The sequence below is a fragment of the Bos javanicus genome, chromosome 25 (assembly GCF_032452875.1).
Source record: "Bos javanicus breed banteng chromosome 25, ARS-OSU_banteng_1.0, whole genome shotgun sequence".
Classification (NCBI taxonomy): Eukaryota; Metazoa; Chordata; class Mammalia; order Artiodactyla; family Bovidae; genus Bos; species Bos javanicus.
Genome location: NC_083892.1, coordinates 22,332,483 through 22,467,466, shown reverse-complemented (window position 1 = coordinate 22,467,466; position 134,984 = coordinate 22,332,483). Strand labels below are relative to the sequence as shown.

Here is a 134,984-nt window from a genome sequence, read left to right as displayed (position 1 = left end):
ATGTGGGCAAGGGTTGGAGGTGTGCGACTTTGTTCTGATTGGTTGGTGGTGAGGTAACAGGGTGGTGCTCCAGGGATCTTGTGCTCAGTGGAAAATTACCTCCTCCACCTGGGTGGGAGCCTTAGTTCAAAGACATGGTTTTGCTTGTTCCTCAAGGAGGAACCAAGATCCTGCTTTAACACTGGGCTATTGTCTCAAGACTGCTCCTCCCTTGTTTCTGCATTCCCTCCCTTTCCTGATTAGCAACTGTTTGATCCTGCCCTTGGGAACTTAGGAATGGTCAAGGAGGCTGAATAAAGCCTATTTCCTACAAACAAGAAACAGGGACATAGAAAGGATTTGTATCCAGGAACTTTACAGGGGCCTACTCAGTTTCACCCGCCAAATATGGCCCCCTGCTTGTTGTTATAAATAAAGTTTTATTGGAACACAGTCATGCCATTTATTTGCATTTTGTTTCTGACTGCTTTGTGCTACAGTGGTAGATTTGAGTACTTGTGACAGAGACCATATGGGCTGCAAAGCCTAAAATATTTACCATCTGGATCTTACAGAAAACTTTTGCTGTCCCTTAACCTATAGCATCACTCAATGAGTTAGCATCCCCAGAGTTTGGGGCACTAACAGGAAAGATTTTCATCCCTACTTTTCCCTTTCAGAAGACAACACAGCCAACTGGTTGGGGAAATGTCAGTGGAAAGAATGTAGTCTGGTAACTCTCTGGTAACAAAGATATGTCATTCTCAGAAACCTTCCAAGGGAATTCCCTGACAGGCCAGTGGTTAGGACTCTACCTTTCCACCATTCTGGAGCTTCCCACATGTGGTAAAGAACCGCCTGCTAATGCAGGAGACATAAGCAGGTTTGATCCCAGGGTCAGGAAGATCCCCTGAAGGAGGGCATGGCAACCCACTCCAGTATTCTTGCCTGGAGAATTCCATGGACAGAGGAGCCCGGTGGGCTACAGTCCACAAGGTTGCAAAGAGTGGGACACAACAGAAGTGACTTAGCATGCAGACACATTTCCGCTGCAGGGGACACTGGTTCTATCCCTGGTTGGGGAATGATCCTTTAATCCCTCAAGCTATGTGATGCAGCAAAAACAAAACAAAAAAGCCCTCCAGTCTGACCATCAATATGGTTACTTTGGGGACTTCCCTGGTCACCCAGTGGTTAAAACTCTGAGCTCCCAATGCAGGGGTCTTGGGTTTGATCCCTGGTCAGTGAAGTAAGATCCTGAATGCCAACTGGTGTGTCCCCTTCCCCAAAAAAAGTTATTTTGAGACTTTTAATAAAATATATAATCTCTCTATATCTTTGTTAAAGCCACTGAGAGAAGAAACGAACAGGATAGGATTGTGAACAAAGCAATCTCTCAATACTTCTCTCTAGTACATGTATTCATGCTTAAAATCTCAAAATAGAATGCTGTGGGGAAGAAGCTAGATAAAAGAGAGTACGTGTGGGATGATTCCATTTACGCAAGATTCTAGAAAATGTAGCTGGATCTGCTGTGGCAGCAGATGAACATTTGACTGGGTGAGGGGATGGCAGGACAGATGGATGTTACAAAGTGGCACAAGCTAACTTTTGGAGGTGATGGATCTGTTTATTAGCTGGATTGTAGGTCCTTTCCTGCTGTATAGCACAGAAAACTGTATTCAATATCCTGTGATAAACCATAATGGAAAAGAATGTGAAAAAGTGTGTGTGTATATATATATAACTGAATCACTTTGCTGTAGACCTGAAAGTAACACAGCATTGTAAATCAACTGTGTGTGTGTGTGTGTGTGCACACGCGCCACGCATGCATCTGTGCTCAGTCGCTAGTCATGTATGACTCTCTGGGACCCCGTGGACTGTAGCCCACAAGGTTCCTCTGTCCATGGGATTCTACAGGCAAGAATACTGGAGCGGGGTGCCATTGCCTTCTCCAGGGGATCCCAGGGATCGAACACGAGTCTCCTGCATTGGCAGGCGAATTCTTTACCGCTGAGCCACTGGGGAAGCCCTAATCGGCTATAGTGTTGTTCAGTCGCTCAATCGTGTCCAACTCTTTGCGACCTCATGGGCTGCAGCACAGCAGGCTTCCCTGCCCTTCACCGTCTCCCAGAGCATGCTCAAACTCAACTACACTTCTATTTAAAAAAACAACAAACTCATATGGAAAAAAAAAGTCTTAAAAACAAAACAGTCTTTTTATAAATAGGTTCTTATGGGGAAACACAGACCATCTCAACGTGAAAGGGAAGCAGTGAGATGCTCCTTCCAGTTCTTCCCCCACAACCCTGCAGAAGGAGATGACTAGTCTGCCCTGTTCGACCACTTCACCCTCCCTGGTTCCTTTTCTGCTCTTCCGGCTGCGCCCTGTGCCTCATCCCAGTGGGCTCATTTCACGGAGCTGGAGCACCTGGCCTCCTTTGCTCTCTGGTCTCCAGTTAGACTTGGCAGTGAGAGGCCAATGGGAGGTCCGAGAATAGCGGAGAGTGGTCGGGGTGTTTGTCCCCCCCCCTCCCCCACCATCCCAGCTCTCCTGCCACCTCCCTGTGGTCCTGGCAGTGTCTTCGTTCCTCCATGGCTGGCTGCTGCTCTGCAGAAGCCCTGTAACATTATTCCCTCCTTCTTTCCAGCCTAGGAATCACAGTTCCCCACAGTGACTCTACGACAGGTGTTTTACTGACCCTTGTTGGTGCCACTGATCATGCTTACATCTCAATAAACTGTCCCTTTACAAAACTATCTTTGGTTGAATTCTTTGGACTGTGATATCTATTTCATGCTCGAACCCTGACTCACAAAGCTTTCAACTGTCTGTAGGACAAATTCCCTATGACACTCTCTATTGGGACTTTGGGGTTTTGTTGGTGGCTCAGTGGTAAAGAATCAGCCTGCCAGTGCAGGAGATGTGGGTTCGATCCCTGAGTAAGGAAGATCCCCAGGAAAAGAAAATGGCAACCCACCCTAGTATTCTGGCATGGAAAATTCTACGGACAGAGAAGCCTGGAGGGATATAGTCCATGGAGTTGCAGAGAGCAGGACACAACTGAGCGCAAACCAACAAGGCCCCACTTTAAATTCAGGATGATCTCATCTCAAAATATATGCGCAAGATCACTTTCCAAATAAGGTCACCTTTGCAGGTTCTGGAGGTTGCAATTCAGGCATACCTTTGGGGGCCACTATTAAACCTGCTACAATATGGTAAAATAAATAAATAAAAACAGTTTTTTGCATTTTTTTCTTCTTCAGGCAATGGGGAGTGTGGTATCATTAAACGCTCTCTTGGGTGTGAGCAACAGAAACTCAACTCAAACTAGCTTAAGAAAAAACATTGGCTCACACAATGAAACGTGGACCCAGTGTCTCAAATCATGCCATCAGGCCTTTATTTCACTGGCTGCTCTGAAGCAGCTTTCTTCTTCACCATGGTCCTAAAAGGCTCCAGCTACCATCCATTCAGGTTCAAGTCCAATAGGAAACAGACTCCCCAGCAAATCTGACAACAGTCCTCACAGTCTCTGATCTGAATCTTATTGGTTTACATGCCTATTTCTGAACAAATCACCTAAGCAACGGAGCGCAAATGCTTTGTCCCTGTTGTCCTTGGCGTTCACTTGCTAAGTCACTAAGTCGTGTCCAACTCTTTGCTACCCCATGAACTGCAGCACACCAGGCTTCCCTGTCCTTCACTATCTCCCAGGGTTTGCTCAAGCTCATGTCCATTGAGTCAGTGATGCCATCCAACCATCTCATCCTCTGTCCCCTTCTCCTCCCGCCTTCAATCTTTCCCAGCATCAGAGTCTTTTCCAGTGAGTCAGCTCTTTGCATCAGGTGGCCAAAGTATTGGAGCTTCAGCTTTCGCATCAATCCTTCCAAGGAATATTCAGGGTTAATTTCCTTTAGGATTAACTGGTTTGATCCCCTTGCTGTCCAAGAGACTCTCAAGAATCTTCCCAAACATCACAATTGAATGCATCAATTCTTCAGTGTTCAGCCTTCGTTACGGTCCGACTCTCACATCCATACATGACTACAGGAAAAACCATAACTTTGATTATATTGACATAGTCACTTTGTTGGCAAAGTGATGTCTCTGTCATCCTTGAGTTGTTCCCAAAGAAAACAAAGATTGGTGTTTCCAGAAGGTGGAGGGTGTGCTGGACAGAAAGTCAATGCAAATCCACTTCCCTTGCTCATTGGTTCATTATGAAAATTGGGTGAAAAGTGCTTGGCTGGGGCATAGTTTATGATGGGTTCTCTCATAAACATGTGGCTGTACCCTTCCCTGCTCAGAAACCAAATGCCCCAAATCCCTTCCACGAGAGGGCAGGTGGCCCAAGAATCAAGACAGTCCTTTGTCCTCTTTCTGTAACTCCTTTCCATCACATAATCTCCTGAGGAACATACCCTCCTGTGAACCATTCCAGACTCTTTCTAAAGTTAAACAGTGTAGAGATAAAATGCATGCATGACCCACTGAATTTATTTTCCTTCAAGTAAAAATGAGATTATACTAATAGGATCTTCTGCAACTACACTTTTTTTTCCCTCTTAGCCATGTTAAAAATGCCTTTCTGTAGTGGTTTATCCATATCTTTCTCATTGTCTTAGTAGCTGAATATTCCAGCTTCTGGATAAACTATAGTTTATTTAACCAGTCCCTTCTTGGAGAAAATGCTGCTGATGCTGCCCAATACCCAGTTTCCTCTTTTCCACTAATCACAGAACGCTCACGTTGCAGATGAGGACATGACATTCCAAATAAAGAGTACAAGTCACAGCCTCCAGATTGGTGTGATCAAGCTCTGACTCGTGGGAAGTGAGCATGGTTGAGGCACTGACATGAGGGTCCTGCCTTTAAAGAAAAGGGGTGTGTCCTCTGCACACCGCTGTACCTGTTCTCACTGGATGGGATGTGCCTGTGGGAAGGAGCTGTCTCAGGCCATACAGATGAGAGAAACACTGAGCAGATGGAGAAACTCGGGCAAGCAGCCCCGACACCTGACAGCCAGCGATGGAGCAGCCAGCCACTCGGTTCTGTGGTTGAAGCTGCTGCTCTTTGGGGTCTCTCTAGTCCAGCCAGTGAGCCAATACTCCTAACGTGAGGTCCTCTAACCAAAAGCAGGGGCATCACCTGGCCACACCCCAGACCTAGGGACTCCGATGTCTTCTAACAAAATCTCCGGGGAGTCTGCACACATTATTGTTTTAGAAGGACTGATCTTATACCCTTAATGAAGGGTGGTTCCACTGTCTGCAGTTTTTATTACAAGCAAGGCTGTTATTATGATTGTGGTCAATGTCTTCTCTTAGACTGGAATCCCTCTAGGTCAGATCCTAGGCATGGGATTGCTGGTCCATGGAAGACTGATCTTTACAAGAGTTTCTGAGGTTTTTTGTTTGGCTGGTTTTGATTCTTTTTTTTTTTTTTTTTAAAGATTTTAGAGTGTTTTGGTGGAAAGGCCTGCTAATCTCAGAAAACCTTAATGTGGCAAAGCTTCTTCTAGAAAAAAAGGAAATCACCATACGCCCCCTGGTGGCTATTCCGAGTGGCTAAAAGACCTTGCAAGCCCAAACCTGCGAAGGGTTAGGAAATCCAGAGCAAATGAGGATTGTGCTCTCAAGAGGTCTGGCTGCGTGGCTTCAAGGCTACTCCTCACTAGAACTGCTGTAATGGTCATGCGAGCAAAGGGCTGTTTGCAAGAGTATTGACATTCTGATGCAAGACTGACCAAAAGGAGTCCTAAAAAATGGCTAGATGGGAACATAATTGAGGCACAACAAACCATACGTATAAAAAATGTCCAGTGGATGAAGTTTTTCTTTTTTCGGCCATGCGACATGTGGGATCTTAGTTCCCCAACCAGGGATTGGACCCACACCCCCTTGCACTGGAACCACAGAGTCATAACCACTGGACCACCAGGGAAGTCTCAGGATGAGGTGCTCTTTGTTTTGTGTTTTATTTATTTATTTTTTGTGTGTTTTGTGTTTTAAATTGAAGTACAATTGATGTGCAATGTTATATAAATTTCAGTTGTACAACATAGTGATTCACAATTTTAAAGGTTACACTTCATTTGTAGTTGGAGAATTTAGCCATGTTTCCTGAGCTGTGTAATACATCCTTGCAGCTTATTTATTTTGCACAGCACAGTTTGTATCTCCTAATCCCCTACCCTTGTCTTGCCCCTTCCTTCTCCCCACTGGTACCCACTGGTTTGTTCTCTAGATCTGTGCGTGTGTTTCTTTTTCATTATGTTCACTAGCTTTATTTCTTATATTCCACTCATAAGAGATATCATACAGTATTTACCTCTCCCTATCTGACTGACTTCACTAAGCACAATAGCCCTCAAGTTCATCCATGTTGTTACAAATGGCAACATTCTATTTTTTATGGCTGAGTAGAAGGCAATGGCACCCCACTCCAGTACTCTTGCCTGGAGAATCCCAGGGATGGGGGAGCCTGGTGGGCTGCCGTCTATGGGGTCGCACAGAGTCGGACACGACTGAAGCGACTTAGCAGCAGCAGCAGCAGTATTCTACTGCAGGCTTCCCTGGTAGCTCAGCTGGTAAAGAAGCCACTGGCAAGTGGGAGACCTGGGTTCGATCCCTGGGTTGGGAAAATCCCCTGGAGGAGGGCATGGCAACCTACTCTAGTTTTCTTGCCTGGAGAATTCCATTGGCAGAGAAGCCTGGTGGGCTACAGTCCATGGGGTCACAAAGAGTCGGACACAGCTGAGAGCCTAAGCACAGCACAGTATACAGTATTCTATTGCATATACATCACATCTTCTTTATCCATTCCCTCAGTTTTTTGGTGGATACTTATATTGCTTTCATATCTTAGCTAGCATAAGGGATGAAATAAAATTTGCATTTTAAGGCAAGACAAGAAAAAATAAACAAATTTTTCTCTCTGTGATTTTGATTATTTGCATTTCTCTCATTACTGGCGACCTTGAGAGCACATCTTTTCATGTGCTTGTTGGCCATCAGCCTGTCTTCTTTGCAAAAATGTCTATTCATGTCTTCTGCCCATTTTTAAGATTAGGTTGTTTTCTCGTGTTTAGCGTATGAGATGTGTATATATTTTGGATGTTAACCCCTTGTCAGTCATATCATTTGCAGATATTTTCTCCCATAAGGTTGTCTTTTCATTTTGTTGATGATTTCTTTCGTTGTGCAAAAGCCAAGTCCCATTTGTTTATTTTTGCTTTTATTTCCTTTGTCTTAGAAGTGACAGATCCAAAAAATATATTGCTATCATTTATGTCAAAGACAGTGGATGAGTTCTAACATATGCGTGTGCACCTATGAAACCAATGACACAGGATAATATCCACCACCCCCAATGGTTCCTGGCACCCACCCCATGTCCAGACAATACTGATATGGTTTTTGTCACTGTTGACTAGTTTACATGTTCTAGAATTTTATATAAACAGAATTAGGTTGCATGCACTCTTTTTTGTCTGGCATGTTTTCACTCAGAATCATATTTTGAGATTCATCCATGTTATTGGATTTATCTATGATTATGATAGCTTCATTGCTTTGATTTTTTATTTTTTTTATTATTTTTTTGATTTTTTTAATTTAAAAATTTTAAATGGAAGTATAGTTGATTTACAATGTTTTGTTAATTTCTACTATACATCAAAATGACTCAGTTATACATATATATATATATACACATTCTTTTCATGATAATTTCATTGTATGGATGTATCACAATTTGTTTATCTGTTCATCTGTTGGTGGATATTTAGCTTATTTCCAGTTTGGGGTAACTGTGAATAAAGTGGTGTGAATAACAGCATACATCTTTGAATAGATACACTTCCTCCCTTCTCTTGAGTAAACGCTTAGGTGGGAAATGTCTGGGTCACACTCTCAGTATATTATTCCATTTTAAAAAGGAAGGAGGGGATTTCCTAGTGGTCCAGTGGTTAGGACTCTGAGCTTCCTCTGCAGGGGACACAATTTCAATCCTCAATTAGGGAATCCTGCATGCCATGTAGCATGATTAAATATGAATACATAAATAAATAAAAGGAAGGAAATTTTGACACATGCAACAACATGGATGAATGTTGAAAATATTATGCTACTTGAGATTTACATTAAGCTAGAAACTCCAGTACTTTGGCCACCTCATGCGAAGAGTTGACTCATTGGAAAAGACTCTGATGCTGGGAGGGATTGGGGGCAAGAGGAGAAGGGGACGACAGAGGATGAGATGGCTGGATGGCATCACTGACTCAATGGACGTGAGTCTCAGTGAACTCCAGGAGTTGGTGATGGACAGGGAGGCCTGACATGCTGTGATTCATGGGGTCGCAAAGAGTCGGACACGACTGAGCGACTGATCTGATCTGAGACACGGAGGGCCACATATTGGATGATAAAGATCATTTATAGGAAATGGCCAAAACAGGCAGATTTATAGTGGCAGAAAGGTTAGTGGTTTCCCAGGGCTGGCAGATGGAGAGGAGATGGAGGGTGACTGCTAACGATGAAATGTTCTAAACCTGACCATGGTGATGACTGTACAATTGTGACTGTACTAGAAAACATTGCATTTTATGGCATGTGAATTATCTCTCAATAAAGTTGTTATAATAAAAAAAGTGAATGCTCTTAGAGTGAAAGTAGATCAATTAAGACAAAAATACAACCGATTTTTTCTAGAAGTTGCAAACCACTGGATGCATACATTTAAACCAGTTTTAGCTTGTCTGGTCACTGCTCCTAACTGTTCTACGTCTAATAGCTCAACTGCTTTCTGTCATGAGAACAGTCTCACTCTGGAATTTAAGATTCTATGTTAGGGGTCTCTAGAAAAACAGAAACAATAGGACATTTAAGCAATTGGCTTATGCAATTATCAGTTCAGTTCAGTTCAGTCGCTCAGTCGTGTCCAACTCTTTGCAACCCCATGAATCGCAGCACACCAGGCCTCCCTGTCCATCACCAACTCCTGGAGTTCACCCAGACTCACGTCCATCGAGTCAGTGATGCCATCCAGCCATCTCATCCTCTGTCGTCCCCTTCTCCTCCCGCCCCCAATCCCTCCCAGCCTCAGAGTCTTTTCCAATGAGTCAACTCTTCACATGAGGTGGCCAAAGTACTGGAGTTTCAGCTTTAGCATCATTCCTTCCAAAGAAATCCCAGGGCTGATCTCCAGAATGGACTGGTTGGATCTCCTTGCAGTCCAAGGGACTCTCAAGAGTCTTCTCCAACACCACAGTTCAAAAGCATCAAGTCTTTGGAGCTCAGCCTTCTTCACAGTCCAACTCTCACATCCATACATGACCACAGGAAAAACCACAGCCTTGACTAGACGAACCTTTGTTGGTAAAGTAATGTCTCTGCTTTTCAATATGCTATCTAGGTTGGTCATAACTTTCCTTCCAAGGAGTAAGTGTCTTTTATGCAATTATAGAGGTCAGCAAATCCAAAATCTATAGCATAGTCTGGCTGGCCGGACACCCAGGAAGAATCAACAATGAATTTCAAGTCCAAAGGCCTACTGCTGTCAGAATGCACTCTTATTTATTTATTTATTTAATTTTTGGCTGTGCCACAGGGCATGTGGGATCTTCGTTTCCCGATCAGGGATCAAGCCTGTGTCTTCTGCAGTGGAAGGGCGATGTCTTAACCCCTGGACCACCAAGGAAGTCCCTTTAATTTTCTTTCATTTTTTCAAAGTCTATATATTTAAAAATGCTCTCACAGAAATATCCGGAATAATATTTGACTGTGGCCCAGCTAAGCTGGCACATAGAATTAACCATCCCAGATTCCACCCTGTCTAGTTTGAAACTCCAATCTCAACCTGCAGTTGAAAGTTCCTGCTCCCTTCCCTCCCTTCTGATTTTCAGAACCTTGTTCCTTGACTCTTCCAAGAAGGTGCTCTCTCCCCTGTGTACCACCCTGGTCTGGGGGGTCTTTCCTGGGGCTTGCAGGGCATCTCGTCCCCTGTACAGCCCCCTCAAGCTCTCTCCCCACGGCCAGGCACACCCACAGCCCAGCCAACTGCCCACCTGGGGAAGCTAGGTGGCCCAGCTCCTGTATTTGGACTCCCTCAACCCCTCTGAAATGCCATCCTTTGGAGGTCAGGAGCAGAAGCCCAACTGTCCCTGGCACTGTCTGGCTCAGCCTCCAGTCTCTCGAAATTCTCTTTTCCTGCTTGCTGCAGGGTCAGGGTCAGATGGCTGAGGGCCAGGTCACTGCAGAATGAGTCACCCCTCTTTTCTTTAAAAAGATTTAAAAAAATGTGTATTTATTTGGCTGCACCAGGTATCAGTTGCAGCCCGTGAGATCTTTAGTTGCAACATGTGAACTCTTGGTTGCGGCTTGCAGGATCTAGTTCCCTGCCTGGGGATTAAACCTGGGCCCCTTGCATTGAAAGCTTGGAGTCTTAGGCACTGGACCACCAGGGAAGTCCCCCCCCCCCCCATCCCCCTCCTCCCCCATCCCCCACCTTTTCAATGGTCATTCTCATGGAAAGCCCTTTCCTTACCCTGCTCCCTCCCCATCCAGGGTGAAGGCCTCCTTCCTTGGCCTGTCTGCCCCAGGGTGGATCTCCCATTGCTTAGCCTGTCCTTCCCAGGCTGGAGCCCCTCTTCCTTAGTCTGTCTCCTCCCCCAGGATGGAGTCCCCCCTTCATTAGCCTGTCCCCTCCCCCAGGATGGAGACCCCCTTCCTTAATCTGTCCTCTCCGCCAGGATGGAGCCCTCCTTCCTTAGCCTGTCCCCACCCCCAGGATGGAGCCTCTAGCTGTCAGGGCTGTGCAAGTGCTCTCAGAAGTGAGTGTCTCCTTCCATCTCACACCCCAGGTACCTTAGTCCCCTCTCCATCACCCTGGTCCTGCCTCTCCAGGGACACTGCATCCCCACCCCCCCAAAGTGTACCTCTATCGCCCCATCCCTGAATACGGACTCATTCAGTTTTGTCAGGATGTCTTGCAGGGAAGGGCTGCTCCCCTTGCTGTGACTGAAGGAGAAGGGTGTCCCCAGTCCCATGTGAGGTGCCTGAGGAGCTGGCAGGGCTGGTGGGTGGAGAGCATCCAGCCGTCACCCACAGGGACCCAAAGGCTGGCGGGAAGCCAGCGGGTGGACAGTGAGCTGGTGGAGGAGGCAACAGGTGAGGTCAAGGCCAACAGGTGAGGTCAAGGCCAACAGGTGAGGTCAAGGCCAACAGGGCAGGTCTAGCAGGGCCTCAGTGGCCACAGGAAGGAGCTTGTACTTTTGCCAAGCGCAGCGGGAACCTCGAAGGGTTGGAGGCTGGGGAGTGACTGGATCTGATCTCACTCTGCAACCGGATGGGAGGATGACCATACATGCGTTCTGGAAGGAGGTAACGCACAGGGACTCCTTGGAGATACTGAGAGATGCTCTGAACGGAATAAAACGGCACGTGCTAGACCTGGGCTTCTCATTCTCTGCAGCTGGATAATCCCTTCCTCTGTGTGTGTGTGTCGGGGGAGGGGGCGTCCTGTACACTTCAAGGACATCGAGCAGCATTCCTGGTCTCTAACTGCTGGATGCCAGGAGCAGGCTCTCCCCCCACCCACCCCCTTATTGTGAGAGCCATAAAGGTCTCCAGACATCCTGACTATCCCCTGGGGCGGGGCCAACATCACCTCCAGTTGAGAATCACTGTTCTGGACAGAAGAACGGCTGAGGGTGGGAGGGGACTATTCGAGAGAAGGTTGGGAAGGGGTTCCGTGCACAGGCTTCTTTGCTTGGAGTGGGATCAGGAGTAGCCAGCTGAACACCTGGGGCAAGACTGATTCAGAGGAAGAGGTGATTCCCTGGGGCGGGAGAGAGCAAGGGGGTCTGGGGAGGGCCGAGGAGAGCAGGTGAGGATAGGGGGTAAAGCGTGGTAAGGGGTCTGGGTTTTTTCCTAAGTGCTACAGAAAGTCATCAGAGGGTCATAAACATGCTGGTGATGTGATGGAGCTGAAGCCCCAGAGTTTAGGGGCACAAAGGGACTTTCTGGGGTGATGGACACGGCTTCTATCTTGGTGGGATGAGGGATACATGAGTGCATGCACTCATGAACCCACTGAATGGTACGCTTTAGAACTGGGCTCCTGTATTGTATGAAAATTATGTCAGTTTAAATATATATATATCTATTTGGCTGTACCAGGTCTTACTTGTGGCACTCAGGATCGTCAGCCTGTTGCAGCACACACAGTACCTTTTACTTTCGGCATGTGGGGTCTAGTTCCCTGGCCAGGGATACTGAACTCAGGCCCCCTGCATTGGGAGCGCGGAGTCCTTGCCGCTGGCCACCAGGGAAGTCCCCATGGCGGCTTTTAAAAGGACAAAAGGCAAAGCTCACCCTAGCTATTGTGAGGCGGGTGGACAGAGAGGGTGGAAAGCAGGAGATGTCCTGGCTGAGGTCACGGCGTTGGGGGTGGAGAGATGGTCTGATTAAAGATCTCTTTTGAAGGCCAAGCAGAAGGATTTTGGATGTTGGGGGTCAGGGACTGAGCTAGCAGATGGTGTGATGAGGATTTCAGCCCAGAGTGGTGTCATTTCAAAGGCTGTAACAGACCAATAACAGCTTATTTATCTACTCTTTTTTTTTTTTTTTGCCACACCTCCAGGCATGTAGGATCTTAAGTTTCCCACCAGGGATGGAATCAGCGCCGCCTACAGTGGAGTTCAGAGTACTAACCACTGAACAGCCAAGGACGTCCAAATTGTTACTCCCAAGGGCACAGGTGTGCCGGTGGGAAGAGCTCTCCCTTGGACCTGTTGCCTCGTCCTTAGGCACTCAGGATGTCCCATTTCTGCCCTTCACCTGAACTGCTATGTATATAACTAAGATTGTCTTTATCTTTTAATAAGGGGAGTGCCATCATATTTCTGGGACTTCCCTGGTGGCTCAAATGGTAAAGAATCTGCCTGCAATGCGAGAGACCTGGGTTTGATCCCTGGATCAGGAAGATTCCCTGGAGAAGGGACTGGCTACCCACTCCAGTATTCTGGCCTGGAGAATTCTGTAGACAGAGGAGCTACTGTTTGTGGGGTCGCAAAGAGTCAGACATGACTGAGCGACTAACATTTTCACTTTCATCATATTTATTATTTTTTAAATTATTAAATTTTTAAAAAAATTTGGCTGCATCGGGTCTTCGCCGTTGCGGAGCACAGGCTCCAGTGTGGGCAGGCTCAGCAGTGGCACCCAGGCTTAGTTGCCCCACGGCATGTGGGATCTTTATTCCCCGACTAGGGATTGAATAACTTGTCTCCTGCATTAGAAGGCAGATTCGTAACCACCAGACCACCAGGGAAGTCCCTAAGGTACTCTTTAAATGTGAGTCATTTAAAAAGTAAATCTTGCTTTTCAGGGACTGCAAATCTGGAGAGATCCTGGCTGGGAGAAGGACTTGAATCTCATTGTGCTCCCAGCCTTTCAACTCTCCCTGGAAGCCCCTCAGTAAAAATGGCCTGATCCAAAAAAAAAAAAGTAAAACCTGAAAGTGTGTATTTACAAGGCAACCTTAGCAAACCAGGGTTACTTGTTATATCTAGCAGGGGGATGATAATAACTAGCCCAGTAAAACCAGACAATGTTATTGAACGAAAAATTCAAAATAATGAAATACTTGAAAACTAAATTCCTGAAGAATGGGACATTTTTTCTAATTTATTTTTAATCGAAGGATAATTGCTTTACAGTATTGTGTTGGTTTCTACCAAACATCAACATGAATCAGCCATAGGTTTAGCCCTGTCCCCTCCAAGAATGGGACTTCTGATGCTTATGTAATAAGGGCCTATAGTCATTGCTAGGCCTTAACTGTATTCCTTAAAAATCTCTTTGTCATCACTTATCTGTGTTTCTATAGGAAAAATATTAAAACAGAAACAAAACTACAATAGTGACTCTAGGAAGTGCAAACAAAGGCTTCAAGTCTCTGGTGCACACTTGAGGGGCTCCTTAGATCCCTGGAGGAGAGCATGGCAACCCACTCCAGTATTCTTGCCTGGAGAGTCCCATGGACAGAGGAGCTGGCGGGTTATGCTCCATAGGGTCAAAGAGACCCTATGGAGGGTCAATGTCCAAAGAGAATTGGACATTACTCAAGTGACTGAGCATGTGGTACGCATCTTAACCCTGGGGGCACCCTGGGGCCTTTGCTGAGCGCTGGAACCTGCCTGGGATGCTGACCCAGCACACCCAGCACAGCCAAGAAGTCCCAGGAGGGCCTTAGGATGGCTATAGAGTTAACATTATAATTTTTTTTAAACTTTTTGTTGTCAATTTATTATTTACCCCTTTGCCAAAATCCAACGAGGCAGGCATTCATTTGGGGAGTTCTCAGGCTGTCACTACTGTGGCCCAGGTTCAATCCCTGACAGAGATCCTGCAAGCTGCACAGTGAGGCCAGAAAAAAAAAAAAGGAACAGAGTTTTTAAAAAGATCCTCTAAAACAGCCGAAGAATCAGTTTTACCTCTAGTACTTTTCCGAAGGACAGAAATCAGGAACTCTGGGGCATTTGTCCAAAAGCTGTGTTAAAAATATCTGCTCCATCAAGAGAATGATTTGACGATCATTCCTATAGTAAGACCTTAATTTACATTTCAGATGGAAATTTTTCTTCGGATAGTTGTAGATTCACATACAGTTATAAAATAAATAATATAGAAGGGAATTCCCTGGTGGTCTAGTGGTTAGGACTCTGCACGTCTACTGCCGAGGGCCAGGGTCCCATCAAGGTTTTAAAACATGTCTGCAGTGGGGCTGGAGCATGGGGACTTCCTTCTAGCTCCCGGGCGATGCTAGCAGGCAGCCACAGTGCAGCAAGCGCTATCCCCACCTTCCTTTCTGCTGGTCTCCTGTGTTGTCCCCCTGGCTCACACTGATGCCCTCCTGGCCTGCAGGACTGATCTTGTCACACGCCTGGCTGTTGCTTCACCGCCCTTAAGGGCTCTCCTCAAATGCCACCTCAAGGACATGGGTTTTATTCCAGCTGCCTAGGCCGTCAGTGGTCATGGTAGCACTTTTCAGTGGAGAAAGGGAATGCTGAGTCAAAGCCTCAGGGCGGGACCCAGTGGACGAGGCTGGGAGTTATCCTTGACCGCCTGTACACACCGCAGACATTCCCGAGGAGCAATTTCTAAAGTGTGGGTATTCCAAGAAATAAAAAAGCAAAAACATTTTTTCAAAAAGGGACTTCCCTGGCTGTCCAGTGATTATGAGGCTGCTTCCACTGAAGGGGAGCTTGTGTTCAATTCCGGCTACGAAGATCCTGCCTGCTGTGTGGCACAGCCAAAAAATAAAAAAAAAATAAACAGGACTTTCCCTGGTGGTCCACTGGATAAGAATCTGCCTGCCAATGCAGGAGGCCGGGGTTAGATCCCTGGTCTGGGAGATTCCACATGCTGCAGGCAACTAAGCCTATGCATTGACCGCATGCTCTAGAGCCCACAACCCTAAGCAAAAGAAGGTGCCGCAATGATAAGTCCCCCTCGGTGCAGCTAGAGAAAGCCCCTGCACGGCCACAAAGAAAGACCCAGTGCAGTCAAAAATAAATAACATAAAATTTAAAAAAAGAAATAGGGACTTCCCTGGTGGTCAAGTGGCTAATACTCCGAGCTCCCAAAGGAGGGGGCCCCAGTTCAAACCCTGGTTGGAGAACTAGATGCCACATGTCTCAGCTAAAAGTTCGTATGTGGCTGCAACTAAGACCCAGTGCAGCCAAATAAAAATATAAATAAACATTTATAAAGTGTGGGTCCTCTGTGATGCTGTGCCCTTAACTCCTCTGCAAAGACTTCACACCTCCCCCTGAGCTTTGATAGGTTGTCTCCACCCAGAACTGAATCTATTTTTTGGTTTGTTTTTTGGATAGCTTACTTAAGACCAGTGGCACTGATTTTTCAGAGTCATGACATCACCATCTTTTGTCAAAAAACTGACATAAGGAGTTGATTTTTAAAACTATGAAGTCTGAAAATTCAGGTGGTTCTGTGATATGGTGAAACTGAGCAGGAAGACCTAGTGGGGCTCCTGGGCACAAAAGCCTTTCTGTATCTCCCTATTTCTTGTTTGCAGGAAATAGGCTTCATTCAGCCTCTACAACATTCCCTGGGTTCCAAACGGTTGTTAATCAGGGAAGGCGGAGGATGCAGAGATAATGGAGGAGTAGTCAAGAGACAATACTGCAGCCTTAGGGACAGGGTCCTGGTTTCCTCTCAGAGGATACACAGATGACTTTTGAGCTGTTTGGCAGCTCAGGTGGGAAAAGTTAACAGTATGCTGCCCCCAAACAGGTAGACAGACCCTAGACTGGTTGGAATCAGAAAGTTGATGGTGCTGACTCCCAACTGTCTCATCACCAACCTCAGAAGAATGTTCATGAGCTGATCACACCCTCTTTGAACCTTCTATAGTAAACTCCTCACTACCCGCTCCGGGTTGGGACACACAATCTTGAGGGTGATGAGCCCTCTGGGTTTCCCTTTGCCTGGCAAAGCAATTAAGTTGTCCTTTTCAACCGCACCCAAAACAGATTCAGTTTGGTACAGGAGAGAGTCCGGATTTTGGCTGCCAGTCCAGGCAAGCTGACCCCAGCGGATTACTGTCTTTGAGGAGAAGGCAGTGTTGGGCAGGCCCTCAGGGAGCAGCTCAGGATGTCTAGAGCCCAGGACACATCCAAGGGAGGAGCTGTGTAGCTCCTGGGAGCTATATTTGGAAACACATGGCTGGATGTGTTAAAAGCTTTAGATCAACTCTAAGAGGCTGTTAGAGACTCAAGGTCACTGAGCCAGGGGAACGTCAAGGTCAGACTAATCATCTAGCCTAAGGCGTGGGCAGTTGAAAGAGATTAAGGAAGGTTTAGGAGGAACACAGTTGTTTAGGGACTAGAACTGTTAAAGACCAGGCAAACACCAAACCACTTCTTAATTTTTTAAATCAAACACTTTATTTCCACATAACAAGCGCAAAAAACTCCCAAACACTTTAACAATACAATTAACGCAGTTATGAAGTCAATTATATACTACTCAAAGCCCCAAAAGGTCAATCAGCTTAACGTTCCAAACATTTCCAGACGTGGTTTTTCAAAGCTACCTTTGGTTTTTGGAAAAACCAGTATGGAAGTCAATATACATTGAATGCATTGAACAACATTTGCTTATATTAAGGTGTCCAACAACATTAGCTTACACCTGGCAAGTTGGAGCATGATCTGAAGTCATACGCTGAAATACATACACAGGTTCTGCCCTCGCAGCTCCTGCGGTGAGGAGCGAGGGCCGTGAAGGGGGGAGAAAAAGGCCAGTCCAGGCTGTGGCATTTCTCATTTTGTAACAGAGGTATGAGAGTTAACACTAAGAACACTGTCAAGTCATTAAGCTTCATGTTCCAAATGGTCTCTTGCTGAGGCTTGAGATGGGCACAAATGGTGGGGAAGATGAAGTCACAGGAGAGTTTTGAGCAACAAGATCCCAAAGATGCTGAGAGAGGGCAGGAAGGAGCAAGCGACAGTTTCCCATTGTTCTCACATTATTTCAGGGTGAAATTGTGAATGAGTTCGGATAAAACGTTCAAATATTCGCTTAGATTTTTTTTTTACTAGGTTGCTCTATGAGAACCCTCATACATAGCAACTTTGAAACTTTCGTTATAAAAAAGAGCGTACAAATAAATTCACAAAAAAGAGACAGTTAATGTTGAGCAGCCAAAAAGTCATGGTTTATTATATCTGAAGAAAGTTCATAATTCAAACACAACCAAACTGTACATTTTACAATCACATTCTATTTGTAAACAGTTAAAAGCCACTGACTTCTTTTGCATCTTAGGACACAAACAGTTAGAATCAAGGCAATGAAATGATGGCAAATTCTGTACTGTTAAAATTTTTACCCTTGTTTAGTCTCTCTTCTTTGACTAAGCAAGCATTATAATACCATTTGTGGGCAAAAAAAGGGGGGGTGGGGAGAAAGAAATTTTAAAAATGGTGTATAACTCGTTAGTTTGCAACAACATTTAAAATTTTCTTTATACAACGAACAATTCTGTAAGCCCAATATCTTGGTTACAGTATGCATAGTTACTGATTTCGGCTTTAAGGTACAACAGTTAAACATTAACACAGTCACGAGAGAGCAGAAACAGAGAGAGCCACTTGATGGGATTACAAAAAATTATTACCTATTGATTATTAGCAAACCATCATCACTCACTAATAAAAAGATAGCATCTGAAAGCAGAATCTCAAACTCCAGCTTTAAGCATTTTTTTTTTCTTTTTTTTTTTTTGGCAGAGAAAATTCTTAAACAGAGCAATATGTAGTATCAGTGCTAAAAGTTGGGGTTTTTCTCTTTTCCTATAAGAAACTACAAGGAGTTTTTTTTTTTTTTTTTTTAATTTTTTTGTTTTTTTAAACTGGGGAACTGGTTTTCCTGAGAACCATGCTCTTTGATTTAGGACAGGAATAGAAAAACAAAAGAACATGGCCAAATGCTGCTCCTTTTTCCCAGAGATAGAAAGCATCTTTTAAATCATCCTCCATTTTTTTTTTGTCTTTTAATTTTTTTTTAAATGATGGAAGAGTAAACATTTTTTTTTTCTCAAAAAACAAACAAAAAAATCTGTAAACAAGAAGGCTCAACGTGGGAACCTTCAAAACAAAATGGAAAGCCTATTCAAAGTGCAGGGCCCGTCCTGGGTGGCAGGTGGGCTGCAAGTCACAGCTGTGGCCACAGTTTTTCAAACTGCAGAGTGAAATTCTTTAGTTTTATAACATGAGAAAACTGGTGCAATACTTTCATTTATAGTCCTAAGTCAGTATCATAACTTGATCTTTTAAACTCCACGATACCACAATAAGGTAGGCAAACATCAAGGCATAGTAGAGAGCGCACACCTTAAGAACATCCTTGAGTAAACGTTTACACTGGAACAGCTGCCCTCCCCGTGCTGCCGAGTAGACGGGGAGAACACCCTTCAGTGCAAAGTTAAAAGCTCATACATTATCAGCCCAAAAAACGTGTTTGCAAAAAGAAGAGAAAAAGAATGAATGGGGGGAGGGGGAGGAAGGGGGGAAAGAACTCAAAGGCTAAACATGATGAATATACACAAGTGAGCTCATTCTATACGGTGTAGCATGTATGGCGCTATTTGGGAGTGTAAATAGATAGATACCTTTTCACATTATAATATTGGCCTGCATGATTCAAGTATTCAAACTGATATGTTTCAGGGAAAACAAAGTGGAGAATGTGCAGAGAATAGCTGTTCCCACAGGTGGCCCCTGGCTGCAGGCGGCGAGCCCAACTTAGTGCTCCTTTCTCTTGCGGCTTGAGGTCGAAGTTCGTGAGTCTAGTCTACACTGTTACATGGACTCTCCACCCCCACCCAGGTGGTCAACAGAAAGAAAAGCGTTAATGGGGGATGGGCTGCTAATTCCCCGGGGGTCGCTGCTGCTGGGAGGACCCCACAGGCTTGTGGAATAATGTGGGGTCCCCCAGAGGGAAGTGCCATGAAGGTCTCCACAGTTAGTTCCCGACAGCCCAGCACCATTCCAGTGATTGAGATCGGTCCGGCTGGAGAATGAGTGGGAACAGTCGAGGGAGCCCAGCCGGCTCTGGCTGGACCCGAGAGACTGCCAGCTGGGAGAAGGGGTCAGAGACTGACTTTGTGCAAAGAAACGACTGATCTCCTCTTCACTGGCAAACTCAGCAAGAATAGTAGTGTTCCCCAGTACACACCTGGAGGAGAGACACAAGCAGGCCTGGTGAAGATGGGGGCCAGCTGAGGGGTCTGAGCCAAAGTCAGGGGGGCATTCTGTCGCCGTGGAGGGGGAAAAGGAGAGGGCAGGGCATAGCAAGGGTCCCTCCCGCCAGCCCGCGTGCGCCCTGGAGGCCACACGTGGTGGGGCACAGTGCCCAGGGCTCTCCAGACCCATACGTGCCACCCAGCTCTGCTGAGGCATCAAGATCACGTCCTGCCTCCTAACTGGCAATTTAAGGGACTTTCTAGGGCCACTTTGATCTGGGGTGATGTGCTCCCTTCTGAACGCTGCCCTTGGAGCCAAAACACAGGAGGCTGCAGCTGTTCTGAGATGCTCACTGCGGGGCCGCACGTGCCGGCCCAGGGGTGGTGCACAGGGTCACCAGAGGTGCTTCCAGCCACCCGAGGGGGCCCTAACAGGAGGATTCCAAACATGCGACCCCAGGGGCATTTTCCAGGCGCCTGCGCAGAATGGGGAACTTACATGTGCAGAGACTTTTGTGCCTTCACTACCTCTTCTTTTGAACTGTAACGGACCAAAGCGTTTCCATGTGGGAGGTTCAGGTGGAATGTTATCAGTGGGCCATGCTGCATGCACAGAGTACGCAGAGTTGAGCCATCAATCTAGGAAACAGAGCCGGGGAGCTGCGAGTTAGACGCACCACCGCGAGGACCGTCCGGGAGGTGGTCCCAGGCTGGGACTCTGGTTCTCTCTCTTGCCCGAGGTCCTTCACTCCTGGTGCCACTCTGCACTGGGACTCACTGCTGCCATGGGGCACAGCGCCTCCCTCCCCACCTCCACTGGTCCCAGAGCCATACCTCTGTGGCCTCTAGACTCCTGGATATTCCCCAGATCCCCAATTCCTTAGTTAGCCATTGCCCCTGCTGTGGCTTCAGGTCTTCTCTCTTCCCTGCCCTGAGGACAGGATTCATCAAGGCACTGCTCCCTGGGGAGGAGGGGGGTGGGCTCTTAACACCCAGGCTCCAGAGGAGGGGGTCATCCAGGGACTAAGAAAATGTTCTCACCTAAACGGGCAGACACGGTTTCTCAAAATGTGGCACAAGGACCACCTGCATTAAACTAATCTGAACGCCCTTACAGAAACGCAGACCCCTGGTCCTAGCCCAGGTCTGCTACATGAGGGTCTGCGGGGTGAGGTTTAGGACTCTGGTTTTGATCGGCTCCTGTGCATTTCATAGCATAAGAACCGCAGGATCAGACCAGCAGCCTGCCTGAGGAATCCGCAGACCATTCTCTGCCAGCCCTGACATCTGTTTAGTCCACTGAGCGGGCCTGCGCAGTCCTCCTCTCAGACTTACACCAGCATGGAAGCCTTTGCTTCCATGGGACCTGGAACCAGGAACCATCAACCAGGATACCTGATGTTCTTACCTGAGGTGTAAGGTTTTTTAGAACAAGCCAATTTGTTATTCTCCCTGAGCTGCTCTCACCCCAGCTGGAACCTAAACAAGGAAGAAAAAGGACAAGTCAGCCTTCTAAGACTGTGGCCTGAATGACTGTTCAGGACAACACAGCCCAGTTACACTGGAGGGATTCAGAAGGATCACCTGAGCTCAGGGCATCCATTTCCTTCCTTCTTACCTGGGTTTCTACCTGGGGTATTTTCTCCACAGGCCAGGATGCCACCTCACTCCAACTCTGACCAGCAGCTAATTCCTGGGGCACATGGCTTGGGCTCTGGGGGTGAGGGGCTCAGAGAGCTGCCAGCTCATCACGGTGGACGAGGGAACCACAGGCCAGATGTCTTTGGGCTCTTCCCATTTATAAAGCTAAACCTATTCCCTACTTGGGAAATAGCCTAGCTTCACGATCATCTCAGCTACTGGATGACTTTGCATGCAGGTCCCACAGGGTACGAAGTTAGAGGGGATTTAAGAGTCTGCCAATCGTCCAGACATTCCTTGTTTAGCCTGGGCTACCACAGGGGCTCTGCACCTGGCTTTCCTGTCCGGCCCCAAGGCATCGTCTCCCTCTCCCAGCAGCTTCAAGACATGATCCAGTCACTCCTGTCTAAAGCTGTTCAAGAGAGCCTCATAAACCCTTTAGAAGATGGCTGCATGCCACAGCTCAAGGCACTCAGCACTCCCTGAACACCGCCCCCCAACCCTTGCCAAGCTCCGACTTCAACAGGAAACCCTGTGTTTTCCCAGGTCTCCACGCCCTGGCCTACACGGCCCCCTCTGCTGACGTGGCTGACTCACACAGGCTTCCTGATCCCACCCGACGCCATCAACCCTCCTGAGGGTCAGGGGTCCTCAGCCACATTTATGATGCCCCTCATCATGTACTGCCAGGCAGTGAGCTGGCACCCAGAAGATGCCTGTGGCCTAAAAGAATCGGTCACACATTACACCAAGCTAATTTGGATTTAGTAACTTGGAACAGACTCAAGTGTTCTTTTCACATAATTAAAACCTTTCCTCTAAGGAAACATTTTAAGTTTTTTTTCAACCAATCACTGGTCTAAAGATTGGAAATTATTATTAATGAGGTTTCACTACAATTTTCAGCCTGGAGATGAGAAAACTTCGTGCACTTGCGGACAGGGGAGCAGATGAGCCACGAGCTGTGTTTGTGGCTGTGTGTGCAGTGTATGCTGGGGGAGGCGGCGGGGACGTGACCCAGTACAAGTCCCGTGTTTGTCGTTTACAGAAGGAGCGGGGGTGGGAACCATTTGTCCCAGGGTTCCTAGGACAGTCCGGTTTAGGCCTGCATGGTTAATTAACAGCACCTCCTTTCACTCTGAAACGTCCCTGTTTAATCAATAAAGTTTCTGATGATCCTAAATACAGGCCAAGCTTTCACCCCAAAACAGGCCCCTTAAAGGCCCAGATGGGCTGTCCCCGCTGACCCCAGGTTTATCAGACGATACTTCTCCGTGTGACATGATGTCACCACAAGTCCGCCACGTGCAGGAAGTTACTACACCGAATGAGATGAGCTCTTGAGCAGCTTCTGAAAGGAGGGGTCCCCATTCTATTAACTTCATTGCTGACTGGTGTGTGTTTCTGGGGAAACCTAAATAACGTGGGCCAAATTTAAAGTAAAATTTAACACTCTCCAAAGCACGGCAGAAGACAGTAAGGAACCAGGAATCTTGCGCTGCGTTACCTTCTAACCCTACTTCACAGAGGACAGTGCAGCAGTCTCCTTCTCAGGCCTCTAGACTGGTGGTTCTGCTGCTGTTCAGTGAATGAACCACAAGAAACCACCTTCTTGCACGTCGTCTTACCTGGGGTATACCTGGCGTCAGAATTTCCCCATCCTCCACCTACTCGAAGGGGAGAATTATCCCACGAAGACAAGGGTGGCTTCTGACCAGTCAGTCCCGGAGGTGGGCGGGACGGAGCAGTGATGTTTTTAGGTGGCAGAGGGACCTTCCACAGCTCATGAGCCAGAGAGGTGTTTGTAACTGAACCAGGGGACCATGTCAATTTGGAATCACTATTTCTGGCTACTCGAAGGAGAAAAACAAAGAGGGGGAGAAGGGAGAGAAATGCTTTCAGAAAAGAGAAAATTTAAGTAATGACAGTACCCATTCCCCCAATAAAAGCAGATCAGACAAAAATGAACTTTAAAAAGGAACCTGCACCCTTGCCTCAAAACAGACTGTCTGTCTCATTCGTAGTTTTAAGACCCGTGAGACGCTTAGTCCAGCTAACACAACAACACACTAAACACTGCTTTGAACTGCTTCAAAGAGCAAGTGGGAACTCCACACCTTACCAGTCATGAGTCCCTCAGGACCGATACTCAGACCACTGGATTTCAGCATTTCATTATTCATTCATGAGAAAAGTAGACGCGACTCAGGGAGTCCTCACAGCAGACATTCACAGGGGGACACTCGGTACCGAGTGCTGGTCTGCTGGGCTTGTGGCGTACTTCTCCTTCTGATCCTCACACACTCTCTACTGAGGTTCAGAGAGGGTAAGCAATTTGCCTATGGGTCCAGTGCACAGCCAGGAACACAGGGAACTAAGTAAAACGAATGCTAAAAAAGGCGGAGGAGCAGAAGCCAACAGAAAAACTTTTTAACTTCTGTCACCGTCAACTATTTTTCCTACCTGATCATAAGGAGCTTGTCTTTAAGCCAGCAGATCTCAAAGTGTGATGGAAGACTGCTCACAACCCAGTTTATTACTGGCTTGTGACAGTACGAGAAATTTAGAGCGAGTGTTTGTAAACTTTGAGAGCAACCTGACACTACCCCCAAGGCTGTATTCATTTTTCTAGCACTTTCAAGCTTGGGTTTACTGTATTTTACAAAAGTCATCAGTCTGCAAAGGACTGGGCATTAAAAAAAAGGTCCTTCACTACAGATAGTCGAGAACTACTACTTTGAACTAAATTACATTTAATCTCAGATGAGAGTGGCTATTCAGTGAAACCTGATTATTTTAATAAATGACGACTAGATACGACAAATTTTAAAAGGGGGCAAATAGTGTTAAAAATATCATCCCAAGCTCAGAAATATACTTCCCTAGCTCCCTGAAAACACAACTCTGGATTAAAATAAGAGGGCAACACAACAGCCCCGGCCCAGGCTTGGATGGGGAGCGCGCGCGGGGACAAGGCTCACCTGCAGTGCTTTGTGCTGTGCTGCTGAGGGGAGCGTTGTAGTTGGAGGCACGAATGGATGACCAGGCACTAGTTGAAGGCAGCGTGGTGTTCAAGGATGAGGATGACCCTGCACAAGGAAGAGCCCAGCGAACCATTCACTAGAGCGGGAGACCAGGCGTTTTGAGACGCAAAAGCATTCAGAGAATCTGCAACTTAAGTGTATGCCACAGAACGGACACAGGCGTGTTCAGGCCTCGGGCACGGTGCCCACGATGGCAGTTTCCTTCTTGCCTCCACCTTGGCTCAGAAGAGGTCCCTCTCCCACCTGTCTCCTCGTACATGTCTGTGAGACTATACCCCAATAGTGAGATTGGCAAGAGGCAACACCGCCTTGCTTCTCAGTACCAGGCTCCATCTGAGGCCTGGCCTGTCTCTGAGCTCATGCCTGCTTGCTGGGCAGCTCCCCAAGGCGCCCTGGCACCGGCACCACCAGTGGGCCAGGCCTTTGTTCCTCCCCACTGCGCCCCAGAACCTAGCCTCTCTTCCTATTACTGCAAATCCCCTTAATGGCTACTCTAGTTTAGCTCCAGACCCGACCATTCTGTGAATCTCTGCAATAGTTCCTGCTGCTGGATCCTTTAACTACAGGCCATGAGCGCTCACTGCCCACGTTCTCCTGTGAAAGCAGTGGTTCCAGGTGGTTCCACACACAACTGTCAGCTAATTCAGCTATTTCAGAATGACAAGGATTCTTATCTCACCACTGTGACATGGCAAACATCTGTCAACAAACTATGTATTTAACAGAAAGTGTTGACTGTTTGACATTTTCTTTATTAGAAACTGTGTAAAGAGACAGCGGTGAGGATGTATATTACAAAGATCTGTCCTCCTTCACTCTGCTCACCTTTCCTCTACTGCGTGTGTGCGTGGCATTCCTGTACATGGTGAGAAATAACCCCGTGATAAGGGAGGAGGAGGATTTTATGTGATGATCCACTGCAAAGCGCATCAGGATGCATGGACCCTTAAATTGCTCTTATTTTCACTCTGAGAGACCAAGAAAGCCAAATGCTTCTCCAGAGGAAAGTTCTTTAATATCCAGAGTGTGAAAACAAATAATAATACAACATCTTTCATAAGAAAGAGCCATTTCTTAATAACTACAATATGGCAACTTGTTATAAAAGTTATATACTAATATAGTTATTAGAAAGCAAATGTCTGTTGGTTCTTTAAGTTAATATACGTGTTCACCCTATCAAGTGATTAACAAATCCCCATCAATTAAAAAGTGGTTAAGAGTTACCTACGGTAATCAAGAATTCTGTTAGCACTGTCAGAAGCCCCTTGGATGTCAGGGTTTGTGTTGTGCTGGAGTGACTCTTGCCGCTCAGAGTTTCATGTCTACCTTGAGCCCTGCACCATTCAGAAACCCTAGGTTGTACCCGTCTACATACCACTGTTCCTGTCCCTGAGGTGGTCAACTTCCCGCACAGTATTAATTGAAAGATTGTTTATGACACTGCCAGGAGTGACGTAAGGGTCAGTTTCAGGGTCAATGTTTGGATAACCTTTCCATGGTTCACCAGGGCGAAATTCTGGAAATAAAAACTTCAAATTAGTTCAGGCTTAATCATCTAAAAATCCACTATTAACTATCCCGAAGTTTTATTCCTAAAGTTTATGCAATTCTCAAATATTTCCCAATATTCTCAAATTATTTTCCAACACCCTAACAGCCTGATTTAATATCACAACTAATATAAGCTGTTATTAATGAGTAACTTGCAAATTTTTGCCTGAAGTAATTTCTCTGGGTTTATATATTTTTAAAAGTGTATTTTAAAGTGCTTTATTACAATCACAAAGCTACAGCAACTTGGATTGGACAAAGCAGGCTGTAAGTGCATTTCTGGTGATTCCTCAATAGATGGAAATGCTGTCATGTCAGTCCCCAGACATCTGGAGAAGAACAATGAACACAGGTTTCTATCATGCTTTGTGTCGGACTAATCAACCCCACCTTCACAGCATACAAGCACCGGTAACAGGCCAGGTCACTCAGCAGCCCAAACCCGACGCTCAACTTCTCATTCGCCATTTCTGTGCTCTCCCCCACCCTCTGTGCAAGTCAGTCCAATCAAACAGAACTGGGGCCAAATCATTTGTATGTCCAGAGGTACTGAAATCTTAATGGAAACAAACTCTCACAAAAGAAGATGCCAGCATTTACCTGGTGGCCAATTAACACTGCTAGAGCCGTTAGGCGATTTGGCACGTGGCCAGCCATCTCCTATTGAACCTGGAGGACTGGCTGGTGAAGTACTGCTGTTCATAAAGTCATAGGGAACAAATGGAGACTCTTCCAGCCTGAAACCACTTGAAATAGCACCTAAAAAAGAGAAAATGGAAGGGAAGTGTGAGCAAAATATACCATCACATTTATTTCTTGTAGTTTGTCAAATACAGTAAGAAAACCTTTTATGAGATCTGTGGGTTCCAAATTGTGTTCTGTAGATTAGGTGAAGATGTCAGGAGGAAAAAAAGCCCTGCGCTTTCTTCAGACCTCAGTCACCTCTCTCCGATGGGGTCCTGGCCCTCAGTGACAGTGTATTCATTGACAGAAAAGCTGGAGGACAGAGGGTAGAAGGAGAGAATGCATGGTGAGGAGGGCCAAGGCCGGCATGGGAAGAGTTTGAGGGAAAAAATTCCAGCCAGTGGGTGAGGCCTGCACAAAGACTAGAGGAGAAAAACTGTTCGTCACTTCTCAGGAACTCAAAGATCGTTTGGTCTGGAAAACAGTAAATGGGAGAGTGAACAACATGAAGGAGTTGGGCCCTGATCTTGAAGAGCCCAAGAACATTTTGTCTTAAATGCTTGCAATTCAAAGATCCTGAGGTGGGGTGTTGCATGCTCCAGCTGCCCCGGCCCCACCACTGCAGACTGACCGATGCCGTCTGCTCCCTCCAGCCTTCAGAATTGGCAACGCCCTCAAACAGGGCTTTCTAGGCCTTGGCAATGAGTTCACTGTATCGAAGGGTTTTAGGAAGGGAAGTCATACTAATACAGTTCCATTTATTTTGAAGCCACATTTGCTGCAGTGTGGAAAAGAGAAGGCAGGCTAGGACAGAAGCAGGGAGAGCATTAGGAGACACAACAGATGCATAAACTAGAAAGCAGATTGGGCACTATTCAGAGATGGACTGGATGGGGAGACTGGAGGAAGGAAGGAATCGAGAATATCTCTGAGGCTCAAATATCCACCAACTGATGAGTACATAAACAAACGTGGTACAAGTGATCCAATTCAACTATAAAAAGGGATGAAATACAGCATGCAGCAACATGATGAACCTTGAAAACATTACGCTAAGCCACAAACGCCAGCCGCAAGAGACCAGATACTACGCGCTTCCACTTCCACGAAACGTCCAACACAGACAAATCTATAGAAAACAAAAATACTAGTTTTCACTTACGCCTAACGCAGGTGGGAGGAATGACACCAAAGGGGCTTCTCTGGGGAAATGCACAACAACGGGTTGTGTGACGGGTACACAACTCTGAGAACGTACTAAAAGCCATGGAAGTGTACACTGTAAAAGGAGACTTGTCCGTGTAAATTATCTCAATCAACTTTTTAAAAAAGAGAATGCCTCTTAAATTTCTAGATTCAATTTCTGGAACGGGGAGGAGCAAGGGTGAAGAAAGCGAAACCTAACAGATCCCTCTGGGGTTCTCTTGCGTACAAAAGCTTTTCCATGTCCCCCATTTCTTGTTGTAGAAAAAAGATCTCGGCCTCCTAGACCTTCCCTGAGTTCCAAATGGCTGATTCAATTAGGGGAGGGAGGGAACGCAGAGACCAAGGAAAGGCAGTCTAGAACAACAGCACAGCTCTGGGCCAGGTCCTGCGTCCTCCCCCCAGGACACGCGCTAACAACCCCCCGCCGGGTGGAGGACGCTGACTGCAGGCTGAGCACCAGCACGGGGCCCAGAGGACGGGACCCGAAGGCTCGTGGCTGAGATTCCTGAACCACCAGCCACCAGAGGAAGGCAACACCCCGCAGCCCACCCCCTCAGTTTTGCCCAGGAAAAACCTCTTCCCCCGAAAACCATGGCGAGTTGGGCTTTCTGAGCACCAGCTAACACCCTCCTTGCCTGGCCCTGCAGTACGCTGTTCCAAACTCTGCCTTGTCTGTTTGTTTGGCCTCACTGTGGGTCAGACACACAAAACTGGATTTGACAACAAAAGCAAAGTGTCTTGTCCATTGTAGATTTTGAAACAGACGTGAGGAAAGTTTTGGTTCATGGACTCAAGGCTGCTCCAGCTATGAGCTTCTGGTAAAATACGGGACCTCATGCCACTCACTGGTGGGCACTAACCCATCCCTGACTTGAATCAGTTATATCCCACCAATTCTACTGCCCTCTCTTCTCTGGCTTCCTCATCTAGCTATTACTTTTATCCTGAGTGAACTATGTATCTTAGCTGAATTAAAGCCATTTGGAAATAAAGTAGGATATATAAAGTAAGAGTTCTAAGTAATACAGTAAGTAAGCATGATTATCAAATTTCAAGTGATTAATTCTTATGCAAGAACCAGCAATGATAAAAGCACTCCTGTCCTCTGCTTTTTTAAAAAGAACAATTTCTACTTATCAAAACTTCATTTTGTTAAAAAGTAAAATGATGTGACTTAAGTGTTAGCCATGGTCCAATTACATTCTATCAGTCACTACATGGGAGAAGATGAGAAAAATGAAACATAAAATTTATGTGGGAGATTTTAGTTTAAGCAAATAGAGCTGGATTTACACTGGAGAAATGGGCCTGTCTTAGAGGGAGGGCACTCATGACATAATAATGATGGCAACAGCAATACCCAGGAAGGCTGAGACCCACTGGTCACTTACGTGTCTAACCCTGGGTAGTGCTTAAGAGATATTGCCTGACTCATCCTCAAACCACCACAAGGGGTACTATTATTACTCCCATTGAAGATGAGGGGCTGAAGTTCAGAAAGGTTAAGTTACTTGCCACTAGCTAATATGCAACAGTTAAGTGTTGATTCTAGGATCCGCATTTCTTTTGACATTTTTATCATTGTCTCAGCTGCCACTTTTAAGGGAAATTCCAGATGTAATACACCAGTGAGAGGCAAGTTAGCTTAGAATTCAGGGCTGCTTGATTCATGTTCCAATGTTCCTTCAATTACATGGCAATTTCACCTTCAATTTCAGGTAATCATCAGTCCAGTGTGTACAAAGCAGCAAACTGACCTCTAAGCCAATGTTAGTCCAAGTTTTAAGAGAAAATCCAATGAAAAGGAAAGGAATCAATGTCACAGAATATCCTTCTAATACTAATCAGGGGAACATAGATCTGACGTTACTTAAGTTAGAAAACAAGTCTCTCCTAGCTCTTCCTTATTATCTAAAATCACTAAAAAAAAAATAAAATAAAATCACTAGACCCTGTCAATTTTGCCTCCTACATAACTCTTTTTTTTCTGTGATCGCAAAGATTTCAGAATCGTTTTGTTTTGGGTTCCCTGTATATAGCAGACAGTCAGGTTTTACTTTAGGATTCAATATGAACTTCTTTTCATAAATTAGTTTGACCCACTTACATTAATCAAATTGATATATATTTGGTTTTAGTTCTTCCATATAACTTTATATGATGCCTTTTACTTCTTTATAAGCAACAGCCCTCAACTCTAAAATAAACGTATTCCTGCTCCTGAACATTGTAGTTTTCCCTGGGCAACGAGGGGCAAGGGTTTTTATAAACTGGTGAAGACAGAATCATAGGACCATGAAGTATCACAAATACCCCAGAGCCCAGTCCAACTCTCACTGCTCCACAACTCCGGGGTTAAATGTCCTTGTTTCCACTCGACTCCCCTGGTGTTTTGACTGTGGAAGGTGAACAGAAAAGAGTTAGCATAGCAGGGCTAGGCTGCACATGGCAAAGAGCTCCAAGACTAGCCCTTGATGGTTGCTGGGCTCCTGTAGCTCACAGAGGAGCCTGCCAGATAAGAGACCCTTTGCATAACCATGGCCATGCCAGCGATTATGACAACAATGGGACTTGTGGTGAACATCTGTTCTTCTGTGCACGGGGCCTGGGTCATGCTCTTTTTGTCTCAACACACAGGGAACCCAAAACAAAATGATTCAGAAATCTTTGCAATCACAGAAAAAAAGAGTTATGTATCCAGGGTCTGCAGGGTGCTGGAGACTGACACGCAGGTGTGTTCCACGACTATACAACTGACTCCCGATAAAAACTGAGAACACTAAGGCTTGAGTGAGCTTCTCTGCTTGGCAATACTTTGTACATGCTCTCACACACTGTTGCTGGGAGAATCAAGTCCAAGAGATTGCACTGAGAGGGGACGACAATAGAAAGCTTCTCTTAAGTTTCTCCTGGACTCTCTTCTACACACCTTTTGCCTTTGCTGATTTTAATCTGTATTCTTTTGCTGTAACAAACCATAACCATGAGTATTACAGCTTTTCTGAGTTCTGTGAGTTCTTTAGGGAAACTAGTGTACCTGGGGATCTCTGACACAGACAGTTCTCTTGACTTTGCCCTTTCTTCTCAGGTCCACAACTATCTTACTAGCCTGCTAAGCTTCACTAGATGGAGATAAAAATAGAACCCGTGTAAGACTGTGATGCAAGTATCATAGCTAGCCTAATCTTTCCCACAGGCCTCTCCTGTCTCCAGGCTCAGCCCATCTCTGACGTGAGCCTGAATACTGCGATCAGATCACTCCCCCTTAAAAAATGGATCTCTACACTCCTCTGCTACTATTAGAAAAACAGCCCCCATTTCCTATAGCATAGAAATACAAATGCCAATAGGGCCAACCAGGTTTTATAAACAAGTGAAGCAAGTTGCCTTTAGAAAAAAAATCCCATGGTCCTTCCTCAAGTAAAAACACAATTTCAGGGAAATATTCCTCTGGTTAGGGAGTATAGAAAAATATGTCTCCACCAGTGGGAGGGAAGATCCAAGTGGGAGGGGAGTGGGAAGAATGAGCTGAGGGCAGCAGCCACTCAGCTCGAGATGGTGACAGCTCTGGAGCTTGGTGCCGGCAAAGCTTTCCATTCCGCAGAGATGCCAGAAATCTGAACACAGAACTTCATGAACGTTTAAATGGATGCTGTTTTGAAAAAAATTATTTTCAAAATAGTGAGGGTCTAACAGCACGTAATACAGTCCCGCCATTTGGGGATGACTCCTAAAATACATGAAGTTAGATCCCGATTTTATTTTTATAAGGGAAAAAGAACAAATTGCACCAAAATATTAATAACAGAAATAAAATGATTAACATTTCTCTTTGTAATGTAAAGAAAACAGAAAACAAAGCAAACAAAAAGAATGTGCCTGAGAAGAAGACTCTAAATCTCCACCAGGATGAAGAGATACAGCAAGAGGAGGAAAAGAACCAGGGAGCAAACAGGAGGAGTCCAGGGAGAAAACGACGGGAGAGGCAACCGGAGTGACTACGATAGGAAAAGGCACCTTCGTTAAACAGGAGCAAACAGGAGGAGTTCAGGGAGAAAACGACGGGAGAGGCAACCGGAGTGACTACGATAGGAAAAGGCACCTTCGTTAAACAGGAGCAAACAGGAGGAGTTCAGGGAGAAAATGACGGGATAGGCAACCGGAGTGACTATGATAGGAAAAGGCACCTTCGTTAAACAGGAGCAAACAGGAGGAGTTCAGGGAGAAAATGACAGGATAGGCAACCGGAGTGACTATGATAGGAAAAGGCACCTTCGTTAAACAGGAGCAAACAGGAGGAGTTCAGGGAGAAAATGACGGGATAGGCAACCAGAGTGACTATGATAGGAAAAAGCACCTTCGTTAAACAGACCGAAAAGCTTAAAAAACAAAAACACAACCTTTTAAAACCTGAAATTTAGAGGGAATTTAGCCAGTATTTTTCAATAACTATAAATGGAGTATAACCTTCAAAAGCTGTGGATCACTATACTGTACGCATGTAACTTATGTAATACTGTACATCAACTCTATATCAAATTAAGAAAAAGGAATAGGAACTTACACTGAAGTAAACGAAAAGCATCAACTTCCTCTTTATTCTGAAGAGAATGTTACTAGAATATGCTCATTAGACTGCTATGTATACAGGTATAAAAGTATTTATTGTCTAAGCTATTCACTAAAAAACTTCAAAATTCACTGCTCACATTCCAGGTTTGTGCAGAATTAATAAAGTGCATGGTAAAAAAATGATAAAAAGCAGATAAAAGTTTAAAAAAAGGGAAGATAAAGTTCAAAATATAAAGTTACTAATTGAATGAAAAACGGTAACAGAAGATACCACCACCCACCACTTGCATGTCTCATGCCAGGCAATCAGACAGGAGCTTTATGTTATCTCATTCAGTCCTCAATAGTCCTACGATGCTTCCTTTCCGCTTCACAGATGCAAACGCTATGCACGAACTAGGATCAAATCCCAAGTCTGACTTCAAAACCTATGCTGCATGATGACACGCCATTTATACAATGCACACTATATACCGGTATGCCCTGGGTAAGCATACCAAGCGCCTGAGAATATGATACATATTGTACCTACAACCGCAGTGCGAGGAAGGAAGTATTTCATTTTCACAAAGAAACTGAGGCTCAGACACGTGAAGCAGACATGGAAACATTTATTTTAACGAGAAGGCAGACAATCATATGGTAGCAACACTTCTCTGGGTCTCCGCATCCTATTGCTCCACCCGTTCTCCTCCATTCCTACTGGCTCCAAGATACTGTCCACATTCCCTTCTATGGTCCATCAGTCTGGGCAACCTCGTCCATGTCCGTGACATCAACATTCTGCTGAACATCAAATCTTACTCCAGCCCAGATTTTTCTTCTGAATACTAGGCCTCTACTGGGCTTGTCCATGTTGGGCTATTTCCAAAATATTAACACCACACTCTAAAATCAATCCATTATCTGACCCAGCAGGCCTGTTTCACTTCCTGCATTTCCTCTACCAATAACTGCATTATCGTCCACTCATCCTTTCACCTAGTAAAGGTTCCCCGAGCACTGCAATGTGCTCAATGGGACTAGGTAAGCAAAGCACAGACTCACTCCTCCCTGTGATGGAGACAGGCCTTGCTTGCTTGCTAAGTCACTTCAGTCATGTCTGACTCTGTGCAACCCCACAGACGGCAGCCCACCAGGCTCTCCCGTCCCTGGGATTCTCCAGGCAAGAACACTGGAGTGGGTTCCCATTTCCTTCTCCAATGCATGAAAGTGAAAAGTGTTTGACCCTTAGCGACCCCGGGGACTGCAGCCTTCCAGGCTCCTCCATCCATGGGATTCCAAGCAAGAGTACTGGCCTAGATGGATACTAACATAAGACAGATATGCATAAGAGGTGCTATTTCAGCACAAAGCCTGGAGGAGGCTTCTTGAGAATGACCCTTGAGCCCAGGGTGAGGTATAAGATTGGACTGAGGAAGGAGATAAACATAGGAGGCGCATTACAGATAATTGTGTATTTGCAGAATGAGCGAAGTTAGTTACCCAGTCCCTTTGTCCTTAATTCTAATGCTCCCTTCAATGTACTCCCTCTTCTCATGTCTGTTTCCCTCTTTCTCACTCTGGCTCCTTTAAGTGGCCACGCGTTTCAGCTTTAGAGTGATTTTTCAGGCACAGAAGTTTTCCTTGACTGCTCCATGCCTGCTACTGCAGCTGTACCCTGCTCCCCCTCTCTCGCTTGGGCTGTCAACCCCCAGACATGCCCGTGTGGCAGAACTCACCAGGCTATCCTGTCTCTGAACTTTTCTCACGCCACCCTCTCCATGTTGTTCTTTCTCCAGTCCTTTGGTAAACTCTCCAAGACTCGGTTCAGAGGAGCCCCTGTTTAAAGCCTTTGTAGACCTGCCACACCCATGGTTTGTTATTCCTTACTCACTTTTCCAATGGAGTTACATTCTTATACTGTTTATCCTTTTATATGTATTAATTCTCAGAGCACCTGTCACAGCGAACTAAAGTTGTTTATATGTTTATTTTTGCTACCAAACAACGAGCCCCTTCAGGGCAAGTACTTTTACTTGCATACTCAATCGTGTGCACGTATGTACACGTGTATCTATGGACTCCAGGTGGTTGAGCACAGTTCCTGGAAAGAAAATATTTCATTAACATCTACTAAATGGATAAGAAACCATCAGAAATCAAGTTTTGTTTTCTTTTAATGGTAAAATCTTTAATCCCTTACATTAGATTAAACTGAATAAATGTTAAGTAGAATATTAAAACAGTAAAATAAGAGCAAAAAACTAAACGACCATCTTAAGAGGGAATAAGTAAAAAAAAATAAATGTGTACTCTGACCTGTATTTTTCACAATAGCACAATAAAGGTCTTATTTTGTTTTAACTAAGATTCAATAACTAATAAAGCACTTTTTTAATAATGAGGAAAGGTTCTTAAGAGAATTTAGCTATGAAAATATATATTTAAAAATAAGGTCTAAATTTAGAATTTGACAGTTTTTAAAAAGTCAGAATATAAGAATGTATCTTATACCATGTTTGCTGGAGTTTTGATCCAAAGATGTGTTCACAGAAATGCTGTCCACTGTAGTCCACTTCCTTAGTCTTGACTGTGGCTCTTTAATACTGTTCATATCCATATTTACATTCAAGTTTGAGTTCAAGCCTAAAAATAGATAACAATTTAAAAAAACCACTTTATAAAAATATAGCACATTCTCCTTATGGTACCACAACTTTCATTTTCTAGAAAAACGTATGCCGTTAATCTAATGTTTTCAATCCTGTCCAATGTTCCTTAATAAATATCCTGCAAACGTGGCACAGCCAAATGATTACAGACAAAGGCAAGGCAGGCAGGACAGATACTCTGGGCTCCTGACCAAGGTCAAGCAGAAACATCGTCTGAAGAAAGAGCCTGGCTAGGGTACCAGAGAAAGCAATACACAGAAATTCTAAAGAGCTAGCTAAAACTCAATAATATACATTTTTAAACCACAAAACTGTCAGTACTATACTTGAATTAACTGTGGAAAACTACTCTTATAATTTTGATTATTTTTAAATTCCTTGGCAAAATAAGAGAAAATTCTAAGGCAGCCAAGTATTTGTTTAGCTACTAAAATATATCTCTTTAGGAACTTCCCAACAGTACCATGCATGAAGAATTACAAATGATCATGTTCAGTTGCTAACTTTTGCTAGTAACAATTTTCAACTGCCTTAGCCACCAAAGGACACTATTATTTAAAAGTAAGACTGTCCTGCTGTAAGTGCAGGACTGTACCTAAGGGCAAGACTTTTATATCCCAAGGCACAACTTGATTTGCTTGTGACACATATCGGCCTTAGATATTCTCTTGGAACAAAGATGGAAATTTCTATCTTAGTCACTGACCATTAAGACAGTATTTCTTGAAGTGTGATCCTGGGGACCATGATCTACAGAATAATCTGAGATGCTCATTAAAAATGAAAACTTTCCAATTCCCTGCTTCTGCTGCAGGGGGCACAGGTTTGATCCCTAGTTTGGGAACTAAGATACCACAAGTCATGCAGTGAGTCCAAAAAAAAAAAAAAAGAATTGATGATAGATGTTTTCTTTAGCTGAAGTAAGCACAGGGTAAGAAATTAAAAGCATATAAATGGGCACACAATGAAAAGTAAGTCAAAACAAGTTCTTAAAAAGTATGTGAGGTTCTATTACTTCTCTGCTTAAATCTTTCCAGTGCTGAAATCCACACTAACATTCCGCATGCCATCAAAAAAAAAGGAAATAAATTTAAAAAAAGAAAACTTTTCAGCAAGAGCCAGAATCTTTGTTTAATACATCCAAATGGTTCTTAATCTAAAGTTTCAAAATAAATGGTTTTTAGATACTGGGTCTGGTGGAGAGTCCATGTGATACTAGGTCAAACTTAAGAGTTTAATAATATAAATTCGCTAATATCACCCCATTTGGAAAAAGTAATTAAATTTACTGCCCTCTGGACTCACCATTTAGACCCAGTAGTATGAAAGCTTTTTAGGTAAAGGTTTAGACAATAAATATCTTAGACTCAAGTCGGTCACACAGCCCGAGTGTCTTTATGCAACTCTGTTGTAGCACAAAAGCAGCTAGGAAATACATAAACAAAAGCACATGGCTGTGTTCCAATAAAAGTTTATTTACAAAATCAGGCAGCGAGACAAATTTGACCAATGGGCTGTAGTTTGCCAGTGCCTGATTTAGACAACAACACTGGCGCTTGCCTGGGTTAAAGCAGACTTCCTTAACCAGGGAAAAGTCTCTTGCTCTAAGGCCAGCCAGGATAAGAAATTGCTTATTTAGAAACTTTTCTTCTCAGTGGCCCAATCTATATGCTCAGTATGTAATCACACAGTGAGAGTCACTTCCTTTCACTAGTGAGACCAAAATCTCTCAATGTTCACCTGAGTATTCTTTTATCACCATAATGCTGTCTCTGGGAGGACATGGCTTCTATGGTATTCGCCTAACAGACAAAGGAATGTAAAAAGACTGCTAACAACTCCTAAAACTCGAAGTTCCATCAATGTCCTAGCTGAGTCCATAGCGAAACCAGGGAGAGCTGAGTCATGTATCAGGTCCAGCCAACATGAAACGGGAGCAGGGATAACAGCAGGCCCAACCTCCGCCCACAGCCTAGAACATGCCAGTTAACTGAACATCTTCAACAAAGTTGGGCTAGTAACCAAAGCAGCTGGTTTACAAAAGAGAAAGAAAAAGGGAAACAAACAGGGGGTGAATGATCAAAGGTCAAAAGATATTCAAAGGCACGAGAAGAAAAGGGACCTAAGGAAGAAGACACATAAACCTGAAATTCCCAGAGGAAACAAAAAACCTGGAGACGTAATAAGAAAAGAGGGCTTGGGGGGAAGCAAATGTAAATGCAATAAAAGCAATTTCTTCTCTCATCCCTATTTTTTACATTTATGCCAGTAATTTATTGTAAACATTTAAACAATAGTTAAAATTTCAGATGTGACTGTTCCAAGCAGCAAAGCTCAAAATTTCTCTGGTGTGCTCTAATAATTTCAGTCCTCCCCTCCCCTTCATATCTTATAATGAAGATACCCGAGTCTTAAAAAGAAATATATGTATGTTAACTCATTTCAAATGAGCATCTGACTCTGTGACCCCATGGACTGCAGCCCACCAGGCTCCTCTGTCCGTGGGATTTCCCAGGCAAGGATATTGAAGCGTGTTGCCATTTCCTTCTCCAGTGGATCTTCCTGATCCAGGGATCGAACCACGTCTTTTGCGTCTCCTGCACTGGCAGGTGGATTCTTACCACTGCACCACCTGAGCATGGACTTTGTGAAATGTGTGATTTTCTTGAACAGAGAGAGACATTCCTGAAGTAAGAAGAGAGGCAACGCTAGAAGCAGTGTGGCCACTCAGAGCCAGAGCAGCTAAAGAACCACGTGGCGCTCATGAGAGAAAAACTGGACAGGTCAGAAAGCAAGAGGTCAACCTGTGATCACCAAGCACCAGCCCAAAGCTTTGGCCAAGGAGAAACCCACCTATAGGGAAGTTGCTGAAAGCATTTATTGGTGATGGCCCTTTTTGCAGCTCAGGTGTAGTGTGGGGCATGACATTTTCAAGGAAAGACTTCATGGCTGGCTGATGGAGTGACTGTTGCTGAGATGGCGGAGTTTGTTGCTTCACCAACAGGTTTGGATCAAGTTGACGAGATTGTTGCATCATCTGCTGCTGCACGCTAAGAGGTCGACCCTTAAAACGACAAAATGATTGGGGAAAGTTGGGGAGAGAAGTCTTTACAGATACCTTCGATCCCCCCTTCATTTTTTAATTCAGTTCCTTCTCATCAGGAAGGTGAAGAATCACTGTCCACCAGTTAATAAGACTTCCAGGCAGACAGAAGACTTAATGTTTTCCATTATATTTTAATAAAGGCATTTCAACTGCCTTGTCACAATGGAATTGATCAAAGTGGAGTGTGAGCAAAGCAAGGGGAAGGTTCACACCTACCTGCTGGTCTTGCTGCTGCCGGTTCCCAGAAGGCACGCTTCTCTGACTCTGCGCCCTTTGCTGCTGCGCTAACAATCGCTGGAAGGAAAAGTGCAAACAGGTTGTGAGCATCACATCATCACAGACAAGCGTGCCGCAGAGTGACTGTGGCAGAGGTACCTACAAAGGCACGGCTCCATCTAGTTGATGTCAACACACCCTGCCTCATCCATATCATCTCTTGTTTGGACTCTCTGGCCTCCAGCCATCCTGGTGAATTGAGTCCTTTGCTCAATCTATACTTCCAGTTCATCAGGTGAACGTTTCCCAATCACCCTACTCCCATGGCCACTCCAGACTTGGCTGGGCTTGCTCACACCGCATCCTGCCCTTCCAGTTTACCATCTGCCTTCACTTAGAGACTGGAAGCTCCCTGAGGGCCACGACTATGCCTGCTCTGTCTACTGAAAAACACTGCACAGACTCGAGTGTGGCGTTTACAGTAGACAATGAATGTACACTGAATAAGGCTGTTATTCTATTCTACTTACCTGTAACTGGGAGATCTGAGAAAGCTGGTTTAGTTGGGATAGCTGGTTCAGCATGGCTACCTGTTGAGGGCCAAAGAGCGGATTCAGGCCACCGTTGTTTGGTGCATACTTCAGCAATGAAACTGGAACCTGAGGATCACAATGGTAAGTTAACTATGTTGATAAAAGAAACTCAAGCTCACAAAACATACTATGTGTTTTAAAATATCAGTAGAGCAATTACATTTGTGGATTATTAAGGTGGGGTGGGGGGGAGGTTGTTTTTTCTAGCTTCATTAATCTATTGTTCCCATGTATTTTCATGGGTTAAGTAAAAAGTGACAGTGATAAATCCTTAGCCAGTCAATTCATACTGCTACTGTCGTCCTCCCCTCAAGGTATTTTATGAAAGAGAATGATAGATTTGAGATTTAAATTGTCTTTGACTCATTTGCTCCACCCTACCCTCATCCCTTTTGTAATAACTCATTCAGAATTAGCTGCATCTCAAAGTGGCCAATAAATAATCCGACGACCAACCAGTCATCTCACTCAAATATCAATTTCTTTGAGGTTCTACTCCAGGTGAACAGTACAGAATATAGTGGAAAAGCTTACTTACCTGAGGGGAGAGTAATGGAGGAGGCACTTGAGCACGGAGACTAGGCTGAGATGAACTGAGAGGTTGTGCTGGAGGCTGCTGCATGCCCCGGGGTTGTGCTGCTGTGTTTCCAACACCAAACATACTGGGATTGCCATTCTACGGAAACAAACCACCACCACCAAATGACACTGGGATTCTTCAGGGACTAACATCCCATTACCACACACTGTAATTCTGACTTAAACACAGCAACTACATGTAAGAGAGCTCTTATTACTTATACAAATCAACAGAGAGCCTGAAATACACGTGTGGACTTACCTGTCTAACAGAATTCAAGTTTTGCATACCCAGCCCTGCTATGGAGCCCAGGGCCTGGTTAGGTAGTGCACTATTTGAAGGGGGAAGCTTCATGCTTTGACTGGACATAAACTGCATGTTTTGGGATTCATCTGCTACAATGCCATCCTGATTGGACAGACAGAAAGACGTGCAACACCAGCCAAGCAAACAAGTGGAAGGGAGAAATCATTGCAGCAACAGGAGAGAAGTCACATGACATTCCAGCATCAACAGGAAACAGGTAGAAAACAGAAGAGATCAGATTAGTGTTAATTCTAGAGCACACAAAAAGAACCAAACATATTTCACGGGGTTAAGAGGAAAATATAAATAGGATCCCTGTAATCAACTGCAACATAAAAGGACAATGAACTATAAAAGGACAATGAACTACAAGTCCAGTAATATTTGGAACTGGGTTATATAACCCTTCATATTATATTAAATGTTCTAAACTGTTAATGAAAAATTATGCTATTAAGTGTATTGCTTTCTTGGCCACAGGGGTAAAACAAGACAGAAAACAAACAGACAACTTACCTTATCAAAATAAGGACTGCGGTCCATGGAAGACTCTTTGGAAATCTGAGGCCGAGAACCAGGGCCTTTCCCGACCGTTCGATTGTAATCACCAATATTTAGGCTATGTTTATCTATCTCCATTCGTTTGTCTTGTAACATTCCTAACAAATGCAGGAAATTATGTCATCAAGTAGGAAGAGAATTAACCTACTTAGTTTCAGATAAATTTACAACAGAAAGAGAAATACTCACTTCCAAACCAAAATGACTTCTGCCTTGACATGTGAAAAATGCACTAGCACTTAGCAAATCTTATAGTCTTCACAAGTTAAGTTTAGCAGACAGTATTATTTTATTGAACCAAATAACTTGAAACCAGACTAGTAAACAGAAAGGTAAAACATCGCTGGTCATCTCAAATCTGCTTAATTTTATGATAGCAACATAGTTTCCAGTAACCAACAACAGGAACAGCACCACGACTAACCATCACCCAGCAGATGCTCTCAATGTGCCAGGCACTGCTGTGAACACGCATTCTCATTTAATGCTGATAACTCTACTGTCATCACCCCATTCAGCAGACGGGAAAGGTCTCCCCTCCCTAAGGGCTTGCTCTGCTGACTTCTCTGCAGTAAATACGACCTCCTCTCATGGTATCCCTGTGTCTAGCAAAAATCTGTGCTTGAAACAGCCAGCTCCCAGGCTACCATCCTCAACAAAGCTCTAACTTCACACCCTTACCATATTATGCCTCCTGAGCCCTCCTCTCCATAGCTGAGCCACTTCTGTGTGTTTCTTTGATGTTGGGATGTACTCAGTACGTTCAAGGTCTCAGTCTTTCAACTCTCTTCAAACTGGCCTCCCTTAGGCTTATTCACCATCAAGGTGACCCTCAAATACCAATGTCTACTCTGACTTGACGCCTGTGCTCAGTGGCACATCTTCAACTGCCTGCTGGGAACCGTCACTTGAATGCTCCTTCATCACTTCTAACTGGACAAACCAAGCACGATACTGCCCTTCGATCTTCATGGGGCTCAGAGGCAGTGTCTCTACTTTCCTAGCACACAAACTTGAGTCCTTGGTTTTCAACTTGTTAAAATTGCAGTCCATTTCCTTGTTCCTTAGGCTTCATCCTCAGATCTCACCCACAATTTCTTTGCAACTGCTGTCCTCCTTTGAGAGAGCTGCTGCTGTAGCCACCACCACGACACACCCACCTTTACCACCCTCGTTTTAGGCGAGTGGAAAGGAAAAATTTTTAACAAAGGGAAGTACAGTTGCTCAGTCATGTGACCCCATAAACTGTAGCCCACCAGGCTCCTCTGTCCATGGGATTCTCCAGGCAAGAATACTGGAGTGGGTTGCCATTCCCTTCTCCAGGGGATCTTCTCAACCCAGGGATTGAACCTGGGGCTGCTGCATTGCAAGCAAATTCTTTACTATCTGAGCCATCAAAAGGAAAGTATTCTTCAATAAGCATTTGCAACAAATTCTTCCCTGTTCTCTTTCCCTCTGTTAATTCACTGAAACATCCAAGATAGCCATTTTCAACTCTTTTCCTCACTTTTTTTTTCCCCCTCACTTTTGACATCTAACCTAGGCAACTCTTCTCTCAAATCTCTAAGTTGTTCTTTCCTAAAAATCCACATTATTTCTGCCTACCTAATAAAATCTTTTTTAAAAAAGTAGTGTGATACATCCTCTCCCCAAACCATTCCTCCAACCATTCGGCATCACTTCAGAAACCATCTGAGCTCCAAATGTGGCAGCCTTCCCTTGACCAATTGTATAAAAAGGCCCTTAGCTCTTGGCTAAGTTACCAATGACACTTCTCCTAACCTCCAGGGTCAAATGCATACCAAGACAATCACTGGTTCCATTTCTCCTCTTTCCTTAAACGCCATTTTTTGCCCCTGGACTTTGTTTTTGGTCCATCACTCCAATCCTCTTGTCAACCCCTCCTTTTGTTAAAATTTTAAATTTTTTGGCCATACCATGCAGCTTGCAGGACCTTCCCCAACCAGGAACCTAGGCCCATGGCCGTGAAAACGCAGAGTCCTAACTGCTGGACTGGCAGGGAGTTCCCTCCACAACCTATTTTTGAAGCTGTACTACCACTAATGTCTAATTAATTATACTTATTATCTCCAGCCCTACCTTTTATAAACTCCACACCCAGATTTGTTTTTACTAGTTACTGGATATCACCACACGGTTTTCATAGCAACTTTGAACTCAGCAATCTTGTCTGTCCAACCCATTATATATTTCCTATCTCAAACAATGGCCAGTCACTGGTTCATTGTCTCTCAGCTCCAAATTCACCCTTGTTGACTGCTCTCTGAAACTGTATCTGGGCTCTACATTTTCTTCCTTTGCCAACTGGCACTGAGGTTTTATCAGCAAGGGGCACTGGAGAGACGCTGCAGGCAGAAGTTTTGCCTACTTGCTCTTGGAGGCTCTGGCAGTGCTTCAGCTTCTCCTGTGCCTTACCCTCGCAGTTCAGGGTGGTGAGCCTCACTCGAGGCCTTCTCCCACCATTCCCAAATACCTCCAAGCAGCTCTGTAGCAGAGTGTCTATGGGGACACAGCCCTCCATGAGAAGCTTGTCCCAGCACCCTAGAAGAGTACACTGCCAGCAAGTTCCAACAACACAGCATCCCAGCAACTTCTCTTGCCATTCAGTGAGTCATGCAGGAGGCAGAGCCTTGTCCTCATAGGAACAGACACATATTCTGGATATGGATTTTTTTTTCCCCCTTACCATCCATGGTCTCACAGAGGCCTTATCCATCACTCCTCACAGCACTGACTGATCAAGAACTCATTTCATAGCAAAGAAAAGACTAATAACGCGCTTAACTGGTCTTACCACAGACATCACCTGAAAGTAGCTAGCCAAACTGAAAGGTACAAGTGGTTACTGAAGACTCGGGTGCAAAGCAAGCTGAGGGCAACACCCTAAAAGGATGCAGCAAGAGTCCAAGGGTGAAAGCAGAAGTGGCTTCTCGCACCACTTCACCCAGTAAGCGACAATTCTGCGTGCTATCTACTGCTTCTCTGTCTGTTAGCTGTGCAGGCCATTTTCTTCTTTCTCTTCGCTTTCTGCATTTTTAAGCTGCTGAAAGTTGACTTTTACAATTTAGTCTCTAGGTTACTTCTTGTATCAGCTATTCATATATGCTTAGGAGGGCCTGTTGTTATCTCTTCCTCGCCAATCCCTCACCAATCTAACAGTAATTCTGTACATCTGTATTAAACTTTGCCTGTTCAAATTACTGTATGGTCCCTCTCCTCCACCTGGACTTGGACTACGCCAGGAACACCACCACCTACACAACTGTCCAGACGAGGCGGCTGGGAACCATCTCTTACCACACCCTCGTGCTCATCCTCTGTACCACACTGGTTCAAACAAATTATCAACTTTTCCTGATTCTGATCCCTGTATCTCCACTGAATTAAGATTCTTCCCACCAACTGTCTTAGCTTAGAGCTATGAAAATTCTCACCAGCTACAGCAACAAAATTTCTAACTGGTTTGCTATGTTTAGTAACTTTTAGTCTTCCTCCACTGCTAATGTTTTCTGTCCCAAGATTTTCGATCTACAGCCATGACTGTTTTTCTAAAACATAAATCCACATCATTTCATTCTCTTGCTTACAATTCTTTAATCTCTTATTTTCAGAATAAAGCTCAGACACCCAAGTGCCACATGATTTAGAACCCACCTAGTTTTCTAGCAAATCCACCTAGGTACAGCTTTTACTACCACCACACTCCCACCACCATAGTCAATTTATATCTATCTATTCTTCAACTACATGGAACTACTTGCCATTTCTCCAATATGGCTTCAGATGTTTCTGTCATTGTATCCGGGCCTTTGTAAAAAGTGTTCCCTAAATTAAGAAGACTGTCTCATCCAACCTGGATAACTCATTCTTGACAAGACTAAATCTGCAGTAACCAAAGACTAACAGTACCATTAGCTTAGATTTGCACAGTGATTTACACTTTAAAAGGCACACCAAATCGCATAATCCCCACATTCTAATATACGCCAGAGAACAGGAACACTGAGGCAGAAACCCAGAGCTCCCTCTCCTGGTTGAGGTCAATGCTTTTTCAGTTGGATTACGTCACAAGTGAGTCTCCCCATCAATGATGAATATGAAACTCAAGTTGATTTAAGTTTTTCTTACCTCCAGAAAGGTCAATCTTATTGCTCTGTACATTTTCTTCCGGCGAGTCTCTCTGAAAAAGAAAAAAGTAGCTTGTTAGTTGAGCTTAACTTGCTAACGAAAATAAAAGTGAAGTATTTTACTATTTCCTTATTTGTGAAATTTAAGTGGAACATAAAACATGTTAGGCAATGTTCATTGCCTAACATGATAAAAAATAATAAAAGAAGATATGTGATCAGTATTTTTAGCTGTAACTATAAAAATAAAGAACTCATGGAAAATTTTATTCTAACCTCAGCATATTCATAATGACTCAGCAAACAATTAAAGAAAACAAAAAAATGAAATTAGAGTAAGTTTATGAACCACCATTAAAAGGGGAGCAGGTTGCTGAGAAAACATACTTACCGAAAAACTGATATTTGAAAACTGCTTAACAAATGGATTTATCCATGCTTCTTCTTGTTTGTTTCCACCTTTCATCATTCCCTTTGTAAAATAAAAGAGCAGAAAGATGCCATGGCCGTCTCTATTTATCTGGGTATAATGATGGATTAATTAAACTTCAAGACAATTCCCAACTCTCATTTTTAGCCAATAATTTCTCCTCCAACCAACTCTTCTCACAGAGTTGTTAATAATTAAAAATCAACTTATTTGATTTTCAACTTCCTTTGCTCCAGTCCTCTGGTATAGCTGTAATGCACAGAGAAATCTCTAAGGGCAAGCAGTCAGAAGGAAAAGACAGAAGCAAAGGGCCTTGATGACCCACAGAAAGTAAACAGGTCCTCTGGATAATGGAGAACTGTTCATCAGACAGTTTCCAATGTACAAGTGGACTGTGTTCTAAAAAATTAATTATAATTTGGATTTGTAGAATTCTCACACCAAAGCAAAGTAAAAATAGTCACTAGGCTCTTAGGGTAGTCCAAAGAAACCAATTAAAACCATAATTTAATTATGCTATGTGCACTGTACTGAAAAAAACACCATATGTTTCCATACGAAAGAGTATTTTAAAATTCCAATTTATGTTGCCAAGAACACAATATCCCCAGCAGCAACTAAAGCTGGGATTCTTCCTACTCGGTGTTGGCTTTCCGTGGCTGGTTGGGGTATGGAAGGTACGGAAACCACTTGGAAACATGAGCTGAGAGAACAAATGGTCCATGATTAGCAGCTTGGTAGACAGGGAGGCTGGAAGCCATAGAGACCAAGGCCGCCCATAAAGGATCACAGAACCATTCTCAGCTTGTTGCCATAATTTCCCTATCCCGTTGCTACTACCTGTTCCTTCTGACTGCGGAACAGAACACAGCTTTGTAATTTCCCCTTGAAAGCAGGTCTCTGAAGCAAGCATCTAACCCTTTCCAAGGTTTGTGAAGTTGACTTTGATTCCTTTTCCTCTTTTACCCCCACCCCATACTTAACTGGTTGCTAATATCTGTCTCTTTAATCCCAAATGTCTCTCACATCAGTCCCTTCTACTAAATATTTATTTCTGCTTCCTAATTCAGGCCGTCCTTTCTAACCTGAATGAATGCAGACGTTTCCTAAATGAGATCACTAACTTTGGTCTTTCTTCCAATTTTAAAAACCAAACCGATGCTGCCTTTTATTCAATTTGATTGGCTCCATACATTATGCTAAATAAAGTTCAAATTATCTGGCATCGTACTGTAAACACTTTAGTATCTGCCCCTAATCTAACTGTGGAGTAGACTGTCACCTCTTTCCCCCCACATTCTGTATTTCGGGCTACCACTTTTCCTAACCCATCCCACTCCCAGGCATCTTCGAAACTCAAGCTAACACTCCTTAGAGCACTGCTCACACCCCCATACGGAACCCTGAGCTCCCTGAAGTATGCGCTTATCCTAGTGTTTCTGAACCCCCAGCACTAAGCACAGTACCTGGCACACAGCAGAGGCTAAATAAATATTTGCAGTTGCTTTCTAAAAGATTTTTACTAGTAGAAACAAAGGAGAAAGAGTAAAAAGGCTACACACCCTTTCCCTTCTCCTTTTTTTGCCACTCAGACCCTGTAAGGAAAGACAAAGTCACAAAACAGCATGGTCCAGTGGGAAGAACACAGGGTTTGGAACTGGAAGACCTAAACTTAAATCCTTGCTCTGTCACTTACTAGTTATGCAACTCTGGGCAAGCCACCACCTTTTCCAGTTTCAAATTCCTTATCAGTATTCTATCTCAGAAGGTTATGAGGATCAAATGATTTATGTAAAACATGGGAAAACGATTCATACACTATATGCTGAGGCAATAGGGAATTGCAGCCCAATGAAGAAAAGTCTTAAAAATGAAAATGGCAGGTCCTAGACTTAGAATCCCAGGTTCAAAAGGGAGGGACCCTGGCCATGAGCTACTGGTATCTGACTTCTTAGGTCCCTCAAAAAGAATTCATTCTCAAACAGGTTGGAAAGGATATATCAGAATCACCTGGGGGGACTAAGCACATATTTTGAAAATGGGCCCCAAGAAAATCTGACACTAGTCTTCTCAAACCTGGCTCTGCATCAGAAACATTTGGAGAGCTCGTTGAGAACAAGAAACTTGGTTCAATTTTCAAAACAACAGCAGGCCTAGAGTATAGGAAATTATACTTTTAACAAATGCCTTACAATTCTGATGTAGAGCCAGGTCTGGAATAAGGTTTGTCCACATAAAAGCAAAACCAAACGCTCTACTCATTCCTAGGGATTTCCATCCCAGGACCTTACTGAGTAGAGAAGGGACGAAGATGGGGGACGAATAAGGACCACGGTAACTCTGGGTAACGCGGAGGTTCGGGGCTCCAGGCGAGGAGGTGAAATGGGAGATGAACTGGCAGTGGGACAGGAGGAATCAACATGTAGATTTGCCCTTCTCTTCATCCTCCCCACTGCAGGTACCATCCTGGGGTGAGGGGTTGTCCCAGGTAGCACTGGTGGAGGTGGGGCAGAGATGTCAAGCTGTAGAAGTGGGGAGAAAGGACCTTCCTGTGGTCCTAGGTCTCTCTAGATGGCTGCCCACACAGGAAGCTCTACCCAAGTTGGGGACTGCCTGGACTATACTGACTGCCATAAACAGGCAGGCAAGCACGTTATCTTCTGTGGGGAAACTACCTTTGGAATTTAAAGTTTCAAGGGCTTTGCCCTTGAAATGTTTACCTTCGAAGACATTTTCTTTGTATATGGTGGCCAATTTAAAGATGAATTAAGCTCTTGAGATGAATTACTATTCCACATTCCAATCTCTACATCTTCTTCCTCTTCCCAGCCAGTGGGGCGATTTCCAGGCAAGGGCATATCATCACCACACCAGCCGTCTTGCATAGATTTTGGCCCTGATTGTGGATTTGTGACAAAAAGAAACATGCTATAGTCAAAAAGTTCTTTCCAGAGGATGAGCACTCATTAAGGGGGCAGAGCTGGGGGACAATCTAAAAACCCTCTTTTATTTCCCTTCCCAGGTTTGCATGGCAAAAATGTATGTAATATACTGAGCTAAAAGCTAAACAAGAATTTAAGTTTAGTAAAATTTTCGATAAAACACTTCTCATGCCTTTACAAATCAGAGGATTCCTAAACATGGGACATTGGTGGCATTCATGTTCGTATTTGCTTAGGAACTCAAGGATGAATGGAACTTTTAAAAATTCATCTTAATACATATTTTTAAGGAGAATGGCCCAAAAGCACAGCATGCAGGTCAGAAGCAGAAAGTATCTCATCTCTATACTTGGTCTTTGGAATCCCTAGAAGAATAGTAACAATGTCTGTCTGAATATTAAGGGTCCTTCCTGAACTCTGCTCATTATCTGTATAGTATTTAGGGGCCTGTCTGGTACCTGAGCCAGACCGCTTGGATATGTGTCTCCATGACTATTATACTCAGTCTCTTGTGCTGGATAGCATGAAAGTTGCTTGACAATTACGATAACATGTGGGTACATTATCAACGTCATAAACGTTATCCAATTACTTAATTATAGTCAATGAATCACCAGTGCTATCCAACGGAAACCAGCAATTATCAGTAACTTACCAGATTTGCTTAACGTTTGTGGACCAACAGAGCTGGAGCCCCACGTGGATGTGCTGGATGCCGCAGCAATGGGTTCGCCCCAGCTAGGCCCACTGTCTACGGGTTTACCCCAGGCTGAAGTACCATTATCCACAGTTGTGGCTGGAGTTGAAGTCTCCCCCCAGGGCTCACCCCAGCCTTTAGAAAGTGTGGGAAAAGAAGTCATCAGCAGGTTGAAGGGGTAATAAGGAATACTTGGGGAACAAAAGAAGACCTTCACATTTGTGTATTAAATAATGATGCTGTGATGGGCAAAAAGGATGGCTTCTGTTTTATGTAAAGACGACAAATAATTTTCCATTATTATAATCTAACTATACTTTTTTTTCACCTCTTCTTTCAGAACTGCCCTCGAGGTGCACAGCAGATTCTTTTGAATAATCTTAATTATGGCAAGTCTTCCTCCTTTGAGGATGAATTTAATTCCTAGAAAAGCCAAGTCCTTCTGAGTCAAACCTAGTCAAGCAGGTGATCAAGCTGGGTAACAGTATGTGTATAAAACTTTTACTATAAGTACAACCTTTCAACATCACTGTTCTGGAAAATGTAATTTAATAAGACTAATGATAGGTAGGCATCCTACTTGTATACGCTGGACAGCACTTCTTAAAATTTATTAGGCTGTCCAAAGCCAACCATAATCAACAAAGGCAAAGCCAAGCCATGAACACACTGTTTTAAAAGAACCACAACAGCCTTCCCCTTAGATACATATACCTTTCTTCTAAGAATTAAATCTAAATTAATAATACTCAGAAAAAAGAATTAGGCGCTGAAACGTTAGTTCATGAAAATATTTCTGTCTCTACATCCAACAGGATTATTATTCAATGAAACCTCCATTAAAAAGACAGTACATCTCAATGACAACTAATGAAAAATGTCACTGTCATATTACATGCCCACTGTATTCAACATGCCTACTTAAATAAATCCCTTCTATGGCCAATTACAGTATCTAGATTTTTAGAGGACTGTACTTTTAGGTACTTGTTTTATTTCTGGGGATAATCAAATAATAAAATCAAAATTTAACAGCTCGAGTCAGAAAAAGTGAGATGAGGAAAGTATACAGTATTCCCACTTGACATCCCTTTTCCAATTCTGCCTTCTATAACCTTCCAGATAGAGAATGGAGTGCGTGGGATTCACAGCCAATACTACCAAAGGCAGAGCCGTTTCCCGACAGTAACACCTTCCCCATAATCTTCTTCCCTACAAACTTCTCCTGGATTAAAGTTAAAAAAAAAAAAAGGTTTGTGTGCACATCCAAAAACAGTAAATTGAAACAAGGCTCCTGTGACTGTGAAGTACTATGAGAAACAAGACTGCAGAAAACGAGAACTTACCGGAGCCACTGCTCGCCTCTTTGTTTGAGATGGTACCTGCAGACGGTAGCAACTGGTGTACCTGTGCTTGCTGGTCTGAGCGACTGCTGCCATTTGGGACGTTTTTGTTCCACATGTTCACATTTTTGTAGTTGTATTTGCTGGGATCTCCCCAAGCTGAAGTCCCATCGTCAATCTCCATTTTGCGACGTATGGATTCTGGGGATGGCTCCTCCCAGCCCGTGGGTTCTTCCTCTTTCGCTGGGGCTGGCATAGGTCCTCCCAGCCAGCCTGTACCAGGAGGTTTGCCTGTCGCTGGCGGGATGCCCCAAGATCCGACAATGTCTTGTTGCTTGTTCCAGTCTGGAGAACTGACCGGCTTTGATGAATCTCCCCAACCTAGAGACTGATTAGACTTTGGAGGGTCTCCCCATCCCTGGGAAGGATTCGGTTTAGAAGATTCGTCCCAGCCTGATGAATTATTTGGATTAATGTTATTTCCCCATGTAAAAGAACTGGTTTTACCGAGTTCATTCCAACCAGAAACAGACCTATCACTGTCACTACCTCCTGAGCTAGACTTCTTGTTAGCCTCTCCCCAATGGTTACTCCTTTCTCCCCAGTTGTCACCGGCAGAGACGGACCACCCTTGGTTTGACTTTTGTCCGTCACCCCATCCCTGTTTGTTCTTTTGCGAATCATTCCATGCGGACTTCTCTTCTTTGCAGTTCCCCCACTGATTGCTCTTGACCATTCCTGTAGCAGCAGAGTCATCTTCCCATCCCCCCTGGCAGCTTGAGCCTTTGGAATCTCCCCACCGCAGAGCAGGTTTGGGATCTCCCCACCCCGATACAGATGAGGTATCATTACTACTCGGGCTAGTCTTATCTACACACGCCCCTGAGTTAAAAGTCTGTGTTGCAGAGCTTCCCCAGGCCTCTGTCCCATTGTCAGTCTTTCTCTCCCCTCTTGGTGATGTTTCTGTATCCCAGGCAGTATTCTGCTTAATAGGAGTCTGTCCCCAGCCAGAGTTGGACAGGACACGTGGATCTAAGTCAGTTCTGTTTACAATGCTTTGGAGTAACGTGTGCTGATCCATCTTCCTTCTGTCCCTACTCTGATTTTCCCCAGTCGCTTTCTCCTCGAGGCGTCCAGTGCTTTCTGTACTACCTTCACTCTCCACTGTACCTCCCGTTTTGGCCCACACACTGCTTTGCTCATTTGTCTGAGATGCGGCAGAACCCTGATCCTCTTCCTCAGTAGACTTCCATCCGTTTGTAAACTTCTTACCGTTGCCATTTGCACTGTCACTGGAATGCTGGTTGCCAGGCAGTTTGTTCCACTCCACGCCGGGTGTATTAGTGCCAGTGTTTTGTGCAGGAGTTCCCCACCCTCTTCGACTTCCTCCAGAATTTGCACCATTTCCCCAGGATGCACTCTGGGAATTCACTGCTCCAGACTCCCACACGCCGCCTCCTTTGTTTGTGTTAACTTGAAAGTTAGTGCCCATAGGCCCGTTTACGCCAGGCTGCATTAGAGTTGCATTCACAGTGTCACCATTAGCTTGGCCATTAGGGCTTGAACATTTGTCTCCAGAGTAATTAGAACCATAGGCACCCCATGTAGTACCGTAAGAGCCTCCACTTTTTGACTCTCCATTGCTAAGGTGAGAAAGGGAAGTGCCATTTACAACCGAGGGAGCCTGTATCTGAGGATGATTCATTGTGCTCACACGCCAGGCCCCTGTATTACTAGGCAGTTCATTATTCTGTACTGAACCGGAGTTTGGTAAACTAGAGGTCATAAAGTTAGTAGTGTTATTTGGTCCAGTCATTTCAGTGGTAATATTTTGAGGTTGACCACTGAATGAAACCTTCTGTGTACCACTTACTTCAGATTCACAAGTTTCCTGAAGGCTTCCCCAGGTACCATGGGTGGAAGCACCACCCACTTTAGAGTTAATACTCTGATTGTTAGGCATCTGGCCTAAGGGACTGCACTGAATATTGATGCCAGAACTACCACTCCCTACAGGCCCTTTTAGGGCAAGTCCGTTGTTCTCTAATACTGGCCAGGCACCATGGTTGCTAGCTGAATTCAAAGTGCTTGGATTTAACCCTCCATTTGATGAAGAACTTACAGTGCCCCAAGCATTCATTCTATTGTTGCTACTTTCTGATTTGCTTTCAGGAGCATCCACAGAGGCCTGACATGTGCTTATTATGGCTCCATGGGAAAAACCCCACGGCCCAGTGCTACTTCCGTGGCCCACATTATTGCTGCTGCTACCAACCACAAACTTGTTTTGGGATCCAAGTCCAGTGCTATTCCGAAGGCCATCATTTTCACCACCTGTGCTCCCTGAAGCCATGATAGTGATGGGTCGCTCTGATTCAGAACTGGAGGCAGAATCAGCATCCATACATTCTGAAACCAACTCCGGATCACTGCCAGGGGCTGAGGGCCATGCTTCTTTTTCAGGGGAGTCGTTCACAACAGCATTCTTACAGTTTGTACGAGAGTCACTTGTAGACGACACAGGTCCCCGCTCTGAATTTTCATAATGGGATCCTGAAGTATTGTGGTTTGTATCTAGAATAAAGAAGAAACACAAAAATATATCAAGTGTTTGAAAAAATGATGAATATATTATAAATGTGTATGGCTCCTCAACAAAATATAACACTTAGCAATATAATTACAAGGGCACTGGTTATATCCCAGCCACTAACTTTCCATATTCAATAATTAATTCCACATAGGCAGGGAATTTTGCTGCTCTGTTCATTTATGTTATTCCAAGGGCACAGAGTAGTACCCGGAACATAATAGCTCCTCAATACATACATGAATGAATGAATGAACATATCAGCAAATAAAGAATTTGGAGTCAGGAAGGATAAGGTAGAAATGATTTATTAGGATGATGGAGCAACCTAGGCTTAGAGGCCCAACCTCAGGAAGGAAGGGGCTGGGATGGAAATGGGAAATGACAAGTGGACAGGCCAAACTTGGCGAAATGTACTAAATATATTAGGAATCCTTTTCTATCCACATGTTTTTAGAACAGCTATTTCACACAACTGTTTTGGGTATTATAACAAGTTTATAAGAATTATAAAGCCTTTTCCATTATATTTGCATTTCATTAGTGTTCAAATTCAATCTGAAAAATACAGCACACAAGTAGAAATATTGCCTTCATAAAAATGTGTTAACAGCCATGTTTATTAGAAGACAACAGAAAACGGTTGATATGCTAAAGATCAAAGTTATGATTAAAAATTCAACTGCTGACATTCAAGACATTAATGACTAGTCATACAATCCTATAAACTTAAGACTTACTGGTATGTATTATCATCTAGTTATTTTATTGCTTATAATATTTTCCCAAATGCATCACTCTCATTCAGTTTAAAACTCTGGTTAAGTTAGAAATCTTCAGAGATAAGATGTGGGCATTTAGACTTTCCTCAGGGGGTTGTTCATATTGTAGTTCTTTACTACAGTAGTTATCAGAATCGTATTTAGTAAGTAATACATATGCTTAAGTCATGTCCCAGATATAATGAACCAAACACTAGGTGCTATAAGCCCAGAAAGTAAAATATCACTCATTGTGAGGGTATAGTGAAGTGACACTCAGTTGTGTCCGACTCTTTGCAGCCCCATGGACTGTAACCTTGCCAGGTTCCTCTGTCCATGGACTTCTCCAGGCCAAAATACTGGAGTGGGTAGTTGTTCCCTTCTCCAGGGGATCTTCCCAACCCACCGGACGAATCCAGGCCTTTCGCACTGCAGGTGGATTCTTTACTGTCTGAGGAACCAGAAAAGCCCAAGAGGGTATTGCTGATATGGAAAATCAGATTCAACATGCATCATTATTTCTCAAAGCACAACTGCTAAGCAGCAAAAGGTGAAGAGAGCTAGAAAGAATAGTAAAAAAAAAAAAGGGGGGGGGGAATGAAACAGAGACAAAAAATGTACACGTAACTCATTAAATACATACATTTTCTCAGAAGTTCTCAAAGTGTTTCTGACTTCCACTCTCTAATTAAAAAGTACTTGGCAGTTCAAAGCTTCCAAGGAAAGCTTTTCATCTTTCAGTGCCCATGAGGAGGATTTTTCTCAGGAAATAAGGACACAAAAACATCAGTCTCACTAACAGACAGTGCCTGCACTGCTGGCAGTATCATTCAGCAAGCTGGAGCACATGCTTTATGCGGAATGCTGTCACTGAATCCTCGAAACAACCCTACAGTAGGCATTACCTTCCCTTTACAGATGAAGAAATGGAGGCTCAAGGGCTGTAGAAAATAAGGTGAGAAAATCAGAATTCATCCTAAAGTAAAAAAGCGGGGTGGCTCAGAACATAACTGGAACTCTAGAGATACCGAGACTGAAGTCTGTGCAGTAGCTGTATGACCAAACTAGTAAGATGGGAATATACACAGTACATACGGACTTCTTTACCTGGTTGTTAGTTAACCTAGCTTCATACATAAAGTATGCAGCTCACTGCTGGCTTCAAATAAGTGCTCTATGAAGGGCAGTTTGGTGCAGTGCTGCAGAGTAAAACTCTCAAAGCCACCCTGCTTGGGTTTAAAAGTCGCTCTGTTATTTACCAGCTGTGTGACTATAGGTAAGACCCTCAAATCTTCCTGTGCCTTGGATTCTTCATCTATAAAGTGGGAATAGTAATAGTAGCTACCTCATAGAGTTGTAAGGATTAAGTGATTGCTAACTAAAATTGCTTTGAACTGTATCTGATTCAGATACAAACGAGGGCCATTATTTTTCACTAATTAATGTATATCAATGATTATCATAATTTTCAATCCTATCTGCAAAGTTCTTCATTCTACCGTACCTCTGTCATAAAGAGCAAAATTAGAAACCATACACCAATGTGCTTACTTTAAATCTCTACTTAGATATCTCAAAAAGGTTATTAACTCCTAGACTATACCTCCACAGGTGCCTCCTCTCAAAGGAAAAAACAAGCCTGCTTCTTTCCCAGTTTTCTTCATCTTGCTAAGTTTCCTAATACCTGAGATTTACCCTTGATTCTTTCCTGTGAACAGCAAATCCAGAACATCAGCAAGTCCCAAACCTTCCACTTTTCTCCAAATCTAAAACAATCAAGCCATGGTCTATAACAAAAGTACTTCTGATATATTATTTGCGTGTGTGTGTCTTGCCACTTCCCATTCAACAGGAATAAGAAAACAAGACTGAGAAAGACAGACAAAACTACCCAAGCTGAAAACAAAGGAATGGACCTGGGGTTTAACACTGAAACATAATCAGCATTCCCCTAACAACAGGGAAAAGACAGGAATCTGTTATCAATACAGTTACTCAGGTTTGTGCTAGAAGCACAAACTGATGAAATATGACACCCAAATGAGGTCAAGATAGTAAAAAAGAAACAAAAAGGGTTAATATGTAAAAAGCCAGTTTTCCTATGCACCAAGAATAACCAACAAGAAAATGGGATGGAAAAGGATCCTAATTATAGGAACCACAAAAAGTATTAAGGAAGCTTTGAAATGAAGTTAACAAAAATATTCAATTAAATTTTATTGCAGGTCATAGCAGATAACCTGATTAAATATAAACTTGCTCCTCAATAGGAAGATATAACAATGTTCCTTCTGAGTTTAATTATAAAAATTTACTAACAAGAGTCGGTAATTTGATTAAAGAGATATAAAGGTTTTAAAATTCACATAAGACATATAAATAAAATCCATAAAATCCACTTTTATCATGCACTAAACAGCACTGTCCTATCAGAGTATGTAAGAACAGAAAAATTAACCCAGAAATGGACCCAAGTATATTATCTAAGGTTATATGCCAAAGGTTAGCATTTTAAATCACCTAAAGAAAAGGAATATTCAATACTTTTAAAGATTTCTTAAATGAGATGATCTATCAAAAGTAAATCCAGATGATTCAAGTGTTAAAGATGAAACCATGAATTTGTGATGAGAATTTTGTATACATAAAGCAAAGAAACCATTAAAAAAAAAAAAAAAAAAACTTGGCTATTTACAAGAAAGGTAAGGGTTTTTTCTTTTTTAATGTCTGAATACATCAAAAGCAAAACGCCCCAGAAAACAGCAGAATACACTCTGCAAACCAATTCTACTATCTTTAATGGTAGTGAAACTTTCTCACAATCTGGCCATGACCTAGTTTGGAGGGGGTTATGGTCCACACCTGCCTTTTGCTGTGTATGCCCATGTATTTTAGGAAAATAAGAGATGCCATCAGTAATTATTAGCTAAAACTCCATTTTTAATCTGGAACATACTTGATACTTTCCCAAAAACATAAATTAAGAGGCTACCTCAAAAAACTGCATTTACCAACAATAAGTCACAAAGACCACTTTTTGTTATGAAAAACACTTTAGCTTAGATAGAAAAATCTGAGTGTGTCGGGGGCGGGGGCGGGGGGGGGGCTGGGCGGGGCAGGGGGAGTCGGGTGAAAAGTGCAGGACTCCTCATTGATCACAACTAAAACATTTCACAGTTGGAGACTACTTCAGAATTGAAAGAAGTCAAATAATACACTTCCCTTAACACACAAGGAAGCCAGAATCCACCATTACAAATGATCTGGAAGATAAACATACAGCAACATTAGTAAGTAGAAGATGACAGTCACGCTTTCCCAGGAAATTGTGAGGAACAGTGAGATTGTAAACCCCTGTACTGGTGGGAGGAAAGTGGACAGTTCAGTTTCACAGTATGCTGCAAAATACAAAATTTAAACCAAGATTTGGAAGGCTGCATTTAACTGAGAAAAAACACTTGAAATCTAAAATCAGCACCCCACTCTCATACAAAATTACCATAGGAAGACTGAGGGCAGCTCTAGTACTATACCCCAAAAAGAACACTAAAAAAAAAGGATATGCGGAACCTAGAAAAATGGTATAGATGCTTACTTGCAAAACAGAAATAGAGACACAGATGGAGAGAACAAAGGTATGGACACAAAGTGGGGAAGGGGGGGTGGGGAGGTCTGGGATTGGCATATGTATATTACTATGTATAAAATAGATAACTAATGAGAACTGACTGTTTAGTTCAGGGAACTCTACTCAGTGCTCTGTGGTGACCTTTAGGTTACCTTTAGGTCATCTTCCCATTTATCCGAAGGAAATCCAAGGAAGAGGGGATATATATACATGCAGCTGATTCACTCTGCTGTACAGCAGAAACTAACACAACATTGTAAACCAACTATATTCCAATTTTTTAAAAAAAGGGGGTGGGGAGGGAGGAAATTCCAGGCACTCCAGTGGTTAGGACTCTGCTTTCTCACTACCGAGGCTCCGAGCTCAATCCCTGGTTGGGGAATTGAGATCCCGTAAGGCATGGCCAAAAGGAAAAAAAAAAAAAGAAGAAGAAGAATATAGCAGTGTATTAACAGCACCTATTCAGAAAGAAGATACATGGGGTAAAGCAAAGACTGGTGAGAATTCAAGGGAACTGCATAATTCATTCATGAAGAATTTAGATCCAGGAAAATTCATACATTTTTCTAAGTTAAATATGTACCATGTAACAAACAAAATAGCCAAACATATGCTTTTTGCCTTAAAGACTTCCAATCTCACCAGAAAGAAAGGCCTTACAGCATTTCCAGGAAGTATGAAATGTTATCATTTGGAATATGAGAGAACTTTAGAGGCACAATTTCAAATAGCACTTGAGCGAGAAAGTGAAAAATGTTTTCCTTAGTTATTCTAATCTCTAGTCCAGGGGCTGGCAGAGGTTTTCTGTGAAGGTCCAATTAACAAATATTTTAGGTTCTGCCAGCCAAATAGTCTCTGTGGTGACTACTCTACACAGCAGATGGAAAGCAGCCACAGATAACGTGTAAGTGAATAGGTGTAGCAGCCTTCCAGAAAAACAGGCTGAGAGCCTAGGTTAAAGATGGTTAAAGACAGAGGCAGTACCACAACCAGATGCAATGCATGGATTCTGACTGGCTTCTGGTCGGAGAGATGGGGTGACGCAGCTACAGAAGAGATGCTGCGTGCCTGAACTCAGTCAATGGTGGCAGCAGTGCAGAGGAGGGAGCAGAGCCAAGAGCTGTTCCGGACTTAAAGCCAGCTGGGCATGGCAAACCAGAGGCCTGTGAGACGTGAAGAAGAGGGAGAGTGAAGCATGAGCTTAAGATTTCTAGACGGGTGAGTGGATGAAGGGGGGAGCCAACCTTTCGAGCAATGGGATCCAGAATGAAAAACCAGTATGTGGCAAGATAATTGAGTTCAATTTCGGACATGTTGAGTTTGAAGGGCCCAACAGCAGCTGAAGACATCTAGAAGACATGAAACCTAAAACTGGGGAGAGAGATCAAACAAAGCCATGGGAGGGAATAAAGTCTGAAAACTGGTCAAAGGAAAACCAAAGAATGAAAGGGCTTTAAAAGGAGAACATGGTCAATGATTTTAAAAAATGTAGATATCTTATTAAGATAAAAATGGGTAAGTCAGTCTGCTTTTTAAACCACAATTAAAAATAAAAAAGTCTGGATTTGGCATTCAGATCAGTGACCTTAGCAAGAACTATTTTAATCAAGTGAGCAGAAGCCAGATGACAGAGGACTGAGGCAATGTATTAGAGAGTCCAAGTATAGATTATTTTTTTAAGAACTCAAAAGTAAAGAGAAATTCTACAATAACCCCAAGAGAATGGGAGTTTAAAGGAATTTCTTTTAAAGATTATAAAGACTTAAATATGTTTACAGACCATGGGACACACTTAGAGCAAGAAGTGACAGGACAGCAAGGATGCACATTTACTGCACTAAAAGGACAGCTGAGCACAGGCAGATGGACAGTATTCTAACCTTTAAACACTTCTGGTAACTTTAACAGTTTTTCATTAAAACAGCCCCAATTTTTAGTAATTCACCATTATACTTCACATTTAAGTTTCTTTAAAAAAAAAAAAAAAAAGAAAGAAACACAGGAAAATCTATAGCATTAATACAAAAAAACTCACATACCCCTCACCTTAGGAAATATACTACTAACAGAATAGAAAACTCCTGTGTACTTTCTCTTGATTATATCTCATTTCTCCCACAGTAGGTAACTGAACAGTAACCACACAAAATGCTATATTTGAATTCATTCATATGCAAGGCATAATGCTGTTTTGCAAGCTTTATATTTTATATAAATGGTGTGTATGTGTGCTAAGCTGCATCTCACTATAAACTAAAACACATTCTTGGTACCATCTGCAAAATTCTGAATACAAACTACATATCACAGGATACTGCTGAAAATATCCCTCTTTTGCTTAAGGGTGATTGTGGTGTCACAGTTGTATGGAACACTACTTTATTCTTTAAAAAATTATCTGGAGAAGTAATAAAGGTGAAGTGCAGTGAAATAAGGCACACGTGTGCATGTGTATGTACATATAATGTACTAACAGCACCTGGATTTGAGTGGAGGGTATACGGGTGTTTGCTGATCTACTTAATTCTTCTGAATGTGTCATGTCAGCTGATGATAAAGTGTGACCTGGAACACTCTGGCTCACAAGAGCAACACTGCCGCCAGCCCTGGTAAAGCACATCAGTCTCCTCAAACTCAAGGGTTATTTGGCAAGTAGTAAGGTCTTACACCTTAAGGCTTTAAGAAATCACTGTGAGAGAGAGTGGCGACTGCAACCATCGCTACGTGTGTGCGGCACAGCCACAAACTGGCAACTGCACCTGCAGAGCTGTGCGGTTCAAAAGAAACTTAAAATTCATACCTTTACCACAGTTCCCATGACTTCTTTGCATCCTTCACTCTACTTACCTGCTAGCCTATGAAGGATTTAGTTGTGTGACCTCTAATTTAGACTAGGCACTAGCCCTCCTCTTCACTGCAGTGAATAAATGAGAAATGCATTCTTTGAAGCCAAGGCAAGTGTATCTAGCACTCCTCACCTTCACTATGAAAACTTTCAAGTAAATTTCTGTATGTATCAATTTAAATGTCAAATCTACTCCATCACCTCTCTCTGGTCAGAAAACTAAAAAAGTCAAATACAAATAGACAAAGACAGTCAAGGATGTGCCCCCACATTTCTGAACTACATGTAGTTTCACAACACGCAATTATCAGGTTTCTGGGCTATCGTTCATGCTGTTTATACTGTCCAGTACACTGCTCTTCACTGATCACTAGGCTACTTTCTAATCTGTAAGACGAAAATTAAACATGTTAAAACAGTGTGTGAGTCATAAGCACCCCATAAGGGTTAGTCAGTCACTATAGTATTACTGTCACTATTATTTATTATCGGCCCTTCAGGAGCCAGGACTGATCTAAGAAGTCCTCTCTAATAAACAGATATTGAAGGCTCCATTAGGTTTCTATTATCATTTCTAGTAGCACCTACAAAGATATTTTAACATAAATATGAAACTATGCTGGTAAAAGGGGATTCACAAATGTTTAGAAAAAGACAAAAGCACAAGTCTGCTTCTCTTGAAGAATGCTTTGCTTGCATCTTCTTCTGCATTCTGTTTGGGGATTTAATTCTAAATTTTAGTCAGACTGCTGTACCTGTCTTGTTTCCATCTTAGCCTCCACATTAATACTGTCCACCTTTGTGAACTTGTTTTAGAAACAGGCGGGCTATCTTTCCTTCTCAGCCTTTTGTTTTTTTGAAGACATCTTCCTATGTCCACATCTTAGGCTTCTTTTCACCTGAATGTATACCCATAACACTTTTGGGTTTCTTGACCCATACCGATCTTTGAGAAAATTCTTGAACTCCCATTGTTTCCATTTCAGAAACAGCTTTGCTCTTTCATGTCCCCAACTGAAAAAGCATATTCAACATGTATTTCCTAAAGTTACTATCCCACTTTCCTGTTTGTTAAGTATGCCACCATTGCTTAGCTTGCAGTAGGTACTCAAGAATTTGCTGCATATATAACCTCTCCAAAGTCTTAACTACAATGATGCTGATGACTCAATACAACTGCTTCCAAGCTGACTTCCTAGAGGAACTTCAAACGAAATTATTCATTGCTTGGCATTAGATGTAACATGTCTCAACCAGACTCTTCCTCCTGAAAAGCACAGGTCCTTCTAGAAAAGTCTCAGGGAAAATAATTCATGCCGTGCCCAAATATCTGACCCTAAACTAGCTGCTGTAACATGTCACATAGCATAATCCTCAAGGCAACCTTATAGACTGGCCACTACACTTCACAGATTAGCAAGGACGGTCTAAGTCATCTGGCCAAGCTTACACAGTGATAAGCGTGTAGGGCTAAGTATTGACTCAGGCTGATGATTTAAGTTTGCATCCTTTCCAATAACTTGCTTCTCCAATTACCTATGCCAGAAAATCACGTGTGCCCTCTGCCTCCTCACCTATCACATCCAGTAGGCTGCCAAAGCACGGCATGGTTGCTACGTGCACAGCTTTGGAGTCAGACAGATCTCAGTGTGAGTGCAGGCTCTGCTACTGATTAGCTGGGAAATACTGGATGATAAAGTACAGAGCAGTTCCTGGTATGGAAGAGAGCACAGAGGCAGAAAGTAAGTCCACCTGGGACAGTTAGGAAAGGCTTCTCAGATGAGACCCGGACACACGGAGCAATTAAGTGACCTGCCAAGGTCGCACACTGGTACACTGTGGAGCCAGGACTTAAAACACCAGGTCCATCTGGCTGCAGAGACTCGGGCTGGTTACTGGTCTGCTACTGCTCTCCTGTGTGGGAATCTTGATTATCCTCAATTCTCTACATGGCTTGGGATAAAAGCATCAAAATAGTTCAATAAACGAATGGACAAACCAATCGTCACAACACAGGGAAATAAGCTGGACTCTGAGAAAACTGTAATCACATACTGAACTTATTTTCTGCCTCACAATCATTAATGAGCTGAGAAAAGCCATTCTAGGATAATAACCGAATGCATGTGCTCTGAACAGAACTTTCATGGGTGGTGGTCTTTTTTTACGGCACGTGGTAACTGATCTCAAGTAATTTTTGTCTTGGTGCCTCAGTTTCCTCTACTGAAATGCAGAGATAAGAACAGCTGATACCTCACAGGGTTGTTGAGGATTAAATGCAGTTAATATGCACAATTGGTTAGCATATAACTTTAGCTCTATAAGCTGTTTACTAAAATGGGTTAAGATCTGAAGGGAGAGTGATAGTTAACTTACAGGAAACATTTTAAGATTCCCCACTCACAAGTTCCCGCATAGAATTCTTACTTTACAACCCAGATACGGATGAATACAAATACATCACCAAATAGGCATGAATTTATAAACTTGCTACACTACTAATGATGATAGTTGGAGTCTCGTAAGAAATGCCTTCTCTCACCTGACTGGTTTTTGCTGATCTGCACCTCTCCGTTATTTTGTGGCTGTTGATTTGTTAAAGCACTGCTTTCTGACTGGCTGCTTAACACTTTAACAGCAGATCCCAGGTTTGCTGCTATGACGGGAAAATGCTGACCCCTCTTTAGAAGCTGCTTATGTTCCTGGTGGCGAAATCGAGGTGGTACTTCCCGGGGATACCGAGGCAAGGCCTGTGGTGGCGGCTGCGGCTGCTGCGGCTGCTGCGGTTGCTGCTGCTGCTGTTGCGGCTGTTGCTGCTGCTGCTGCTGATTGTTGGCTGTGGCTCGCTTGGCATTATTATTAGTGCTGGTTGCTGTGGAAGTGCCGTTATTAGAGTTGGCAGGCTGAGGCTGGCTTACACTGGGCTTTATCTGTTCTGGCACTAATCCCAACAAAAGAAAAGGGGTGGAAAAGATTAGCCAGTAAAGTGTACCTCTATTGCAAGCCATCTAAGCAAAAAGGCCCCAAGGAAAACAATCCTAAAGGAATAGACTCTTTATGTGTGCAGGGGTATCCTCATTCACGGGCTCAAGTTTTCTTGGGAAGGATCACTGCCAAGCATCAGATATTTACTTCAGCTAACTACCTATCCGATAAAAGAATGGACAGCTATCAGCATTCCCTGTCCTGGATGACAGCTCAGCTCACCATCTCTTTCTCTTGTTATCTCTGATTAGAGAACAAGCACTGCTCATACAACTCTGTAACTCACAGTAACTAAAAGAACAAAGTTGACAAAGTTTTGGTAGTCCCTAAAGAATCCTCAAGTCATGGGTGACTGTTCTGAATTTGCCTCATTCTTAATGCGTTTGATCCCTAGTTTTCATCTTTGAAAGACAACACAAGAGTAAGGGCAAAAAATAATCCTGCTAGACAAGGTTAACATTGTTTTTTGTTATTAAAATGTAAAATCTGAATCAAATAAGAAAAATTCAGAAGGGGGACAAAATACAAAGATCATACGATGAGATCTGTGAGACTAACCTAAACTAGAGAAATAATTTGAATATGCTGGCTTAAGCAAATCAGAGAAACACAACCTGTCTATGGTACAAACAGTTGGAAACTACAGTGAATTTCTGGACTCCTAAAAGAGATTAAATAAGTTAACTGGTGGAAATACTCTAAACCAGGGAAACTATACCCAATCTCTAAAACTACCGAGAGGCAGCACGGTCTATACGGTCTATGAACTGTCGGTGCCAGATAGACCCAGGTTTCAATCCCAGTGATGCCTTTAAAAAGCTCTATGTCCCTGGACAAGCTGTATGAACCTGAGCCTGTGGTCTCCTCTGTGAAACAGGGTAACACCTATTGCTCACAGAGCTATCCTAAGGTTAAGTATGTTAATAGTGGTTACAGAGCACCAAACATAAGGCTAGGCAGTATACTCTGGTTTACTGTGCTTTGCTTTATCACACTTCAAAGATACTGCATGCTTGTATGAAAAGTGTGTGGCAACCCTGCATCAAGCAAGTCTATTGGTGGCATTTTTTCCCCAACAGCATCTGCTCACTTTGTCAGTCTGTTTCACCTTTTGGTCATTCTCACAGTATTTCCAACTTTTTAATTATATTTATTATGGTGAACTACGATCAGTGATCTTTGATATTACTGCTGCAAAAAGATTGGGACCCGCAATGGCTCAGCTAATGATTAGCATTTTTAAAGCAATAAATTATTTTAAAATTAAGGTATGTACACTTTTTAAAGACATAGTACTATTAAATATCTTAGACTACAGGACAGAGTAAGCATAACTTTTATATGCACTGGGAAACCAAAAGATTCGTGACTCGCTTTATTGCAATATTTACTTTATCGTGGTGGCCTGGACCCAAATCTGCAATAAAATGCCTATATGTAGTGTCTATTTTTAAATGATTGGCACAATACCACTTTGCTCTTTTGTAGCAATTTAATCAGCTTCGCAGATGCCACCGTCAAATAAACAGTGATTCATCTCCATGTGATTGCTGAGGACACAGAAAACTCTTCAAGAGCACCAGGCCTGAAACTAAAACAGCCCCGCCACTCACGAGCTAGGTTATTTCCGTATCTTTTTCCTTGTCTATATGATATAGACACTATTGGTCTAATACCCAGCACAATGTAAACACTTAGTAAACAGAAGCCATTACTGCAGCCCAAAAAAGAAATATTCATCAAACACCTACAATGTATATGACTCTGTGATAAAGTACTGGTTACCTAGATTGTTTCCAAGTCACTCAACTTCCTCTTACAAGCCCTCAGATCTACAGCCGCCTCTCATTCAATGGTCTAGCCTTATTATTGTCTTCTTTCTCTGAACAGCTGGAGGATTTAGTTTATATTACTGATACTAATATATGATCTTGACCTCTTATTTTTTAAAAATCTGACTTTGACTTTTCTAAAGTAATACAAAAAGAATTGTAGTTCAGGAGGAATTCCTTAGATTATAAATATTCCAACTACTGCTTCAAAATCCTTCTATTCTTGACGACTGAAAAGCCTCTTATTAACAATTTGGGCCCAGTGTATTCTAGGTCTAATTACTTTATGTATGAAAATTTTGCCTCCTAGACAAGTTAATGCTCTTAGAATGTAACAGTAATGTATATTCCTTTGTTGTGAGGAAAATAAGGAACTAGAATATTCTAAAATATATCTGAAACCAAGAGGATCAAATATATGTTAACTATGATATTATAAGGCACATAAAAACTCTTAACTCCGCTTTCACATGCCTAGTATTGAGCTCAGTATGGTATCTGGCAATTGAATGCAACCTTAAAGTTTTATAGTTACCCACTGCTAAAAAGTAAGTTTGTCCACCACTTTATTCCTAAAGGGAAAAGACTGACAACAATTTAATACCCAAACAAGATGTTATTTATGTCAGATAGCAACAGGAAACTGTTCTTTAGTACATTCAAGAAAGTAGGAAAATAACTTACATGGAGACACGTACAAGAACCCTAACGCTACTGTAGAAGCGAGTAGGAATTCAGAAGCAGTATTACACTGGTCACCCAGCAACCCCACACTTACCTTAAAAATTCAAAGAACTCCTGTATTTTTCATCAATAAAGTGCCACAGAGAAAAAGAGGCTGAAATATTGATAGATTACTAGTCTCTAGGGCTAGAAAACTTCAGTGACGCCAGCAAAAAACATTGAGACGTAACTACTGATTATAAAATTAAATAATCTGAAGTAAAGTCTCAGATGTAAACATGGGATGTCGTAGCAAAGAAAAAAGGAGCTAACAGTGCATGCAGGTGTGCCAGGATACAGGCGGGGCTGCTGGGTAACAGAAATAAGTATGAGCAATTCTGGCTACTGTCTACGTGTAAAGTTTAGGTTAATTATGTCAGTAAATATCTAAACCACCAGAAGAGGGAAAAATGACAAAACCATTCAACAGACACAGAAAATGCAACATAGAGAATTATTTTAAAATTGTGCTTAACATGAAATACAAAATGAAATGCCAAGCATAAGCCTCAAAAATCTGTAATCACAATAAAAATGTGAATGGTTAACTAGTTAATAAACACCATAAAAAGGGTTAAGAAAAGAAAAAACAAACTTAAGGAATACACTTTGCAAAAATCACTCCTGAAACAAAACAAATTCAGGACAACTGGTGGAAAAAAGTACAGAGACAGATACACTAACAAGAAATGCTAACAAAATTTAGATGAAAGCAGACTTTTAAAATTCAAAGAGAATGCATTATAAAGATTTTGCATTTTGATAAAGAAACCAACTAAAAAAGAAACAACCAGGTAAGAACCTTTATATACCAAATCTTAATATCAAAATATGTAAACCAAGTGGAGACAGAAAAGAAAAACTGGAAAAAAAAAAAAAGCAAAACCTTGAAATCAGGTAACACCTTTTTTGACTATTACTCATGAAATAGTCAGGAAGTGCATACCATTCAGCACTAAAGAAAATATCAATGAATTACAAAAAGTAGGAATAATACAGATGATATTCCTGGACTACAATGTAATCACACTAGAAAAACTAGCAAGTAAAACTGCCTTATTCAAATAAATCTTGAGTTGAAGAGGAAATAAATACCAGGACTCTAGAGCTATCAAAAAAAAATCATGAAAGCAATACACACAATAAATTTTAAGACGTGACTAAACCAGGGAATGAGAATGTGAAGAAACCAACTCAAGTTAAAAATCCAACAAAAAAAAGAGGTAAGAAATCAGTAAAGATAAAAACAAAAACCAATGACTTTAAATGTGAATCAATAAGGAAATAAAGATTTAAATATACGACACAAATAGTTTTAAAAGACTATAAACAATATATGCTATAATTTTACATTTTGATCTGAACTACTGCACAGTTGATTCAATTTTTTTGAAATGCAAAACAGTGAACCAATAAATCCAAGGCATGATTCTAAGAGAGAAGTAAACAACCAGTTAACCTAATTTTTAAAAAATGAGATGATTTAGGCTCAACTTATAAATAATTAGAAAAACTGGAGGAGGGAATTATTTACCACAAGATTCCAGAAGAGGCAGAAAAAATAGACTAATTATCACAAAAAAAAATGAAGAAATTATTAAATCATCCATCAGGATCAGATAGTTTGATCAAAACTACCATGCATACTTCATGTTTTAAAAAGCTAGCACATTGTTACAAAACCTCTCTCTAAATCAAATGCTACTCAAATTGCTGTAGGGCACAGCATAAGATCGAATACCAACATTAACACTATTACTAATACATCAGACAAAATTTTAGTAGTCTCACACAATGGGGGAAATAAAAGAAGAAATATAAATAGTACTGAGGGAAAAACACATAACTTCATATGTAGAGAGTCTGTAAAGACAAGATCCTATGTGAAATATATACCAATAAAACAGAAAACCCAGCTAATGGCTTGGCAAACCTTTTCTGTAGAGGGCCAGATAGTAAACATTTTAGGCTTTCCAGGCCATACAGTCTCTGTTACAACTACTCAACTCGCTGCTGTAGCACAAAAACCAGCTACAGACAGCACGTAAATGAATGGATATGATTGTGTTCCAACAAAACTTCACATAAAGAAGCAGGCAGTGGGCCAGATTTGGCCTGCAGGATATAGTTTTCCAGTCTCTGCTCTACAAATATAGTTTCCCAAAATGAGCTCACAGAGGAGCAGAAGATCCTATGGTATAATAACAGCAGAAGACATTAAAAGGTCCTGCAAGATTTACCTCTCTAAAAAAGCACCTGGCCCAGATGACTTCACAAGGAGTGTGTGGGTAAATAAGTCCTCAAGACACATTTATCTATCCTACATAAACTGTTACAGAACAAAGAAGTAAGTACAGGTTTAAAAGACTGGCTGGATTCAAATTTTGGCTCTGAAACTTGGTAGCTACACGACCATGAGCAAAGTATCTATTCCCTCTGTACCTTTTCTTCATCTGTAAAATAAAGTTAAATATTAATACCTATATCTATAGGGTTTTGAGAGGGTTACATTACTTTGCCAACAAAGGTCCATCTAGTCAAGGCTATGGTTTTTCCTGTGGTCATGTATGGATGTGAGAGTTGGACTGTGAAGAAGGCTGAGCACCGAAGAATTGATGCTTTTGAACTGTGGTGTTGGAGAAGACTCTTGAGAGTCCCTTGGACTGCAAGGAGATCCAACCAGTCCATACTGAAGGAGATCAGCCCTGGGATTTCTTTGGAAGGAATGACGTTGAAGCTGAAACTCCAGTACTTCGGCCACCTCACGCAAAGAGTTGACTCATTGGAAAAGACTCTGATGCTGGGAGGGATTGGGGGCAGGAGAAGGGGACGACAGAGGATGAGATGGCTGGATGGCATCACTGACTTGATGGACCTGAGTCTCAGTGAACTCCGGGAGTTGGTGTTGGACAGGGAGGCCTGGAGTGCTGCGATTCATGGGGTCGCAAAGAGTCGGACACGACTGAGCGACTGATCTGATTTGATCTGAACACAATAATGGATGTAAAGAATTATCAATAAAAACTGTATCTGGCACATGGCTAGTATTCAATAAACATTAGTGATTACTATTACCAGTTAGGTAAAAAAGGCAGATGAACCCCAGGTTTCTGGCCTGGAATTTGAGTAGTGAGTGGTACCATTTACAAAGATACAAAATAGAGAAAAAATTAAATCTGGAAAGTATGTGTGAAAGAACGAGTTTAATTAGTTTTTGTTGTTGTTGTTGGTAGGTTTATTACTATAGGACAGCCGTTCTTGAACTTTTTGGTTCAAGGCCCTTTACAATTTTAAAAATTTGGAACACCAAAAATCTTTCATTTATGTGGGTTACACCTATAGATATTTACCATGCTAGAAAATTTTTAAAAAATTTAAATATTTATTAAGTCATTAGGAAAATCCTTTATATATTAAAAGTTCTTTTTTTTTTGAAAAAAAAAAAAAAACTATTTCCCAAAAAAAGAAAAAAAAAAGCATGCATTGTTTTTTATTTTTGCAAATCCCTTTAACATCTGGCTTAACAGAAGGCAGGTGGATTCTCACAACCACTTCTGCATCCAGTTGGTCGTGATTTGCACACTGTGTCCCCTCTAGAAAACTTCACTATACACTCATGGGAGAATAAGTGAACTAGACAAATAAAGTCTTTCTATTATAATGGAAACAGTTTTAACCTTGTGGGTCTCAAGAGAGCTTCAGGGAGCCTCCCGTGGCCTCAGGTAAACTATGAAAACCATTGCTATAGGAATGCTAAATGATTGGGAGCAAGATGGTTCTAGAATTCAGTGAAAGTTTGAACTTTTTAAAAATATGGTTTTAGCATTCAACATACAGGTAGAAAAAGCAGCTATGAAGCTGTAAAATAAGAAATGGCAAGACTTAGAAAGAATAGGTTAGACTCATCAATTCAATCATGCAAAAACCCAACTAGTCTCCTTGACTTAAGTGGTGATCCCACCCTACCCTCTTTTCACTCTTTGCCCAAACCTGTGCCCTGTGTTATCCATATTTTTAAAGTGCTCTCAGAATTAATGCAAAGTCTTTAACACAGCCCCTGTTTACCACTTTTCCAGATTCATAACCCTGCTATATCCACATACATCTCCTCTTCTGCATCAAATGTCTGTGGTTTTCCAAAAGGTATCATGCTCTCTTATGACATTCCTTTCTTCAAAATATTTCTGTCCACCACCTTTCCTAGGAAACAACCAATCAACCCCCAACTTCTCCCTCTCCCAGACTCAGCTAATATTAGAAGTATATTATGACAATGCCCCTCCCCCACTCCCACAAAACTCGGGGGCATCTCTTACACTGCAATGTGCTCTGTAAGTGCAGGTTTCTTATTTTTTCTTCCTTTCTCCACTGGTGTTCCCAGAACCAAACACAGCAAATGGTCAAGAACTATTGGTTGAACAACAACTTATTAACCGTCAGCATATACGAGATGACTGAATCCAAAAAACAAGGCAGAATGATACTAAGGATGAAACACTGCAACACCAACGTTCAAGAGGTGGAATAATGAGGAACCAATGAAGAAGGACAAAGAATGACCAAGGGAAGTAGAAAGAGTAAGGACAATGATGGTCACTGCGTAAGTACTCTGCTGAGTAACTCAATGGTCACAAACACCTGCTCTAAAAGAAATCCAGAGCCAACATCCAGAAAACAATACAAGTTTAGTCAATATGCTTGTTAGTGTGGGAAAGACATTCTAATTAGCCCTAACATTATCCATAATATCAGAAAAGTATTCTGAAGAAATTTCATTCAGCTAGTATAAAACATATTCACTGCAATTTTTCACTTTTACTTTTTTTTTTTGGCCATACCATGACCCAATTTGTCTTTTGCAGTTTAAAGGAGATAGGCAAAATTTGAATTGGCCCAGAAATAAACAAGCATTTTAATCTTTGAAAATGGAAAAATTACTCAAGAAAGAATTTAAATCCACATCTTCCTGCACTTTACTCCAAATCAAGACTCTGTGAAACAATATTACAATTAAATTATTAACTTTTGCTTTTTTCTACTTTTATCCTAATTTTATGGCATTTCTAAATGTAAAAACATCATTTCATTCTGTAAACCTTAAACTGTTGCTAAAAAAAAATTAATTGGAAAAAAAGAAAAACCCACAGCAATAGTCTTACATTCAAATAAAAAACCAATAAAAAAAACCAATTTAATATCCAAAGTTCTAAATATACCAACCTCTAAATTTGTAAAAACAAGTTGTTATGTACTCTTATTCCTTAATGATTGAAATTATCTTATATGAATATTTGCTTCTTTAAAATAACATTTAAAAAATTTGTTAACATTTTAATACATTTCAGAAAAAAATTAAAATGAACTTTCCTTCAGCTATCTACAAATTTAAAGAACAGTTTAAATACAAACCAGCCATCAGTCACCTTGTATTACTACTGAACTCCCCAAAACATCAGTTAATACATCTTAATAACTCAAGATCTTCCCTTATTATCCTTTTGAAGTTTACAAATCAGCTTTGCATAAAAGTTTTCCTATTGGCTACACTGCAAATTTTCTAAAAGTACAAGCATAAATAACCACCATAGTATACAAACTGCCATTTTAAGATATGGTTTCACTTTAACAGAAAGAAGTATTAAATGGATGTCTGGAAAATAAAAAACCACATACAGATTTTCATTTGAATTATTCAAAGGACTAAAATAGTTAAAATTACTAAGCATCTATAAAATATAGAGTGCTTGGGCAAACTTACATTAACCTAGAATTATTATTTCCAATCTCAGTATGTATCATTATATGGGAAAAACAAAAGTCAACCTCTTTGAAGGCAAGATGGCATGTACCACTGAAAGCTGGTCAGTTAGAAAACAAAATTGTTCAAATATTTTTAAAAAGTTTGTGTCATCTATAGGTTAATAGTCCTTAAAACCTTTATTACAAGGAATTATTTTATGCTCTTAAGGGTCACAAAATAAAATAACTTTGGGAAGAAAAGTTAACATGTAACAAACTAGTATATTTAAACTTTACTGTTTATCAGGCAATACCATGTATAATATTTATCTTTCTCCCTTATTAATGTTTCTAATATGTAATTATAATCTCTTTAAGCCTAAATTCTCAAATTAATTATTCTAGTTGTTCTACTAAAATAATAAGGTAGCTTTTAATAACATTCACTTTAAAGAATCTGCCTCACATTCAGAGAAGTGAAAACAAGTATGGGCAATAAAATAAAAAATCAATTATTTCAGCTTTCCTGATGAATAACAGCAACATTATCCATTTGCAGTCAAGAGTTTCACAAAGCACAAACCTGATAAAAACTTCATAGCAGATTAGAAAATTCTGTATATCAAGAAATTCCAAAGATAGGTGTTTCCAACTTTTGTTGCTTCCCCACTCTGCAGCTTTCAGAAGAAAATCGAGGAAAGGCATAATGTCATTTTACTGCTACAGAAATAATGCTTGCCAACTATCCCTATATATGAGGCCCAATAACTTGAATTCCATCTTCTTATATTTTAAGCGTGAGGTGGAAAGGGAAAGAAGCAGCTAGCTGAAAATGTGAAGAGCAATTCTACTCAATTATAATGAGCTTATAAATCAAATTTATCAAAAACATAGCCAAACACTGTACTACTATAAAGATCATTTCTGCTATCATTAATAAGCATACTGGATGATTTAACAATATTGATTCTACTTCCCCTGTATAATATATGTTCTTTGTCCTTTACTAACTTGTCAGTTTTAGAACACTGAAAGGCACAGAGGGGGAACTCTGGCTTTTCAGTTGACACACAAAGATGCAGTGCTAAAGCCTTCATTGTGGATAAATGGCTGCAGTTTTAAGTGCCACTAGCCAATCTGCAAAATAGCTAAATGCTTGTCAATCCATTAACTTCTGCTAATCCTTAACAAGTTGAACTGAATGGCCTTTTGAGAACTTGAAAAATAAGACTTAAAAACTAATGTTAAACATAATAAACTATATTTATATTGTATACAGGTACGAGCAAATCTTTTCTTTTTTTGCCACGTGGGATCTTAGTTCCCCAACCAGGGGTCGAACCCTTGTCCCCTACATTGGGAGTGTGGAGCCTTAACCACTGGACCACAAGAGAGGTCTCAAATCTTAGCATTTGTTTAAAGGTTCCTCAGAAAAAATACCAAACAGCAAGATATAAACAATCACTTCAAAATTAGATCCCAAATTTAAAACAAACATTAAATTGAATTCACTTAGGTGTTTTTTCTCTTTTTTTGGCCATGCCAAGGGGCATGTGGTATCTTAGCTCATCAAACAGGGCTCAAATCCATACCCCATGAAGTGCAAACAGAGTCCTAACCACTGGATCACCAGGGAATTCCTGAATTCCCTTAGTTTTAATTCATTTCAAAATCCCAGAGAAATCAGAAATTTTCCTGGTCTTAGCTCTGCTGCTTCAAAGAACTCTTATCTTCCTACCCCAAATCTCCCATCTTAAATTACCAACACAAAGAGAAACAGAACTGATTTGTCCTTCTGCAATCCTCTAGGTTTTGATGACTGAATAAATTATTCTGCCAAGCTTCATTAATGAATTTCTGGATGAAGTCACCTTATTAACAAATTCTGTTCTTCAGCAAAACACCAAAGGAAGGTTTATCTGTTCTAAAGTACAGATCTTTAAGAGCTAGAGAATACCCACACAACATTCACAATATGGTAGTCTCAAGATTTTTGGTTAACCTCTCCATCAAATCTTGCCCAAATGTGTGAGATGCAGAGAAGTGGGAAGATGAAAGATTTATTTTTCAGGCAGAGGCTCATGCTTAAAAAAGAAAAAAAACTGCCTACTGTAATTTTTTACAAAGGGAACTCTACTCAATATTCGGTAATAACGTAAACGAGAAAAGAATCTGAAAAAGAATGGATATAAATACATGTATATGTGCAACTGATTCACTCTGCTGTACACCTAAAACTAACACAACATTGTAAATCAACTATACTCCTATACAAAATAAAAATTAAAACAAGATTTACTGACCTCAAGTCTCTTCTTCATATAACTAACAATTCTAGAAGTGACCCCCAAATTTAACTAAAAGTGCTATGGGGAATGGGGAAATGTGTTTAAAAACAGAAAACACACACACCAAACCAAACAAAAACCAGGTTCTTCAAGCCTCACCGATTCACTAAATCAGAACCTGCATTTTAAAAAATGTACCACGTGGTTCTCATGTCTGAGTAAATTTGGAAAATCATTCTACTAGACACTGTAGCAACACTTACAGAACTTTTGACTTCCGTTTGTGACTCCAAAGGGGAAAAAAGGGTAACACCTAAAAAATTCAATTAGAAGTCAGTAACAGGAACAACAGAAGTCCCAAACATACTGGAAAAAAAAAAAAAAGTTCACAAAATTTGTATAACAGAGGAACTGTCATAATCACTGAAGATACAAACGAAGAAATACTGGATGAAGAAATAATTTTTTTTTAAATTAAAAAAACCACTCCCATATATATAAAAATGAAGTTCAGAAAAATTAAGCAGTTAATACTATACAATGCTGTTGTTTTTAAACACACATAAGCCCTCAAGGGTCTGATATTTAGGTATTTCTCCCTGGAATCTCATCCTCAGAACAACCTAAAACATATGATACAGTCCATAATTTTAGAATTTTTTTCATGAAACACATCAAATGGAAGTGTTAATGAGCTTATTATACAGAGAGCTCATGTAAATAGAAAACAAAAACTCTTAGCTCAAAAAGTAAATGCGTAGAGAAGAATGGATAATTTTTAAGAGCAAAAAAGTACAAATAATAACACATAACACTCCATTTTACCAATAAACAAAATTGATTTCTATTTAAATCAAAGCAATAAAATACCAATTTTAGCCTGACAAACTTATAAAGATCATATATCCCACCCTCATATTCCTTGCACTATTGCAGAAACACTACTGTGATTCACCCATGTTGGGCTGGGTTCTACTTTAATGAGAGGAAAAAGCAAGTCATCGTCTGGGTGAGGAGGAACTCTGAAACGACTGGGGAAACTACTAGCATGATGTTTCAAGGGACTCAAAGGTTGCTAAGATACTGCAAAACCATAGCTGTGAAGCTAAAATTTACGAAGTATCAGCTGGATACCATGCAATTTAATATCCCTTTATCCTCACATGATTCTACGCATTTGAATTATTACCTCAATTTTACCAGTAAGGCAACTAAGGCTCAGAAGAAGGCTGCCCATGATTAAACATCTAGTAAATGGTGGAGCTAAAATTTAAAACCAAATCTGACCTCCATACCAATGTTCCTTGCAGTATACATTTTCATCTTAAAAGCTACAGATCAAAAATTTCTAACCAGTGTTTGTATTAATAATAAGTTATCTATTACATACTCAGCATTAACTACCCTCCAGGTCCTGTGATGTATGTTCTATGTATCATTTCATTCCCACATTAAGTAGCCTAGATAATCTCCTTTTAACAGAGTCAAACCCAAGTTTAGAGGTTACAGTACTTGCTCAAGGTCGCAGAGATAAGAACTACAAAGGCAGGATTCAAATCAAAGTTTATCTAACTCAGAAGACTGGACTTTTAACCACTATGCTTGGTTTATGCAAAAACTCCAGGATTACCTCATTAGATTACCTTATTTGCTTCCGGCAAAATGCTGCCTTTAAGTATCACTTTATCAGGTGCACTTTCACTAAGGCTACTGGCACTGAGAGAGAGCTTAGTATGCATTCAGAAGCTCAGCTACTATTCTTACGAAAGGTGCTCTGTCGCTAAGTGTGTCCAACTCTTTGCAACCCCACGGACTGTAGCCAGCAAGGCTCCTCTGATGGGATTTCCCAGGTAAGAATACTGGAGTGGGTTGCCATTTTCTCCTCCAGGGAATTTTCCCTACCCAGGGATTGAACCTGTGTCTCCTGCACTGCCAAGTGGATTCTTTACCACTGAACCACCATATACAGTGAAATTATCATATATAATGTGTTTTTTCCTAGTCTGGAGTTTTCCCTTATAAAGTTAGTATAAACTGATTAAGCTACTCTTGTTAAGCCATCCCAATTTCTACTCCAAAATTTAAACAAGATTCCTAATTCGTTTTCTTTGAAACTGAAGACCTAATTGTTGCCCAGGCATAATATCTCAGGGCTCAGGATACAAACCCAGGATGCTCCCACAAGCCACCAACTATAGGCTCAATAGTCTCTGAATCTCATTTCTAACAACAGTTTACTTCGTTAACTACGTTAATCTCCACTTTTCTCATATTCATTTTGTCTCCTTTGTCCTGCTCCAGTCTTATCAGACATCCGAATACACAAAACCATTTCTACTTATTTTAATAATTTATTATTATTTATAAGCAAACACATCTACATTTACTAGAAATAAAATGGTTCTTTCCTAAAACAAACAAACAAACAAAGTGTGTGTGGGGGAGGTTCTTAGCATTCTTTATAACCTCTTGAATACATAAATTTAGATTTACATGTATAAATCTATATAAATCATTTTTCTTTCTTAATAGGAGAAAAGGAAAAATTGTGACTGATACACCCCCAAATAATTTTTTTTATTGGCTCCCATGAAGTAAAAGGCCATTTTCCCCATCTCCTGTTAGCGCACAGCTAAAAAACCTTATCTGTTACACCGTTCAAACACATTTTCATAGAAACACATTCACCATTGGTAAATTCTTAATCAGTAAGAACCTCTGCTTCCTCAAAGGGGTCAGCACCCATTTGCCTTCAAAATTTCTCATAAAGCCAAAGTACTATCATGGCACATCTGGAATTAGAACTTGGTCTTCCAAATATTACCTAATGCCTGCCTGTAGTACAAAAGTCGTATCTGTACTATGCACACTGTGGAGAAAAACACTGAACCGAGCCCCGATTCTGAAAGCAGACCTTCCCAACATGTGGGGCAGAAACAGGCTACACGGACGCTGTGGGGGCAGCACTTCAGAGTCTGGGTGCTCAGACTCTCTGGGACTGTCATCTTCAGCTGAGAGCAGCCTCTTCTGTTTACAACAGCTTCACAAACATCATTTTCTACATGTGCCATTATGTGAACAAGGTCAGGCAATGTGCTTCAAGTCACAAACTCTTTGGGCCTCGGTTTTCTCCTCTGAAAATCTATGCAGTACAGTGACCTTTCATCAAGCCACCAAAGTTCCTGAATTTCATCATCGTAGGAAGCTTTGCGATTAAGAAACTTAGGATTTCAGGGGGAAAATGGAGTGCTAAGCTGAGATCACAGGTAAATACATTTACTTTTACTAGAGTAAAACATGGGGTCGCAAAGAGTCAGACACGGCTGAGCGAGCGAACTGAACTTAAAGTAAAACAAGGATGAGGATGGCAGCCCAGCGGGAGCAGCAGTGACCACAGCAGTGCGTGGAACAGGGTGGGCCCACAATAAGTATTTCACGAATGTTAAAAATCCTTGAAAAGCCAACTACCTCACACATCACAAAGCTGTCAAAACCTTTCTAATCAAAAAAAATATGCTGGTAATACAGTTTTTCTTTCTTTCTTTGTGCTCAAATGGGAAATACCATATACATATGGGAATATGTATATACATATACTTTCATATACTATTAAAAGACCTTTGTGTAATATTTTTAAAAGACGCATTGCTTTAGTTCATTTGTTGCGTATTATTAAAGCATGGGCAATGGTGTAGCTCTCCTGTTTTGTCTTCCATGTAACCACCACAGGGATGTTTTCAAAGAAAACAAAGCCATAGACACCAGTAGGTTAATAGTTCAATCCTTACTCAGATATTAATCAGCTGCATAACCAACAGGCAAGTTACTTAAACTTCCCTAGTCTTCATTTTATCTGTAAATAGTGATAATGCGATTCACTCTCCTAAGGCTGTTGAAATTATTAAATGCAGGCTTATACTGCACTAGTACACACTGAGGAAGCCCTCTTCCCATACTAGTTTTTAAATATCCAGTGCGTGAAGTCTCATGGTTCCCAGCCTGCTGCTCTGGTCCCTTCCCTGGGTCCCACGTATTTCCCAAAGTTCAACAGCTGAGAGCTGGTTTTACTCTTGGCCCATCAAGCTTTTTTCGGCCTGCTGCAGTATAGTGTTCTGAATCACGGGTGCCCGTTCACTATTAGTGACTAAATGTTTAGAATCTCACCTTGGTAAAATGAAGTAAATGTGAAGCACAGTGCATGCTGCACAGTAGGTGCTCAGAGTTAACCAGCCTGATGTCTCCAACAGGAGGTGACATGCAGCTGATTTAACAGCTCTTGAACATTTCGATCACACCCTAGATCAATGGATTTAAGTAATGAAATTGTGTTTGACAGAAAAACAGAAAAGACTAGAACTGAATACAAATAATGGTTTCTAATTGTGGCAGAAACAAAAATGTTTTAAATGTTGATTTAATTCTCATGAGTTTTAAATTAATCCAGAAAGAGAACAGAAGTAATAAAACTATGCTTCCCTGTGTGATCATCAGAAAACAAAAAATCTGTACCAAATTTTCTCTGTTCCTGCTTCCATCTGAAAGCTCCCCTTACCTCCTTTAGGAGCACTAGGGATTACCATTCTCTATAATTAGCTTGCTTATGAAACCACCTGAAGAAAGCCCTGGCATGATAATACACAGACAGACAAAAAAAATAACTATCAGCTGACAAAAATGAACAGTGCTTAGTTTTTGGTAAGGAATGTACAATCCTTCATATACTTCCAAAACAAGCCAGTGTCAGAGCTGGAAAGTTTTTTTTTTAATGACCTTTATTCTCCAGAGAGTTCCCAATCACTTCTTCCTTGCCTGTACAGTGTATAGGGCCACAAGATATTCATCCATTCCTATATCTCACTGTAATTTTTTCAGCCCTTCATTTCCCTGCTGTTTCAAAGAGATACTCAAATACATTCTTTAAAAAAGAACTTCAAATATTCAAACATTCCAATACTTATGCTCCTCGCAGTTTTTCAAAGTTCAAGTCACAAGAATAAAATTTTCAAAAATTTCATTATGTCACTCTTAAGGGTTCACACTTCTATGAGATGAACCATGAGTTCACCGCACCGAGAAATAAACATCATATTGTTTTCATATAACAAAGCTGGTCAAGAACTGAATTCATGACACCTTACAAAAATCCACCTTTTATACAGTTTCACCACCGAATGACAGCAACACTGGTAGGTGTTATTTAATTGGGAATGCAGTAGTCTTAGAAAAAGAAATAGCTCATTAAGGCAGACTTCTAAAGGAAGTGCTGGGCCTAATCAGTTATGCTCAGTCTGAGCACTAAAATCTTGACTCTAACAACGAAGAAGGAGGCTCTAGAGCTACGTGGTCCAATAAAATTTTAAATTCAGTTCCTCAGCAGCATTACACATTTCAAGTACTTAAAAGCCACGTGTAACTAAACCTGGGCTTTATACAGACTCTATAATACAAAAAGACAAAAATGATGCTGATAGTATAAGCTATAATCTTGAATTAAGGTGAATTCTCCTGAGTCTTAAATGTTGGCCATCAATTAAAAATTTAAAGGATATGAATAAAAACACCTGTGTGGAGACCACAGGAGATCAGTGAGAAATGGCAGCTAAACAAATTATTTTGCATTGGGTTGTAGAACAGAAAAGTTAATAGAAGAAATGGTAAAATCGAAATATAGTCTGGAGTTCAGTAATACCAATCAACGTATGTCAGTTTCTTAGTTTTGACAAAAGTACCGAAGAAATGTAAGATGCTAATAATGGGGAACTGGGTGAGGTCTATATGGGAACTCTCTGTACTATTTTTCAATTTTTCAGTAAATCATAAATTATTCCAAAATTAAGCTTAGCAAAAATCAACTGTGTGAGCCAAACCCATATTGCTGCTGCTACTGCTGCTAAGTCGCGTCAGTCGTGTCCGACTCTGTGCAACCCCATAGACAGCAGCCCACCAGGCTCCGCCGTCCCTGGGATTCTCCAGGCAAGAACACTGGAGTGGGTTGCCATTTCCTTCTCCAATTCATGAAAGTGGAAAGTGAAAGTGAAGTCGCTCAGTCGTGTCTGACTCTAGTGACCCCATGGACTGCAGCCTTCCAGGCCCCTCCATCCATGGGATTTTCTAGGCAAAAGTACTGGAGTGGGGTGCCATTGCCTTCTCCGAAACCCGTATTACAAGACTTCAATTTGTAATCTAATCACTGCAAACCCCAAACCATAAACACCATACAGATATTATACACATCATGAAAACAGATACACTTTCATGAATCACAGTAAGTGTGACCAAGTATGAAAGGAGCTGCCATCCAAAGAAGGATAAAGTGAGTAAAACAGCTGGCAAAAACAACAAAGTACTTTGAAGTGACCTTCACACACTCAGCCTAACATTCTCAGAATTGTGGAAAAAAATTTTTTTAAAAAGATTCAAATATGTTCATGTTTCATGTATGGATGTAAAAGAAATGACTTCTGTTTGGAAAGAATATAAATAGCAGGCACTCAAAGATCTTGTTTAAAGAAACAAAAATATCCATGGACCCGTCAAAAACCTAAGGTTAGAATATAACTTGATGCCCCGAGTTTAATACATGTCACAACATCTTAAGAAATCAGAAAGGGAAGGATCAATGGCAGTTGGAGGGATCCATCAGAAAATAAGTTCTGAGAGGTTTAGAAAAGCTGAAAGGCATCCTTGGCTGAGAAATGGGATCAAAAAGAAACACAAACAGGAATGAACATAAAAAGATAAGGATCTGAAAAATATGAAGGAGTGATGGGAAACAAGCTGGTTAGATTGTGGGAGGTCGGATTAAAGAGGGCCTTATAAGTCAATCAGGAGTTTGGTTTTGAAGCAAAGTAACACAACTCAACATTCCTATCCAAGGGAGTGGTGCGAGAAAAGTGGAATTTTAAGAAAACTAATTTGGTCATGGTCCTACTAAAAAAAAAATTTTTTTTTCTTGTGGCCACACTGTGAGGCTTGTGAGATCTTGGTTCCTTGACCAAGGATGGATGGAACCCGTGGCCCCTGCGGTGGAAGCATAGAGTCCTATCCACTGGACCGTCAGGGAATTCCCCATGTTAATTAATTAGTTTGGCAATGCTACTCCCTACATCATTCCATATCCCTGTAACTTTCTTAGACATCAGGTTCAAGGCCATAATATCACCTTCGGGTTCTCTTCTGCTCTCACCAGTTACCAACGCTACCATTCACGTCTTACACCTCTGTCACCCATCCCCTACCTCTACTGTCAAGACCTCAGTTCAAATCCCCATCACTCTCTCTATTGCTTCTCTTCCCTCTTTGGTGACACTAGACACAACTGACAAAGAATATTCCTAAAGCATAGCTTATGATCATGACCTGTACATGTAAAAATCAGCACCAAGTCTTCCGGTTCCCCCCACCTCCGTGCCTATATTCTGCCGTCTCCCTTTAACATTCCTACACTCATTCTCCGAATATTCCCTCTTCTTGCTCACCTGCCTCTTCTGCCCAGTGTCTTCTGTCGGCACCATCTTTCAAATCCCTGCCCATATTTCAACCAAACTTTCCATGTAAGTGACTGACCGATTTACAAGAAGAATGAAAAAACAATGATGTCACGCTCTTCTTAAGCTCTTCCTCCAGGGGCTCCTTTAGTACATTTAGCATATAATGCCCTCTTTGGCCCCTACCAACCTCCTTCAGAAAAATCCTTTAACCTTGCCCACTTATCACTGGGTACTTAATGCTCTTGGAATACCACTAGTACACATTAACATCACATTATTTCTTATCTCTGAATCTTCAATCACACTGATCCCTCTGCCATTTCATTATTTTCCTTGACTGGCTATCTCATTTTTTAAGACTCACAACCTCAAAAAAGGTCTTCCTTAACTGTTCCTGTTCCCTCTCAAACAACTGCATCTAAAAATGTGACCTTAACCAACACCTGACCTCTAATAGAAACAGGCAGTTCTGACTGCAGGTATCAGTCAAATGCAGAGATTATACTTTTGGTATAGCTTAAGTAAAAATTCACAATCTTTAGGCCAATAAGTTCAGCATCAGACAGCCATACACCTTTCACTAATTTCTGGGAGGGTGAAGAAATTCTGATTCAGGATCTGAGAGGAGTCAGGTTCCTGTTTCCTCACCACCCGTAAGTCTTTTGCTTGGCATGTACTAGGGGCTGTTCAATTTGACCATAAGGCTAGCAATCTAATATTCTCAGTGATAACACAGAATGGATGTCACTGTCTGCCTACAGGAAGGAGTGGGAGACAACAGTATACAGAGAACAAGGAATAAAGTCCTAGAGGTAGCTCCAGACAAGACGACTTTTAGAAGAGTAAAGGAAAGGTATGTGTGTTCAAACACTCATATCAAGGGAGTATGTTAGGGAGTGGTGATTAAAGAGATAGTTGTAAGGTAGGTCTTGAGACGGTATTTTTAAAGTGGTAATATATACTACAATAAACCATAAATTCCCCAAAGGTGACTCCAAGGTGATGTCACTGCAGAAGTCTGCCCCCACCCCTCTGTTCCTTTCACGCTCTTCTCTCTCCCATCCTGGAGAGGAACAAAAATGCATATCAACAACCTTGCTTTCATGAAAAAAAAAAATAAAAAATAGCTTTAAACAACGTACCTTTGATTTTTTGTTCAGTGGCCTAAAATAAAAACAAACAAACAAAAAACAATGTAAATATGAAACTGAAAGAAATGGACTGTTATGATAAAATGCTCATACATTACTATTACATAAGACATATACACTTTTATTAAATAAGGAATCCATCATTTAGATGAACGGCATAGGAAAAGATATGCAAAGAAAGCATGCTTTTCCCATAGATGTGCCCCATTGTCCCTGACACAATGTTTATTAATTTAAAAAAATTGTTGAAATGTTTTAGGCACAAAGTGGAGAAGACACCATTGTATGACAGTATATAATAAAAAATGGAACTGCACTTCTCTCATCGTTTAGTTTTAAAATTATTTTTATATAACTGTCTTCTTTACCTTCTGCATGTTTAAAAGGCTTCAAATTTTCTTATTTCAAAGATAAAAGATAAATCATGTTTTCTGGAAGAAAGCTGCATATAACTTCTTTGGCCAAACTAGTAACAAATTTAACTTCTGGAAGTTAGGCTGCTGCAGTTAAACATAGCTAACATTTAGGTATTTTGGGGTGGGAAAAATTTTGAAACATATTTGTCTCTTCTGACACATCTGACAATTCAATTCAAATGACTGTGTTCTGAAGCTAAACTGCTATGGGCATGCCTGCCATTACTTGCACTGTGTCTGATATGTTAAGGAGAGGGGCTTGAGCACAGCAGGACTGCCTGAAGGTGCCTGGCTCAAACTTCAAGGGCCTTGATAAGAACCGATTACAAAGGCCACAAGTGAAAATCAGCTTTTTGATTGTGCCCAACTGCGTGGGAATCCTTAAAAAAAAAAAAAAAAGATACAAGGATAGGCAGATAGGCAGGGAGGTGAGGGAAAACTGAATAATTAGTTACTGAATAATCAGAAATTGTTTCTAAATGAAGATAAGCCTTTTTATTAAACTGTCATGGGACAGGATAAATCATTTTGCTTAATCATAGTAAACTGTTGGCAAAAACACCATTTTAAAAATTATATCATTATGGAACTACATGGTAAAACACTGTATGGCAATTACTATAATACTGAAGCCATACTAAACATGAACCTTTGCTCAGAAAGGCAGAGGTTAAATCCAAGCACTTAAATGCTTTACCAAGTTTAGAGCACTAGCAACAAGTAAAATAATGGAGGCCCATCTTTACTTTATATGGATTTAAAATTTAAAAGAAAAAAAAAATTGATGGAAGGACAATGGCAAAAGACCAGTCAATTAGCTTGAACACTTAATTTATTTCTGGGAGAAATTGTTTTTAAAATCTGGCAGTAGAAAAATAGAACTCAATACGTGAATACTTTCAAGTATTATAAATATCATGCCAAACAATAAGATAACAATTTTCTGAAACAAAAAAATCGACACAGAAATTATTCTGCATTGAAAATAGACATAGTGTGCTGTTCTGTGGGGATTTCTCTGTCTTTTTGTTTAACTCTCCTGGTTTCTTCCAGCTTATTTCCAAAGGAAACGAGGCTACAGTACATAGAAACCATGACCATATTACTAAATCTCAAGACATACAATACTGCTCTTCCAGGCCTTACAATGTAAAGGGTATCTACTATGCCAGCTCCTTTGGGGAAAAAATCCTCCACATTGCTTGAAAACAGTGGTTAACCTCATTCAAGGACAACAGCACCAAGGAGACACTCAAAGGAGTCTGCCCATCGAACACCAACTAATACAGTGAAAGAATGTTAGTTACCAGAACCCAAGAGCTCCTGATGAGAAGCAAATGGAGTGATTCAAACAGGTTTTTGTGCTGAGTTGGTTCAGGTACTCTGTATATTAATTTTCCAAGTGGGGGTCAGCGATTTATTTAAGAGTATTTGTCTGCAGTGCTCAAAATGAGGCGACTATCCCCATGTGGTTACTGACCACTGAGATAGAGTTAGTGTGAGCATTTTTTAAAAAGGTAAATTATCCTGTTGATAGTATTTTATACTGATTACAAGTTAAAACAGCAATATTTTGGATATATTGGGTTACATAATATATATTAAAATTAACTTCAATAATTTGTTTTTATTTTGAAATGACCTTGTCATTTAAACTGTCTAGGTCTCAGTTTCCTAATCCCTCAAATGGATGAGGGAAAAAAAAAAAAACTGAACTGCTTACCTTTCCAGGGCTCTCATGAGGCTCAAATAAAATACAAATCTTTTCTGGATAAATAATACTATTCAAACGCGAAGTATCATTGTGGATCTTGTACAACAGAACTAAACGATTCAGCAAACTGAGAAGCAAAAGTATTTCTATTTTGAATATTGTTTTCTTAAAAAAAAAAAACAAAAACCTGAGCTTCGATTCCACAAGCAATTAGCACCACTGTCTCAGTTTATCAGGGAAGACAAGGGGCAGACATGCCAGGTCCGTGCCGGCTGCTTTGTTTCTGTCAGGCTCTGCACCACTTGCCTCAGCTCCTCGACCCTTACGTGCGCCTCAGTGGTTAAGGACTCGGGGTCTGAAGCCCAGTTGCCTCGTTGTCACTCCTGGCTTCACCATGAACAGTGTAACCATGGTCAAAATTAGTTACCTTCTCTAAAGCTTGGTTTCCTCATCTATAAGACAGGAACAAAAACACCTACCTCAGACTTGTTGTTAGGCTAAAAGGATTGAACTCATATAAAGAGCTTAGGGGGGAAAAGAGAGCGAGCGAGCACGTGGGGCAGCGCCAAGCGTACCGAAAGCATTCAATAAATAGGACCAAGTGTGGCTACCGTCGGCCCTACTCGCCCATGCTCTGGCTCTGGCTCCATGCTCTCACACTTGGAAGGGATCTGACTCAAAATCACTCCCAGCTCCCAGGTCTTGCTTTTTCCCCCTCTTTCAAATCACCTAAAATGTCTTAACAGTTCCAGGTAAGATTCCCAGTCTCAGAACAAAATGACCTTTGGGAGACATGACTAGTATATACTAAAATTTCCAAAGAAGAGGAATGAAATTCGTCTCATTTAAACTCAAAATGAGTACATTAAATCCACAAAGCCTTTTATAAAAATCCCTTCAAGCTTTTAACACAGTAACAAAAATACTCATGAATACTGACTTTTACACATTCTCAACCAAAACATCCCAATTTGTCTTGGTGCTTCTCTCCTCCAACCCTCAACCATTATATGCTTTCTAGGAACTATAATTACATGTTTAAAGTAAAGTTGGTACTAAATTATCCCTCTATAATTAACCTGTTTCTCATCCTCCTTTTTCCTTCTCACATTTCCCTCAAGATTCCTGCTAGAAATTTCTTCTAAAACCAGAAACGAGAGAAATTCATACTGGCAACCTACTGCTACTATTATTGCCCTTTTCTTAAGTACAGAAACTACATTCCTGTGCTGTAGCAAATTATTTTCTGAGCCTAGAATCAGAAGATAAGCAAATAGCCATAATTCTTTGATGTGAAATAGAAGGCTTAAAAAAAAAATCATCTGGTCATTGATTTGTTATTAATTAGAGATGTACTGGGACTGAAATATAATAAAAACCATGCAATTTTGTGTAAACAAATTTTATAGAGGAATTTAAAACATTTAAATTGATACTTAATGAATAGACAAAATTAGAAAAACTATCATAGTATAAATAGTATAGTGAGCTTTGTCTGATTGTTTATGTAAGGAATTATGTTATCTAGTTTTTCATTTAAAATAGAAACTAACTTGAGGTCTGAATTTGAATTTCTTTTAAATTTAAATTGCCACAGTGGCAATTAGGAATTGTTAAATCTGTTTTCTGTATTCATGGCATAAAGATTTATTAAATACCTTATAAAAACTATCATATTATTTCCAGCTTTAAAGTTCACCTTTGGTTGGTAAAAAATAAAAGTACAAGATAATGTTCTGTACTAAAAGGATAAAGCCATGGCACCGAGTTTTGGAAAACCACCAGCTGGGGTAAACAGAAGATTTCAATTCTATTCCTGTTCCATCACTCTGATGGTGACACTTAACTCATTTTAATGCTTGTGGTTCCTTACACATAAACTCACTGAATTAAAACAGATAGTATCTGAAATCTTTTTTTCAGAAACAAAAATACGTAGTCTTTTAAAAAAAAGTGTACACAGATTACGTAAAACAGACAGATTGTTTTTACCATGGTGAATTCGTGTTTTCAACACTTACACAAATGGGCTCGTCTCCCTGACTTATGGAGATGTCTGTCATCTACCTGGATACACCTGCCAGCTCCTACTACAGCCAAAGACAAGCTTAAGGAAACGTAGAATTCCTGTGACTCACGATCTTTCATATGGGCTGTAAGTGTGCCAACTTGGGAGATTTTCCCTTTTGTTTTGTTTTTAAAGAGCTATTTGGTAACAGCCTACAGAAACACCAGCTGTCCTCATTTTACCAATGGGTTGTATTCAAATTCAGTTGTAAGCCAGTTATGTGGAATTCAGAGACAGTCCTATTTACAGGGTCAGTTTAGTCTACTAAGCTTAACATTTATTAGCAGTATTAAATATTCTTTATATTATGTTCAATCCCTAGATACTACTGTGTATACAGAATACATAGTAATACCCTATCAAAGCTGAAGATCTGATGAAAGAGAAAAAAGCCTTCTTCACATCTCTAAGCCTCTGATGATGGTTTCATTGGGACACAGCTGGGGTGAGAGATGAACCGTACTGTGAGGCAGAGATGGAGCGGTATGAAGAACTGTCGCTTCAGATTTTGTGAGAGGCCAAATGTCACAAAAATCATCATTCGTGCGTTAAAGACACTGACTTGGTGATTCAGATTTGGTGATGAAGAATGGAAAGGTAAACTTCAACGACTAGTCATTACTTAAATATGTGACAACTTTAAAATTATACTCACATTACAAATTTTAAAAATATAGTATTTAAAATCTTAAAAGTTCTCCTTACAAGAAAAAAATATGATTAGCTAGACTTCTTACGGTGATCACTGCACAACAGACACAAACACTGAATCCTTACGCTGTAATCATGAACCACCACAAGTTACCAAGCGGCGCTAGTGGCAAAGAGCCCACCTGCCAACGCAGGGGACGTAAGAGACTCGGGCTCCACCCCCCGCTCAGAAAGGTCTCCTGGAGGAGGAGAGGGCAGCCTACTCCAGCATTCATGCCTGGAGAATTCCATGGACAGGAGAATTTGGTGGGCTACAGTCCATGGGGTCGTAAGAGTCAAACATGACTGAAGTGACTTAGCATACACTAAAATGCTGTATGTCAACTATTCCTTAATTTAAAAAAAAACAAAAAACAGGATATTTAAAGAAATCATTTGAGTAACTCCTCCCTTTCTTAGAATTTCCTCAGTAATTACAGTCAATTCCAAATCAACATGTTTCATTATACAATAAGGCCTCTTCTCTTGTCGTTTCGCATACATCCTAAACTTACCAGCTAAATATTGAACTCTAGAAGCAGGGATCAATATGGCCTAATGCCATTACTCAGATGCCTGACAAACTAATGATTCTACACAAAGTGCACCCTAACATCTTTCTCAATAAATCTCAAGTTTCTTAAGACTCTCTTTTCATTAAGTAATTGGCCTTCAAACAAGAGTATGATAAGCCTTCCTCCCAACTTTAGACTTAAAGAGATACAACTTTTTTCATAACAAATCCTGAGCAAAGACTGATCAACTGCAAAAACCGTCCTATACCAACAGGCCTCTGACAGAGGCCTAAGGCATCACCAATGCCAAAACTCTGTATACTAGGACCCATCCCAAACCTTACCTACCAACAACCAATGCATCTTTCCCCCTCATTCCTGGGTAACCAAAGGCTAACAATAAGGGTCACCTATTAAGTCAACTCATCTCATCACTTACTCATCCTCAGTGCTCTGTACTCTCTCCTTCTCCAGTTTACTGGCTTCAGCATAACCCAAACTCTGCAGTCCACAACTGAATTATATTTCTTTTCCCCTTTCTGTGTATCCCCCAACCTGGTTAAACTTCTCCTAAGATTCCCTGGTGGCTCAGACGGTAAAGCATCTGCGGGAAAGCAGGTAGATCCCTGGGTCGGGAAGATCCTCTGGAAAAGGAAATGGCAACCCACTCCAGTACTCTTGCCTGGAAAATCCCATGGATGGACAAGCGTGGTAGGCTACAGTCCATGGGGTCACAAAAAGTCAGACTCGACTGAGCAACTTAACTTTCACTTTCAAGATGTATTTAGCCATTCAATCTAGAACCTAAGGGTCAATCTAAATTACTCCTCCTTCATATCCTTTAAACAAATTTTATGGATGCTTTTAATAGTCCCTTCACTATTATCACAGTCTCTAGTTTCTACCCAACCCAATTCTACACTCGGTCAAGGCTCTAAATACAATTCTAAAATGGAAAATTTTATGTCACTCTACTAAAACGTCTTTGGTCACCCAATGGTCAAAATGAGGGAAGTGCCAACAGCTATGACCAGCCTCTCCAGTCTCGTCCCCTGACATTTCTACGCTTGGCTTCTTTCCTACCACCCCTTTCAATCAAAACCCATACTTTAACCCATACAAGCTATGGACACTTAATTCTCAGTTACTGCTGGAACCCTTTTCCATTCTGCTCCTCATTCACTTGGTTCATTTCTATTCTAAGAAAAATCCCGTCTCTCTACCCCATTTCAGGCTGAATTAAACACTTCTCTCTGTGCTTCAGTAGCTCCCTACCTGCCATAGTTCGGTGCCTGAGTTTTTCCCTACTAAATAATGGGGAGGTAATTCTGTTACTATAGTCTAAATCCAGTTGCTACTACAAAAGGTATTTATTTAAAAATTAAAGTCATAACTTTTCATTAGAATACAAAAATGGAATAGTATCTTCTTGGGTCTTTAAAAACGTTTTTAAGGTCCTTGAAACGATATGGTAGGAGACGAATGCCCAGCTCAGTTAACTGTCATCAGCCTCTACTATTAATTTGTAAAAATCTTTACAGCCATCTTTTATTTTTCTGCAATTTGTGTTGCTTTGATTATAGTTTTTAATTAATGTACTGGCTAAAGATTTTTTTTGCAGCAATTAATTATGTCTTAGGCTTATTTTTAAATATCCTTTGATTACAGAAGGATACCATAAGAAACTCTTTTAGGTAATGAAACTTATGTTTCTTGATTATGACAGTGGTGATGATACGACTCTAAGCGTGCTTCACAACACAGAACTGTATACCAAGAAGTGAACATTTTACTGTATGTAAAATCAATATATTATAATAAAAATAAATTTTAAAGTAAAAAACATACATATATACCCTAACAAAACCTGCACATTAAAAAAAAATGAGCCTAGGTACTAAATAAACAGGGAAAAGAAAACTGACACCATTTCCTATTATATTTATTACTTCTTCCATTATTATTTCCTATTATGTGTATGTATTACATCATCTTATTTAATTCAACTCTCATTTTACAAAACATAAGGAAACTAAGGCCAGAGAAGCTAAATAAAGTTGAAGGCCACAACCTTCTGTATGCTATGTGGGAGAGCCAGACTTCAACTCCTCTCTAGAAAGCTACAAATTCCATGCTCTTCTCACTATAAAATGATGGTAAGTATCATGAAAACCAGGAACACCTAATTGAAAAATAAAGACCTATGAAAGGACTTACCTTTGAAAAAAATTATTGGAAAGATCAAATAACTATGCATTAAATTATACACACATTACTATTTATGCATTAAATAGTAAAGACATTAAATATTAAAATGAAACACCACTGAAGTTAAAATATTAAATCAAATGCTTTAAGTAATCCAATAAGAGTAATTTCTTTTTAAAACTATATTTGCTTAATATAAGTAATTAGTTTATACATATACTACCTTCTTTTGAGCAGCTTCCTTCTTTTTCTTGTCGTCTTTTTTCTTTTTCTTTTCTTCCATCAACTGTTCTTCTTCTTGCACTAAATCCCTGAACCACACAGTTGCAATTAACTTTCCCAAAATGAATGAATAACAGTAATGTTGCATATAGATTCATTTTCACTCTTATTAGAAGATATGGCAAATTATTCATTTACCATATTCATTAATATAAAACACAACTTTAAACCTCAATCTAAGTATACAGCCACTGAACAGTACTTTTCCTTAGTAAGTAACAAATAGTAGAGCTTTAATGTTATAGTAAGGAAGATAACTTAAAGTTAGCAAATTTTACATTGGCAAACAAACAACTCCCTCCAATTCTAGAATGTAAACAACATCTCATGAGCAGAGTTATCTTGTTTCAGTAGCTAATGGCAATGCCTGGAACCACCCCTCCATCCAACCCTCTCCAGACCAGTATCTGGCGTATTTTCAGCTTTCCTTGCTCTAAAAAGCTTTATACTTCTTTTTTCCCCAAACTTTAAACTTTTAGTTTTGTATTGGGGTACAGCCAATGAACAAGGTTGTGGTAGTTTCAGGTGAACAGTGAAGGGACTCAGCCATACATATACACTTATCCGTTCTCCCCCAAACTCCCCTCCCATCCAGGCTGCCACATAACATGGAGCAGAGTTCCATGTGCTATACAGTAGGTCCTTGTTCATTATCTATTTTGAATACAGCAATGTGTGCATGGCCTTCCCAAATGTCTAACCATCCCTTCCCCTCTGGCAACCATAAGTTCTAAGTCTGTGAGTTTCTGTTTTTATACCTATTTTTAGAACACAACTTATTCATAAAAAGATGACTTGTATTTTAACATTATACTAATTTCATATCTTATAAACATTCAAAACTATTCTATCAACACTTGGGAAACAATCCATAATGCACTAATACAAGTTTGTTTCAGTTCTGAAAATCAGAAATGTTCATTGGCAATAGAACTCCCGGCTCAGAATTTCAAGATAAACGGGCAACTGTGTGTGTCTCCTCTTTTCTGCTCTCACTCACCAAAATGATAGGAGAAAAGGTAGTAAATCTATTCACAGCTGATGAATAAACAAGAGCAAAGGAAGCTACAATCTAAGAATAAACACAGAGAAGTCTTAAATGGCTGTATGTGCCATCCTCTGGTGCAGCTCCAGAGAGGCTCCAAGATTAGAGCTGGCTGAGCACAAACAAGCATGGAGTAAAGACTGCATAAGGAATAGAAAGGCCCCAACCATTCAACAACTCCCATTGAGTCTGCATTCCTGGATGGCTACACAGCCACAGGTAGCAAACGCATTCAAATTCAGCCTATAACCAAAAAAAAAACAAACACAAAAAACACTGAAGTAAAGCCCGAGAGTCAACACCCTTCATACATATAGGGCTCCCCATCAACACTCCTCCAGCCCTTTCAATGTACAGGGCTCCTGGGTAATGAAATCTACACAAAATTGGAGGAAACATACTCGTTACCTACATTAATTACTCTAGTGTCTAGAACCTAAATCTTCATTCATAATATCAACAGACAACCAAAAATCACAAGACACCTAAAGAAAATCAACACACAAAGGAAAAGTACCTAATTCTGCCCTTGAGGAAAATTTCCAGAGGGGTCATTATCAATACCAGGCAGAGATGGTTCAAGGAACAGGAACTAGACACTTGGAAAACTGTAAAATAATTCATTAAGGCTGGAATGCATATGGCAGTGGGGATGCAGTAGAAGATAAAATGAGAAAACACAGACAAATACATAAGAGACTAGAAGGGGTGCTACAGGTACACGCACACTGAGATTACCCAAAACTTAAGCTTAGGGAGTTGGCGAAAAACAAAGAGTGACATTATGTAAAACTGATGATAATTTAGTAAAGCTAAGCTTACAACTGCTAAAATCAGAAGTTGGAAGAAGAGGATGATAACTGTTGCTGTCATTCATTTCACTTTGTTCAAAGTAGCACTGTCCTGTGGCTGATCAAGCCAGGTGTAACCATGATTCCCTCTGTAGCATTCTGTGTCAGGGAGGCAATGGAAGTGAGCAAGCTTGCACACTATAGTCCTAGAAGTCAAGGCCTGAGATAGCTACAGCATAAGAGAACAACAAGCATTGTAGTAAACAAAGGCAAATAAATTACATCACTGCATGTTACTCAACCAAAGCTGTTTACTAGCTCTACAGACGTAAACTCTTTCAGCACTAACAAGAAACTGGGGATAAATTACCATGTGCATCAGTTTCATCACCTTTTTATCAGGCTTCAGTGAAGAATACTTTCTTAACACATTTGAGTAAGCACTCAAATGCCTAGTTAGGAACCCTTCTCACCAGTTCTCAGTGATATCTCGAAGACTGTATTCATTCAACTTTTAAGATATTTAGGGTCACTTATGCAGAAACATCAGGAATCGTTAGCATTTGCTCTTTGTGTTTGCCTGTGAATTGTAGAGAAGTCCTTGTTCTGTAATTTTACTCTATAGGATGCTCCTTTACTATTTACCTGGAATTTTTTTCATCCTTCTCAAACTTCATTTTGAAGACCTTTTGATGACATTAGCAAGTGTTTTGCAGACCAAAAATGACCTCTTTAGTACTTAAAAGATGAACCATTTTTCCTCATGAAAATATTACACCAGAAGCATAAGAAAAACAAAAGTTCTCTTCAAAACTGTCATTACAACCAACTAACCCTACTTTCCCCACATCTCCTTCAGAAAGCCAACTGGAAAACACACACACACACACACGCGCCCACAACCACCTGTGCCCAAAGACTGACTCCCAGAATTTAAATGCTAACAGAAATTCCTTCAAAATATTTGAGTTTATTGTTCACCTTATTTATCAAAAGGAATAAGAGCTGATGCATTTGATAGGTCTACACTGTCCATCATATTTGATGTGCACTCCACAAAGAGAACAGTCCAGTCGGCAGAATCATTCTCCCCTTAAAAGTTAGCAGCAGGGCATCTCAAAATGCAAGTTCTGGGTCTAGAAATGAGAACAAGCCTGAGTGATTAGAACGCTACAGTGACTATGCTGGGCACTTTATGGATATTTTCCCATCTGTCACTTTTTTTAAATGTTAGGGATTTCCCTTCTATAGATGAAGAAATTGAAGCTCAGAAAGGTTAAGGGACTTGTCCAAGGTCATACAGCTAGTATGGAGTGGGGTCAGGATTCCAATCTAGGTTCTCAAAGCCATGGTCTTCCCTTTCCCCTACACCCTGCTGCTGCTGCTAAGTCACTTCAGTCGTGTCCGACTCTGTGCGACCCCACAGACGGCAGCCCACCAGGCTCCCCCGTCCCTGGGATTCTCCAGGCAAGAACACTGGAGTGGGTTGCCACTTCCTTCTCCAATGCGTGAAAGTGAAAAGTGAAAGGGAAGTCGCTCAGTCCTGCCCGACTCTTAGCGACCCCATGGACTGCAGCCTACCAGGCTCCTCCATCCATGGGATTTTCCAGGCAAGAGTACTGGAGTGGGGTGCCATTGCCTTCTCCGCCCCTACACCCTAATACTTCTCAAAGTCAAGTACCAGCACTCTTTTCAGAAGCAACAGTTTCCTTTAAATGAGTTAAGTGAGACGACATCTCACTTTTTTCTTCAGACTGTGTGCATACACAATTCTTTTATTTCCTTCCACCTTTTGTAAGAACACTTCAAGAAGAATGTATTGGGTTGGTCAAAAAGTTCCTTCAGTTTTTAAGTAAAAGACACATTTTTCATTTCACCAAGAATTTTACTGACCAGTGTATTTACTATTTTGTTCCACTACTTTCTGCCATTTTTCAAGGCAACTTCATAATCCCATCTTCCCAAAACTTTTCTTCTTTTTGAGCAAAGAACTGTTCCAGGTGCCTTTTACAGTCTTCCAGGGAAGTGAAACTTTTTTCATAAAGAGAATTTTGTAAAGACCAAAATAAAAGGAACTTGAAGGTGCAATGTCTGGTGAATATGGCGGATGAGTCAGAACTTTCCAGACAAGTTGTACCTGGTTATCAAAGAAACATGTGGTCTTGTGTTACCCTAATGGAAGATTCTGGGTTTTCTGTTGACTAATTCTGCACACTTTTTGTCAAAAGCTCCTTTCAGTTAGTCTAACTGGGAGCAGTTAGGCTTCCCTGATGGCTCAGAGATAAAAAATCTGCCTGCCAATGCAGGAGATGCAGGTTCAATCACTGGGTTGGAAAGATTCCCTGAAGGAAAGGACAACCTGCTCCAGTATTCTTGCCTGGAAAATCCCATGTTCAGGACAGAGGACCCTGGCGGGCAACCATCCATGAAGCTGCAAGAGAGACATGACTTAATGACTAAAACAACAACTGGGAGCAGCACTTGTTGGAATTAATTGCTTGGTTTTCCGAAAGGAGCTCATAATAGAGGACTCCTTTCCAATCCCGCCATAAACAAATCACCTTCTCTGGATGAAGACCAGCCTTTGGTGTGGCTGGTGGTGGTTCATTTTGCTTACCCAATGATCTCTTCCATTCCACATTATTGTACAGTATCCACTTTTCATCGCCCACCACAATTTCTTTTAAAAACAGGACATTTTCATTACGTCTTAAGTAAAGAACCACACACAGAAATATGGTCAAGGTTTTTTTCACTTAACTTGTGTAGAATCCAAACATCAAATGATTAACACAGTCAAGGTGGTGGGAATGATTTTCAATGCTTGATATGGATATTTTGAGTATATTGGTTATCTCCCACATGGTTATAGCATTGACTGTTCTCAATTTCTTGATTTGATCACCATCAACTTCAACCAGTACTGGAGTGTGGAGCGTCGTCCAGTGACAAATTTCCAGCATGAGAAACTTTACAAACCACTCTTGATACATTAGATCAAGCACAGCACCTTCTCCATGCACCGCACAAAGCTTTTTTGCATTTCAGTTTTTTACCTTTCTTGAAATAATAAACTATAATATGCTAAAAGCATTGCATTTTCTTCCATCTTCAATATTAAAATGGCTACACAAAACTCACCAATGTTGATAAGTCTTTTTTAAAAAATGCACATTGATAGGACAGCTGTCACAACAGACTCTTACAAAACTGTTTCCAATGAAGTTAAAGACAATTAAGAGCTATTAGAACCACTGTATAGGAAACCGAACGAACTTTTGGGCCAACCCCATACTACAGGAAACTCAAAATACTGGAGTTCCAAACACCATGCAAGTATAATCAGGAGTAAGAACAGCCAAAGATTCAATGACAAAGACCGAACAGCCACTGGTTTTAACAAGAGGGGACCAAACACTGGTGATATTTAAGACAGCAATTTTAGTATTTTTTATTTTGTGAATGTTTGTGGGAGGGCAATGTGGGAGAAACAACTAGTGAAGAGCTAAACGGTCCATGTTTGAGGAGTTCAAGGTTTTTTCTTTTTTTAGAGAGAGAAACATGAAGGTAGCTAAAAAGCTTTCAGAAGTGAGCAATAATGCTTGCCCTTAAAAAAAAAAAAAAAAACCACTCATGAAAAATTCAAGTTGCCTGACAGTACAAGAGAGGCTATGTATTCATATTCGCCTGTATGTGTATAAAATGACTCTAAAAGAACACCTAAGAAACCAACAGTAACTGGGGGGAGGGGGCAGAAGGAACTAGGCATATGGGGGAAGGGAGCTCTCAACATATAAACCTTTTCATTCAATATTTTAAGTTTCTCAGCAATGTGAGTAAGTATTCAAAAACTTAAATATTAAAAGTTTTCCAGATTAGTATTAAATTTCAATATTTAAACAGTAAAAGGCTGTTCTCTGTTTCTGGTTTGCTGGGAGATCCAGTCATGAGTGCATGCTATATTCTGTTAAAATTCTTTTCTGTCTCTACTGAAATGGTTATAGAATTTCTGACTCTTGATCACTGATATGATTAACTCTGTCGATCGATCTTCTAGTACTGAACCAAGCTTTGCGTTTCCTAGTATAAAGCCAACTCAATACATTTTTTCCAAAATAAACTGCTGGGTTTTCTTTCTAATAAAGGCAAAAAAAACCCCATACTAATTTCACTGGTAAAAATGATCAGGGATAATAATATCCAGTGTTGGCAAAAATGAGAAATTAAGAGGCTCTCTCTTATATTAATGCAGAAATTACTATAGCCTTTTGCAGAATATTGTGGTAACAGTTTTAATAATTAAAATTACACATAATCTGAGACTTCCCCAATGGTCCTTCCAGTGGTTAAGAATTCGAGCTTTCACTGCAAGAGTCACAGTTCAATCCCCACTTGGGGGAAGTAAGATCCTCCATGCCATGGGGTGCAGCCAATAAATAAATAAAGTTACACATAATCTAACCAGCCATCCCATGCTTCAGAAGGTATCTTACAGTGATAAAGCACTGGTACACAAGGCCATATGTATATGACCGGAAAACTGAAATGTCCATCAGTAAAGAAATGGCTCTATAATAGCATAGCATATTTGCACTGAAAATAAGTTGACCTGTCTGTTGATTTGAAGGAATGTCCTTAACATTGTTAAATGAAAAAAAGAATTTGTAAAACTGTGAACAGTGTTAACTCATATTTTTTAAAAGTTGTCTGTTTGTTTTGTATACCCTCCTGAACTAGGAACATCAGAGGAACCTCACAACTGAACCACTATTTAAAGGAATTGTTAAGTTTTTAAAAAGAAAACCCCTATTTAAAATATTATGGTACACATGCACTATTTTTATAAATTAGTACCAAAAATGAATGCTTTTTAAAACACCGTGTCTAGGATTTGCTTTCACTACTCTAGGCTGCACGCCATCCTCCCAAAAATAGGAAAAGAGAAAAAAATGAAACAAGATTGACAAAATGATGACAACTGCTGAAACTGGGTAATGGGTACAGAAAGCTCTTTATTCTGTTCTACTTTTGTGTATGTTTGAAAATTTCCATAATAAAAGACAAAAACAATTACAAGCCTCCACTCAAATGAGTAAGGCAGCAAGGTGGGAGATTAGGACAGATAAAAGGAGATGAGTCTGTGAACCAAGAATCTTGGGAAGACAAAGGGCAAGACAAGTGTCCTTAATGGCAGCAAGTCTGGGATCCACAAGGCCCTTCCTGGACCTGCTCTTCCTGATTCTTCCTGATTGTCAGCTTTCCCTTCATTCCCAACATGAATATCATTCAAAGCAATCACTTCCAAAGGATACTCCTGTAAACTGCTGTTGGACATGAACTAGCAAGGACCTCTGATGAACAACTTGGAAGGATCTGTTAATAGTAAATTTTTAAATGTCACTGATCAATTTCAATAGAAGCCTCTACAAAAGAAAATGTACCAAAATAGATACTGCAAAATAGACCAAAATAGACTAAAAACCAATCAACAGGGGAAAGTTAAACCATAATGTACTCAAATCATGAAACATTACACATTAGTTTTTTTTGTTTTTTTACAGGAGGGGAGTTACAGACTTCCATGGTGTGCAGGAAAGAGTTATGATTAGCACAGCAGGTTGAGACCACTATCCTGAGAAAGGACTGCAAGACTAGCTCCTGCCTGGGGTCAAGGTACTTGCATTTCAGGGAGGTTCCCACCAATCCCAAATCAACATACAAGCAACACAGTTTTGCTAAAAGCCTACCTTGTTTTTGGCGGTTGGGAATTTTGGTACATATTAGGCAGAAGGTACCTACAATTGTTGTTCACTATTGTTGCTCAGTCGTCAGTCGTGTCTGACTCTTTGCAACCCCATGACTTTTTTTAAGGGGCTGGCTGTAGATGGTACCTACACAATCAGCCCCTAAAAAATAACCCTACGCACTGAATTTCTAATGAGCTTTCCTGGTAGACACTTAACACATGTTGTCATAATTTGATGCTAGAGAAATTAACCACATTCTGTGTGACATCACAGGGACAGAAATCTTGGAAGCTTGCTCCTAGTTTCCTCTGGATTTTGACCACTGTGCCTTTTCCCTTTACGGATTTTGTTTTGTATACTTTCATTCTTACGATTCACAGCCATGAGAATGACTATGTGCTGAATCCTGTGAGCCTTCCTAGTGAACTGTTAAAACTGAAGGTGACATTGGGGATCCCCCAACAAACATGGCTTTACAGAAAGATCTCGAAGACACACCACTGAGTTGAAAAAAAAAAGTCAAGGTCCAGTTCAGTGTATATCATTTGTTAGAAAATCAAAAAGAAAATCCCATTTTAAAAAGTGCATATCCACAGCACAGCAAAGAAGCAGACCTTCAAGGTACCTGGATGATCTGACTCTCTCCATCCAAAATTATTAATTAACAACCCACACAATGTTTAATCAATAAATCAGTAAGGATGTGCTTGGGGATTCCTGTAAGTCAAGCAGTCTGCTGTGTACTAGGAGAACTCAAGTAGAATTCATCATTTTTAAACTATAATTTTGTAGGAACAACAACTGAACACGCCTGAAATATGGAAACAAGAAATCATCTGGTAGAGGCTATAAGCAAGTTTAGAAAAACAAGACATGCGTATGAGCTCTTACAGTTACAGCTAAGGAAAGCTTCAGGGAAAAGTAAGAAGTTGATCTGGGTCTTAAAGAAAAGTCAAGATTTCTACAGAGCCAGAGAGGGGCTTTTTCAGGCAAGGAAGCACAAAAGGGCATGGACACAGCAAAGCACGAAGACCTACTAGCACGGCAATATCCAGAGCCAGTACTGACTGGGGGAGAAAAGGGGAGAAAAAGCACTGGGTAAAAGCAGCAAACAAACCTGCAGAACAGGGTGAAAAGACTGTTGCAGTAATCCAAGTAGAAGTGCAATGTCCTGAACCATGATGGTGGCAAGTGGAAATGAAAAGCAAAGAAGAAATCCAAGGTAATGACAAGAAACTGAAACAGCTGACAATATCAATAAGATTGACGAGAGATAGGCTTATCACAACTCTAGACTGTAGAAAGCAAAAATTTCTAAATAGAAGCTCTGCTATTAGAAATGATAATACAGAAGTGATCAAAAGTGAAAGTCACTCAGTCACGTCCGACTCTGCAACCCCATGGATATACAGTCCATGGAATTCTCCAGGTCAGAATACTGCAGTGGGTAGCCTTTCCCTTTTTCAGGGGATCTCCACAACCCAGGGATCAAACCCAGGTCTCCCAATTGCATTACCAGCTGAGTCACAAGGGAAATAGAAAATAGAGGGAACTTTCCATAGCACCCAACTAGCCTATCAGTCACAAATCACTGTAAGGCAGGTCATCTTCACACAGAAGCCAACTGTATGCTACCAATTAGTTATGAAAATAATTTCACATCTTCTGCCAAAAATGTTGTTCACCTACTTTTTCCCTTACTCTGTTTTTCCCTTACTCTGTTTTCTCCCAGCCTTTCCCTATCTGCTCATCAGCCTTTCCTTTCTCCCTCCTTCTGTACTCCTACATCTAAATTAATCACCAAAGCCACCCTAGTACCACACAACAGGAAGTTGCTGGTAACCTACAAAGCTGTATAATTTCACCAGCTAGTAGAGACAGAAACTGAATTAAGAGTGATCAGATTTTCAAAAATGCAGCCGTGATATGAAAAATACAGGATAAAAATGAAGTTTTTGTTTTTGAAAATAAGCAAAGTGTTAGTCGCCCAGTCGTGTTCGACTCTCGTGATTCCCACTGACTGCAGCCCACCGGGCTCCTCTGTCCATGAAATTCTCCAGGCAATAATACTGGAGTGGACGGCCATTCCCTTCTCTAGGGGATCTTCCTAACCCAGGGAACAAACCAGGTCTCCTACATTACAGGCTGATTATTATTTACCATCCGAGGCACCAGGGAAGCCCAACATAAGGAAGACTAGTACTTATTTGGAAATAGAAAAGGGGTTAGGGAACAAAAGTATCAGAGAAGGTACTAATCAATGAGATAACACGAGAGAAGCTTGTTTACAGTCACAAGCAGTAGCTCAAGTCATTAAATAATATTGATACATCCACAAAATGCAACACTATGCTGCTATAAAACACGTAAGAAGGTCTCCGTGTGTAACATGAAAGGATCTGGACGGTATACAGTTAACTGGGAACAAAAATGTTCAGTATACTACCTTCCATGTTGAAAGTAGGGGGGAGATACATTTCCCCATGTGCTTGTATTTGCAAAAAGGAATTCTAGAAGCACACACACAGAGAAACTAATAAAAATACATATTTGTGACAGAAATATGTGAAGAAAAAGAGGACAAAAGTCAGGGTAGCAGCAATACTGTATATTTCTATATTGCATTTGATTTTGAACTATAAAGCACAGTTCAAAGTCAGCATATCTTTCTTTTAAGAATGAAGAGAAAAATAGGATATGATGAGGTAGCCATGAAGATCTAGATCATACATAGTTTGGAACTCCTAAAGAAGTAGGAAGCTGAGCTTGAAAGGGGGTTTCTACTGGCCTCATAATCTGAGCAATAAAATAATACTAGTAAAGGATTATAAGGATTACAGCACAAGACAATGGTAAAGCCCAACCCAAAATCTGGTTTGCTAAACAACTCTCCTAAATCCACTCCTCTTTTGAGGCTTAATTTAATTACTAGTTCCTTCATAATTCCTTCCAACTCATACAAAACTCACTCTTGACCTCTGATTAAACAATACTCTTTTTCTAATTATTTCAGATGTTAATCTCACTCTTCCAAATAGAACTAATTACTGCTCTGGGAACAAAAACCAGCTCTACTTGCACCGTACTCCCCCGGCACCAGGTACTCCAATTAAATACCAATTCCTGCTTTTACTAACACTATAAACCTATCCACCACCACACATGCAATCTTCCCACTCTTTCTTCTACCCACATTCTACTTCTTTAAGGACCAGTTTAAATCCAATCTATTCAAGCAAGCATTTCCTGGGCAGCACAGCATGTGGTTAAGAGCTCTGGCTCTGAACCTAAAAGAGAAGCGGGTTTAAATGTCAACTCCACTACCGACCTGTATAAGCAACTTGTTTAATTTCTCTAAAGCCTCCATCTCGTTTATAAGAGGTCTTAAATGCTACCTCCCTCAGAGGTGTCTTGTGAAGATTAAGTAATGCAGAGGAAGTGCTTAAGAGATGCACGTCAGTGTATACTGAACATCAGCCACAAGGGACTAGGAACAGAACAGCGCACTAAGTTAACGTTAGTATACAAGGAAGCCTGTGACCAAAGACAAGACCGCATACAGTAGAAAACAGACATAGCACACCTCCTGGAATGGTTTACTTCAGGAAGACAAGCGGTAACAAGTGTTGGCGAGACACGGAGAAAAGGGGAACCCCTGAACACTGTTGGTGGGAATGTAAACTGGTGCAGCTACTATGGAAAACAGTATGGAGGTTCCTCAAAAAATTAAAAAGACAACTACTAATGATCCAGCAATCTCACTTCTGGATATATATTCAAGAGAAATGAAAACAGGGTATCAAAAAAGATACCTGCATTCCTATGTTTACTGCAGCTTTATTCACAATAACCAAGACAGAGAAACCACCTAAGTCCATCAATGAATGAAGATGTTGTATATACATACAAAGGAGTATCATTCAGCCTTGAGAAAGAATTCTGCCATTTGCAACAACATGGATATGAACCTTAAGGGCATTATGCTAAGTAAAATTAGTTCGAGAAAGACAAATACTGTATGACTATCACATACATGTGGACTCCAAAAAAACCAAACTTGTGGTTACTAGTGACCAGGGGATAGGAAAATTGAGATGTTGTTAACCAGGACTTCCAACTAAAGGGAGTAATAAATTTGCAAATAAGGGGAATAAATTCTGGAAATCTAATGCACAGAATAGTGATTACTGCCATTGATACTGTGTTTTATGTTTCAAAGTTGCCAAGAGACTGGGTTTTAGATGTTCTCACCACAAAAAAGAAACGATAATTATGTGACCTGAGAGAGATGCCAGCTAATACTTCTGTGGTAATCCTGCTGGAATACAGCAGACCCCTGAACAAGGCAGGGATTACAGGCACAGACCCTATGCAGTCGAAAGCTGCATGTAACTTTACAGTTGGCCCTTCAAACCCACAGTTCCACATCAACAGGTTCAACCAACCACAGATCATGTAATACAGTACTATGTATTTAGTGAAGAAAAAAAAATTTACAGATAAGCAGGACCATACAGTTCAAACTCACATTTCTCGAGGGTCAACATGTATATAAATATTTCAAACCAGCAAGTTGTACATATTAAACTTGCACAAAGTCAGATGTCAATTATATCTCAATAACACACACACACAGGTATGTACTAACTGAGAAAAGAAAATGGAATCGACTTTGTTAATCATACCTTAATAAAACTGGAAAAGTAACTTCCCTGGTGGTCTAAAAGTTAAGAATCCGCCTGCTAATGCAGGGGACACAGGTTAAAGCCCTGGTGTGTGAAGATCCCACATGCCTTGAAGCAAATAAGCCAGTGGGCTACAACTACTGGGCCTGTGCTCCAGAGCCCATGCTCTGCAAACAGAGACGCCCACACAGCACAATTAGACAGCAGCCTCCTCACTGCAACTAGAGAAAACCTGAGCATAGCAACCAAGACCCAGTGCAATGAAAAGTAGTAAAATGTTTTTAAAAACTGGAAAAAAATCAAAAAGGAAAAATGGCACTGGATATATAGAAACAATTATTAATGCACAGTTCAGAATGAGGCAGATGCCAAAGCAAACAGTTCAAGATTCCAGATTTCAGACCAGACCACACCAGCTATCAAAAGACATTAAGATGTCACAAGAAGAGAAAAAAGTACAGATCAATAACCCTTGTGACCACCAACTCAAAAATCCTCAACAGATGACTAATAAATCGAATCTAGCAACATATAATGGGAACTATATGCTATGCCCAAGTGAGACTTATCCCAGGGATGCAAAGCTGGTTTAACATACAAAAATCAACATAATATAACATTGACAGAACAAAGGATAAGACAACATGATCTCAACAGATACAGAAAAAGCGTCTGACAAAATCCAACACCCTTTCAAGACAAGACAAAAATGTTCACACCAGGAATAGAATGGAACTTCAATAATTTGATAAAGTCCATAGTTCACATTGTTCTTAATGGTTAAGACTGAATGCTTTTTCTCTAAGATGAAACAAGACAAAGATGTTCACTTTTACCACTCCTATTCAACATTTTCCCGTAGGTTCTACTTAGGAAAATAAGGCAAGAAAAATAAGTGGGGGAGGAGGCTCAAGAGGAAGGGAATATATATATATATATAAAATTATGACTAATTTGAGTTGCTGTATGGCAGAGACCACCACAACACTGTAAAGCAATTATCCTCCAATAAAAAAAGAAAAGAAAAAGAAATAAAAGGCATTAAGATTGGAAAGGAAATTATATAAATGAGTTCACCAAAGCTGCAGGATATAGAATCAACATACAAAAATCAATTGCATGACATGCTACAACAGGTATGAACCTTGAGAATATTCTGCTAAGTGAAGTCAATCACAAAAGGACAAACACTGTGATTCCACGCACGTGTTACCTGGAGCAGTCAGATTCACTGAGACACAAAGTAGATGGTGGTTCCCAAGGGTGGAGGGGAGGAGAGAACGGGGCTTATTGTTTAGCAGGTGCAGAGTCTGTTCTGCAAGATGAAGTTATGGCGGGGTATGGTGACAGTGGAGCAACATTATCAATGTGCTTAATTTCACTGAAATATACACTCGAAAATGTTTACGAAATAATAGCAAATGAAACAATTTACAAAGGATTAATCTCCAAAATATGCAAGCAGCTCATGTAGCTCAATACCAGAAAAACAAACAACCCAATCAAAAAGAGGGAGAAAACCTAAACAGACATTTTCCCAAAGACATACAGATGGCTAACACACACACGAAAAAATGCTCGATATCGCTCATTACTAGAGAAATGCAAATCAAAACTACAATGAGGTATCACCTCACACCGTCAGAACGGCCAACATCAAAAAATCTACAAACAATAAATGCTGGACAGGGTGTAGAGAAAATGGAACCCTTTTACACAGCTGGTAGAAAGGTAAATTGATACTGCAACTATGGAGAACAGTATGGAGATTCTTTAAAACAAAACTAGGATTAAAACTACTCTATGACTCACCAATCCCACTACTGGACATCTACCCTGTGTGTGTCTGTCGCTCGGCCGTGTCCGGCTCTTTGCGACACCATGAACTGCAGCCCGCCAGGCTCAGGTTCCTCGTCCATGGAAACTGCCGGGCAAGAATACTGCAGTGAGCCGCCATTTCCTTTTCCACCATATACCCTGAGAAAACCACAACTGAAAAAGACACATGTTCCCCAGTGTTCACTGCAGCACTATTTACAACAGCTAGGACATGGAAGCAACCTAGATGTCCATCAACAGGTGAGTGGATAAAGAAGCTATAGTACCTATATGCAATGGAATACTGCTGCTGCCGCTAAGTCGCTTCAGTCGTGTCCGACTCTGTGTGACCCCAGAGACGGCAGCCCACCAGGCTGCCCCGTCCCCGGGATTCTCCAGGCAAGAACACTGGAGTGGGTTGCCATTTCCTTCTCCAATGCAGGAATACTACTTAGCCATTAAAAGGAATGCATCTGAGTCAGTTCTAATCAGGTGGATGAACCTAAAGCCTATTAAAAAAGAGTGAAGTCAGAAAGAGAAAGACATATCATACATTAATGCATAGATATGGAAATCTAGAAAGATGATACTTTCTAGAAGTACTGATGAAGCTGATGAAGCTACGTGTAGGGCGGCAATGGAGATGCAGACATAGAGAACAGGCTTGTGGACACAGTGGGGGAAGGAGAGGGTGGGATAATCTGAGAGTGGCATGGGAACATATCTATTCCTGTATGTAAACAGATAGCCAGCAGGAATTTGCTATGACACAGGGAGCTCAAAGCAGTGCTCTGTGACAACCTAAAGGGGTGGGATGGGGTGGGTAGGTTCAAGAGGGAGGGGGCATATGTACATCTATGGCTGTGACTCATGTTGATGTATGGCAGAAAGCAACACAATATTATAAAGCAATTATCCTCCAATTAGAGATAAATAAAAATTTTAAAATAGTTTAAGACAGCAAACTGGCTGTACCAAAATTTTAAATTTCTGTGCTTCAGAGGACATCAAGAATGTGAAAAGGCAACCCACAGAATGGGAGATAGTATTTGTAAATCATTAATCCAATAAAGGACTTGCATCTAGAACATATAAAGAACTCTTGACAACTCAACAATAAAATATAACCAAATTTAAAATGGGCACAGAATTTGAATAGACATTTCTCCAAATCAAATACACAAATGGTCAGTAAGCATATGAAAAGATGTGCAGCGTTATCAGTCATTATAGAAACGCAAATCAAAATCACAATGAGATACCACTCACATCGGTGAGGACGTGGAGAAAATGAAATACACTGCTGTTAGAAATGGAAAATGGGTGCAGCTGCTTTGGAAAGGCTTGGTGGTCCCTCAGAAAGTTAAAACATAGAACACATGCCTTGAAATTCCACCCCAAGGTGCATCCCCAAGAGAACTGAAAACACACGTCCACACAAACACTTGTAAATGAATGGTCACAGCATCATTATTCATCATAGCCCAAAAGTGGAAGCAACCTTAATGCCCACCAACCAGTGAATGGATAAACCCAATGTGGTATAGCTACACAATGGATTATTTTTTGCCCATAAAAAGAATGGAGTGCCGATACATGCCACAACACGCATGAACTGTAAAAACATGCTTAGTGAAGCAAGACAAAAGGTCACATGATTCCATTTATACAAAATGTCCAGAATAGGCAAAACCATACAGACAGAGTATAGACTAGTGGTTTGCCAGAGGCCAGAGGTGGGGTGAAGGGGGAGTGATCAATAGTAAGTATGGGTTATTTTTTGAGGGGTGGGGGGAGGGGGGTATAAAAAATGTTCTGGAATTAGGGAGCTGTGATGATTGCACAATTCTGCAAATAAACTAAACCAATGAATCATACACTTTAAAAGGGTGAACTTTATGCTATGTCAAAGTGTTAGAAAAAAAATTTTTTGAGGGAGAAATTGAAGAAGACATTCAGAGAAGGAGGAACTGAGGACAGAGCAAGAGGTAGAAGGGATAAAGCTAAACAGATAAGCTTAGCACAGACTAGAGTTTGGGCTTCAATTCCAGAGTCATTAGAGAAGCGGTGGAAGTTTCTAAGTGACAGGCTGAGAATTGCAGCTTGAGCATGATTAACTTGCAGCAATGTAGAGAAGGCACATTTTACATTCCCTTCTAGCTTTTCACAGTGAGATTCTCACTTATGTGCCTCACATCATCTAGGGACTCACAAGTAGAATATTAAGTGAAACATATTTCTCTGACATCCTTGCATGGTCAATTAACAGCAACAAACAGAGATTTGCTCAGTTGTGTCTGACTCTTTGTGACCCCATAGACTGAGGACCCCAACAGGCTCCTCTGTTCATGGGATTCTCCAGCCAAGAATCCTGGAGTGGGTTGCCATTCTCTTCTCCAGGGGATCTTCCCGACCCATGGATCAAACCTGGGTCTCCCGCACTGCAGGCATATTCTTTACTGTCTGAGCCACCGGGGAAGCCCCTGACACGGTGAAGTAATGCTTAAAACACATTTAAAATCAGTGCATATTTCACACCACACAGCACTATGTTCTAGTGTTTTATGGGGATACTCCAAAAGAGTAAGAGAAAAAAGAGACCAAAGTCAACAAAGCACAGATGTCAAAATTGTAAAAAATATTCAGTATCACTGCAGCAAGCCGTTCAATCAATGCTGGCTGACTCAAAATTACTAGTAAGAACAGCAAAACAAATGACTTGGTTTCATCGTGTTTGTTTTTATACAAAATCTAATCAATTGATGTTTGCAGAAAATATCTTGTAAGGTTCAAAGTATAAAATTCCTTAACCAAGTTTCAATCTGTTTTGAACATTCCATTTGAAACGGGAAGTCAGCTGAGTCATGGTCACACAACACACTAAAATTCAAAATGCCTTTTCCCTGTTAAAAGAGTAGAAACACTAGGATTTCTGCTTCATAACCATCTCACACAGAGTATGCAATTCAAGACCACCTTGATAGGACATTTAAACTATACAGTTGGGCTCCCAAAGCCCAAGTTCCAAATTCAGATTCAATTAACCAAGGATCAGAAAAAAATCCAGAAAGTTCTAAAAAGCAAAACCTGAATAGCTATACATGGACAAATGTTCAGATAGCATTTACACTGTATTTACAACTATTTACATAATATTTACATTGAATAAAGTATTATAAGTAATCTAAAAGATGATTTAAATATAAGGGAGAAAGTGTGTAAGTTATATGCAAACACTATGCTATTTTATATGAGGAATCTGAGCATCTCTGGATTTTGGAATGGGCTGGGCTGGGGGTTTTGGAACCAACTCCCTGAGGGTCAACTCTTTTATTTTCACATTGTTGCTGTTTGAGATTTTTTTTTTTAAGAGAAACTATGCCTTAGTCAAATGTTACTTTCTCTTTTTAAAATCTTAAAAATCTCTTTATTCACATTATTCAGCTCCTCTATCATCCTCCCTATGATACAATGTTTCTTAGTATTTGGGGAGCCACAGCCTTTGAAGTATTCTAAGGATTTTTTTAAAGCACACATTCAGTTTTTTGAACTATTTCCTACCATCTGTGGTCCCTGCGGAATTCAAGATGAGAGACTGTTGCAGTGCCACAATGCCACTCTAATTTCAACAGGGGCGTTCTTTTGAAGAAAGCATATCACAAGCCCAGCCCAAGGTTTCATTTTCTTACCTGGGTTATCAGTTTATTACAGGTGAAAAGCCAAAAACACACAACGTTTATGTCTAACAATAAAAGAAGTTCTCTTCAGAATAACCTTTCAAAAAAGTTGCAATCATTACAGTTGGCCAATTTAAAAAAGACTTGTAATTATTGTAACCTCAACTATTTAAAATTATACCTCAGCTTCAACTAATTGTTTGGCACATCCTAAAATGAAAAACAAAACAAAACACTGAGTTAGTGTAAAGGTAAAAGTACTGGGTAAACCTTCAGTTAATTTCCTTCCGAGTGGTGGGGAGGGCACCTGATGGGAGGCACTGACAACGAACACGTCACCTACGTGACACTGCGGCCAAAAAGGTCCAACCTGAACCTAATCGTACAGAAACCACAGGACAAATCCAAACTCAAGTCCACAGAAACAACTAGTCCGGACTATACCAAAATGTCAGTCACTAACGGGGAAGAAATGGATGAAGAACTGCTCCTGATGGAAGGAAATGAAGACAACTAAATGCAACCCTGGATTAAGGAACTGAGAAAAAAGAAGACAAGACATTATTAGGACAACTGGGAAAATCTGAATATGAACCAAATAGTACCGTAACAAAGCTAAACCTCTCCAACTGTGATCTATTTGATTGCTGTTACACAGAATGCCCTTGGTTTTTATTTAGGGGTGATGGCATGATAAAACCAATGTGGCAAAATACTAGTACCTGGTAAACCTAGGTGGAGATACAAATGTTCACTGCACTCTTCTTGCTACCTTAATCAAGATTAGGATGATTTTTAAAAATTTTTAAATGGGAGGACATTTTCTTGATTTTGAGAGAGAGACATCATAAGTTAACCTAAGCAGAACATATACAGCCATATTTAAGTCTTTCCAACTGTGGGCAATACTTTTGAGACTGTCATGAAACGGAGCTGTAAAGGACGGTAATTTATACTCACAGATTTATTTCAGATACCAAAATTCAAAAGAGGTTACAGAATGGTACTCAGGTTTTTTAATGTTTATATTTAAAATTTCCAGAGGGTTGTTACACACATTAAAATTAAGCTTACCTTTTACGATTCATTTATTCTACCAACTGATGTACCACATAGCTTCCAAATAAAGCTAGAAAGAAACCTATCAATATGAAATTGTTGGCCTACAAAGCACATCACAGGAAAGCAACACAAAAATTGAACAAAATCAGAAGCTTCTCCCCCCAAATAAAGTTGGGTGAATTCCAAGAGCACCCTATCTAGGAAGTTCACACCTGCTTTCTCTAGTCTTTTCTTAGTTAGCACATCCCAGGTAAAGGTGTCTCAGATAAAAACATTCCAGGTTAGATGCTACATTATACAGTATGCAAAATCTTTAACAACTTCTCTCATGTGATGGCATTTAATGGTTGGTTTTAGGGGCGGGGGGGAAATCAGCATAACATAAAGCATGTAACTTCTACGTCAGATAACACACTACATTAGTAAAATGGTCACAAAATAGTCTATTGAGGTAATTATTCTATTTTCAGAAAGAAAGAACAAACCCAAGTTACCTTTTTTCCTATTGTGCAATATAAAATACTGCCTAGCCTGAAATACCCTAGAGTCAAAAGGTCTGTCTGAATCCCAGATTTGTCACTTTAGAGACTATAACCTTGACCACAGCTTTCTCACTTGTGAAATGAAGGGATCCAAATATTAGCTGGTCTTATGGTCTAGATCTAAATATGCAATGATTTTTATCATTTTGGCTTCCTGTACATGTAATTTACAAAATTTAATTTATATATGTACTTTATATACATATTTATATATGAATTTACATACACACACATATACTTACTTTTTAATGTTAGATACATTGAATTAGAAGGGTTTTTTTTTTTTAAACCATAAACTGTAATTTATCATCTTTTTTCCCCAAACCTCGATGTCTGTTCTCACATTTATTTTATTCAGAGGCTGAGTCAATCTCCCCTCCACCCAAGACGGAGACCCCTGTATATTTAGTGGATTTTTTTTTTTTTAATTTAGCTGCATCAGGTCTTCGTTGTGGTGCACAGGTTCTAGAGCTCGAAGGCTCAACAGCTGCTGCCCATGGGTTGAGCTGTCTCAAAGCACATAGGCTCTTAGTTTCCCAACCAGGGATTGATCCCAACTCTCCCACACTTGATGGCAGATTCCTGACCACTGGATGGGCAGGCAAGTCCCAAGACTCCTGCAGTTCCAAGACTCCTCTCACAACTAATTCCAGTAAGTAGGTGCCAACCCTCAGATTCAACATCTGAGTAATCACACTCCTGCTTTTCTACTACCACTTTAATTCAGGTCGTCCTCACCTCTTGCCTAGATCACTAGTTATCATTTTTCTATCCTATCACCACCCTACCTAAAAGCTTCGTAGTAGCTTCCCACAATGTAAGATTTATGCAAAATATCCTCCACCGGATATTCAAGAAACTCTACCCCTGCCCCCACCCTTACACGCCGATGCAACTAAACTACTCACTGCTGTTTCAAATCGCCTGTACTTTCTGGATGTCGTACCTTTATTTCTGCTGTTGTTCCCACACTGCCTTTTTCTCTGCCTTCTAAAATGGATTCCATTCTTTAAAATTTAGTTTCAGTGGTGATCTCCCGTATCTAGACATTACATTACACATTTGTCTTTTGAATGCCAGGATACTGACAAAAAGTGACAACTTTAATGGCCGACAGTAAATTAAGAGAGTTGGCCTCATGTGGGCAACCAAACTTATCCACTGTGCCAATTTTATTTAACTGGCTCTGGCTACCTGGCACTCTGTCTTCAGGGTTTGCAGCTTAGCAGAGGAAAAGGAGAATGGCAATAAGACTTCCGTCATTCATTCAGAGACTGGAGGAGTTTCCCAACAGGGGGTCTACACAGTGGGAATTTGGAGTCCCAGGGTATTACAAAAGATATTTAATGCTTACAGATTTAATGTTAAAAATCCAAATGTTTGGTTATATTCAGGAAACATGAAGATCTAGAACAGTGGGGGTGATTTCACCCGAGGGGACCTCTGGTGGTATCTTAAGGCGTTTTTTGACTGTCACACCTGAGTGAGTATTTCTGGCCAATGCTGCTACACATCCCGTAGTACACAGGGCAGACTTCAAAACAAATGATCTGGTCAAAATGTCAACAGTGGGTCTACTGGTTAAGAGTCCGAGCTTCCAGTGCAGGGGGCATAGGTCTGATCCCTGGTCAGGGGACTAGGATCCCACGTGCCTCGTGGCACAGCCAAAAAAGAGGTCAACAGTGCCCAGGATGAGAAACTCTTATCTAGGAGTGCTGCCTGTATATGTGGGTTCTGCCTCTCCAAAGAGACTTTCACGTTTTTTGGAAGTGAAGAACCATGCCTCTTGCAAGGCAACACAATATAGCCCAAAGCGTAACATCTCCTGCAGTTTACCAGTGGTGTGGCCTCCTGGAAGTTACTTAACCTCTTTGTGCATCAAAGTCTTCACCTGTAAAACAGAGACCGAGATCCTGAAAGCACCTACCTCAGAGAGTTCCAGGATCAGATGAGTCGATGTAAGATCTTCAAAGTGTGCCAGGCAGACAGAAAACACCCACTAAACTCAGCTGCTGCCGTTCTGAACTTCCCTAGTGCCTAGCCTTGCATTTGGAACATCTAAGATGGGCAAGAAATGTTTACTAACTGAATATAGGGTAATGCCTTCCTGGGGAGGCACAAATTGGTAAAGACAAATATACTCTCCTTATTTGGAAAAAAGGAAGCACAGCGCTAAGGATGGAGTTGAAAGGAAGCATTTGCCCACCTAATCTTCTCTCCCTCCTCAGAAAACTTTTAACCTTTAGGAAATGTTCCCCTCGCACAGGGACCTTGGTACACAGTGGCCTGTAACATCCTTTATATTTGTTTTTCCTTTTCATTCCTTCTAACCAGCTGAAGATCTTGGAATTTATGAATGGAATGGTATCTTCTTTTGACCCTCGCACCATTAGCCTGGTGGTAGTTATTCGTGTGCCCATTACAGCCAGCCTTCCTCCGACAATGCACATGGAGTCTGTGGCCAGGGACAACACTTGACTCCTTTTTATAAAACCCAAGGGGCCTAACAGACCTTGGCAACTGGCAGGCCCAAACCTCTCCCTTTACAGATTAGGAAGAGAGAGGCTAAGTGATTTGCCTAGAGTCAAGGTCATATTGTTAAGTGACAAAGCTGGGATTCAAACTCTGATACACAGCTGATACAGACTCCAAGTTCCATCCAACTTGTAATAGCATATAGAAATTATACCTGTGGTAGAGACAATTTTTAATTACGTCCCAGAAAACCTCCACAGAATCATACTGATAGTTACCTGACAAAGCAAAAACAGAAATAGACTAACACTCAAAGCTCCCTTCTGAAAGTGTATCTTAAAAACTCAACCTGTTTAATTGTTTCATATCTTAACGTTAATAGCTTCTAACAAGACTTAAATATCCAGTTATTTAGTCAGGCTTAATTTCCTTTAAATGATTGTGTAATTATTCTGAATAACAGAATATCTCTTATTTGTTAAACCAATGACGACCATCCTTCACTGACTGAACAGATTCTTTAATGACCAGTTTAACAAATTAATATCTATATAACCCCAAAGACCAGCAATTTGAAATGATTCTATATGCTGAAAATACATTCAGATGATTTGAATTGTGAATGTTAAGACCTCAATACAAACACAAAACTTACAATCACCAAGCACAAACTACATTAAGACCTGAGACAGACAATTTTTATTTTATTTCGTTCAAGTAAAAGCTGCTCACTGATTAGGCTAATCTAGAAGTTTCTCTCAGTGTCCCAATATGATGCAAAAGAAAACGGCGAAAAAGAAAGGAAAAGACTGTAAGACCAGAAAATGAATGTGAAAAAGAGTTAAATGCCTTGATGCTTAAGCAATTACAGCTCAATAAAGCTCGACATTTTCATAGGGGCATCGTTTAAAAAACAAAAAAAGCCCTTTGTGGTGATGATTTAAGTTACCAGTGCAAAAGCACTCAGGTCCAAAAGGAGTGAGAACCACTTACTGGGAACAGATTTTTAATTATTTTACCACCTGATAAAAGGAGCACACGCCGAACGTAGGTATAAATGTATTTTCAAAAGAAAACAAAACGCAGTCTATGCTCGGTAAAGTTCAAGGGCAAAACTGTTTCCAGTGCAACAGAATCCGCCTGACTACAATGTGTGTGGGGGGGGGGGGGGGCGAAGACATAGTATCTTTTTATAAAGGCAACAATTTGAGTTACAAAGTAATAACGGGGAAGCCAAAACAGTTTGACAGCCCGCCATAAGGGCCGCCTCAATCATGAGTCACACAATGCCTGCAACCATTTACAATAGTAATTAATGCACAAGTCCCCTAATTAAATTCTAAAAGGGTGAGAATGCTTTAACTAAGTTTACAAGAATTGCTTTTCGCTGTTTTTTGCCACCCCCACCCCCCGCCCAAGAAAGGAACACACGCGTAATTACGCATCTCCCCGCAATTCCTCCATCCAGTATTCCCTCCAGCCTCTTCTCCGTGTCTGTTCCCTGCGTGCGATAGAAAATGACACGGGAGAACTTCTAAACCCAGCAAGGGCGAGCCAGGGTGGAAATACACGATTAATCAAAGGGGGTGAGAGGCGGAAAGCGCGCCCATCTTACCTGCTAAGATTCCTTTCTACGTCTTTGGTAGCTTTAGCTTCCAATTCTCTGAAACGGAAAAGAAAAAGGGGGAGAGGGAGAGAGAGAGAGAGAGATGCGCGTGAAAACGGAGCTGCTGCTGCAGAGGCTCGCGCCGGGGCCGGATGGGGCGGGGGGAAGGGAGCCCGGGGGGGCTCACAAAGCTGCGGGGCTGCAGCACCGACTGCGGTCAGGCGGCGCGGGCCAGCCGCAGCCCCCGGCCCGGCCCCAGCGGCGCAGCGCGGCCCCTCCGGGCCTCCCGTCCGGCCTCCGCAGCGGCGCAGCCGGCGCCCCCTTCGCCGAGGCCCGAGGTCTCGGGGACGCCCGGCGCCGCCGCCGCCGCCCGCGATCGCGGGCCCTGCGGCAGCGCCCGAGGCTCCTCCCGCCCGGAGGGAGGCCCCCGCCCCGCTCACCTCATGTGTGTAAAGTGCACGAGCAAGTGGGGCGCGGCGAGTGAGGCTCGCGAGCCTCAAGCCCTCCGTAGCGCCGCGGGGAGAGGCCCGAGCCGCTGCACCAGCGCCATTTTCTACACCGACCCGCTACCGCCGCCGCCGCCGCCGCCACCGCCGCCGCCGTCGCCGCCGCAGGCCCCAGACCGGAAGTGAATGCCCCACTCGGCAACCCCTTCCGGGAGTGTCGCAGCCACCGGCCTCAAGATGGAGGCCCTAGCAACTAGAGCAGCAAACTGGGCAGACCCTTGGCAACCACCCGGCGCGGCGCGGCCGCGGGCCGGACCTCCCTGGAGCTGGTCACAGCCTCGGAGCTGCCCCGCACAGCGGCTTGGGGGCCCACCGAATCCTGAGCCTACCCTTTCTCGGCGCAGTCGGCTCGGGTTCTGACATGAGTTCCCTCCCCTTCTCCTTCTTTGCTGCGACACAAGTTTCCTTCCCTGCTGCCCGGCCCCTCCCCCACAGAAACACACCAAAAAAAAAAAAAAAAAGAATCGCCTAAACCGCAAATTCTATCCCTGCCGCAGCATGATGAGCCCGCGCGGCTTTTGAAATCCGTCACTTGCAATTATTTTTTACCTTGGGCCAATTATTTAACCTCTCTGCTTCTGTTTCCTCCTCAGGTAAAGAATGCATACCTGAGGATGACTGTGACGTTTAAACGCGACTTTTATCCCTCGAGTTAGGCTGACCATTTGACTCAGCAGTTCCTCTTCCATGAATTTCTGATCAAAAAATAATCCTGGGTAGCTACAAATATGTCACCATCGTGATACTAAGTCCCGCGTTGATGGTAGTGAAAAATTGTGACGGCGAAAATGCCCAGCGTTGCGAGGTGGCTTTAAAGACTGAACTACTTCATGTGTTAGGATACTGTTGAAAATGATGGTAAGGAAGAGTAACAGCAGGAGGGGGAAATGGTTACAAGGATAAGTGAAAAAGCAAGTTCCTGAGTAGCTCACATGGTGAAAACATGTAGATAGAGTAAGATACATACATATAGATAAAATAAAAAATATATACCTACCTGTAGATACAAGATACATACTTACAGGTAGATACAGGAATATACATACCTGTAGATACAGTCAGATACATACATTCGTGTGCATATGTGTGTATTCTTTCAATCCTCTCACAATGGTTTTGTTTTTCCTCCCCTAATTTAAAGATGACTCCAACTCTGTGCTTGAAATCCATTCCTTCTCAGAAACCTCACTATACCTGTCATCCCATTTTCCTCTTTCGACTGACTTTGATCCTTTCATTGTCTTTAAAACATGCCTAAATGTCTCCCATTAAAAAAACAAAAACAAAAAACAAAGCTCCCTTGACTTTCCAGTTCCTGTCCTCTCTCAGGGAGATGTGTAATGTGTGCTAAATAGCTTCAGTCCTGTCTCTGCGACCCCATGGACTGTAGCCTGCCAGGTTCCTCTGTCCGTGGGATTCTCCAGGCAAGAATACTGGAGCAGATTACCATTTCCTTCTCCAGGGGATCTTCCCAACCCAGGGATGGAACCATGCCTCTTTTCTACCCTGCATTGACACGGGGATTCTTTACCACTGGCGCCACCTGGGAAGCCTCTGATGTGTAATAAGTTAATGAATAAGAGAATGAATGAATGCACAGAATGTCCTAAAGCATATGTACCAACATGTTAACTGATGATATTATGAAGTTTAAAATTTTCTTGTCAATAATCTTTTTTCACTTTTATACAATAAGCTTGTAAAGAAATTTTTTTTAATCTCTTACAAAATGTAAACTTTTGTTGTTTAGATGCTAAGTCATATCTGACTGTTGTGTGACCCCTTGGATTGTAGCCCTCTAGACTCCTCTGTCTGTGGGATTTCCCAGGCAAGAATACTGGAGTGGATTGCCATTTCCTCTTCCAAGGGATCATCCCCATTCAGGGACTGAACCCAAATCTCCCAAGTCACCTGCATTGCAAGTGGATTCTTTACCACTGAGCCGCTGGGGAATCTCAGTGTGAAGTGTAGGGGGCACCGAATAAATCTTAGTGACTTTCCTTTTCTTGCCATCATCCCTAAGTTCAATTCATCCATGTGTATATTTGGTTTGGTTTTCTTTTATTGTTCTTTCTACTGAAAGTATTAAAAGTTATATTACAGTATTTCTTTAGTAATTAAAAAACTAGAACATATATATATAGAACAATATGCTTTCATACCAAGTTTATGATAATTTTCCATAAGAGCATAAGGCAATGAAAACAGCTGTTAAGATTAGCTGATTTTTTTTTTTTTAATTAGACTTTCTTAGGTTTGAACAGGATTTCTCGGATAGCTCAGTTGATAAAGAATCCGCCTGCCATGTAGGAGACCTGGGTTCGATTCCCTGGGTTGGGGAGATCCCCTGGAGAAGGAAAAGGTCAGTATTCTGATCTGGAGAATTCCATGGACTGTAGAGTTCATGGAGTCGAAAAGAGTCAGACATGACTGAGTGATTTTCACTTTCAGGTTTGAATAAATCATTGATTCTCAGCTGGGGCAATCTGCTCTCCAACCCTCACACAAAGATTTAGCAATTTCTGGTTTCTGAGTATCACAACTAGATACTACTGGTGTCCATGTGGGTAGAGGCCAGGGTTTTGGTGAAACATTCAACCCTGCACAGGAGATTCAACCCCCTGCCCCTAAAAGGCAGAGAAGGCAATGGCAACCCAGTCCAGTACTCTTGCCTGGAAAATCCCATGGGCAGAGGAGCCTGGTAGGCTGCAGTCCATGGGGTCGCTAAGAGTTGGACACGACTGAGCGACTTCACTTTGACTTTTCACTCTCATGCGTTGGAGAAGGAAATGGCAACCCACTCCAGTGTTCTTGCCTGGAGAATCCCAGGGACAGGGGAGCCTGGTAGGCTGCCGTCTATGAGGTCACACAGAGTCGGACATGACTGAAGTGTCGCAGCAGCAGCTGCCCCTAACAGGAGAGTATCTGAACCAAAATACCAATAGCACCCAAGTTTGGAAAACCCTGGAACTAATTCCCAGCTCCAGGGAAGCTGAGAAGATGTAATTTCTTGAAGATCTTTTCAGAGTTGTTTGACAACCCTCCAGGGCTGTATTATGAAGTCCTGATAACTACTTTTTGCTTATCTCTTAAACTTGGTTCATAGGGCTAGGTCAAAGAAGGCTACAGAAAACCAGCACTGATTCCTTATCAGAAACCTACTGTGACTTCCCTGGTGGTCCAGTGATTAAGGCTCTGTGTTTCCAGTGCAGAGAGTGAGAATTGAGTCCTTGGTTGGGGAAATTCCCCGTGCAGTTAAAAAAGGAAAAAGAAACTACTAAGGGATCTTCCTTAATATTCTTTCCCTTTATTAATAATTACTCTGTCTATTGAATGTCCCATCACCATACAAACATATTCTATTAAGTTCCACAGAAAGAAAAAAATGCACACAAAACAAAAAAGTTCCACGGATACCTCATTCCCCTCCAACTTTTTTTGTTTGTTGTATCCTCTCTTATGAGCAAAACTTCTTCAAAAGGTGTTCTACACCAGCCGATTCCAGTTGCTCACCTCCTTTCCCAGCCCTCTCTAACCTGTCATCCCCACTCCCCACCCCAAATCACTCTTATCAACATCAGAAATAACCTTGATTGTCGCTAAGTTGTGTCTGACTCTTTGTGATCCCATGCACCAGGCTTCCCTGTCCTTCACCATCTCCTGGAGTTTGCTCAGACTCATATCTACTGAGTTGTTGATGCCATCCAACCAGCTCATCCTCTGTTGCCCTCTTCTCCTGCTGCCCTCAATCTTGCCTAACATCAGGGTCTTTTCCAATGAGTCGGCTCTTCGTATCAGGTGCCATATTGGAGCTTCAGTTTCAGCATCAGTCCTTCCAGTGAATATCCAGGGTTGGTCTCCTTTAGGATTGACTGGTTTCATCTCCTTGCTGTCTAAGGGACTCTCAAGAGTCTTTTTCAGCATCACAGTTTGAAAACATCAATTATTCAGCACTCAGCTTTCTTTATGGTTCAACTCTTACATCCATATGGGAGTACTGGAAAAACTGTAGCTTAGATTATACAGACCTTGGTCAGCAAAGTGATGTCTTTGCTTTTTAGTATGCTGTCTAAGTTGTATTAATAGCTTTTCTCCCAAGGAGCAAGCGTCTTTTAATTTCGTGGCTGCAGTCACCATCTGCAATGGTTTTGGAGCTCAAGAAAATAAAATCCACCACTGTTTCCACTTTTTCCCCATCTATTTGCCATGAAGTGATGGGACCGGATACCATGATCTTAGCTTTTTGAATGCTGAATTTTAAGCCAGCTTTTCCTTGTAGCATATGCAATCTAGTTCCTTGACCAGGGATCAAACCCAGGACCCCTGCATTGCAGGCTCAAAGTCCTAGCCCCTGGACTGACAGGAAGTCCAAAAATGACCCTGAAGCTCCCCAACTCAATGGTAACATTTCTATTCTGATCTTAATTTACTTCTTAGCTGTATTTGTCACAACTAATCAGTCCCACTGTCTTAAGAGAGCTTCTTTTCCTGATTGTCTTGGCAGCACATTCTCCTGGGTTTCTTTTTACATCTCTAACCATTCATTTTTGGGGTATCCTTTATCATCATCTTCATTTCTTCAACAAAAAAATGTTGATCTCCAAAGCTCCCCCCACCCCTATCTCTCCTGAGATGGGTAATTTCATCCTTTCTCTTGTTTTAAAATACTATTTAAATGCAGATAACTTTCAAATTCATATTTTTAGCCCATATCTCACATGTATACCCCAGAAGCTAAAATGCCAGTCTGTCTATGCAACAAGTATTTGTCAAGCTATATATGTTTTGGTGCTGTGGCGGGGACAACTCTGAGCACTGCAAGAGCAACTACTCCCATGTGTAAAGTCTAATGAGGCAGACTATTCTTTTTTAAGCAAACTCAGAAGCTCTGGGAGTTGGTGATGGACAGAGAAGCCTGGTGTGCTGCAGTCCATGGGGTTGCAAAGAGTCAGACACAACTGAGCGACTGAACTGAACTGAAGTGTATAATTACAAACTATAACAAGTGCACAGAAGGAAATGTATGTTGTCCTGAGAGAGAAACAAAGGAACGTTACATAGAGTGTGTAGTCAAAGAAGGTTTCTTTGAAAATGTAAGGCTTCACCTGAGAACTGAGAGATAAGGGGCAGAGTGTGTTACTGTTGTGGTGCTCAGTCACGGATGACTCACGTAACGCAACTCATTGAAGTAAGCCAATGCCATTTCCTACAATGAAGCGTATTCTCTAGATTAAGTGAATATTGCTACATGCCTCATGACTGACGTTTACAGTTTGATAATTTGTATATAACATTAAATATGCCTTTCCTACCATAATGTTTTTCTATTTCTGGAAAAATCGGTAACTATGTCAGGAAATTCTTGCTTCTTCTTAGCATAGTAAGAGACAGAGGCTGTTCGAAATTAAATGTAAATATCTTTTCTCCATTTGTCTTTCTTCCTTGGGATTTTTGTTCCTTTGGTTTCTGAGGTTACCAGAGCATAAATGTTCTTCAACCCTCTTTTTCTTATCTAAGAAGGGTAATTGGCTAGCCTAGTACTTGGAAAATTATGTACTTGAAAGGCTTTTGTTTTTCTCCCAAGTCTCTACCAGATATCATTATGAAATGTATATGTACTTTTTAGATGAAGCTCACTCGAAAGATTTTTAAATTTAGAAAAATGTCCATAATAATGTATAAATGGATATTGAAGATATGAACATAAGTGAGATTTCCTGGAGAGAGTGTATTTGTTTTATTTAACTAAAATATATTTGGTACTTAATATGTGGCAATTGATGGGCCAATTATGCAGCATTTGAAGTGCTTTAAAAATATTAATTAATCGTTATTGTTGTCCTCACACAGCCCAATAAGGTAGGTATGTTATCCCCATTTTACAGATGAGGTTAATTAACTTGTACAAAGCCACCTAAATAATAGGTGGTAAAATCAAGCAATTTGTTTTCAGAGCCTAAATCACTAAACACTACTTTGTAAATCTGTTTTCCTCAACTGAATCAGACTTTGTAGCTCCCTTTGATAAGAAATATTTTGTAACACCACCCCTACCATCCCTAAATGATCATCATAGATAGTAGAAGTTACTTAACATCTAATTTTAAAATCACATAAAATGATATCTGAAATGAGTCAAAGAAGTGTAAGTAAAATAAAACAAAATATGATAAAAAGTCTTTCACTGTGTAAATATTTGGCAATTGTCTACACTGGAAGACTCAGTAAAGTTGGCAGATCCCGGCACCTATGTGTTGAATCACTCCTACCAGTGCAGCCTGACACAGCAGTGCTGAAATAACTACTCATACACCAAGAAGTGTAGTGATGCTGGAGATGCCATTTCTCTGGAAGAGAGAACAACTCTCAAAGTTCTCAACAACTAGAAAACAAGTCTCTTTCAATTTAGGGGAACATTGCATTACTAAAATTTTAAGGGTATATTAACACTGGGAAAAAAAAGAGTTAGGTCCTTGGATAATTACAAATGTGCCTTTTACTCATGAGAGTGTCTGGATGGGGGGTGGGGGGTGGGGGGCAATCCTACATTTTGTATGACTATCCCAGGTGGCTCAGTGGTAAAGAATCCCTCTGCCAATGGAGGAGATGTGGATTTGATCCCTGGGTCAGGAAGATCCCCTGGAGAAGGAAATGGCAACCCAATCCAGTATTCTTGCCTGGGAAATCCCATGGACAGAGGAGCCTGGTGGGCCACAATCCATGGGGTCACAAAGAGCCAGATATGACACACACACACACACACCCCTGTTCAGCCCCTCTCCACTGAATCTTGCCTCTTTGTGATGACCCAAAGCTTTTCAGTGCTTTCTCCGACTCCTCTGAGGAGTGGAGATGAAGGATTACATTATGGAGAACTATTGCTGTGAAGTGAGGGAAGAGTGGAGGAAAGCTACTCCAGTGACCACCTCGCAAGGCGGGACTAACAGGATTACGTGTAGTGTAATGGGGACAAATGATGCTTCTCAGACTGACGTGTCGAAATTCAGCCTTATTCCTTCGCTGTCCCACTCCCCCACCACACACAAACTTGTTCCCAAAAAGACAGTTTCCCCCAGATAGTAGTAATACCTAACAGTAAACCATCCCAGCCAGAAACGAAACCTGAACTAATTTTGATTCTTCCTTCCCTCCTCTCCAATGCACCCTTGTTATTTTGTTTCCAAACTTCTTATTTTCCCCTTCTGCCACCCCCACCCATAACCCTGAAAATGCCACAGGTTCTCTTTTCTTTCTCTTCTCTTTGTTGTAGAATAGTTTAAATACAATAAAATGCACACATTTGAAGTAAAAAAAAAAAAATGACAAGTCTTGACAAATAAATATACCCTGGAAATTCCCTTGTGTCCCTTTTCATCACTCACCTGTTTTCCCTTCACCCCACACACACCTGACACCCAGAAACCACTGTTCTGACTTACATCACTATGGATCAGTACTATCTATTCTGGAGCCTCATATAAACAGAGTCATATGGTATGCATATATCCTTTTGTGCCCAGTTTCTCTTGCTGAACATATCTGAGAGTCATTCACATTGTTGCATGTGTCAGAAGTTCATTCCTTTTTGTTATTGAGAGTTATCCCATTAAATGAATGTACCACGGTTTGCTTATCATCCTCCTGCTGACTGATACTTGGGTTGCTTCCAGTTTAGGGTTATTGTGAATAAAGCTGCTCTGAACATTCTTGTATGAATCTTTTTTTTTTTTTGGACATGGGACATATGTTTCTCTCTCTCTTGGATAAATAGCTAGGAATAGAAATACTGAATCACAGGATAAGTGCATTCATAACTACAGAAGAAGCTATACAATGTTTCTGAAACGGTTACAACAGGTTACATTTCCAGTCCCAGAAAGAGCTCAGGTTATTTTATATTCTCACCAGCTTTACTCATGTTCACTTGAAATCCTTCTCCATTTAGCAGCCCCAGTGATTTTTCTTCAATTGAGAACTTGATGATCTTACTCTCCAGTTTAAAATATTAATTCAAAGGCTTTCCAGGGCTCTTGACTCAAAGCCTAATATCTTTAATGTGGTTGGCAAGGTCTCCCAGTGCTATCTGCAGTCACCTGCCTTTTCCCAGACAATTCAATCCAAGGGCTCTTCTTTTGTTTTCTAAAAGGTGTCCAGGTCTTGACCCAGCCTGCTGCTTACCATTCTTCAGCTCTCCACCCTATGTCACTTCCTCAGGACAGACTTTGCTGACCACCAGCCACGTTGACTTTATTAGGTCTCCCAATCACATATTCTAAAGACATCCTGTACTTCCTCTTCATGATATGATCGCATTTGTAATGTAGTACTTCCATCATTATTTGCTTAATTTGGGGGCAGGGTTGTTTGATTTTTGATTCTCCAGATTCCTTGTAAGCTCCAGGAGAGCAAGGTCCACATCTGCCTTGTTCTCACTGTATCTTTTGTATCTAACCAAGTTGCCTAGTATTTATTAGGCCCTTAATAATACTTACTGGATAAAGGAATGATTTTCTATGCTTGCCCACCTCCCTCTATCCAAATATTCACATTGCCACCAAAGTGATTTCCTAACAAATAAGTCTGATCAGGTGCTGCTGCTGCCACTAAAAAATTCTTAAACAAATCTCTGTTCTTAATAGAATATTATCTAAAACCCCTTGCTTAGCCAAAAAAAAAAAAAAGGCTCTTCAAGAACTCTTACTGTGTAATCTGCCCTGTTTCTTACAATTCCTGCTGTGTGTTCCAGTGTCACTGAGTTATTGCTACTTTCACATGTTTTTCAAAGGCTCTCTGACTTGAACATGTTGTTTACCTCCTATCACGTCTATCTAACAAACTTCTATTTCAAATCTCAGCTCAAATAGCCTTTCATAAGCCTTCCGAGAGATTCTCTGGACCTCTTACTAATATACATGCAATTCATGTATCAAAATTAACTTAGACCTCACTGACTATTTCCCCCTCTTATTTGGGGAGAAACTCAGCTCTCCTAGAAAGGACCCCTTTAGCATTTAGGACTGGAATCTTACATGTTCTCGTGAGATAACTCATTTTATCCAGGCACTGCTGGCATGTAAGGCCCACAAGAATGGGGACTTGTCCGTAGGTTTCAGAGTTGTATTCACTATACCTAGAGTGGTGCCTGGGAGGTATTAAACATTGCTTTAATATTTGTTGAGTGATGAAGAATGAATGTTGTCTTTATTCCAAGCAGTTCCACAAGGTGAGTCAAGGAGCATCATTGTTCTCCCAGGTACCAGCTTGCTACCATCTTGACTACCAGCAAGAACTAGATTCTTCTAGACATCTTACTTTCTTAGATCTACTGGGTTTTGCTTTATCTTCCAGATACAAGCAACATTCTTTCATAATGCTTTTGTTTGATCCACCAGGCACCTTGATTGCTTTGTTGAGGATAAAGTGGGTACTTCTACCTCTTACTAGGTCTCTCAACATTCACTACTAAATGGCAACCCACTCCAGTACTCTTGCCCGGAAAATCCAATGGACAGAGGAGCGTAGTAGGCTCTTCAGTCCATGGGGTTGCAAAGAGTCGGACACGACTGAGCGACTTCACTTCACTTCACTTTACTGTTTCTCTTTTTCTCTGAATTGAAGAAATGATAATAGCACCTGCTTTGCCCTGAGGGCAAACCTCCTTTACTCTCAGTTCATTAATTTTAGTGAAGAAATGCTGCACGAACATTTTTGAATTTAAAATTTTCTTATACACACTGACCAAATATAGGGGCTTCCCAGGTGGTGCTAGTGGTAAAGAATCCACCTGTTAATACAGGAGACATAAGATACACGGGTTCAATCCCTGGGTCGGGAAGATGCCCTGGAGTGGGAAATGGCACCCCACTCTAGTATTCTCACCAGGAAAATTCCATGAGCAGAGGAGCCTGGTGGGCTACAGTCCTGGGGCTGCAAACAGTTGGACATGACTGAGTGACTGAGGACATACACAGTATTTACATAAATAAATATAGTAAGGGATATAACCCTCTCAAAAAAAATAGGAAAGTATATGTCTGGAGAAGGAAATGGCAACCCACTCCAGTATTCTTGCCTGGAGAATCCCATGGACAGAGGAGCCTGGTGGGCTATAGTCCATGGGGTAGCAGAGTTGGACCCGACTGAGCAACTAACACGTAGGTCTGCATAGACACAAATGTATATTGTTCATCATTCATTAAACATTAGGTGAGGAATAAGGACTTCAACATCCACTTCCAACCGAGGTGAAGCAGACAAAGCTCTATTTACCCTCCCTTCCGAAAAAAACTAAAACCACAAATAAAATTTATGAAACAAGAGTTTTCAAAACACTGAGATCAAGGAATGAAAGACAGTGATCCCTGGGACTTCTCTGGTGGCCCAGTGGTTAAGAACCCATCTTTCAATGTAAGCGACTCGGGTTCGATCCCTGGTTGGGGAACCAAGATTCCACAGGCTGCAGGGCAACTAAGCCCACAAGCCACAGCTAGAGAGCTGATGTGCCACAGTTGCTGAGCCTGTGCACTCTAGAGCTGTGCTTCACGGCAAGAGAAGTCAGGGAGCCTCGACTAGAGAAAGCCCTCGAGCCACAACAAACACCCAGGGCAGCCAAATAACTAAGAAAGTGATCCCTGGGAGATGGAAACAAAGGAGGTGAGCCCTACGATGGCCCAAGATTACCGCTTGAGGATAGTTTCTTGGCAATAATACAGTGGTACAGGGAGGGGGAGCCCAAGCAGAGTGGACTCCCTGAATTGAGGCAATGAAGCTGAGAGTCTAGAGCAGTAGAGTGCAATCAAAGTGGCTAGATTGACAGGTCAGAGTGCCAGAGAGGAGAGAATCACACAGGTGGAGTGCTCTAGAGATCTGCAGAGGGTCACACTTGCCGCTTTAGCTGAGAACCAACAGTGCCTTCATGTCATGGAATGACTCAAGATTGGGAAATATTGGAAGAACTGGAAGGAAAATATATAGACTTACAGAGCTCCTGTTCCTATTAGTGCAGAAAACCTCGGGCATCGGGTGGAATACTCAGGAGGGTTTTGCATTAATATTGGGACAAAGTTAGGTCTAAACAAACACTATTTTAGTGCTATCCAACAAAGTTTAAAAAAAAACACCCACAGCTCTGGTGCTACACAACAAAGTTTAAAAGAACTCTCTAAAAGGTTCAAAGAGTTTTTAGGTAACTACATCCCAGAAGAAAATTTAGGACCACTTATATGAATGCAAATGTATTCAACATCAAACAAAGTAAAATTTGCAATGTCTGGCATCAAATAGAATATTGCCAGATATGTGAAAAAGTAGGAAAATATGATTGTAATGAGAAAAATAAATCCGTTGAAATTGACCCGGAAGTGGCATAGATGCTAAAATTAAGAGGAAAGGACATTAAAACAATTATTATAACTGTATTCCAAATGTTCTAAAAGTTGAGATGTGGAAGATTGTTTTTTAATATCTAAAGTAAATTTCTGGAAATTAAAGCTACACTGTCTAAGAAGAAAATATACTGGATGGGGTTAACAGCAGATTAGACCTTGGAAAAGAAAAGATTACTGAACTTGAACACAAGGCAATAGAAACTCTCTAAAATAAAACAGATTGGAAGAAAGACTAAAACTTAAATGAACAGAATTAATGAACTGGGAAACAACCTAAAATGCCTAATATGTATGTTATTGGAGCTTCTGAAGGAGAGAAATGGGGAATAGAAAAAATAGTTGAAGAAATAATAGTAAATTTTTTCCAAATTGGATGAAAACTATAAACCACAAATTCAAGAATATCAACAAACGTAAAACCCACCCCTCCATTTACACACACTATGATGAAAATGGCACCTGTGCAATAGAATCAAATCATTTAAAAACAATCATTAGGAGAAAAATCTTAAAAGCGGCTACAGAAAAAGACATTATAACCAAGGAATAGAGTCAGAAGACAGTAGATTTTTTTTTAGAAACAGTGCAACCAAAAAGACAACATATTTCAAGCATTAAAAGAAAAAAATTGATTAACCTAGAATCCTATTATCTGCAAAAATACTTTCAAAAGTAAAGAGTAAATAAAGGCTTTTCAGGCTTAGAAAATCTGAAATAATTGTCACCAGCAGATCTGTACTATCAGAAAAAAAAAAAGTGGTAAAATGAAGTTTTCAGACAGAAGGAAAATGAGCAAGATAGAAATCTAGAGTATATAAATGAATAAAGAACACTGCAAATAGTACCTACAGAGGTAAGTCATAGATAAATATGAACACATTTTTTCTTGTTATGTGGAGACCCTGGTTGGATTCCTGGGTTGCAAAGATCTGCTGGAGAAGGGATAGGCTACCCACTCCAGTATTCTTGGGCTTCCCTTGTGGCTCAGCTGGTAAAGAATCCGCCTGCAATGTGGGAGACCTGGGCTTGATCCCTGGGTTGGGAAGATCCCCTGGAAAAGGGAAAGGCTACCCACTCCAGTATTCTGGCCTGGAGAATTCCATGGACTATGTAGTCCATGAGGTCACAAAGAGTCCGACATGACTGAGCGACTTTCACTTTGACTTCATCACACAGCATCATCAGATATCATTAAAAGATAATTGTTTAAAACAAAAATGAGAGAAATGTATTGTGGGGTTAACAACATATGTAGAAATAAAACTTAAGACAACAATAACTCAAAATCTGGAAGAGGAGAAATAGATATACTGTTGTAATGTCTGTTTACCAAGATGTATACTATTGCTTAAAGGTAGAATATGATGAAGAAAGTAAATGTGAACCCTACAGCAACTGCTAAAATAACACAATAGTTAACGGCTATTAAGCCAACAAAAGAGTAAAACGGTGTAAGGTAAGGGCTCAGTTTTATTCTTTTGCAGGTGGCTATCCAGTTTTCCCATCATGCGTGCGTGCTAAGTCACTTCAGCTGTGTCTAACTCTGTGACCCCATGGACTGTAGCTCGTCAGGTCCCTCTGTCTAATGGATTCTTTAGGCAAGAGTACTGGAGTGGGTTGCCATGCCCTTCTCCAAGGGATCTTCCTAACCCAGGGATCAAACCCTTGATTCTTCTGCCTCTCACCATTTGTTAAAAGCCTGTCCTCTAAACATTAAAAGTTCTTGGCGTCCTACAAAGGAGTAAAATGAAGTCACAATAATTATACAACTAAAAGTATACAGAAAAGAAAAGAAAAATGGAAACAAAGAACAAATGGGACACACAGAAAACAAATAGCCAAAATGTGAAATTTAAATTTACTAGACCACATCAGATGTAAGTAGTCTAAGCATCCCAATTAAAGGCAGAAATAGAATGGATAAAAAAGAAGGATCCAGCTGTATGCTGCCTATAAGAAACCCCCTTTAATACTAAGACACAGACAGGTTAGAGGCAAAGAGAAGGAAAAAAATAAACTAAGCTAACACCAATCCAAAGAAAGCTGAAGTGTTTATATTAATATCAGCAAAGACTGTAGAGCAAAGACTATTACCAGGGAAAAAGATGATCCTTTTTTAACAATAATGGGCCAGTTCATCAAGAGGGCATCCCAGGTGGCTCAGTGGTAAAGAATCTGCCTGCCAGTGCAGGAGACACAGGTTCAATACCTGGTCTGGGTCAATCCCACATACCACGGAGCAACTAAGCCCATGTGCCACAACTATTGAGCCTCTGCTCTGGAGCCCAAGAGCTGCAACTACTGAGCCCATGTGACATCGTCACATCGATGTGATGGACATCGATGCCTGCCTGTCCTAGAGCCTGTGCTCTGCAACAAGAAGCCACGGCAATGAAGTCGGAGCACTGCAACGAGAGAGTGGCCCCCGCTCCCTGCAACTAGAGAAAAGCTTTCACGGCAGCAAAGACCCAGCACAGCCAAAACTAAATAAATAAATAAAATTTAAAAAAAGAGAGGAAATAATGAAGATTGGGGGGTTATAAGTGAAACAGAAAACAATAAACAATGGAAAAATCAATGAAACAAAAAGCTAGTTCTTTGAGAAACTAGTTTCATCAGCAAAATTCATTATTTTTTAGCCAGGAAAAAAGAAAACACAAAGTAATAAGAACAGAAATGAATAAGACGATAATGCTACAAGTTAAAAAGACATTAAAATGACAATAAGCGTATAAGCCAGTGTATGCCAAAAATTCAGCAACTTAATTAAAATGGCCAAATTCCTTGAAAGACAAGCTACAAAAACTCACTCAAGAAGAAGGAGATGACCTGCACAGTCCTTTATCAGTTTAAAAATTTGACTTTGTATTTAAAAATCGTCCCATGAAGAAAAGTCCAGGTCAAGATTGCTTCATTTATTCTAGTAAATATTTAAGAAATGAATAACATCAAAATCTACCAAACTCTTCCAGAAAATTAAAGAGGAGGAATTATTTCTCAATTCCTTATAAGAAGTCAAAATTACTCCAGTAGCAAAGGCCAAGATATTACAAGGAAAGAAAACTACAGACCAACATTTCTGATGAACACGAATACAGAATTTAAAGTGTTTTTGCAAAACAAACCCAACTGTATATGAAAGACAATATTCCACAACCAAGTGATGTTTATTCCAGAAATGAAATCAATCATCATATTATAAAACTATACAGAGTCCACCTGCAATGCAGGAGACCTGGGTTGGATCCCTGGATTGAGAAGATCCCCTGGAGGAGGGTATGGCAACCCACTTCAGTATTCTTGCCTGCAGAACCCCCATGGACAGAGGAGCCTGCTGGGCTGCAGTCCATGGAGTCGCAAAGGGCTGGACATGACTGAGCAACTAAGCACAGCACATAAACACAGCAAAACATATAAGAAAAACCATATAGTCATCTCAATAGAGGCAGAGAAAGTTTTGGAAAAAAATCCAGTATTTGTTTCTGATTAAAAAAAAAAATCTCATCAGATCAGATCAGATCAGATCAGTCGCTCAGTCCTGTCTGACTCTTTGCGACCCCATGAATCGCAGCATGCCAGGCCTCCCTGTCCATCACCAACTCCCGGAGTTCACTGGGACTCACGTCCATTGAGTCAGTGATGCCATCAGCCATCTCATCCTCTGTCGTCCCCTTCTGCTCTTGCCCCCAGTCCCTCCCAGCATCAGAGTCTTTTCCAATGAGTCAACCTTCCCATGAGGTGGCCAAAGTACTGGAGTTTCAGCTTTAGCATCATTCCTTCCAAAGAAATCCCAGGGCTGATCTCCTTCAGAATGGACTGGTTGGATCTCCTTGCAGTCCAAGGGACTCTCAAGAGTCTTCTCCAACACCACAGTTCAAAAGCATCAATTCTTTGGCGCTCAGCCTTCTTCACAGTCCAACTCTCACATCCATACATGACCACAGGAAAAACCATAGCCTTGACTAAACGAAACTTTGTTGGCAAAGTAATGTCTCTGCTTTTGAATATGCTTTCTAGGTTGGTCATAACTTTCCTTCCAAGGAGTAAGCGTCTTTTAATTTCATGGCTGCAGTCACCATCTGCAGTGATTTTGGAGCCCCCCAAAATAAAGTCTGACACTGTTTCCACTGTTTCCCCATCTATTTCCCAAGAAGTGATAGGACCAGATGCCATGATCTTCGTTTTCTGAATGTTGAGCTTTAAGCCAACTTTTCACTCTCCACTTTCACTTTCATCAAGAGGCTTTTGAGTTCCTCTTCACTTTCTGCCATAAGGGTGGTGTCATCTGCATATCTGAGGTTATTGATATTTCTCCCGGCAATCTTGAGTCCAGTTTGTGTTTCTTGCAGTCCGGCATTTCTCATGATGTACTCTGCATATAAGTTAAATAAGCAGGGTGACAATATACAGCCTTGACGTACTCCTTTTCCTATTTGGAACCAGTCTGTTGTTCCATGTCCAGTTCTAACTGTTGCTTCCTGACCTGCATACAGATTTCTCAAGAGGCAGGTCAGGTGGTCTGGTATTCCCATCTCTTTCAGAATTTTCCACAGTTGATTGTGATCCACACAGTCAAAGGCTTTGGCATAGTCAATAAAGCAGAAATAGATGTTTTTCTGGAACTCTCTTGCTTTTTCCATGATCCAGTAGATGTTGGCAATTTGATCTCTGGTTCCTCTGCCTTTTCTAAAACCAGCTTGAACATCAGGAAGTTCACGATTCACATATTGCTGAAGCCTGGCTTGGAGAATTTTGAGCATTACTTTACAGGGCACTTAAATTCTACAACTAACATGATTGTTAATAATGGAATACTGAATTTTTTCTCTAATATTAGGAATAAGACAAAGATTCTTACTTGAACGTCTTCTATTCAACATTGTTCTGGGGGTGTCAATACAAAAGAGTAGAAATGAAGTACAACTCTATTTATTCACTTTCGATGCAGAAAGTTCTATAGAATCTACAAAAACACTACTAGCTTTAGTAAATGGGTTTAAAGGCAGCATACAAAAATCAGTTCTATTTCTATACAATAGCAATGATCAATAGGAATTTGGAATTAAAAATTGCAATTATTTTCAATGGTATCAAAAATATGAAATGCTTAGAGATAAATCTGACTAAATGTGCAAAATCTATACCCTGATAACAAAATATTGCGGAGAGAAATTAAAGAGTACTTAAATAAACAGAGAGATAGTGGCGCTTACAAATTGGAAGACTTGGTATTATTAGGATGTTAGTTACTCTAATTTGATGTATGCTAGTGGTTTAGTTGCTAAGTCATGTCCTATTCTTGTGACCCCATGGACTGTAGCCCACCAGGCTCCTCTGTCCATGGGATTTCTCAGGCAAGAATACTGGAGCGGGCTGCCATTTCCCTCTCCAGGGGATTTTCCTGACCCAGAGAGCAAACCCAGGTCTCCTGCATTGGTAAGCGTTCTCCTTCCATATAGGCAGATTCTTTACTGATGAGCCACCAAGGACTTCTAATTCGATGTATGTATTTACTGGAATGATAATCAAAATCCCAGCAAGATTTTTTTTTTTGGAGGCAGGGGGCTTGGTAAAAATTGACGAGTTGATTCTAAATCTCATCTAGAACTATAGAGGACATATAATAACGAAAATAACCTTGAGAAAGACCAAGCAACCCAACTTCAAAGACTTATTAGAAAGCAACAGTAATAGTGTGGCACTGACACCAAAATAGATAAATAGATAAATGTACCAGAACAGAAAATCCCAAAACAAATCTATACCCATCTGATCAATCTATTTTCAGCAAAGGGTGCAAAGATAATTTTTTCAATAAATTTGCAAAAAATATAGTACTTCAACCCATTCCTTATATCATACATACAAATTAACTCAAAATGGATCATATACCTAAATATGAAAATAAAAACTATAGAACTTTGGGAGTAAACATAAGAGAAATCTTTGTGACCTTGGGTTAGGCAGTCACCAAAAACATAATCCATAAGACATCAAAATTAAAACATATCAGCTTTTTAAAGGATGCTGTTCAGAGAGAGAATGAAAAGTCACAGACAGGGAGAAAATATTTGCAAACCACATAAAGAATTTAAGTCCAGAATACATAAAGGAGTCACAAAATTCAATACAGAGAAAATAACCCATTTTTTAAAATAGGTCAAAAATGTGAACAGACCTTCAGTAAATAAGATACACACATGCTCAAAAGATTTAGTACGTAGAGAAATGAACATTAAAACCACCATAGGATACCACTACACACCTATTAAAAATGTCCAAAAACAAGGCTCATAACACTGTTGTCGGTAAGGAAGTGAAGCAACTGTAGCTCTTATACACACTGCTGGTGGGAACATAAATTATTCAATTATTTTGAAAAACCATTTTGATAGTTTTTTAATAGGTACTTACCCAAAAGATATAAATGCATTTGTTCACACAAAGACTTGTACCTGAATGTTCAGAGACATTTCCTTTGTAACACTTTGAAACTAGAAACAACCCACTGTCCATCAACAGAAGAATGCATAAACAGACTGATCAATATATATATAGTACAATATTCTTCAGCACTTACAAGGAATGAACTACTGATATGCACAATGTGGATGAACTCAGATCCAAAATAGTATAAATTGTATGATTCAATTTATATACAATTCTAGAAAATGCAACTTATTTTATAGTAATAGAATAGAATAGAACACCCTTTGCTTGCCAAGGAATAGGAAAGATTCAGGGAAATACGAGAGGGCAAGATTACAAAAAGACAAGAGAAAACTTTTGGGGATGATGGATATTTTTATTATTTTGATTGTGGTGATGGTTTCACAGCTGTATACATATGTCAAAACTTCTCAAATTAGACACTTTAAATATGTGAGTCAATTAAGCTCTTTTTTTTTTAAGGTTTGGCAAAGAACAGGATATTTACATAATTTCAAAAACACCTCCCACAAAATGCTTCAAAATGTAAAAGGAAAATGAGTAACTTTACATTGGAGAAACCTGAGAGACACCCTGTTAGTGATCAAAGTGAACATCATCCAGAGATTGTAGTATCTGAATCTAGCACCACTTGGTAAGATGCAATAAGAACACGGCATCATTTTGTGGGGTTCCTGTCAAAGACGTTCAAAATAACTTGAACCTGATCATGAGGAAACCTGAGATCAACTAAATTGTGGGGCATTCTTCAAAAAACTGGCTTGTAATTTTTTTTATGTGTCAAGGTTATAAAAATCAAGGAAAGACTGATGGAAGGAGACTAAAAAGATACAGCCACCAAAAACAATGCTTGATTCTGAACTGGATCCTTTCCCTACAAAGACATCATTCAGATAATTATGGACCTGAAGAGTTCGAGGATTAGATGATAACGATGTTAATTTCTGATTTCAATCATTGTATTAGGTTATACATGAGAGTTTCTGAGCTAATGGGAAATAAACTCTCATTTACTGTAGGGTGATGTGGCATGGATTTGGTTCTATTTTCAGGTTGTGTTAGCAATTTACTCTCAAATGGTTCGGTGCAGGGGTGGGAGTTCTTTTTCTGTATTTCCAACTTTTCTGTTAGTTTGTGATTGCTTTAAAAAAAAAAGTTCTACTTACTCCTTTCTTAATGTATTTGAGCTATCAGTGGAGTAGATTCACAGAAGTGAACTAGGTGGGTCAAAGGATTTGAACATCCTTAAATGTGATGTTGTGCTTAGTTGCTTAGTCATGTCTGACTCTTTGCAACCCCATGGACTATATATAGCCCACCAACCTCCTCTGTCCATGGTGATAAGTATCACCAGATTACCTTTCAAAGAGACTGCCAATTTATGCCCTGGCCAACAATTTATGAAAGCATCTATTTCCTCTTATTCCTTTTGGGCACTATTAAGCACTTTTGGTTTTTCCTGTGGTCATGTATGGATGTGAGAGTTGGACTGTGAAGAAGGCTGAGCGCCAAAGAATTGATGCTTTTGAACTGTGGTGTTGGAGAAGACTCTTGAGAGTCCCTTGGACTGCAAGGAGATCCAACCAGTCCATTCTGAAGGAGATCAGCCCTGGGATTTCTTTGGAAGGAATGATGCTGAAGCTGAAACTCCAGTACTTTGGCCACCTCATGCGAAGAGTTGATTCATTGGAAAAGACTCTGATGCTGGGAGGGATTGGGGGCAGGAGGAGAAGGGGATGACAGAGGATGAGATGGCTGGATGGCATCACTGACTCGATGGATATGAGTTTGAGTGAACTCCAGGAGTTGGTGATGGACAGGGAGGCCTGGCGTGCTGCGATTCATGGGGTCACAAAGAGTCGGACACGACTGAGTGACTGAACTGAACGGAACTGAAGCACTTTTTAGCCATGCCACTGGTGTAAAGGTATCAACACTTTTAAAAATATTTATTTTTAATTGATTGATGATTGTTTTACAATGTTGGTTTGATTTCTGTCATACATCAACATGAATTACCCATATCAACACTTTTGATCTTTGTCAATGTGTTATCTCATTTTAATTTATATTTCTTTAGTCACTAGTGAGGTTGAGAGACTTTTTATGTATTTATAAGCAATTTGGATTTCTTTTTTGTGAACTTCATGTTCACAAAAAAGTCCAGTTTCAAGCTGTTCATATTTTCCCTTTTATTTATGAACTCTTTGATATTAAAGAAAGTGGGTTTTTTTTTTGTAGTCTGAAATTTTTTCACTTTTTTCTAGTGCGTTATCTATCTTTTAACTTAGTCTATGATGTTTTTATACTATGCAGCTATTTTAATTTTTATGTAGCCACTTTTTTTCCTATTCAGCTTCTGAGTTTTGTGGTTTGCTTAGAAAGATTTTCTTTGATTCAAAATTATATGTGTGTGTGTATACATGCCCATGTTTTCTTATTCTTTGTTTCACTTATTTACATTTAAATGTTTATTTGTCTGGAATTTATCTGGTGTAAGGAATCAGATAAGCACCCAGCTTTATGTTTTCTTAAATGGCTGGGCAATTACCTGAGAATCAATGACTATATTGTATGATTTATTTCTTTCCTCCCTGATTTGAAATACAGCTTTACCATACACTAGCTTCTCAAATGTACTTAATCTGTTTCTGAATTCTAACCTGTTCCATTAATCTGTCTTTCTTTTCATGTACCAGTAGCAAACATTTTTCATAAATGCAGCTTTATAATATGCTTCAGTGCATACTAGGGTCACGAAGAGTCGGGCACAACTTAGTGACTAAACCACCAGCATACTAGGGTTAATCCTTCTTTATTACTTTTCTTCTTCAGAATTTTCCTGGCTAGCCTCACTTGTTTATTTTTCCATTTGAACTTTAGACTCTGTCTACTTTCACAAAAACCCTCATAATGTATTTTTATTGACATAAAGTTAAAAATAAAGGTTAATTTAGGGAGAATACATATTTTCACACCATTAAATCTTCTTATTGATGAACATGGTATGTATTTTCATTTGCTTCTTCTTCCATTTTCTTTCATCTTTGTTGATGCTGACATTATAAAAGTGAGTATTGGTGCTCTTTTGAGTACAGTATTTTTCTTCCTTTTTTTCTAGCTTTCTTTTTCTGAAACATAAAAATGCTGTTGATTTTCAATATTTCTCTTGCAACCAACCACCTTCCTGGCTTAATTCAGTCTGTTTTAGAGATTTTTTTGAAAGAGT

At 40.9% G+C, this 134,984-nt stretch overlaps 1 protein-coding gene across 9 annotated transcripts; it reads right to left on the bottom strand.

Annotated features, from left to right (window-relative positions):
- Positions 1–17,706: 17,706 nt before the first annotated feature.
- On the bottom strand, positions 17,707–114,454 carry TNRC6A (trinucleotide repeat containing adaptor 6A). Of its 9 annotated transcripts, none has more exons than XM_061401457.1 (25): positions 114,248–114,454; positions 113,422–113,469; positions 89,906–89,993; positions 82,063–82,084; positions 62,406–62,804; positions 50,043–52,613; positions 48,655–48,831; positions 47,778–47,953; positions 46,620–46,652; positions 45,019–45,099; positions 44,629–44,680; positions 40,435–40,577; positions 39,874–40,020; positions 39,571–39,708; positions 38,970–39,098; positions 38,440–38,517; positions 37,971–38,181; positions 34,960–35,091; positions 26,602–26,760; positions 25,826–25,966; positions 24,385–24,492; positions 23,032–23,253; positions 21,171–21,241; positions 20,262–20,401; positions 17,707–19,755 (listed from the first exon to the last, which is right to left on the bottom strand). In XM_061401457.1, exons 3-25 carry the CDS (start codon positions 89,963–89,965, stop codon positions 19,380–19,382), a joined length of 5,766 nt encoding a protein of 1,921 aa, XP_061257441.1. In that variant the 5' UTR covers positions 89,966–89,993; positions 113,422–113,469; positions 114,248–114,454; the 3' UTR covers positions 17,707–19,379. The 9 variants fall into 9 exon arrangements, 8 of the variants coding, with proteins under 8 accessions (XP_061257441.1, XP_061257436.1, XP_061257437.1 ...); XM_061401452.1 differs by lacking the exon at positions 114,248–114,454 and adding an exon at positions 113,853–114,026; XR_009733520.1 differs by lacking the exons at positions 17,707–19,755; positions 114,248–114,454 and adding exons at positions 20,597–20,724; positions 113,853–114,029 and having other exon boundaries at positions 20,315–20,401.
- Positions 114,455–134,984: the final 20,530 nt, after the last annotated feature.

Bases quoted from the DNA above. Each gene is read 5' to 3' on its own strand.
- TNRC6A (XM_061401452.1), bottom strand. The intron at 40,021-40,434 runs GTAAGTTGTCTG...CTGTCCAATCAG, and splicing joins GCAGTCCTTATTTTGATAAG to GATGGCATTGTAGCAGATGA. The intron at 39,709-39,873 runs GTAAGTCCACAC...TTGTTTCCGTAG, and splicing joins ACTTGAATTCTGTTAGACAG to AATGGCAATCCCAGTATGTT.